The sequence below is a fragment of the Salmo salar genome, chromosome ssa27 (assembly GCF_905237065.1).
Source record: "Salmo salar chromosome ssa27, Ssal_v3.1, whole genome shotgun sequence".
Classification (NCBI taxonomy): domain Eukaryota; kingdom Metazoa; phylum Chordata; class Actinopteri; order Salmoniformes; family Salmonidae; genus Salmo; species Salmo salar.
In genome coordinates this window covers 25809126-25926099 of record NC_059468.1, presented here as the reverse complement: position 1 = coordinate 25926099, position 116974 = coordinate 25809126, and the positions used below count along the sequence as shown (strand labels likewise).

At 44.5% G+C, this 116974-nt stretch overlaps 3 protein-coding genes across 9 annotated transcripts; 1 reads left to right on the top strand and 2 right to left on the bottom strand.

Moving 5' to 3' along the window:
- Positions 1-1642: 1642 nt before the first annotated feature.
- Positions 1643-9395, top strand: LOC106588823 (geminin DNA replication inhibitor). 2 transcript variants are annotated; one of them, XM_014178282.2, is made up of 7 exons: positions 1643-1769; positions 2291-2355; positions 5947-6048; positions 7935-8091; positions 8303-8385; positions 8659-8769; positions 8877-9395. In XM_014178282.2, the coding sequence occupies exons 2-7, from the start codon at positions 2305-2307 to the stop codon at positions 9048-9050; spliced, it is 678 nt and encodes a 225-aa protein (XP_014033757.1). In that variant the 5' UTR covers positions 1643-1769; positions 2291-2304; the 3' UTR covers positions 9051-9395. The 2 variants fall into 2 exon arrangements, with proteins under 2 accessions (XP_014033757.1, XP_014033756.1); XM_014178281.2 differs by lacking the exon at positions 1643-1769 and adding an exon at positions 1801-2178.
- Positions 9396-9492: 97 nt separating this feature from the next.
- On the bottom strand, positions 9493-13507 carry armh2 (armadillo like helical domain containing 2). Its single transcript, XM_014178284.2, has 3 exons — positions 13295-13507; positions 10101-10282; positions 9493-9774 (listed from the first exon to the last, which is right to left on the bottom strand). The coding sequence occupies exons 1-3, from the start codon at positions 13491-13493 to the stop codon at positions 9493-9495; spliced, it is 663 nt and encodes a 220-aa protein (XP_014033759.2). The 5' UTR covers positions 13494-13507.
- Positions 13508-19327: 5820 nt separating this feature from the next.
- On the bottom strand, positions 19328-102642 carry ripor2 (RHO family interacting cell polarization regulator 2). 6 transcript variants are annotated; one of them, XM_014178276.2, is made up of 24 exons: positions 102246-102642; positions 64219-64339; positions 62780-62935; positions 62369-62459; positions 61702-61725; positions 61374-61427; positions 37949-38098; positions 37737-37800; positions 37461-37504; positions 36994-37119; positions 36289-36437; positions 35587-35716; positions 35011-35160; positions 34082-34536; positions 33702-33966; positions 33065-33234; positions 25013-25181; positions 24518-24650; positions 24208-24372; positions 23050-23214; positions 22500-22702; positions 22255-22338; positions 21932-22022; positions 19328-21814 (listed from the first exon to the last, which is right to left on the bottom strand). In XM_014178276.2, exons 1-24 carry the CDS (start codon positions 102328-102330, stop codon positions 21714-21716), a joined length of 3345 nt encoding a protein of 1114 aa, XP_014033751.1. In that variant the 5' UTR covers positions 102331-102642; the 3' UTR covers positions 19328-21713. The 6 variants fall into 6 exon arrangements, with proteins under 6 accessions (XP_014033751.1, XP_045565780.1, XP_014033753.1 ...); XM_045709824.1 differs by having other exon boundaries at positions 62381-62459; XM_014178278.2 differs by lacking the exon at positions 102246-102642 and adding an exon at positions 84678-84963.
- Between the last annotated feature and the right edge of the window lie 14332 nt (positions 102643-116974).

Here is a 116974-nt window from a genome sequence, read left to right as displayed (position 1 = left end):
CCGCCACCTACTAGACTGGAGTACAACTACCTTATACTTTACTTGAAAAGAAAAATGTACTAAATAAATACCCTACCATCTAACACTATACTCACTAATTTCAAAATTATATGAAATAAAATTGACACCCTCCTACTGCTAATTAAATGTATTTACTCCTACATCATGCCATCACCCTGAAAGGATGGGACATCGCCACTTAACACATCCTGTAAGTCAAATACCTCTGTATCTGCCACCACAACCTCAATTTTCGGAGACTTCCGCTCCGTCCCTGCAGTACAATTGATAACCATTGCTTTAAATGCTAAAAATCCAATCTTACTGAAATGTATTTCACTTTTTGGCCTATCCCTCTGTACTGGTACATCTCTACTACTCACCACTCCTCCCCCTTAACCCATCTTCCTCTACTTTCTTCACTGCCTCAGCATGACAACTTCTGCTCTATTCTAACCCTGGATACCTCAACCTGCCTCTCTAGCACGGGACATTTCTGATCCTCCATGGGCACCCCTACAATTAACACATTCCACTACTTTCCCCAATTGTACACATTCCTTTGTCTCATGCCCTTCTGCACATTTCTCACACAATGGACCCTCCCTCCTAAACACTAATGCCACATGCCCATAAGCTTGACACCTGTAACATCTTAATGTATTCGGCACATACACTCATACAGGATAACTTGTATCTTAACTTCACAAAGACTCAACTTCAAAACTCAATAGAACAGACAATGAATCCCCACTCTCGCCACCCTGTCTGCGTCGCATCAAACGACGAACATCGCATACACCGGGAATCTTTGCCCCCAGCTGGTCAACATTTATATCTACTGCTACCCAAGTTATCACTGCTTTCATTGGTGCCCTTTTCTTGAGAACGAAACAATTCACTTTTCTTGCCCCCATTCGTTTTACTTCGAGCGCATTCTTCCTTGGCCCAACAGAAACACAAACAATTATCACTAGACCACTTCTAGTTACCCTCACCGATTCCACATGACCCAACTATTTTTTTTTTCACCCACCATGAAACCACAAATGAATCAGCCAAAAGGCAAGAGTTCAGGAAATTCACTCCTACTGTCAGACTCTTCTTCATCCTGATCCTTGGTGCATACCCCGGTCTCCGATAACTTTACCCTCATTCACTTCCATTTATCCTCCTGTCTTCTGCTTACACTTTCTACCATTCTTCTTTGACAAACCATCACCCTTTTCCCACCATTTTTTTATCCAACTCAAGCTCACTCTCTTAGACCTCTTCTCCCTCTCTTTTTCCTTCCATCTCCATTCCTCCTCTGATTTCCAAGTACATCTCTCCTTATAATACTACCACTCCATCCCTGACACCCATCTTGTACTTGCTTTCTCTAGGGACTCAATGTTCCCCTTCCGGAGTCCCTGATCTATGTCATATCGCTCTCTACCTTTAAAATGTACAAAATAAAATCTAAACAAATATCACTTAATTATTTTCACTTTTGGAAACGCATGTTTGATAATTAACTAAGATATATTGATTGTTGATAACTGCATACTTTCTAGCATTTTTACTTTCATAATTAATTTAGTTTACTGGACAGAACGAGAACGGATGACAACTCTTATTTTGAAAGAGTGACAAAATTCAGAAGTAGCATCACGTCACGTGATTAAGAGGATATTTAAGCTCCTGGCGCGAGTTGGCGAGAAAGAACAGTGACTTCCGAGAAATAAAGTAAAACAATCTGATTCCACTCTCGGGAAGCTGGCAAAACTGTGAGTTACATTATTATATGGTAGTATAACATTTTGAATTTCTCTCCGGTCAAATACGCTCAAGTCAATAAGTGTATTACACGAATGATAGCGCCTTTTTTGTGACAAAAAAAGGAATGTTGGCCAGTACTGTGTTAGCTAACGCCAGCTAGTTACTTGTTTTAGCCGGTTTGGTTTATGATTTTGATCCTTTCTATTTTACTAACTAGCTCATTTGGTCCGCGTTAGTATATTTGGAGCAAGACATTGATAATGTTAACTATGTAGACAGTTATTACTTAACCTGGCCGCATACCAAAGATCCTGGTAACTTTCTGCTTTTGTCTGTGGCCGTACATTGCCAGCCATTTTTGGCGGGTTTTTTCCTCCGGCGAGATGGGAAGTCCGACAGTTATAGAACGCTATTCCGGTATCAACATTCTTGGCTACATTTTAACGATTTAACTTACCATTCTTAAGTCACTTTTTCCGAGTTGTAAATTGCCTTTAGGATTTACAGTGTAACTTACCTTTCTCACCAGGTCTTGTCAATAAAATGTCCATTACGAAAATGAAACCTGGGAATAAAGCCTCTGACAACATAAAGGTAAGCAAATAATATATATGCCAATCCCCAGTCTAGTGCTAAGTATTATGTGCAAGGAGGCGAACCATTAAAATTCAGCAAGTTGACTGAAGTGGTTTTAACCCACAGATCCTTCATGCACCTCCAGAATTGGAACTCAACGTTTTGAAATTCATGACTCTACCTCGTGCCTGTTACTATTGTTAGGGTTAATGTTTGCATACTCACTAACTTGTAGTTTCCCATAATTAGCTTTTTAAGACTAGTTCCCACAGTAATTAATTGGTTGTCGGCGGGTAAGATGATGACCTGGAGCGAATTGGAAGGCAATTGGCCCATGTATGCAGTTGTGCTAGGCGCAGGGTAAGCCTACCCTTTTCCCACACCTGCCTGTGCAATCCAGTCAGTTACCAGCAGAGGTGGGACCAAGTCATTGTTTTGTAAGTCTCAGCTCTCAAGTCCTAAACTTTGAATTTCGAGTCCTAAACTAGTCATGTGCTCTTAACCAAATGTAATACCATTTTCAATTTTTTAAAGAGTAATAGTTAGTATATTACATTTACGCAAATCATGAATGCTTTTACAAATATGTATTACTTTCCAAATAAACTTTATATTTCCATGGAAATACATGGGTAGCCATGAGAAAGACACCCCCACATAGCAATCGAGGATCTATGGGGCTCAATCGGGCGACACCCTCTGTGTGTGGTTACAGTAGGCTAACGTATGTCAGTGGTTTTAGGAACAGCAGTAACATCAGGCAGGATTTAGGCTACCAACTGCCTAGCCAGTTGTAGCTCAATCTTGGGTGCAATGTTCACGTTCCCGCGTTGACTATGTGGAGGCTCATTGATTTAACGTTACGTTAACCTACATGATACACTAGCAAAGATATAAATTATATAGCTGTTGGCTATATTAGCCACGACTTTACATTTGACATTTACATTACACTTAGCGTTCTTTGTGCATCTTCAAATGTCGAACAAAGCTGGAAGTTGTTGCGCCTCCGTCTGTAATTTTCTTCCCGCAAGTTTTGCAAGTTGCAATACATTTTTTGTTTATACAGCGTCGTCTTTATTTTCGGGTATAATAATTTTGGTTCTTTCCAAGGGCTCTATCTAGAGGTTGACCGATTTAATTAGGGCCGATTTCAAGTTTACATACCAATCGGACATGGGTATTTTTGGACACCTATTATTATTATTATTATTATTATTTTTACACCTTTATTTAACTAGGCAAGTCAGTTAAGAACACATTATTATTTTCAATGACGGCCTAGGAACGGTGGGTTAACTGCCTTGTTCAGGGGCAGAATGACAGATTTTTACCTTGTCAGCACGGGGATTGAATTTTGCAACCTTACGGTTAACTAGTCCAACTCTAACCACCTGCCTTACATTGCACTCCACGAGGAGCCTGCCTCTTACGCGAATGCAGTAAGAAGCCAAGGTAAGTTGCTAGCTAGCATTAAACTTATCTTATAAAAAAACCAATCAGTCATGATCACTATTTAACTACACATGGTTGATATTACTAGTTTATCTAGTGTGTCCTGCGTTGCATATAATCGGTGCGCATTCGCGAAAAAGGACTGTCGTTGCTCCAACGTGTACCTAACCATAAACGTCAATGCCTTTCTTAAAATCAATACACAAGTATATATTTTTAAACCTGCATATTTAGTTAATATTGCCTGCGAACATGAATTTCTTTTAACTAGGAAAATTGTGTCATTTCTCTTGCAACAGAGTCAGGGTATATGCAGCAGTTTGGGCCGCCTGGCTCGTTGCGAACTCATTTGCCAGAATTTTACGTAATTATGACATAACGTTGACAGTTGTGCAATGTAACAGGAATATTTAGACTTATGGATGCCACCCGTTAGATAAAATACGGAACGGTTCCATATTTCACTGAAAGAATAAACGTTTTGTTTTCGAGATTATAGTTTCCGGATTCGACCATATTAATGACCTAAGGCTCGTATTTCTGTGTGTTATGTTATAGTTAAGTCTATGATTTGATAGAGCAGTCTGACTGAGCGATGGTATGCACCAGCAGGCTCGTAAGCATTCATTCAAACAGCACTTTTTTGCGTTTTGCCAGCAGCTCAATGCTTCAAGCATTGCGCTTTTTATAACTTCAAGCCTATAAACTCCTGAGATTAGGCTGGTGTAACCGATGTGAAATGGCTAGCTAGTTAGCGGGGTGTGCGCTAATAGCGTTTCAAACGTCACTAGCTCTGAGACTTGGAATAGTTGTTCCCCTTGCTCTGCATGGGTAACGCTGCTTCGAGGGTGGCTGTTGTCGACGTGTTCCTGGTTCGAGCCCAGGTAGGAGCGAGGAGAGGGACGGAAGCTATACTGTTACACTGGCAATACTATAGTGCCTATAAGATCATCCAATAGTCAAAGGTATATGAAATGCAAATGGTATAGAGAGAAATGGTCCTATAATAACTACAACCTAAAACTTCTTACCTGGGAATATTGAAGACTCGTGTTGAAAGGAACCACCAGCTTTCATATGTTCTGCGCAAGCAACTTAAAACGTTAGCTTTCTTACATGGCACATATTGCACTTTTACTTTCTTCTCCAACACTTTGTTTTTGCATTATTTAAACCAAATTGAACATGTTTCATTATTTGAGGCAACATTTTTGTTGATGTATTATATTAACTTAAAATAAGTGTTCATTCAGTATTGTTGTAATTGCCATTATTACAAATACATTGTTACAAAATCGGCCGATTTAATCGGATTTGTTTGGTCCTCCAATAATCGGTACCGGCGTTGAAAAATCGTAATCGGTAGACCTCTAGCACCATCTGAATTCACCTGCCGACATTCCTCTGCACTGCCACGTGCAACTTTTTCCTCAGCTGGCACAATTTGATTGGCTGCTGTCCGATTCAAACTAATCTGTTAAATGAAGAGTTGATGCACTGCACACTTTTTTCCCCTTTTTTTTAATAGCATTTTTAATATCTGTGCTTGGGGAGGGTGTCGAGTCAAAAGGCTCAAGTCCAAGTTAAGTCACAAGTCATTGGTGTCAAAGTCAAGTTGCAAGTCATCATATTTGTGACTCAAGTCCACACCTCTGGTTACCTGACCTGGGTTCAAATACTATTGGAAATTTGCTTTAGCCTGCCTGGAGTGCCAGGTAGACTGGGTGGGGGGGATTGGATTGTTTAGGCTCTTCTATTGATTCCATTGCAACAAAGTTCAAACACAGCATGTGATTTTTTTGATTTTTTTTTTTTAATTCTATTTTGGACCCATGTCTGCCTTCACGTGAGCCGAAGGGCCGTTCAGACACTTCACTTATTTGCTATCCCAGAAGTGACAGTGTAACCAGAGTAGGGTTTGTTGAATGGCACTATACCCAGGTAAATGCTGAGTGTGCTCACTGAGGTCACGGAGAGGGTTGCTTATTTTCCCACCAATGTTGCACCTTAGTGGTTTTTCATGTAGAGGGGTGTGACACTCCTGACTGGTTTTGTATGGAATCACATGAGCACAGGCTTTTTGTTGAATTGTTACACAATTAACCAACTACTTGATTAAACTTTAAATGTGTTTGTCTTCATGTTCTATTTCAGAGCTTTTTTGGTGGGTCCATTCAAGACATGGGACCTACAAGGAAAACTCTGCAAGTCCTCCAGCAAGCTGCAGTCAATAAGAACCTTGGCAGAGTAATGCTGGTATGTCCTGGGGACTGTTGCACAAATCGGTGTATTTATCTAACCATGTTGTGTTTTTTTGGGGGGGGGGTCAGTGTTAATATTGTCTCCTATCAATGTCTTTGTGTAATTTCCAATCCCCTTTGATTTATCCATTTCCCTCTAACCCTACCACCCTGCCAACTTATCTTACCACTTCTACCGCTCGATTGAGCCAGTTATGATTTATAACAGTTTCATTTCATTTGTCTTCATAGCTCAATCATTGTCATGTAGTTAATCAAAATGTTATCTAAATGATAACTTCTATTGCCATTGTCAACTACGTAAAAAATAGCCCACATTGCAGGTAGAAAATATCCTGATTAAAAATATCCTATAAATCACATTGGCTACACATGGCCTGTCAGCAACAAACTTGAAACCGCATATTAATTTGGGGTCCTGCCTGCAATGTGCTAGTGAACTTGCAACATTGTGTAAAATATTCTAGGCCCTCAGTTTTCAGCACCATTGAGCTCGGGACACACAGCTGTAGGCTATTCACACAAGGGATAAGAAGCAGCGATTGACTTGGGTGGGAGCTCAATGGAGCTGAGTATTTCAGTCCAAGTTAAGCACTGATAAGACGCCTATTTTATGACCTTTTGGAGTTATGGAGAGGCAGCAAGCTGGAAATATTTTTGAAGTTCATTGAGGAACTATTGTGATTCTCAGTGGATGTAAATCAGACTTTGTTTTCTTGCTGTTTGAGGTGAAAGCATTATTTTTGAGACGCTCCAAAGGTCATTAGTGGTGGTGCGTTAAGCCAATTAGAAGTACTATCAGATCCCCCAAATTTATATGCTTACATTTGCATGCAGGTAGCGTGTAGGCCTACTTCTATGCGTGCACGTCCTTAATTAACATTGACAGGAGTGCGCCAAACAAAAGACGATAACTAAATTGACAGGACTTGTAAATGGAATTATAGTAACCGAAACTTGTTTTTCACAAGGGTAGTGTAGGATTTGGACTGCAAACATTGTGGCCACTCTGACATTGAAAACAGGAAGACTCTAAATAATATTGAAGATTAAAAATGATATGAATTCATGGTAAGTGTACTGCTGGTCATATATGTTAATATATAATCAAACAATTCACACAAAGTTATGAAATGATGACTGCATAAATTGGTGGGGCAATTCTGGAGAGAAGTGCATCTGGGCGCATGGTCAATCCGACATCGGCGTTGGCCATGCAGCATTTACGGTGATATGGCCGGAGCAGAAGTTGGGACATTCATACTACTTCACAGCGCTGTTGTCAAGGAAATTAGTTTGTTTATATAGGATGTACTGCCCCCAACTACTGTCAACCAGTCATGTCAATGCGGAGCAGTACAGAGCCTTCCGCATTATTACATTTTGGGCAATGTGGTACAGAGCTTCTTTTTGGGGGGGGGGGCTTCTGGGGGCTCTGCACTTGTCACACCCTCTATATGGAGTCTCTGACCACATTTTGAAATCAAGCATAAATTGGCTTTTAGTCTATGCCTCAAATGGATTAGTTCACTGAGGTATGCACACCTATGTGTTACTGCTCAACTAAAACAATCTCAGTCGACCAGTCGCCTAATTGGGCTCAGCACTAATAACAACTGTCTCCAGCAGAATCTGCAGCGCTGGGATTACTGTCCCCATATACATTACATTCTATTGGTTGCTAGAATTTTGTATAATTTTAAATTGAGACTTAATTTTGGAGCAGGTGTTGTGTGTATCAGTTCGTTAATCATGTGCCACGGAATCGACATTGTACGATTCTTCCCAACTGTTTTGCAACCTGTATGGCGCAGCTGTCATTTTATTGGTAAATGATCTAACAACAACTGTGCTGATCAAGTAATTCTTAGTTTTTGTTAGACAGGAAAGGTGGTTCCCAAAAGAAAACAGTGGAATGCAGAACAAGGGAAGGGCTCAAAGAGGGTGAAGGCTGAAGTTGCCGTCAAATCTATAAACACAGAAAATGAAAATCTACCTGATGGCGTTACCAAGGAGGCCTATGAACTAATGGTCAAAGGTATGTTTGTATTCAAGGAATTGTAAGCATTAACTGTTTTATGGCTGGCCATGATCCTAATCCCATTTATCACATCCATGTTTCACAAATGGACTGGGTTTATTTTGTCTATATGTACAATGTTGTACTATTAATCCCATAGAATATATCTATATTCTCTCATTAATCTCTAATGGTTCTTCAATTGAAATGGCCTACCCTCCTCTTTCAGAAACCCCTCCCTCCTCTTACTGGAAGGAGGTAGCTGAGGAGAGACGAAAAGCGCTCTACAGCGTTCTCCAGGAGAATGAGAAAGTGAGTACATCACTGATGAAAGCTGACTGTTTAGCCATCAACTTGTCCCTTTCCCATGGTGCAATTTGTCAAAATCACTCTCTCTGGCACAATGGGTGTTGGTCTGTTTCAGAGATGTCTGTTTTTCATATTCTTGTAGAATTTTGATCCCAGGTCGTTTGAATATAGTGCCATTGACATAAGCCGATAGTGGGGTCTGAAATGACCTTTTTAGCTGATGGTGAAGCCTGACACTGTCAATTTCTCAAACTGACTGTCACCTTGTTTGATTAGTTGCACAAAGACATTGATGCCAAGGATGAGCAGATAGCCCAGCTGAAGACTGAGAATGATGAGCTTCAGGAGCTGGCCCAGCATGTACGTCACATGGCTGACATGATAGAGGTAAGTAGTGTGAAATTGATGCAACATATAAGGGTATTTGTCTGTATGCTGGATGCTTTTAAACTTAAGGTCGCTTGTGATGTTCAAAGCTCATGCTATCTCCTCAGAGGTTGACTGGAAAGAGTCCGGATAGTCTGGATGACTTGAAAGAGATCACCCTTGGTACCGAAGATGAGTTGGAAGCGCTAGATGAATCTGATGACCAATGTACTACACCCGATGCTGATGTCTTGGATGATGTCACAGAACAACAGGAAGATGAACCCTCAGAGGATGATTGAGTGACAGAACTTCAGTGCACTGGTGTAACTAAATTTTGGGAGATGTCTGGACTGTGTTATGGACTTGTCATTCTGGCACTGATGCCTGTAGTTGCTGCTTATATTTTCTCTGCTTACATCTGAAGAGATACTTGTGCCTTATTTGCATAAGATTTTTATTTTCATAAACCACAACAGCTTACCATGTGATTATGAAAAGGGAAGTTTCCCTTGTTGTTTTTATCTTTGCTGTTTAAATCTATTTGTGATAACCTATGTTTGAGAAATGTTCATTATAGTGCTGTTTTAATGCACTCTGTGTACATATGCTTCAGGACTTCTGTGAAATAAACATTTTTTTATTAACTTGCCTTTTTAATTTCTCAAACTTCCAAAAGAATAGTGACATCCGTTGTCCTATGTTTAAACCTGCCCTCAAACAAAGGCTCAGAAATGAGTTTGCTTAAGAGCCATTGTTTTGCTCTGTAACCTGTCCTGCGCCTAGTGCTGTAACAACCTGTGGTGCCCAGAACCCTAGCATGCAGAGCAGTTCCCTGGCGCAGTTCTTCGGCCAGCCGTACCAGTCCTGTCCCTCCAGAGCCTCTAGGGTCAGCCTCAGGCTCTGTGACCCCACCAAGGTGCGTATAACTGGGATGTTGTTACAACACAGGATGTTGAGCAAGTAGCAGCTCCACATTTTAGCCTTGGTGGATAGAGACAGTGGGCAGGTGGGGTCCATCAGCTCCTGTAGGAGAATATTGTGTAGTAAATTGTCAGACAAATTTTGGCTTATAATTAAATGCTAAAATTGAATGTTATGGGTTCAGTGCCTTGCTCAAGGCCACAATGGCAGGTGACCATCTACAGCCAGAGTTACCTGCTGCTCTAACCTCCAGGCCCTTTAAACTCCAACTCTACCACAATGCCAGTTTCACTGCATTTAATTGTTCCCGGCTAATCAGGGACTGCTTTAGACCTGGGACACCAGCTGGGTGCAATGAATTATCAGAAAAGAACCAGAAGGCTCTGGACCTCATAGGGTAAGTGTTGAATAACCCTTCTCTAGGCTACCTGTAGTGTGGCGTAGAGGCCCATTGAGTGGGCCTGCTTCTGGTTGGTCAAGTGGACATAACAGACCCCAGACAGCCCCTCCAGCACAGAGATCCTCTGGTCATCTGACAGGCTGGGCTGCTTGAGGAAGTCTGCCATGGCTGGCATGTACTCTGCAGCACAGGTTGCTGCTGCATAGCCACCTGGGAAAATGGTTTAATACTTTTCAGAGGCAAAGTACCTCTCTTGGGGTGTATCTACTTTTAGTAGCTACATATCAAACATTGACACACGATGGCTTTGCAATGTGCTCTGATTTCACAAGACACTGAATATAATCTTGCCTTTTATTTGAGCAGTGCAGTGGTGCCAAACATGCATTTTGTTGTCTTCATGTAATTTATTCATTTCATTAGCATACACGGAGACCAAAACAATCCATTGTGTAAGTATGCCCCAACAAGTAAAGTTAGCCCACAGGAGTTATACCTCACCACGACAATTTGGTGCAATTGGATGTGGAAACATTTATCAGACGCTGTTATCCAGAGTGACTTACACCCTTTAACCCTAATTGCTCATGTAACTAAACCCCAAATTCAGCCTCTGCCCAACCCATTCAAATTAATAAAATGCATTCTGGTGTGAAGTTGTGGGTGGGTGAAATTTCTTATGAATAATCTTGGGGTGGGTAAACGTAGTTGTACCTGATCCCAACACTTTCTCACTAAAGCATACTTGAAGTCCACTGGCATGCTCTGATGATCAAATGTCCATCACGAGCAAATCTGTCTCTGGCCAGTTGGCTCACTGTGGTAATGCGCTGAGTCCCTGACATTTCCACTTGCAGTGTAAATTCAAATCCCCAATGGGGTGCAAAAACGATGTTAAACGTAGACTTGCATATTGCAGTGTTGGGAAGGAAAGTGCAATCGCCTTAAATGAAGATTAGGGGCTCAGTTCAATATTTACACAGTAGCTCTTTATCAAAAGGTCAAATGAACTCTGGTTTTGGGTGCTCTTAGCTCATGTGGGTTTAGAATTCTCAACCATTGAACTATGAGCCACCTGTGGTGACGTACTACTCTAAAAATCAGTCATAGCACTTGGGTAAAAAATGACAACGGTGGTCATGTCAGCTACAATTATAAAATGTATAATCCCAATATCCTACATGGTTTTTATTCTTCGTGAAAGCATATATTAAACTGTAAGAAAAATATTTAAATTTGGTCATGCAGAAATGACCTTACTGCCGTTTGAATTTTGTCAGTCTAGTCAAGCAGCCTGAGTCAAGGAAGCATCTTGCACAATGATCTCAGCAAAAAAAGAAACGTCCTTTTTTCACGACCCTGTCTTTCAAAGATAATATGTAAAAATCCAAATAACTAAACAAATCTTCATTGTAAAGGGTTTAAACACTGTTTCCCATGCTTGTTCAATGAACCATAAACAATTAATGAACATGGACCTGTGGAATGGTCGTTAAGACACTAACAGCTTACAGACGGTAGGCAATTAAGGTCGCAGTTATGAAAACTTAGGACACTAAAGAGGCCTTTCTACTGACTCTGAAAAACACCGAAAGATGCCCAGTGTCCCTGCTCATCTGCGTGAACGTGCCTTAGGCATACTGCAAGGAGGCATGATGACTGCAGATGTGGCCAGGGCAATAAATGCAATGTCCGTTCTGTGAGATGCCTAAGACAGTGCTACAGGGAGACAGGGCGGACAGCTGATCATCCTCGCAGTGGTAGACCACGTATAACAACACCTGCACAGGATCGTTACATCGGAACATCACACCTGCGGGACAGGTACAGGATGGCAACAACAACTGCCCGAGTTACACCAGGAACGCACAATCCCTCCATCAGTGCTCAGACTGTCCGCTATAGGCTGAGAGAGGCTGGACTGAGGGCTTGTAGGCAGGTCCTCACCGGAAACGACGTCGCCTATGGGCACAAACCCACAGTCGCTGGACCAGACAGGACTGGCAAAAAGTGCTCTTCTCTGACGAGTCGTGGTTTTGTCTCACCAGGGGTGATGGTCAGATTTGCGTTTATCGTTGAAGGAATGAGCGTTACACCGAGGCCTGTACTCTGGAGCGGGATCGATTTGGAGGTGGAGGGTCTGTCATGGTCTGGGGCGGTGTGTCATAGCATCATCGGACTGAGCTTGTCATTGCAAGCAATCTCAACGCTGTGCATTACAGGGAAGACATTCTCCTTCCTGCAGGCTCATCCTGACGTGACCCTCCAGCATGACAATGCCACCAGCCATACTGCTCGTTCTGTGCGTGATTCCTGCAAGACAGAAATCTCAGTGTTCTGCCATGGCCAGCGAATAGAGCCCGGATCTCAATCCCATTGAGCACGTCTGGGACCTGTTGGATCGGAGGGTGAGGGCTAGGGCCATTTCCCCCCCAGAAATGTCGGGGAACTTGCAGGTGCCTTGGTGGAAGAGTGGGGTAACATCTCACAGCAAGAACTGGCAAATCTGGGGCAGTCCACGAGGAGGAGATGCACTGCAGTACTTAATGCAGCTGGTGGCCACACCAGATACTGACTATTGATTTTGACCCCCCCTTTTTATTCACAGTAAAGTCTACACTTGTATTCAGCGCATGTGACAAAGTTTGATTTGACCTTGAGAATAATATAATGGATAATCTCTGGTTAATTGCATCAACAGATTTTTCACCTAGGCGGCTCTGGGATTCGAACCAGCAACATTTCGGTTATTGGCCCAACACTCTTAACCTCTAGGCTACCTGCCGCCAGAAAACATTACATAATACTGTTTACACAGAGCGCCCATAGGACGGTTATCATTTGTGTTAAAACAATAGATTATGTTGTCAAGGTGACCTTTGTAGCGTCTGCTACAGACAAAAGTGTTGATTAGCTAAATACAGGGTTTCTCCAACTTGATTCCTGCAGAGCTACCATCCTGTAGGTTTTAGCTCCAACCCTAATGTAGCGCACTTGATTCTAATATAATTAGCTAATTGATATGCTGAATCAGGTTAGTTACGACTGGGGTTGCTGTGAACCTACAGGAGGGTAGCTCTCCAGAAACAGTGTTGGAGAGCCCTGAGATACACCTATTCAGTGATTGCAGGTTTCTTCTCTTTATTTTAATCAGTATAGTTTACTACTTTACAAAGTGTTGAATAAGCATTAAGCACACCCGTTTCTTATACTACACTATACCTGTGTATCCCAGTAGGCCAATGTTGTGGACTGCCAGTACTCTCTTCTCCAGTGGCAGTTCTGTGTCCTGAATGTCCTGGCCTGCTAGTCTAATCTTCCTATAGTGCAGGTTCTTATCGCCTTCATCAGACCCCTCATCATTGGGAAACAGGTAGTTTTTGATATGGTTGCTGTAAAATAATGCAATTCGCTGAATCATGGTGTCAGTTTTCCTTTGTGTTCAGCTGAATGTGTGTGGATCGGAATGCTTGAGATGGAATACAAAATTCTCTAACCATTGTGATGCAACTACATTCTTTATGCGAGTAGAATTACTTCAGAGATATCCATAGACACGGATAGTTCTTTCTCTATGGAAATACCATACACACAAGCACAGGAATTTATCTGCTAGTTTAGGTAGGCTGATAATCCCTGTCTGAACACAACTTTTTTTTCTTGTTAGATAACTTTGTAAAGTCAGCTAGAGTTAAGTTTCCCAACTCCAGTCCTTGAGTACCCCGAACTGTACACATTTTCATTGTAGCCCTGGACAAGCATGCCTGATTCAACTCATCAAGGGCTTGATGATAAGTTGAATCAGGTGTGCTTGTCTGGGGCTACAACAAAAATGTGTGCTGATGGGAGGACTGGAGTTGGGAAACACTGAGCTGGAGGATGAGTGTGTACTTTCCCACAGCCGCTTAACCTTCCAGCAGTGACATACTGCTCATCACACTGTCACCTCTCCTCTTTGTGTTTGTCCTTTTAGCCCAGTTTACACCTGGTGATAACATGTCCTGAGCTTGTCCACATTTCTCACATTTTAGACAGTTGATCTGTAGATAAGTTATTTTAGATCATTGTGTTCGGTGGAGTGCTTGTTATTCACTGAAATAAATCCCAAAACTTTGGCAGCCAGAAAAGGATGTTAATATGATAGGGAAGATATACTAAACCTTGCAGAGAGCATATCCAACTGACAATCTCTTAGAAAACTATTGGAACAAAGACTTAACAATAACAAGGTGGACGGATAGTTGGACCATAACTAATGAAATTACAGTTAAGAAATGTATGCTTAATCCAGTATAAACTAATGAATAGAATGTATATATTTTTTATTTAACTAGGCAAGTCCGGTGTAAACTGGGCTAAAAGGACAAACACAAAGAGGAGAGGTGACAGTGTGATGAGCAGTACGTCACTGCTGGAAGGTTAAGCGGCTGTGGGAAAGTACATACTCATCCTCCAGCTCAGTGTTTCCCAACTCCAGTCCTCCAGTACCCACCGGTGGGGAGAGGGGCATTCTTCTTACCAAATCACATGACCTTTGTTTTGGAGTTGTTCAAAACAGGGTTAAGGGCAGAGAAAGTTTTGTTGCAGAGCGTTTAACACAAAATCCAGGAAGGGGCCAGCTGAGTATAAGACTGTATAATCTGCATATAAATGGATGAGAGCACTTTGTTGATGTAAATTTAGATCGTGGGGCTTAGGATTAAGCCTTGGGGTACTCGCTTGGTGACAGGCAGTGACAGAGACAGCAGATGTTCTGACTTTATACACTGCACTCTTTGAGAGAGGTAGTTAGCAAACCAGGCCAAAGACCCCTCAGCGACACCAATACTCCTTAGCCGGCCCACAAGAATGTAATGGTCTACCGTATCAAAAGCTTTGGCCAAGTCAAAAATAGCAGCACAACATTGCTTAGAATCAATGGCAATTGTGACATCATTGAGGACCTTTAAGGTTGCAGTGACACATCCATAACCTGAGTGGAAACCAGACTGCATACCAGAGAGAATACTATAGACATCAAGAAAGCCAGTTAGTTGATTATTGACAAGTTTTTCCAACACTTTTGATAAACAGGGCAAAATAGAAATAGGCCTATAACAGTTAGGATCAATTTGATCTCCCCCGTTAAATAAAGGATGCACCGTTGCTGCCTTCCAACCAATGGGAACCTCCCCAGAGAGGAGAGGCAGGTTAAAAATGTCAGAGATAGGCTTGGCGATGATAGGGGCAGTAACCTTTTTAAAGAAGGGTCTAAACCGTCTGTTTAAGGAGCTCCTTTAGCACCTCGGACTCAGTGACCACCTGCAGGGAGAAACTTTAACGATGCAGGGGCAAAAGAGGGAGGAGCAGCGGGGGCTAGTCGCATTAGCAGGGGTGGGAGATGAGGAAATGTTGGACGGGCAAGGAGGCATGGCTAAATATGAAGCCTGACTTAATGAAGTGGTGATTAAAGAGCTCAGCCACGTGCTTCTTGTCAGTAACAACCACCTCAACATTAAGGGACACGGGCAGCTGTGAGGAGGGTTTATTCTCCAGGTCTTTAACCGTTTTCCTGAACTTCTTGGGGTTAGACCTTGAGAGAGAACTGCTCCTTAAAGTAACTAACTTTGGCCTTCCGGATAGCCTGAGTGCACTTATTTCTCATTTGCCCGAACGAGAGCCAGTCAGCCTGAGTATGCGTGTGCCGAGCCTTTCACCAAATTCAATTCTTGAAGTGGAGTAACTCTGCAAGGTCACGGTCAAACCAGGAGCTGAACCTGTTTTTAATTATCATTTTCTTTATGGGGGTGTGTTTGTTTACAATACCACTGAAAATATCAAAAAAGAAGGTCCAAGTGTCTTCAACAGAGGGGATCATGCTAATTTTATACCAATTTACAGAGGCCAGGCCATGAAGGAAGGCTTGCTCATTGAAGTTTTTTTTAGCAAGTGTCTAAGACAAATCAGGACAGGTTGTTTCACTGAGAAGCCATTACAAACACAGGCTGTAAAACAGTCATCACTAAGGTCATTATAGAAAACAGACTGATACCTATCAGGATTATTTGTGAGGATAACATCGAGAAGAGTAGCCTTTTCTGGGTGTTTGGAGTCATACCTTGGGATTGTTAACAATCCGAGCAAGATTTAGGGAGTCCCATTGCTTTAGGACTTGGTCAGGTGGTTTAAGCATGTCCTAGTTTAGGTCACCTAGCAGTACAAATTAAGACTTAGTGTAAGAGGCCAGGAGAGAGCTTAGGGAAGGTAGGGTACAGGCCGGTGCTGATGGAGGACGATAGCACCCAGCAAAAGTCAACAAAGAGCTATTTGAAAGTTTCATGCTTAAAACCAGCAAATCAAATTGTTTGGGGACAGACTTGGTGGAGACAACCGAGCACGGAAGGTGATCCTTGGTAAAGATTGCCACTCCCCCAACTTTGGAAGATCTGTCTTGACGAAAAAGGTTATAACCAGAAAGGTTAACATCAGTATTCAAAACACTTTCTTAACCAAGTCTCAGTAATGACCAACACATCTGGATTGGAGCTGTGAACCCACACTTTCAATTGATCAATTTTAGGTAATAAGCTTCTAGTGTTAATGTGCAGAAAACCCAGGCTTTTACGAGAGCAGAAATCAGTGAAGCAAATATCAGAGCACAAGTCAAAATTGGGGCTAGCAGCAGTTGATGGGCCAGGGTGAACGTGCACATTTCCAGATATCATCAGCATTAATACAATCAATCAATCCTTGGTAGTAGTAATCCTTCCAGGTAATTTTGTCCAAAATTAGGTTGTAGGTTTGGCGTTTTGAATCTGGAGTGAAGGTTATGCTGTGGAGGGTAGCATCGTGTATATGTCCCTGCCAAAAATCCAAGTTTATCTAATTCCAAATCTATCTTTTTGTAAAAAACATGTTGAAAAATGTGAGAGCTCACAAGCAGCTGTCTCTCGCTCTCTCTCAGTTCCCTGGAACCATTATACAAGAGACAAAATTCCCAAATTCTACAGCACAATGGCACATGTCACAAGTGCAAAACTAATAATGACTCAATCCATGCTTTCTGGGAATGCTATAGACTGGAAGTTGTGGGCGCAGGTAGAAAGTTGGCTGTCAGATTTACAGTTGAAGTCAGAAGTTTACATACACTTAAGTTTGGAGTCATTAAAACTCATTTTTCAACCACTCCACAAATTTCTTGTTAACAAACTATAGCTTTGGCATCTACTTTGTGCATGACACAAGTCATTTTTCCAACAATTGTTTACAGACAGATTATTTCACTTATAATTCACTGTATCACAATTCCAGTGGGTCAGAAGTTTACATACACTAAGTTGACTGTGCCTTTAAACAGTTTGGAAAATTCCAGAAAATGATGTCATGGCTTTAGAAGCTTCTGATAGGCTAATTGACATCATTTGAGTCAATTGGAGGTGTACCTGTGGTTGTATTTCAAGGCCTACCTTCAAACTCAGTGCCTCTTTGCTTGACATCATGGGAAAATCAAAAGAAATCAGCCAAGACCTCAGAAAAAAAGGGTAGACCTCCACAAGTCTGGTTCATCCTTGGGAGCAATTTCCAAACACCTGAAGGTACCACGTTCATCTGTACAAACAATAGTACGCAAGTATAAACACTATGGGACCATGCAGCCGTCATACCGCTCAGGAAGGAGACGCCTTCTGTCTCCTAGAGATGAATGCACTACTGGTGCGAAAAGTGCAAACCAATCCCAAAACAACAGCAAAGGACCTTGTGAAGATGCCAGAGGAAACAGGTACAAAAGTATCTATATCCACAGTAAAACGAGTCCTATATCGACATAACCTGAAAGGCTGCTCAGCAAGGAAGAAGCCACTGCTCCAAAACACCATAAAAAAAAAAAGCCAGACTATGGTTTGCAACTGCACATGGGGATAAAGATCGTACTTTTTGGAGAAATGTCCTCTGGTCTGATTAAACAAAAATGGAACTGTTTGGCCATAATGACCATTGTTATGTTTGGAGGAAAAAGGGGGATGCTTGCAAGCCGAAGAACACCATCCCAACCTTGAAGCACGGGGGTGGCAGCATCATGTTGTGGGGGTGCTTTGCTGCAGGAGGGACTGGTGCACTTCACAAAATAGATGGCATCATGAGGCAGGAAGATTATGTGGATATATTGAAGCAACATCTCAAGACATCAGTCAGGAAGTTAAAGCTTGGTTGCAAATGGGTCTTCCAAATGGACAATGACCCCAAGCATACTTCCAAAGTTGTGGGAAATTGGCTTAAGTACAACAAAGTCAAGGTATTGGAGTGGCCATCACAAAGCCCTGACCTCAATCCTATAGAACATTTGTGGGCAGAACTGAAAAACTGTGTGCGAGCAAGGAGGTCTACAAACCTGACTCAGTTACACCAGCTCTATCAGGAGGAATGGGCCAAAATTCACCCAACTTATTGTGGGAAGCTTGTGGAAGGCTACCCGAAACGTTTGACCCAAGTTAAACAATTTAAAGGCAATGCTACCAAACACTAATTGAGTGTATATAAACTTCTGACCCACTGGGAATGTGATGAAAGAAATAAAAGCTGAAATAAATCATTCTCTCTACTATTATTCTGACATTTCACATTCTTAAAATGAAGTGGTGATCCTAACTGACCTAAGACGGGGAATTTTTACTCGGATTAAATGTCAGGAGTTGTGAAACTGAGTTGAAATGTATTTGGCTAAGGTGTATGTAAACTTCCGACTTCAACGTAAACGTAGTTTTATTCTGTCTGTCTGCATATTTCAAGACATGGCATATGGGGGTGTAGTGAGATACCCGTTGGGCTGGACAATTCTCTTCTCATAATTAATCTTGAAAAAATGTATACAGAACTTGGAAGTCAATTAATCCCCCATCATTGACACAATTTTAATATTTTAATAGCATGGTCGACCGAGAAAAACAAATTGGTACAATTTAAGGCCAAGTGGTAAACAATGTTGGCAGTAGGGATGGGAGAGTGAGCTTGCTGGTCTGGGCAGATGCTCGGGAGGCAGCGGTCTAAGGCACTGCATCTCAGTGCAAGAGGCATCACTACAGACCCTGGTTCAATTCCAGGCTGTATCACAACCGGCCATGATTGGGAGTCCCATTGGGATTGGCTCCTCTTGATCAGATCACGAAAACCACATGCAAGGTGGCCCTATTTTAAGAAAAGGCATCGGCAAGATTACAACCTGTGAACTTCTGATCCATATCCAATGTATCTCCAATAAATGAAACAAATCGGCCAACATTTTCATAATTATGCAAAAATAAACTTTATTGCCACTTTCATTGAGCAGGAGAAATACTGTAAACCAAAAGGAGAAAATAATGTAATGCAGTCTACTGAAGCTATGTGACATGACCTTTCCGTGTGCTTTCTGTTCAAGTCCAAGGTCCACCATAATGCAAATCATGTGTGGTTACATAAAATATGAATATCAAACAACGTTGAATTATTTTACCTACGTGTTTAATCTGATGACTTGGATTGGAATAGAAGCAAAATGTCCATTCACAACACTGGTCACTTTTAGTAGAAAGAAAGCAGAGGTCTTGTGAACAAAAAAAAACAAGGATGTTGTTAGATTAGTTCTTGAAGTAACGAGTATCATCTTACCAAAATACTGTAATGTTATTCACATCATGGGAGAAACAGGCATTGTTACTCAAAATATAGACCATGTTCAGCGAACACAAGGCCACACTTTGACATAGAAAAACAAAAAGCCATCTTCAATTTTAACAACTCACACTTACAGCTTTAATATACAAAAGAAAAAAATATTATCACACATATTACTGCCTTAAATACACCTTTTTCATCGCTATGGCTTTTGGAGAGTGTGCAGTTAGAACCAGATGTAATGTCACAGGACTGAGATGATCATTTAGATAACATTGATTAATATTGTTGTGCTTTTCAGGTGAGTCTGGGTGTAGAGACCAGGTTGCAGATAGGTTCATAATTCATTCTTACTAAAGATTATTTTCTTAAATTCAGGCTTTACTTTGGTTATAAGTCACTTGCGTAATAAAGTAACATTCTCTAATATCTACTGTCCCATTTGGAGCAAAGCTATATGATTTTTGCAAATCCTCTCCAGATAACATCAGCCATCCATTCTACTTAAAGTTAGAATCCACTCAAACAGCTTTATGGAATTTATTTTCATTAGTCTGTTGATACTGTCCCAAAATATAGTTTTTGAGTGGATTTTTCCTTTAAACGTATAAACAAATTCCAAAAGAGCTAAACAAATCCACATTTTATCTAAGCAAGATCATTACCAAAAATGAATTTGAGGCCAATATTTCAAATGTCAACCAGAAGCAGAAAATGAAACATAAATATACAGCTATTTTACTAGTATCTGCATTCTGCCCTCTTACTCAAAAAAGTAAATGCAAATTAAAGAATATTAGAATCCAAAATGTGATGTGTAAATAAAAAAAATAAATTAGGTCGAGAAACAAACATGTTTTGTTGTCATGGCAAAGAAGCCACGGACTCAGTAGTATAGTTACAATAGGCATAAGAAGCTATACGGAGCACTATAGCCTCGGCAACATCCCAACTTATACAAACCCCTTGGTTCTGATCTGTACCGTTATGGAGCAATTACGTTCTCATTTCTCACTAACATTACCTAACTAACACATACTCCTAGACTGCATTAGTACCAACAGGATAAAAAGAGCAGTACATGTATTAATGGGCACATGCATGGAGGCCATCCTACTTCCAAAACAATAGATTTTGATCAATCTCCTCCAGTGGCTTAAACAACTGATCTCAAATCAGTTCTCAGCAAGCAGACATTCAATCCAACTCTGAATGCAGATCCCAGGCATGTGTGGGTAGAAGAGTTTGTTAAGCAGTCCAAGAATATGATTCTCTCTTCACGTTGTGCATGTTGATGAAGTGAGGACATTGCTGGCTGGTAAGACACCGTCCTCCTCTTTTTGCATGTTGATGACGTGAGACTGCGAACATTGCTTAACTACCTCCTCCTGAGAAACCTGAATCTGTCTTCTGACTTGTCATCCGTGACACACTCTGACAGAAAGTGTTCAAACTGTCTGTAAAATCCCTGAAACTCAACGGTGCATACCAGAAGAACAAACACCAACTCAATCCATTTCGATGCGTCACTCATTATCACACAGAGTATAATGCTGTGCTATTATATTTACACGCCTGCCACAGTGCAATTCGAAAAGCGCAAATAGCCGTCGTCTAATGTGAACGTCACTTACTAATACAAATAATTAATAGCAGTTATATAAAGCAATCATAACTGTGATACTGATAATAACAATGTCAAACAACCACGATAATAAGATTCCTAATAATAGTTATGATAGTAAATAGGCTCTGTCTGTGCAGTGACAGATTGCTTAATAGTGGTGGACAGCTAGGATTTAGTCCAGTCTGTTGAAGGATGAGACATGTGGCCCTTTGATGATTAGTTGGGCTCCTCTGCTTTGATCAGGCCCTCCCCCCTAGCTGTGTCCATTCAAATGCATGTTCAGGCGCAGTGGAGGGAGGCCAGGACAGGTTGTTCTGTTGGCGGGGGGTTGTCCCCCTCCTGTGGTTATGATGCTCCTAGGTTAAGTTAATTAGACCTGTGCTTTCAGAAGGCGGTGGTGACAGCGTTCCCTCGCCGTGTCCCCAGTTGTACCAGCTCCCTGGGCACTGTGTCCAGCTGCTCATACGCCAGACGCCCCTCCTCTCCTGGGGACCGTCAGCAGCAGAAGAAGAAAGAGAAGGAGGAGTCACATGTTAGACCTCAACCATTTGAAAATGGATCTAGGTTCACTAAAACAGACATTTTTTTTGTCAATCACTCACCCAAGGTGAGCAGGGTTTCTATGGCAATGTGGTGAAGCTCCTCGTCTGCCGAGTCACACAGCAACACCACCGCTCGGATACTCTCCACCGCCTGACAGAGAGGAGAACAGGTTCACTTCCTAACGGGTACGTTGCTGAAAGGAGACTAAGCCACTGAAGAAGTTCATAAGGAATGTATGTGACGCTCTTGCTTCAGGGACACATAATGAATATGAATTACTTGATTAATAAATAAATCTTACTAAGACCAGGAACATACAGACTGGTTAAACTTCACTTTATCTTCCATAGAAATAGAATATTGCTGTCAGATATACACTGACCTGTAGACAGCTGAGAGCAGCGCAGGCAGACCTTTGGGTTACAACTCCCCCCTCCGACAAGGACTGTGTGTAGCAGTCCACCGCCTGTAAACACACACACAACACACACACACAAACTCAGTTCCCTGCCGTAACACACCTGTCCAGTAATCCTGGCTGGTTTAGTGAGTACCTTGACAGACAGTAGGGTTGATCCTTGACGCTCCCAGGCTAATAGAAACACCATTTCACACACACACACTGACCTTTGACCTAAAGGGTGTGTGAGAGGCAGCGGAGGTGATGTAGGCAGTTGCGGCCTTGCTGAGCTGGGGGTCTTTGTGTGAGAGGAGGGAGGCCAGGGCCCTGAGGGTCTGCAACTGGGGACACAGGCCGGTGTGTGACACCTCTTCTAATTCCTTTAGACAACGCTCCGAGTCGCCGCTGCACAGGCCTTCCGCAAACACAGCTGAGGGATGGACGGCCAATCCAGTTTATTACATAATTAACTCACACAGGTACTTATAGCTACAAGTAAGTTTTGTTCAGCGGACCATGTAGCAAGTCTTAATGTTTGGACCACCTCGGTCTTTATCAGATCAGACCTCTAACTTGGGTTACTGACTGGTTCTACATTCCACACTACATCATTGTCTTGCCAAACAGCAAAATGTTAGTTAAAGCAAAACAGACTGGCACCTAGAATATAAACAACTCAGCCTCCAAGGAATTTAGTACACTAGGACCCCCAACAGATGAGGAAGGGAGGCTTGTAACATGAATGCTGGTAGAAGTTGTGTTGGTCCTGAGCCTTACCCTCTCTGGCCACCCGCAGAAGGTGTTCCTCCATGTCCCCAACGCTGTGCTCTGAGATGTAGCTGTGGAATTGGAACACTGTGAGGACGTCCTGGGACAGGGCCGAGGGAGGAGGGGAGGCCAGTTCACTCCTGTCCACCATCTCACTCACCACCAGCCAGATCACTGTGGAGGACCGAGAGGGAAGAGAGAGACAGCCGTGTGAGATGTATACAGTGACAGTACAGACAGCCGTGTGAGATGTATACAGTGACAGGACAGACAGCCGTGTGAGATGTATACAGTGACAGTACAGACAGCCGTGTGAGATGTATACAGTGACAGTACAGACAGCTGTGTGAGATGTATACAGTGACAGGACAGACAGCCATGTGAGATGTATACAGTGACAGGACAGACAGCCATGTGAGATGTATACAGTGACAGGACAGACAGCCATGTGAGATGTATACAGTGACAGTACAGACAGCCGTGTGAGATGTATACAGAGAGAGTACAGACAGCCGTGTGAGATGTATACAGTGACAGTACAGACAGCCGTGTGAGATGTATACAGTGACAGTACAGACAGCCGTGTGAGATGTATACAGAGACAGCCGTGTGAGATGTATACAGTGACAGTACAGACAGCTGTGTGAGATGTATACAGAGACAGCCGTGTGAGATGTATACAGTGACAGTACAGCTGCACTACATACTATGGCAGGGTTCCCCAATTGGTGGTTTTATTTGGCCTACAAGTTTTATCAGCAAAAACTAAGAAAACATTATTGATTTTTTTAGCATTTTCATTGTTGGACATAAGACTGTAAAAACACCAGGAAATCAGCTCCAAGTGATTTTAATTTTGGAAATCTGTTCCCAAGTATTCCCACGTGGTCATATGTGTAAGAAAGGTTTTACATTTTTATGTCTGTTTGGGCTTCTTGCAGTCAATTTGCAGTCTACAAATTATTTGTAATTATGTTCCAGCCCCACGAAATCCACACAAGAAAATAATTAAAATCGGCCCACGGCTGAATATAGCTGATGATCCCTGAACTATGGTGTAATCAATCAGATGCACTCACATACACTTTGTATATGTTGGACACAAATAGCTACAAACACAAACGTTTTAAGACACAAACACACACACACAGAGAAAGAGAGCCCTACCTGTTTCAGCTGTGGTGTGTGGGTGCCTCTCCTGCAGTGGACTGGTGTAGCTGAGGTGCATGTGTTTAAGCACCCGGTCCAGCGTAGTGTGGAACTCTCCTCCAGAACCACTACACTCGGACCACAGAGCCATCAGCCCTGGCCGCTCTGCCAGCCCTGGGAGCACTGAGAGAGAGGAGGGAGGACATAGAGATTCATTATTTGACCTAGTTCCTTGCTCCAGAGAGGGAGTACAAAGTAGCCTCCATGATATTAATATTTACTGAACAATGGTCTGTAAAGTATCAAGAGAGAGAGCGAGAGAACCCACCGTCAGCAGCCGAAGTGATGCACCCCAGGCGTTCTGTGCTGAACTCTCCAAGTTCCTCTAACAGCTGAGTCTGAGCTGAGAGCTTCTGGAGCTGGGCTCTACGCTGCCAAGGGTTCCCTCCACTGGACAGGAGCTGTCATTACACACAGAGATTGAGTTGGTGCGCACACAGTAGCCAAACCATGTAGTATTGTGTTAGTCTCCACTCTTCCATGCAGTCGCAGCCAATAAATGACAAGAGAACTTCCCGGCCACACTCTTAGATCAATGCTAATTTCATTTTCTACATCTGCTCAAGACTGTAATTAGTTAGCATGACAGAGTCTAGTTTGTTATCAATTGGAAAAAAAGTATGTTTGACATTTAAATTACAGACAGACTAATAGGAGCGCAGTGGATTTGACACATGCTTGACTATAACAATATCATAAGAAAAACATTTCTCTATCATTTTCCAGAGTTCCTCTGTGAGGGCACTGGAGCATGTTCATTCACCTGGATGAGATGCTCGCAGTACTGCAGATGAATGACGATGGCCATGTCCAGATTCTCATTGCCGGTGGTGAGAGGCAGGGGGCTGCCGGCCACACTGTTGCCCACCCCGGTGTCCTCCGTCAGGGCTTCACTCAGGTGGCCCCTGGCCTCTGGGTGCTGGCCTCCAGGCCTGTTAGACAGACAGGAGATACACACAGTCACCACCAGAGGGCAGCAGCAGAGCATAGAAGTGGAATACAATCACTACTAAAACCATGAGAATATAACAGTATGTAAATCAGCCTGATATGTGATGCTAGAGTTAAATGCATTATGTTTCCATCATTTTAAGTAATTTGTTCCATCGTAATATAGAGGCTCTGGTACAGAATAGCATTTACTGGCTGACACTTGATACTGAACATGAGTAGCTGTTTAACACCTTACAATGTTTATTGAATTATACAAACTCTCTAGGATTGTGATCTGGACAGGAAGTGGGCATCTGAGACAGACAGAAAGAGACAGAATAAGAAGAGAGGAAAGAGAGATAGGATAGGGACACGGCCAGAGAGAGACACATAGGGCACAGAAAAACAAACCATGCCACGACACTGTTAGGCTGACAACAGCGATAACAATCACACCGCATAACGTGCATAACAGTCACAGCAACACATGAAAAATAAAAAAGGGGGAGCCACACACTCTAGGAGCTCAGATGCAATAACTGAATAACCTAATAACCAACGTTTCGACAGACAAGCTGTCTTCATCAGGGTATAACTCAGCAATAAGGCACGAGGTGGTGTGGTATATGGCCAATATACCACAGCTAAGGGCTGTTCTTAGGCATGATCACAAACCCGAAGGGCCTTATTGCTATTATAAACTGGTTACCAACGTAATTAGAGCAATACAAAAAAATGTTTTGTCATAGCCGTGGTATACCACGGCTGTCAGCTAATCAGCATTCAGGGCTGAACCAGTTTATTATGACAAACACTGAGGGTCACTAGTTTATAAAGTGTCAAAGGACACACACAGGTGTCTGTAACCAAGGCGGGCTGTGGCCTGATATCATTGGTTGATTTACAGATATAAATAGAACATATAAAAAACATATAGCATATGATCGAATACAATTTGGCTAAATAGGCCTACAAACATTTACAATGATTAGTAGAATCACAAGAATGGCTTCAGATCAAAGTCCACGTTGAGGCCGAAGGGAGCAAGAGTCTTTAAATTAAAGATCCAGGCAGCCTCTCGTTTTAACAATACATTATTGAGGTCACCCCCTCTCCTAGGACGGGCGACGTGATGCCGATATAACGTAGGGACGAAATTAAGTGGTTCGCTTCTAAAAAGTGGCCCGCAACTGTGTACGTCATGTTTTTACACGTGCTACGATGCCCCGAGATTCGTACTTTTGATTCGCGCTTCGTTTTACCCACATCATTTTTACCACAAGGACAAGTTATAAGATAAATAACTGCCTTAGTGGAGCACGTGATAACACCTTTGATTGGGTTCTGTTTCCCTGTTTGGGGGTGTTTGAAGGATCTACATTTATAGTGCCATTGCATTGAGCACAGCCATTACACTTGTAATTTCCATCCATTAGGGGCGCAAATAGACGTTGTGCAGGGGAATTTTGGGGTGGCAAATCAGAGTGTATCAATTGATCTCTGAGATTTATGCCCTGCAAGAATACGACCAAGGGAAGGCCCGAAAACACATTACCAATACTGTCATCGGCTCTTAGAATGTGCCAATGTTTGTGAACGATTCCATTAATTTGTTCAGAGCACTTTGAATAGCGGGTAGTAAGAACGAAGAATGCTTCTTTTTGTGAAACTGTCCTTGAAATAGATCATGTTTGGGATTTTCTCAATGGCAGTATTAATCTGACCAGTTTTGTACCCCACCTCCTTGAATTCTATTTGCGTCTCAGCCATATTTCTGTCAATCTGATTGTTTTTTGAAAATGATTTTTATTTGACAGAATTGGCTGTAGGGCAAACTGTTTTTCAAGGGAAGCGGGTGACAGCTATCAGCCATCAACAAACTGTTATCATCAGTAGGTTTCCTGTAAATATCGGTGTATGTTACATTATCCTCACACAAAATCAGAAGATCAAGGAAACTGATTTGACGTGTGTCAGATTGTATAGTAAATCATCCGAATTAACATAGTTAGGAGCCATAGGAGATCCCATAGTAGTACCCTTTGTCTGAATACAGAAATCATTTACAAACATGAAATAGTAGTCACAGCAACACAGACAGTCACAGACAGCAACAAGACAATAGTCTAACCCTAAAGAACCTACACCTGGCAGAGACTGCTAACCTGACTCCACTGGACAGAGGCACAGGGCTAGAGAGACAAACAGGAGGGGAGGAGAGACAGATGGGGGGGTGAGAGAAAGATAGGGGAGGGAGACAGATGGGGGGGTGAGAGAAAGATAGGGGAGGGAGACAGATGGGGGGACAGATAGGGGGTGAGAGAATGATAGGGGAGATAGACAGAAGGGGGGACAGATAGGGGGTGAGAGAATGATAGGGGAGATAGACAGAAGGGGGGAGAGGGAGAGGGGAGAGAAGGAGAGGGGAGAGAAGGAGAGACATGAGGGGGGAGAGACATAAGGGGTGAGAGAGGAGGAGAGGAGGAGACATGAGGGGGAGAGATGAGGGGAGAAAGAGATGGGGTATGAAGGAGAGAAAGAAAAAGTAGAGTAGGAGAGAGGGTAGGAGAGAGGGACAGAAAGAGAGATAGGGTAGGAGAGAGGGAGAGAGATAGGGGGGAGAGAGGGAGAGAGAGATAGGGGGAGAGAAGGAGAGGGGGGTGATGATGGGGAGAAAGAGATGGGGTAGGAGGGAGAGAAAGAGAAAGGGTAGTAGGTGAGGGAGAGAGGGAGAAAGAGAGGGGGAGAGACAGATAGGGGGGAGAGAAGGAGGGGGGAGAGCGAGAGATGGGGGAGAGAAGGAGCGAGGGGGAGAGAGACAGCCTGGGGTAGTCACACACACACACACACAGTGGTTTAAAGTACTTAAATGTAAAGTCCCCATATTTGGGGACCCTATTTGATTTGTTTTTCAATTCAGTCTGGTATGAGAACGGTAGCCCCTATCTGCATTCTGGTTAGCGTTGTGAAGCATATACGAAATAAACACGGAATATGTTGATACACAGCGAAAGCCGTGACTCCACAGATCAGGTCTTATTTATCTGCTTGTGACCTATCGTTATTGATCACCAGCCCCGAGAGTCAAAATGTTAATTTTAGACAACATTTTCACCAAACAGCAAACATCTTACAAGGTAAGCTTCCATTTGGTCTGTGTTTGAGCTATAGCTACATGGGGGGTATTCATCTTTAGGTTGGTAGGAACAAACCTAGCCTATTGCCATGTTATCTGATATATGGCTTAATGGCGACATTGAATGTCCACTGAGTGACTATATCTTTGCGCATCAAAAATATGTTGCCTGCTTACGCACTGTAGGCATTCATTACACAGAGGATTGGCTACTATGGCACCTTGATAGTCTTGTAGCCAATGAGATAAGCTTTCCAGGGATATGCAGTTGACCTGAGTGGGACAAAGCAAGGCCTATGCGTAATGTGAACTATTGCTACCTGGCTCAGAGACGAGACGCACTGAGCATGCTTCATTACATTGTAAACAGATTTCATCGCTTTCATTTCATGGCTTTAGCATAAAAGATGACTTCTCAAGAAAAAAAAGGGGGAAAAACTAAAATATCAAACAGGAACTTAAAAAGGCAGCAGCTATGAATAAGCATACCAACAGAGAAGCGTTGAATAAAATACTGGAGTCGGACTTGGATCGGGGGAGTGATTTCGCCTCGGCCGATAATAACCTTCTAGAACGATTGGATGCACTTTTAGATCTGTAAGTAAATTATTTTCATGACTTTATATAGCTAATTTACTATATACATTTCATTTTTTTATAAGTTGTCTGCTTTTTGTGCTTTGGATTTAGTTTACATAGGCCTATGTAATAAGTCATTTCAATGTTATATCAGACATAGTAGTTATTGTCTATGTTTCATATTAGTTCACTGTTTGATGTTCTATGTTTCATGCTTGTAACTTTGGAGAGGTCATTAAACTATTATGGCCATTGTTTATTTGTGGTTCTCATCTCTGCCTTTGTCTCCAAAGTGTTACTGTTTGCGTTGTGTGTGTCCTTCACACCTTCTATGCAAGTCACTGTACAGATAAAGTTTAGGCTTGGTGTTTTTACGTTACAGTAATGTCGTTTTGTAAATTTTGTCAACTGTAATTCTGTCTTAACAATATATCTCTTTATTTTATTCACCACAGAGTGGAGGATGCAGAGGATTTGGATGATGAGAGCCACGCCTCCCCAGCTAGCACCCCCGCCGGTCAAGGTCTTCACCCCCCACTGCTGTGTCAATCACCCCGTCTGATGGTTCTACATCCACCACTGCTGTGTCAATCACCCCGTCTGATGGTTCTACATCCACCACTGCTATGTCAATCACCCCGTCTGATGGTTCTACATCCACCACTGCTGTGTCAATCACCCCGTCTGATGGTTCTACATCCACCACTGCTGTGTCAATCACCCCGTCTGATGGTTCTACATCCACCACTGCTATGTCAATCACCCCGTCTGATGGTTCTACATCCACCACTTGACAAAGACCCCACTCCCCCCCCCCCCCCCCACCGCAGGCCTTGGCACCACTCCCCTCTCCACAAGTTCATCTGGAGGTGCAGGGGCAGGGAGGAAATCTAGGCCTCAACAGAGAAGAGGAAGAGGCAGTGGAAGCAGCACAACAGAGGGAGATGAAACTGAGGACAGGTGGCATACGGTCCTTGAAGATGATGTGGAGCCAGAACCATTTAGGTTTAAACCCAAATGACCTGAAGGCCCACAGTTGGTTAGTGATGAAACATACACCACATTACAGCTGTTTCAGCTCTACTTTACCACCTCTATACTAGAACACTAATTAGTAATATCAACAAGTATGGGGACAAGAAGCAGCAGGGGGGAAGGAAGGAAGATGTCCTGGAAACCTGTCACCATCAAGACTAGTTGACAACTGGAGCAAGTCCCCACTCTGTCGGTTCCAGTTCCCCACCTCCAACATGAGTGAAAACCGATTCTTGGCCATCAACCGTACTCTTCACATGTGTGACACACAAAAGGATCAGGAGAATGACCAGAAGAATGGGAACTGCAGGGCATGATCTTCTTGCAAGAGTCAAGCCCCTTTATCATGACATTGTGGAGTCATGCAAAACTTACTTCAAGCCTGCTCAAAATCTATCTATCTATAGATGAGCGCATGGTTGCCTCAAAGGCTCGAATTGACTTAAAGCAATATATTAAAAATAATCAGACAAATGGGGCTACAAGCTATTTCTGCTAGCCGATTCAGCCTCTGCCTACACGTGGAAGGCAAGGCGATCACACCCACTGGGAAGGGCCTTAGTTATGATTCTGTCATGCAGCTGATGGACTTCCCCTTACTTGACAGTGGGTACAAGCTCTTTGTGGACACTTTTTATACTAGTCCCATGCTTTTCATAGACCTCTTGAAAAATAAAATAGGGGCTTGTGGCACCATTCGTCCTAAAATAATAGTTTTCCCAAAGACCAAGGTAAACGACATGACAAAGAGAGTGGAGAGGCGGACCATATGTTGGATCAGGACTAACAAGCTGCTTTTTGTGAAATGGAAGGACACTTGGGAAGTAACCATGCTCACCACACAGTATAAGGCATTCAATAACGACCATGTCTCAAGGAGGGTGAAAAATGCCATTGGGGCATGGATGAGGAAGAATGTCCACATTCCTGATTCTGTGAAGGACTACAATGCCAGCATGGGGGTGTCGACCTATCTGATGCTCTGATAGGCTACTACCAGGTCCTCCACAGGACCAGGAAGTGGTATAAGATTTTGTTTTTACCACTGTGGACATTGCTACAGTAAATGCTTTTATTCTCCACATGCAGGTGGCCAAAGCAAAAGGTCAAACTACTCTCTCCCAGTTGGCCTTCGAGAGCAGCTGGTGTTGGAAATGGCTGAATTGGGGGCCCAAAGCAACTCAACCATCACAAGACCCCACTCAAGGTGAGTGCCATTATCCAACACACATGCCAAAAGACAAAAGGAAGAACTGCAAGCATTGCACAAAACACACGGGGGAAAAGGGTGAAATGCCAGATCTTCTGTTCAAAATGCCAGTTCTCTTTTTGTTTCCTGGCAGAGAGGGACTGCTTCAAAGACTGTCACGACATGCACAAGCTATGGTGAAAGTGAAATCTAATCATCTACACCTGGGATGTAAAAGGAACACGAATGCCATTTGTAAATATTTCCGCTTATTTCTATTTTTGTGCCTTTTTTAGTGAAGGACACGTGTGTAACCAAGTTTGTGTTTGATAAGACATGTTTATATATTTAATGTACAGTACCAGTCAAAAGTTTGGACACACCTACTCATTTTAGGGTTTTTCTTTATTTTTACTATTTTCTACATTGTAGAATAATAGTGAAGACATCAAAACTATGAAGTTGCACAGATGAAATCATGTAGCAACCAAAAAAAGTGTAAAACAAATCAAAATATATTTTATATTTGAGATTCTTTTGCCTTGATGACAGCTTTGCACACTTTTGGCATTCTCTCAACCAGCTTCACCTGGAATGCTCTTCCAACAGTCTTGAAGGAGTTCCCACATATGCTGAGCACTTGTTGGCTGCTTTTCCTTTACTCTGCGGTCCAACTCATCCCAAACCATCTCAATTGGGTTCGGACACTTTGGAGAGGTTGAAAGGACACTTGAATGTACCCTGCATACCCCATAACACCACCACAATGTTTGAGTGAGGTTGATATGGTAGAAAGTGTTTTTATACAAATAGCATTTAGGGATTGCAAATATGTAAAACACTGGAATGATCTAATTTACAGACATATGCCACTTTGGAGAGGTTTAGGGACATTTGGAAACGTCCTGTGACCACGCCTGACACCACTTACTAAAACATCTGCCCATTTCTAGTTGTTAGGTCTGTCAATCCCATTTTCTTCTGATATTGTTCACGTTGTGAAAGCCATCTGATGTGTTTCCAGCTCTAGTCATCAATAACTCATTTATAGCTTGTCAATGAAAGATGACTTTCAAAATAAAAATTGTTATTTTGAGTGTGCTTGATCTTGTGTATTCTGAACTATGTGACTCCTATCTATCGTCTTATCATTTTCCTCAATCTCCCAGATGTCTTCTTTCCAAATATACCAAGTTTTTTTAATGTCAGAATCATGTAATTACACATGTTACTTTTGGACATGTCTATTTAGGAGGAAATATCTGTACTTTACCATTTATATTTTTGACAACATTCACTTCACTACATTCCTAAAGAAAAGTATGTACTTTTTACTTCATACATTTTCCCTGACACCTAAAAGTAGTCGTTATATTTTGAATGCTTAGCAGGACAGAAAATGGTCCAATTCGTACAGTTATCAAGAGAACATCCCTGGTCATCCCTACTGCCTCTGATCTGGCGGACTCACTAAACACAAATGCTTTGTTTGTAAATGAGGTCTGAGCGTTGGAATGTGACCATGGCTATCCGTAAATGTAAAAAAAATGTAAACAAATAATTGTGCCGTCTGGTTTGCTTAATATAAGGAATTTTTAATTATTCGTACCTTTACTTTTACTTTTCATACTTAAGTATATATAAAACCAAATAATTTTTTACTTTTACTCAAGTAGTATTTTACTGGGTGACTTTCATTATGAGAATTTAGTACTTTTTCCACCACTGCACACACGGATACACACACACGGATACACAAAGGCCCAGTGGAATCTCATTGTCTGTGGAGAGATGTGGTGTGACTGTGGGGTTAGAGGGCAGAGGTCAGAGAAGGAGACAGACAGGGTCACCACCAACATCTCCCATGTAGGGCCAGAGGGTGTAGTAGACTAGAGAGAGTACAGGGGAGGGGACTTTCCCTCCTCCCCTCCCTTTTGACTCACCCAATCCTCTCCACCTCCATGTCAAAGAACACAGAGTGGTGGAGGGCGTGGTCATCACCCGTGTCATCGTCGTCGAAGTCGGAGGTGTTGAGGAAGTCAAAGCTCTCCAGAGCGCTCTCAACCGTCAGGCTGGGGCTAGACGACCTGCTCCTGTGGCCCGGGAGACGACACTGAGGGAGAGACGTCACGAGATGCTGAAACCCTGCTTGGAGGGCTAGCACTAAGAGAGACTAGGTGCTATAATAACACGGATGACTTGCTACAGTAGCCCGGGAGACAGCACTGAGGGAAAGATGAGACCCTGAAATACTCTGCCCTAAAAAGCCCTGCCAGGGGTTGGCTAGGCTAATACTAATGGAGAGACCACCTGCAGCCATGGGGGGCTCTAATGAATGTCAATACCACAATAAAGCTCCAATCACCTTAACAGCATACATGAACTACCACCCTTAAAAACCTTGCCAGATCATTTATCTTTATGAAAAATAAACAAATCTCATCCCAGGGCAAATCCCAAAAGGCACCTTGTACCCTATACATTGTGCAACTTTTGGCCAAGGCCACATGGGGTAGTGCACCACATAGGGAACAGGGTGCTATTTGGAATGACACAGGGGACATGGCAGCCAGGCCTCACCTTGAGCAGGTCCTCCAGGCGCATCACTTCCTGTTCCAGGTCCTGCAGCTCTCTACAGCGTTGTCCCGGTGATTCCAGCCTCAGCAGCAGGCTGTGCAGGGCCTCTTCCAGGCTGCTCTCCAGGAAGGCCCTGCTTCCCTCCCCGGCCCAGCTCAGACCCACCACCTCGGGCAGAATGTCGGACGACGTCAGCCTCCTCACCAGTTGCCTGGTCAAGCTGCCTGGTTCTTCAGTGTCCAGTTCCACGGGCTTCAGCAGCTCCGAGCTGACAATAGAATAGAATAGAATTTAATCGATTATAATACAAGTTCATTGAGGGGAGATTCATTTGGCCTCTGCGCAATAAACATCATAAAGACAAAACATCAATCACATATTACCTGTCGTCCTCATCTCCATCCCTGTCAGGCCCAGCGTGGTCCAGGAACACATCCTCAGGAGACACAGCGGACAACTGGCCCTCCGAGCAGAGAGAGGAGGAACCTACGTTAAGCTGGAACTCTGCCCTCTCCCACTCTGACTCCACATCCTCGCTGACCAGGCTAGCACTCACGCTACCGCCGCTGTCACCACTCTCCTCTTCCTCCTCACCCTCCTCTTCCACTACGTCTGCATGCACCCGAACCATCTCTTCTACCCCTTTGTCTTCCCTGGGGGGTATTTGAGGCCAATGGTTGGTGTCAGGCGGCGTGACAGTGATTTCGGGGTTGGACTGGCCGGGGGCGAGGCTTGGGCTGAGGGAGGAGACTGACGTATCGGAAAAGGTGAAGGAGAGGCGCTTGCACTCAGAGTTGCCACACCCACCGTTCTCAAAGACGTCGTCAGGGAGGGTGGACTGGAGAGGGAGAGAAAGAGGGGGGAGAGAGAGGAGAAAGAGAGAGAGGGGAGAGAGAGAGGGGAGAGAGAGAGAGCAAGAGATATAGAGAGAGAGAGGGGAGAGAGAGATATAGAGAGAGAGAGGGGAGAGAGAGCGAGAGATATAGAGAGAGAGAGTCAGAGTCAGATGAGAGGAGAGAGAGAGAGGGGAGAGAGAGAGAGAGAGCGAGAGATATATATAGAGAGGAGAGAGAGAGAGCGAGAGATATAGAGAGAGAGAGTCAGAGTCAGATGAGAGGAGAGAGAGCCTGTAGGTGCTCCGATAGTCTAGTGACATCACAGCATCACAGCCTCCTCCTCTTTCCCTCCTCCTACTGTTGTGTCAGTCCGGGACGTGAACACAGGCTGACACAAGCCACTCCATGCAAACAAATAAGCAGGCACACAGGCAGGGGTAAACGGGGCTAGTACTAGCGTAGCAGACCTCACTCACATAGACCTCCAGCCTGGACTTGGACCTGGGGCGGAGGGAGGCCAGGTCGCCAAAGGAGCGACTGCGTCTCAGCTTCTCTAACAGGGAGTTCCTCAGGGCGTGGAAGAAGGAGAAGCGATGCTGGGTTGGGGAGGGGCGGGGGTGCCACTCCTTTACCACTCACAGGTAGCAGGGGGGTGGAGGGAGGAGGAATGGGTGCAGGGTTGAGGGGTGGTACGAGGGAGGGAGCAGGGGTGGGTGGGTGGAGGGAGGGAGGGAGGCAGGGAGTGAGAGAGGGAGGGGGGTTAAAGGGAGGATGGGGAGCAAGGAGGGTGTGGCGGGTGGGTTAGGGTTAGTCAGACTTAAGCATTGCTTTGTTAGCATACACAGACATATATAAGTTGCATACATAGACAGACAATCACAGTTTCACAGTTTAAAGCAATTCTGGGTAAGTGGGTTCCAGGGTTAGTGCAACGAGGGATCCTGTGTTGTAAGCAGGCAGGTGCTAGTATGCAGGATGCTGTGCTATAAGCCATACACCCACTCCTCTCCCCTATCCCACACCAAGGAGAGGATGCTCTGACTGGGACTCACAAAGAAGGACTGGTCCTGGAAGGTGGGTGTCTCTGGCGTGCCCTGGCTGTAGACAGACACCCGTCTCTGCAGGGCGGTGGCCTTGCTCACGTTGCCTGAAGACAGGGTCAGGTCCTCCACATCGAAAGGACTGCATGGGGGAGGACAGAGAGACAGTTAGGAGGGGAAGTCCATTAGAGAACTATGAACTACAGTACTATGGTAATGCTGAAACACTGGAGCAGACACCAGGGTTCTCCAGAAGAGGGCAGCGTTACAGTTTAACTTAATGTAGTCAACATACACTGATATAACTAACCACTGTAGTATGTATTGTGTAGTTTATAATACTATGTCCTACAATATATTTGGTTTCCGTTTCATTTGCAGTTTCCATGTTGTTCATGTTTATCTGCTCCTTGCACCACACCAATAACTTTCTGTGGCCTTCCTCTGTGGCCTTCCTCTGTGGCCTTCCTCTGTGGCCTTCCTCTGTGGCCTTCCTCTGTGGCCTTCCTCTGTGGCCTTCCTCTGTGGCCTTCCTCTGTGGCCTTCCTCTGTGGCCTTCCTCTGTGGCCTTCCTCTGTGGCCTTCCTCTGTGGCCTTCCTCTGTGACCTTCCTCTGTGACCTTCCTCTGTGACCTTCCTCTGATTCAACTGTCACTAACCAAAATGTAAAAATACGTCCATCACTCAAAGAGACAATTAATTAAGTCCACTTACAACCATGTGACCTCCAGATTGAGTTTGATTGTTCCCAGGTCGTTGACATCGACAGCCACCACCTGAGGCATGGCCGTGAACAGGTCCTTGGTCTCACAGATCACACTGCCCACTAGGATGTGAGTGGCTAAACCCTTCAGCTCGGTAACCTGATTGGACAAGAGACAGGAAGTTAGAGCTGATTGGACCAGAGAAAGGAAGTAAGGTCACACTGCCCACCAAGATGTGAGTGGCTAAACCCTTTAGCTCGGTAACCTGATTGGACAAGAGACAGGAAGTTAGAGCTGAAGTAAGGTCACACTGCCCACCAAGATGTGAGTGGCTAGACCTGTTCAGCTCCATCAAGACTGAAAGTTAGAGGGTCATTCAGGTGGGTTAGTGCTGGGGGCTGGAACAAAAGCCTGCACACTGTGGTTCCCCAAGACCAGGACTGAACTCCACTGCTCTAGGCTGGGTCACTGTGCTCTAGGCTAGGTTACTGTACTGTACTCTAGGCTGGGTCACTGTGCTCTAGGCTAGGTTACTGTACTGTACTCTAGGCTGGGTCACTGTACTCTAGGCTGGGTCACTGTACTCTAGGCTGGGTCACTGTACTCTAGGCTGGATTCTATAAAGCACTTTGAAGAATGTTGACTTAAAAATGTCTTCATTAATATAATGAATTGGTTGATAGGTTGGTTGATTGATTGACTGATTGTGCTGTACTTTGATGTTGATGAGGTCTGTGATGAGGGGCGTGAAGACCATCTCCTCTCCGTCCCAGCTCTGTCTGGAGTTCACCTCTATCTTCCCTTTCAGCTTCCAGCGCTGACGCCCATACCGCATGAAGATCTGACAGAGGGAGGGAGGGAGAGAAATAAAAGAGAGAGGAACCGGAGAGGAGTGAGAGGGAGGGAGGGAAACAAAGAGATTTAGGGAGGGCAGAGAGGGATAAAGATGGGTAGAGATAGAGGAGGAAGATTGGGGGTTGAGAGAAAGATAGAGGTCTAAGATAGATGCTGGGCCAAGGAGAAGGATATAAGCTAAGAAATGGTTGTTTTTATAAGTGCCGTTTTCGAGGCAGTCTGCAGATTGGGAAAGATATAGTTGTCTATTTGTGATACAGGGAGGGCCTGTTATGAATGGTAAAGACAGAGAAAGAGAGAGTCAAGTCTTATATTAATTCATCTCACCTCATACTGATCTCCTGAACACAGACGAGCAAAGCCAGCAAGACCTGAGAGAGAGGAGGGGGGCAGAGAGGGAGGGGGTGGGTGGGAGAGTGAGTGAGGTAGTGAGCGAGAGGGGGGTGGGGGAGTAGAAAGAGAGGGGGCGGGGGGGGGTGAGAGAGAGAGAAGGGGTTTGGGAGAAAGAAAGAACGAGTGAGACAGAGATAATTGAGCAGTGAAATCATTGCTTGTTTGTTTTTCGGTCTACCCTAACAGCAGTTCCACTGGCCTCAGTCTTACCTTTCATTTTGATATGGAATTCCCCCAACAGGTTCTCCAGCTCCACCTCAAACGTGCTCATATTCTGGGGAGGAAAGGAGACTGATCAGCTCAAACACAAACAACTGGAGACGAACTTTGACAGCAGGTTGTGTTCGATCTCAGTGAGTGATTGTATAGTGCCGGTGAACAGGCTGATTTATGTGTGGGTCCATCCATCCATCCATCCATACCTCTGTGTACTCCTTGTATCTGCGGTTGACCTCTAATATGCTCTCTCTGGTGGCCTTGGTGGAGGGAGAAGCAGAGAAGGCCTGCTTCATCTTACTGGCTCCCTCTCTCAGCTTCCGCTGGATACAGAACACCTCATACAACTCATCCACCTGCAGGGGACACAGCACACAGATGGTTACACACTATAATCTACACAGCCCAGACGGGGTTAAGACTTAACATACAGCAAGGAGATGGTTACACACTATAATCTACACAGTCCAGACGGGGTTAAGACTTAACATACAGCAAGGAGATGGTTACACACTATAACCATCTCCTTACAGTGAGGGAAAAAAGTATTTGATCCCCTGCTGATTTTGTACATTTGCCCACTGACAAAGAAATGATCAGTCTATAATTTTAATGGTAGGTTTATTTGAACAGTGAGACAGAATAACAACAAAAAAATCCAGAAAAACGCATGTCAAAAATTTTATAAATTGATTTGCATTTTAATGAGGGAAATAAGTATTTGACCCCCTCTCAATCAGAAAGATTTCTGGCTCCCAGGTGTCTTTTATACAGGTAACCAGCTGAGATTAGGAGCACACTCTTAAAGGGAGTGCTCCTAATCTCAGCTTGTTACCTGTATAAAAGACACCTGCCCACAGAAGCAATCAATCAATCAGATTCCAAACTCTCCACCATGGCCAAGACCAAAGAGCTCTCCAAGGATGTCAGAGACAAGATTGTAGACAGGAGGATCTTGTCAATGATCTCAAGGCAGCTGGGACCATAGTCACCAAGAAAACAATTGGTAACACACTACTTCCGTGAAGGAACACACAGCGCCCGCAAGGTCCCCCTGCTCAATAAAGCACATATACATGCCTGTCTGAAGTTTGCCAATGAACATCTGAATGATTCAGAGGACAACTGGGTGAAAGTGTTGTGGTCAGATGAGACCAAAATGGAGCTCTTTGGCATCAACTCAACTCGCCGTGTTTGGAGGAGGAGGAATGCTGCCTATGACCCCAAGAACACCACCCCCACCGTCAAACATGGAGGTGGAAACATTATGCTTTGGGGGTGTTTTTCTGCTAAGGGGACAGGACAACTTCACCGCATCAAAGGGACGATGGACGGGGCCATGTACCGTCAAATCTTGGGTGAGAACCTCCTTCCCTCAGCCAGGGCATTGAAAATGGGTCGTGGATGGGTATTCCAGCATGACAATGACCCAAAACACACGGCCAAGGCAACAAAGGAGTGGCTCAAGAAGAAGCACATTAAGGTCCTGGAGTGGCCTAGCCAGTCTCCAGACCTTAATCCCATAGAAAATCTGTGGAGGGAGCTGAAGATTCGAGCTGCCAAACATCAGCCTGGAAACCTTAATGGCTTGGAGAAGATCTGCAAAGAGGAGTGGGACAAAATCCCTCCTGAGATGTGCGCAAACCTGGGGGCCAACTACAAGAAACGTCTGACCTCTGTGATTGCCAACAAGTACTAAGTCATGTTTTGCAGAGGGATCAAATACTTATTTCCCTCATTAAAATGCAAATCATTTTATAACATTTTTGACATGCGTTTTTCTGGATTTCTTTGTTGTTATTCTGTCTCTCACTGTTCAAATAAACCTACCATTAAAATTATAGACTAATCATTTCTTTGTCAGTGGGCAAATGTACAAAATCAGCAGGGGATCAAATACTTTTTTCCCCTCACTGTAACATACAGCAAGGAGATGGTTACACACAAAACATATCCAATAGACATGGCATACAGACTTAAAATCACTATTAAAGCAAAAATAGTGTTAATGACTTAAAATGCATTAAGTATACACATCAAAGACAATTACAGATGTATAACCTATATAAAAGTATACATACAAACCACACACTATGCAGTGATCAGCCGATAAAAGCCTGTGAAGGTTGTAAAGTTCGATACAGCATAAACAAAAGCCCTGGGCTTGAAACAAGCGTATAAATCCTACCCATCCTCCCTCATACACAAAGGCACTAAATATTCAGTAGGCAGATGAGTGATCATTTCTAGAGAGCGGCAGTGGATATGTGAAGGACTCACTCCAGCCCTCCTCTGGGGGAGACTGATTACCATGTCTGACAGACTGATGAGCAAGCCCTGCCCTGCCCAGCCTCAGACCCACACCCTTTGTCATAGACCTGCACAATTAGATCATTCATAACCCTGCAGCACAGCACACTGCCCGACTTCCCCCTTCATATTAACTATGCTAAGCCCATTGACTGTGGAGAGAAAAGGGGGAGGGAGGGATAGAGAACGGGGAAACAGAGGAAGACAGAGGTGAAGAAAGTGAGAGAGGCTTTTGGGAGTGGAGCTGTGTAAACGGTGCCTGCAGTGTAGTGTTTCACCCTGTGGAATAGTCCCAGGGAGGCAGACAGTGTTTAGCGATCGCTTGGGAGCACTGTCTAATACTCACACACCCAGCAGAAACATGGAGAGAAAGACTGTGATGGGTCAGCATTAATCCACATGGGAGGGAGACCGAGAGAGACAGAATAGAAAGAGAGAGGGGGGGATCCATTTGCTTACTTACGCTACCCAACTCTGTCTTCATCCCTCACTCTGCCTGTAATGAGCCTGAGTGATATTATAATGTGCTGACTTCCCTACTGTACTGAGACTGTACTGAGACTGTACTGAGACTGTACTGAGACTGTACTGTCTGGCAGGCATAAACAAAGACCTGGAACAGGCCAAATCAAAAGGAAATATTCAGATGTCGCCGTGGAGCTCTGAAATATTGATGCATCGCAGTCTTTAAGGTTCTCATTAGGGGAAAACAGAGGGTGAAATGGGCCAATCGTATTCCCCAGCGTTTTGACAATCGTAGCAGACACAGAAGTGGTGAAGGGGGAGGAGGATGATGAAGTAGATGAATTTAGTAGGAAAATAGCAAGGGCTGTCAGTTGTCAGGGAGGGAACTGGGATGCACCAATTCAAGGGTGGAACACTCCGTCTAGAAGGGGAGTTGAGAGGGTTGATGATGATGTCAGGTTCTGGCAGTGCAGTGGATCTTTGCTATGTTTGATATTAGGAAAGAGAAACCCTGCCCTGCCCCAGCTTCCCTCATAGCATCACCCACCCCCACCACAACAGCCCTGTACCCCTGGCTCCCCCTTCCACAACACCTCACCCCCACAACACCCTCACTCCCATCCTGCCCCGCCCTGTCTGTGGTACGTGGTAGGCTGTTTGGGTGCTGCCTCTCTGATCGGAAAGAGCCACAACCAATGAGAGAATTGAAAAAGGCTACTTTCTCCCAAAATTTTAGATTAATTCTAACAAGGATTAGAATGAATTCTTCCAATGAATAATCCATGTCACCATACTCTCGATGACTATTTAACAAATGTATATAGCTCAAATATCTTAGAAGGATTGTACAGTGGGAGAGTGCAGTAAACAGACCCTTTGAGGTCTTGGCTGATTTCTTTTGATTTTCCCATGATGTCAAGCAAAGAGGCACTGAGTTTGAAGGTAGACCTTGAAATAGATCCACAGGTACACCTCCAATTGACTCAAATTATGTCAATTAGCCTATCAGAGGCTTCTAAAGCCATGGACATCCTTTTCTGGAATTTTCCAAACTGTTTAAATGCACAGTCAACTTCGTGTATGTAAACTTCTGACCCACTGGAATTGTGATACAGTGAATTATAAGTGAAATAATCTGTTTGTAATGTGTTATGCACAAAGTAGATGTCCTAACTAACTTGCCAAAACTATAGTTTGTTAACAAGAAATTTGTGGAGTGGTTGAAAAACGAGTTTTAATGACTCCAACCTAAGTGAATGTAAACTTCCGACTTCAACTGTATGTAAACATTATTAAAGTGGCATTATTTAAAGTGACTAGTGATCCATTTATGGCCAATGATTTGAGTCTGTATGTAGGCAGCAGCCTTTCTGAGTTAGTGATTGCTGTTTAACAGTCTGATAGCCTTGAGATAGAAGCTGTTTTTCAGTCTCTCAGTCCCAGCTTTGATGCACCTGTACTGACCTCGCCTTCAAATCAAATCAAGTTTTATTTGTCACATACACATGGTTAGCAGATGTTAATGTGAGTGTAGCGAAATGCTTGTGCTTCTAGTTCCGACCATGCAGTAATATATAACAAGTAGTCTAACCTAACAATTTCACAACTACCTTATACACACAAGTGTATAAGGTAGCTGGGTGAACAGGCAGGGGCTCGGGTGGCTGTTGTCCTTGATGATCTTTTTGGCCTTCCTGTGACATCGGGTGCTATAGGTGTCCTAGAGGGCAGGTAGTTTGCCCCCGGTGATGCGTTGTGCAGACCGCACCACGCTTTGGAGAGCCTTGCAGTTGAGGGCGGTGCAGTTGCCGTACCAGGCGGTGATACAGCCCAACAGGATGCTCTCAATTGGGTTTTAGGTGACAAGCCAAATTTCTTCAGCCTCCTGAGGTTGAAGAGGAGTTGTTGCGCCTTCTTCACCACACTGTCTGTGTGGGTGGGCCATTTCAGTTTGTCTGTAATGTGTAGGCCGAGGAACTTAAAACTTTCCACCTTCTCCACTACCGTCCCATCGATGTGGATAGGGGGGTGCTCCCTCTGCTGTTTCCTGAAGTCCACGATCATCTCCTTTGTTTTGTTGATGTTGAGTGAGAGATTGTTTTCCTGACACCACACTCCGAGTGCCCTCACCTCCTCCCTGTAGGCTGTCTCGTCGTTGTTAGTAATCAAGCCCACTACTGTTGTGTCGTCTGCAAACTAAGTGAACAGGGAGTACAGGAGGGGGCTGAGAACGCACCCTTGTGCGGCCCCAGTGTTGAGGATCAGCGAAGTGGAGATGTTGTTTCCTACATTCACCACCTGGGGGCGGCCCGTCAAAGTCCAGGACCCAATTGCACAGGGTGGGGTCGAGACCCAGTGCCTCAAGCTTAATGATGAGCTTGGAGAGTACTATGGTGTTGAATGCTGAGCTGTAGTCAATGAACAGCATTCTTACATAGGTATTCATCTTGTCCAGATGGGATAGGGCAGTGTGCAGTGTGATGGCGATTGCATCGTCTGTGGACCTGTTGGGGCGGTATGCAAACTGAAGTGGGTCTAGGGTGGCAGGTAAGGTGGAGGTGATATGATCCTTGACTAGTCTCTCAAAGTACTTCATGATGACAGAAGTGAGTGCTCCGGGGTGATAGTCATCTTGTTCAGTTATCTTTGCCTTCTTGGGTACAGGAACAATGGTGGCCATCTTGAAGCATGTGGGGACAGCAGACTGGGATAGGGAGCGATTGAATATGTCCATAAACACACCAGCCAGCTGGTCTGCGCAAGCTTTGAGGACGCGGCTAGGGATGACGTCTGGGCCAGCAGCCTTGCGAAGGTTAACATGTTTAATTGTCTTACTCACGTCAGGCATGGAGAAGGGGGGGACCGCAGTCCATGGTAGTGAGCCGCGTCGGTGGCACTGTATCATCCTCAAAGCAGGCAAATAAGTTGTTTTGTTTGTCTGGAAGAAAGACGTCGGTGTCCGTGACATGGCTGGTTTTCTTTTTCTAGTCCGTAATTGCCTGTAGACCCTGCCACATACGTCTCGTGTCTGAGCCGTTGAATTGTGACTCCAATTTGTCCCTATACCGACATTTTACTTGTTTGATTGCCTTGTGGAGGGAATATATTCAGCCATATTCCCAGTCATCTTTCCATAGTTAAAATGTGGTGGTTCGCGCTTTCAGTTTTGCGCGAATGCCACCATCTATCCACGGTTTCTGGTTAGGGTAGGTTTTAATAGTCACAGTTGGTACAACATCTCCAATGCACTTCCTTATAAACTCACACAGAGTCAGTGTATAAATCATTGTTATTCTCTGAGGCTGCCCGGGAACATTTCCCAGTCCACGTGATCAAAACAATCTTGAAGGGTGGATTCCGATTGGTCGGACCAACGTTGAATGGTTCTAGTCACGGGTACATCCTATTTGAGTTTCTGCCTATAGGACGGTATGAGCAAAATGGAGACGTGGTCAGATTTGCTGAAGCGAGGGAAGGGGAGGGTCTTATATGCATCGCAGAAGTTAGAGTAGCAGTGGTCCAGTGTATTGCCTGCGCAAGTGCTGCAATCAATATGCTGATAGAATTTAGGTAGCCTTGTTCTCAAATTTGCATTGTTAAATCCCCAGCTCCAATAAATGCAGCCTCAGGATATATGGTTTCCAGTTTACATAGAGTCCAGTGAAGTTTATTGAGGGCCATCTGGGGTATCTGCTTGAGGGGGTATATACACAGCTGTGACAATAACTCTTGGAAGATAATATGGTCGGCATTTGATTGTAAAGAATTCTAGATCAGGTGAACAGATGGACTTGAGTTCCTGTAGGTTGTTATGATTACACCATGAGTCATTAATCATGGAGCATACAGCCCCGCCCTTCTTCCCAGAAATATGTTTATTTCTGTCGGCGCGATGCATGAAGAAACCCGGTGGCTGTACCGACTCCAACAATATATCCTGAGAGAGCCAAGTTTCCGTAAAAACAGAGTATGTTATAATCCCTGATGTCTCTCTGGAAGGCAACCCTTGCCCTAATTTCTTCCACCTTGTTGTCTAGAGACTGGACATTGGCGAGTAATATACTCGGAAATGGTGGGTGGTGTGCACGCCTTCGAAGTTTGACCAGGAGGCCGCTCCGTCTACCTCTTCTTCGACATTGTTTTGGGTCGGCCTCTTGGATTAGATGGTGGTCCGAAGAAAGGATTCGCTTCGGGAAAGTCGTATTCCTGGTCGTAATGTTGGTAAGTTGATGTCGCTGTTATAGCCAATAGTTCTTCATGGCTGTATGTAATAACACTTATGATTTTCTGGGCTAACAATGTAAGAAATAATACATAAAAAAACTAAATAGTGCAGAGATGCGGCCTAAGGCCTAAGGACTCGAAGCGACCATCTCTGTCGGCGCCATCATGCTACACACTACCATTTAACACTACCATTCAATACCCCCATTCGACACTACCATGATACTGCATGGTGGTCCTCTGTAGCTCAGTTGGTGGAGCATGGCACTTTGCAACACCAGGATAGTGGGTTCAATACCCAAGACAACCCATACGTAAAACGTATGCAAGCAGAACTGTAAGTTACTTTGGATAAAAGTGTCAGCTAAATGGCATATATACTGAACTATTCATTCTCCAGACCACACATACAAGTACTATACACCATTTTAAAGATAATCTTCTCGTTAATCCAACCACACTGTCCGATTTCAAAATGGCTTTATGGCGAAAGCAAAGCATTAGATTATGTTAGGACAGCACCTAGACAAGAAAAACCACACAGCCATTTTCTCAGCAAGGAGACGCGTCACAAAAACCAGAAATACAGCTAAAATTAATCACTAACCTTTGATGATCTTCATCAGATGGCACTCATAGGACTTCATGTTACACAATACATGTATGTTTTGCTCGATAAAGTTCATATTTATATCCAAAAACCCCATTTTACATTGACGTGTAATGTTCAGAAATGTTTTGCCTCCCAAAACTTCCGGTGAATGAGCACATCAATTTACAGAAATACTCATCATAAACGTTGCTAAAATATACAACTGTTATTCAAAGAATTATTGATACACTTCTCCTTAATGCAACGGCTGTGTCAGATTTCAAAAAAGCTTTACAGCGAAAGCACAATTTCAAATAATCTGAGTACAGCGCTTAGTCACAAAACCAAACCCGCCATTTTGTGGAGTCAACAAAACTCAGAAATAGCATTATAAATATTCACTTACCTTTGAATATCTTCATCGGGGTGCACTCCCAGGAATCCCAGTTTCACAATAAATGTTCATTTGTTTCGATAAAGTCCGCGTTCAGTCGAATAACCAAAATGCACTGTGCTCGCGCAGAGAGTTCAGACGAAAAGTCAAAACAGTTATATTACAGTTCGTAGAAACATGTCAAACGATGTATAGAATCAATCTTTAATATTACAACCGGACGATTCCTTTGTCTTCAAAAAGGAAAAGGAACACAGCTAACTCTCACCAGAGTGCGCGCCACTGAGCTCATGTCATTTTCTCAGTCATCTGATTCCAAGACCTCTTATTCTCTCCCCATTCACAGTTGAAGCATGAAACAACATTCTGAAGACTGTTGACATCTAGTGGAACCCTTAGGAAGTGCAAAATGACCCCACAGACACTGTATATTGGATAGGGAATCACTTGAAAAACTACAAACCTCAGATTTCCACACTTCCTGGTTGGATTTTTTCTAAGGTTTTTGCCTGCCATATGAGTTCTGTTATACTCACAGACATCATTCAAACAGTTTTAGAAAGTTCAGAGTGTTTTCTATCCAAATCTACTACTAATATGCATATCTTAGATTCTGGGCCTGAGTAGCAGGCTGTTTACTACAGGCACGCTTTTCATTCGGACGTCAAAATACTGCCCCCTACCCCAAAGAAGTTTTAAAATACCCATCTAAAGATTAAGATAAGTTATCACCATATTGCTGGCCCAAAACAAGTGTGTCACCCACCCACCCACCCCAGGAAATGAAAGACAGGATGACTGTGAAAACACACTGTGTTGGGCTGTAGGACTGTTGGGCTGTAGGGCTGGGCACAAAATGAGGAAACAACACATTCTGTGGGCTCGACTGCACACACCCTAAGAGGGACACATACTGTGCAATAGCAGCTGAGGCAAGCATGAGCGCACACACACACACACACCCACAACTGGCAAGCGAGGGGTGACCTTTATCCACGAGAGTGTCTTTAATCTTCGGTGGGTTTTGTCCTCTGAGATTTAAAGAGGAACTCACTAAGTGGATTTAACCCACAAACAAACAAACACCCAACAAGGGCTACCCAGACTATTTGCACTCCCCCCCCTATTTTAAGCTGCTGCTACTCTCTGTTTATTATGTACATATTACCTTAATTACCTCGACTAACCAGTGCCCCCGCACATTGACTCTGTACCGCTAGCCCCTGTATATAGCCTCGCTATTGATATTTTACTGCTGCTGTTTAATTATTTGTTACTTTTATTTTTTTACCTATCTACTTATTTTTCATAAAACTGCATTTTTGTTTAAGGGCTTGTAAGTAAGCATTTCACTGTATGGTCTACACCTGTTGTATTATGCGCATGTGACAAATACAATTTGATTTGATCATCAGGAAAGAAGGGACCCAGAGGATATCTTTAGCCTCAAAACATCCAAACATCATCAGGAAAGAGGGGACCCAGAGGATGTCTTTAGCCCCAAAACATCCAAACCAAAATATTATTATAATGTCCATGCACACATATCTACTGCATCTAAATGATGACTGGCATTCATGGCCTGCTAAGAAAGGAGAGTCTCTAAGACTAAATGAAATCCTCTTACGATATGGCTCATCTGGGCTGTAGTGGATTTACCCTTCCGCTCTACATTACACCAGGGACTAGCAGAGGAGAGATTATACTACACAGACCTAAAGCTCGGCCACATCAAACACATATAGTACTCTCTGAGGGGAGGGCCGATCAAAGAACAGGAGGATAGGCCCGGATCCCAAACAAACAGACAACAGGACAATCAGTACTAGGTCTCTACTGCTGTTCAGTATCGAAGGGAACAGAATTTCACCTAGATAATGTATAAAATACACTGAGTGTAAAAAACATTAAAAAAACTAAACATCCATGACATAGACTGACCAGGTGAATCCAGGTGAAAGCTATGATCCCTTAATGTTGTCACTTAAATCCACTTCAAAGCAGTGTAAATGAAGGGGAGGACACATTTTAAAGAAAGATTTTTAAGCCTTGAGACAATTGAGAAATGGATTGTGTATGTGTGCCATTCAAAGGGTGAATGGGTAAGACAAAAGATGTAAGTGCCTTTGAACGGGGAATGGTAGTAGGTGCCAGGCGCACCGGTTTGAGTGTGTCAAGAACTGCAATGGTGCTGGGTGTTTCACACTCAACAGTTTCTCGTGCGTATCAAGAATGGTCCACCACCCAAAGGACATCCAGACAACTTGACACAACTGCGGGAAGTACTGGAGTCAACATGGGCCAGCATCCCTGTGGAACATTTCGACACCTTGTAGAGTCCATACCCGACGAATTGAGTCTGTTCTGAGGGCAAAAGGGGGTGCAACTAAATTTTAGGATGGTGTTCCTAATGTTTTGTACACTCAGCGTACATATACACTACCATTCAAAAGTTTGGGATCACTTAGAAATGTCCTTGTTTTTAAAATAAAAACTATTTTTTTGTCCATTAAAATAACATCAAATTGATCAGAAATACGGTGCAGACATTGTTGATGTTGTAAATTACTATTGTAGCTGGAAACAGCTGACTTTTAATGGAATATCTACATAGGTGTACAGAAGCCCATTATCAGCAACCATCACTCCTGTGTTAAAATGGCACGTTGTGTTAGCTAATCCAAGTTTATCATTTTAAAAGGCTAATTGATCATTAGAAAACCCTTTTGCAATTATGTTAGCACAGCTGAAAACCGTTGTTCTCATTAAAGAAGCAATAAAACTGGCCTTCTTTGGAATAGTTGAGTATCTGGAGCATCAGCATTTGTGGGTTCGATTACAGGCTGAAAATGGCCAGAAACAAAGTACTTTCTTCTGAAACTCGTCAGTCTATTCTTGTTCTGAGAAATGAAGGCTATTTCATGCGAGAAATTGCCAAGAAACTGAAGATCTCGTACAACGCTGTGTACTACTCCATTCACAGAACAATGCAAACTGGCTCTAACCAGAATAGAAAGAGGAGTGGGAGGCCCCAGTGCACAACTGAGCAAGAGGACAAGTACATTAGAGTGTCTAGTTTGAGAAACAGACGCCTCACAAGTCCTCAACTGGCATCTTCATTAAATAGTACCCGCAAAACACCAGTCTCAACATCAACAGTGAAGAGGTGACTCCCAGATGCTGGCCTTCTAGGCAGAGTTGCAAAGAAAAAGCCATATCTCAGACTGGCCAATAAAAATAAAAGATTAAGATGGGCTAAAGAACAGACACTGGACAGAGGAACTCTTCCTAGAAGGCCAGCAAAAATAGAAAAGTGAGGTGTAACTTTGCATTGGGACTTTTGGTGTGTATACTAATGCAAATCCATATGTTACATCTGGGTACGTTTATGCTACCTACCCTTTAATTAATAAGCCATGGGAGTAACGCCCCTTCACACACATGTCCCCAAGAGGGAATAGGAGGCACCTGGCAGTTCCAGCTTTCTGGCCTTCAATCTCTTGCCCTCATCTCACTAATGAGGGCTGGGCAGCACCGGTAGGCACAGGCACACAACACAGACACTAATCTAAGCAGGGCAACATCACAGGGCTGATTCATGCCACCTGCTTCCCAATTACACTTCTCATCTGCAGACAAGGCAGGCATCACTTTGGACTGCCTGACGTGTTGAAGAAAGGAAACAGGGATGGGTGTGCGTCATTTACAGCTTCTCATCTGTGATAGGCAATGGGTTAGTAGCGCCTTGCAGATGGCACCCTGAGGGGTGGCCATTCTGTCTCCAGCTGGGTTGGTCTTAATCCGAGCACAATTACACACAACACACAGTGACACAGACATACACAGTGACAAACACGCGCAATTACACACACAAACACATTCACACAGGGAAACAAACACACATACACGGTGACACACACTTCAAAAGAACCATGTTTATCTATTTATAGTCCTCTTTTCAGGCTCTATTCATTTCCTTTCTTCAAAAGGACAAGATAAAGAGGTGACTGTCCCCACCCTTTCCCTCATGTTCCTCTCATCAACACCTGTCACAATCACCACTTCCTGTTTGGCCCTGCCCTACTTCCTTCCTGTCAACAGCCACTGCGGGTGATGTGTTTACGCTGTTGTGTGTGTGTGTGTATGTACCCCTGGCACTGCGGTGTGTGTCGCAAACCTCTCTGTTGCACAGTTACTGGTGAACCCAGGGTTGGGTTCAATTCTAAAAAGGAAGTAAATTACAATTACAATTCAATAATCAAAAAGAGTGCATTAATTTTCAAAGACTTCTCATACTGATAAGTAGAAGATTATATATATATATATATATATATATATATATATATATATATATATATATATATATATATATATATATATATAATCTCCTATATATATAAACTCATCAAAAAAGAAAAACTCTCACTGTTACCTGCGTTTATTTTCAGCAAACTTAACAAGTTCCACAGACATGTGACTAACAGAAATGGAATAACGTGTCACTGAAAAAAGGGGGGGGTCAAAATCAAAACTAACAGTCAGTACTGCAGTGCATCTCCTCCTCATGGACTGCACCAGATTTGCCAGTTCTTGCTGTGAGATGTTACCCCACTCGTCCACCAAGCACCTGCAAGTTCCCAGACATTTCTGGGGGGAATGGCCCTAGCCCTCACCCTCCAATCTAACAGGTACCAGACGTGCTCAATGGGATTGAGATCCGGGCTCTTCGCTGGCCATGGCAGAACACTGACATTCCTGTCTTGTAGGAAATCACGCACAGAACGAGTAGTATGGCTGGTGGCATTGTCATGCTGGAGGGTCATGTTACATGAGGGAGGAGGATGTCTTCCCTGTAACGCACAGCGTTGAGATTGGCTGCAATGACAACAAGCACAGTCCGATGATGCTGTGACACACCGCCCCAGACCATGATGGACCCTCCACCTCCAAATCGATCCCGCTCCAGAGTACAGGCCTCGGTGTAACGCTCATTCCTTCGACAATAAATGTGAATCCGACCATCACCTCTGGTGAGACAAAACCACGACTCGTCAGTGAAGAGCACTTTTTGCCAGTCCTGTCTGGTCCAGCGAAGGTGGGTTTGTGCCCATAGGCGACGTTGTTGCCGGTGATGTCTGGTGAGGACCTGCCTTATAACTGGCCTACAAGCCCTCAGTCCAGCCTCTCTCAGCCTATTGCATTGTACCTGTCCCGCAGTTGTGATGTTCGGATGTACCGATCCTGTGCAGGTGTTGTTACACGTGGTCTGCCACTGCGAGGACGATCAGCTGTCCGTCCTGTCTCCCTGTAGCGCTGTCTTAGGTGTCTCACAGAAGACATTGCAATTTATTGCCCTGGCCACATCTGCAGTCCTCATGCCTCCTTGCAGCATGCTTAAGGCATGTTCACGCAGACGAGCAGGGACCCTAGGCATCTGTCTTTTGGTGTTTTCAGAGTCAATAGAAAGGCCTCTTTCGTGTCCTAAGTTTTCATAACTGCGACCTTAATTGCCTACCGTCTGTAAGCTGTTAGTGTCTTAACGACAGTTCTACAGGTGCATGTTCATTAATTGTTTATGGTTCATTGAACAAGCATGGGAAACAGTGTTCAAACCTTTACAATGAAGATCTGTGAAGTTATTTGGATTTTTACGAATTATCTTTGAAAGACAGGGTCCTGAAAAAGGGACGTTTCTTTTTTTGCTGAGTTTATATATATACTGCTCAAAAAAATAAATGGAACACTAAAATAACACATCCTAGATCTGAATGAATGAAATAATCTTATTAAATACTTTTTTCTTTACATAGTTGAATGTGCTGACAACAAAATCACACAAAAATAAATCAATGGAAATCCAATTTATCAACCCATGGAGGTCTGGATTTGGCGTCACACTCAAAATTAAAGTGGAAAACCACACTACAGGCTGATCCAACTTTGATGTAATGTCCTTAAAACAAGTCAAAATGAGGCTCAGTAGTGTGTGTGGCCTCCACGTGCCTGTATGACCTCCCTACAACGCCTGGGCATGCTCCTGATGAGGTGGCGGATGGTCTCCTGAGGGATCTCCTCCCAGACCTGGACTAAAGCATCCGCCAACTCCTGGACAGTCTGTGGTGCAACGTGGCGTTGGTGGATGGAGCGAGACATGATGTCCCAGATGTGCTCAATTGGATTCAGGTCTGGGGAACGGGCGGGCCAGTCCATAGCATCAATGCCTTCCTCTTGCAGGAACTGCTGACACACTCCAGCCACATGAGGTCTAGCATTGTCTTGCATTAGGAGGAACCCAGGGCCAACCGCACCAGCATATGGTCTCACAAGGAGTCTGAGGATCTCATCTCGGTACCTAATGGCAGTCAGGCTACCTCTGGCGAGCACATGGAGGGCTGTGCGGCCCCCCAAAGAAATGGCACCCCACACCATGACTAACCCACCGCCAAACCGGTCATGCTGGAGGATGTTGCAGGCAGCAGAACGTTCTCCACGGCATCTCCAGACTCTGTCACGTCTGTCACATGTGCTCAGTGTGAACCTGCTTCATCTGTGAAAAGCACAGGGCGCCAGTGGCGAATTTGCCAATCTTGGTGTTCTCTGGCAAATGCCAAACGTCCTGCACAGTGTTGGGCTGTAAGCACAACCCCCACCTGTGGACGTCGGGCCCTCATACCACCCTCATGGAGTCTGTTTCTGACCGTTTGAGCAGACACATGCACATTTGTGGCCTGCTGGAGGTCATTTTGCAGGGCTCTGGCAGTGCTCCTCCTTGCACAAAGGCGGAGGTAGCGGCCCTGCTGCTGGGATGTTGCCCTCCTACGGCCTCCTCCACGTCTCCTGATGTACTGGCCTGTCTCCTGGTAGCGCCTCCATGCTCTGGACACTACGCTGACAGACACAGCAAACCTTCTTGCCACAGCTCGCATTGATGTGCCATCCTGGATGAGCTGCACTACCTGAGCCACTTGTGTGGGTTGTAGACTCCGTCTCATGCTACCACTAGAGTGAAAGCACCGCCAGCATTCAAAAGTGACCAAAACATCAGCCAGGAAGCATAGGAACTGAGAAGTGGTCTGTGGTCACCACCTGCAGAACCACTCCTTTATTGGGGGTGTCTTGCTAATTGCCTATCATTTCCACCTGTTGTCTATTCAACTTTGCACAACAGCAAGTGACATTTATTGTCAATCAGTGTTGCTTCCTAAGTGGACAGTTTGATTTCACAGAAGTGTGATTGACTTGAGTTACATTGTGTTGTTTAAGTGTTCCCCTTATTTTTTTGAGCAGTGTATATAAACTCAGCAAAAAAAAAGAAACAGCCCTTTTTCAGGCATGCAACAAAAAAAACTCCCATGATTGAAATTGAAATCAGTCAACATCAGATCTATTGTCTAGGGCCAAGTTAACCTCCCCTTTCATGTAAGAAAGCCATGACCATCATGCTTTTAGGGAAAGAGGATCATTTTGTACATGTATTAAACTGCAAGTTTGACCAATTCCATTCCTCTTGCTTTAGGGGTCCGGGGTCCTCCCCAGGATACTTTTCATGAAAAGGACTGAGAAGGAATTCTACTCCAAAATGTATGAAAATAAAATGATGCTGACACCATCTAAAACATAATTTCAACCTCCAGAAATGGGCCCAATAACATATTGGTAAAAATGATGGACAAATGATTTTAACATATTAGACCATGCATATAGCCTACGCATGGCCTATATTATCAGATGTGCTATTAGCAATAAGCATTATCACCTGTAGCCCAACTGATGCAGCATAGTGGCTATAAAACAGAAATGCTTCTGTCTGTATTAGGCTATGTCATCTCCAAACCAGCCCCCTACATTGATCTCAAAAAACGACCTCTCCAGAATCCATATGTCGGATATCCGTCGCAGTAACGGAGAACTTTAAGCCCTGGTGTTGACACACTGATAATGATTCTGCTGTTTGAATGTTAAAATTCCTGTTAAAATGTATAGTACAATAGAGTTTGAGGAACATTAACGCTTGCAACGCCATGACACCACAAAGCAGGGTTTGATTTGAACTACTCTTCTCCCTGTGGTGATGAGGCAGGCTATGGATGTAGATTTAATTCCCTGACATCATCAGCGTTTCCGAGGATAGTCAGTCAGTCTGGTGAATCTCCTGGCTGAGTTCTTTATTCAGATTGATCTCATTAGATAGATATCTGCTGATGTCTGGGCTGGCTCTGTGTTGGTGTGTGTGTCAGCAGTCCACCACCCAGAGATAGGCATCAGCTGGCTTCCCACTTTAGAACACTCATGCTCCCAGCATGATTTGTCCCTTGTCCAATTTACAATACCATGCTGCCGACTTACAACAAATACAACAAAGTCGTCTTACAGCATTGGCCAAAACTGTATGAGAAATGTTTGTGTTGTTCTTATTCAGAAAACCCCCGTATTTCTCAAGAACTCCAAATGGACGTCATTCATCACTAGCAATGAGAATGTGCGTAGGCCTACATGTGCTGTTCACAGAGTACCAAATGAGTATTGAATGGAGGAGAAAGACTGTTTTGAGTGTGAAGAGAGATGAGGAGATACATTGTCAACAACAAACACCGCACACGCACACGCACACACACACACACACACACACACACACACACACACACACACACACACACACACACACACACACACGGAAGCACCATTATCATCCCCAACCCTCGATTGATCTCTGTCCTGTCCCCCGAGGCCCCTAGACTCTCCACAGGGTGCCAACACAGAACACACACGCTCTAACTCGTTTTAGACACCTCCCCGCCCTCACCCAAATAGCCCTCATTAGGGTCTCACAGCACCATAGCTCTCTCCCTCAATCCCTCCTATACTCTCCTGCTATCCCTCCTCTCCTCTCTCTCCCACTCAGCCACAAGGGGCTTGTCAAATGCTCCAGAGCAGGTCTTCCCAAACTGGGGTACGCGCAATGCCGTCGGGGGAACGACAAATAAAAAATTAGATTCCATTTTTCTTTTTATAAAATAATGTTTTTAATTTTTTTCTTCACATTTCCAAACAGTCCATTTATATTTTCTAACGGGGTTATACATTTGGGTGAGTTTTTCTCCCCCTCACCTGAGTAGCCAAGTTTCACTGCCAAAAATAAAATTAAACCATCTAGTGTTCAGCGAAATAACAACACAATGTCAAATACAGGCAGCCTAATCAAATAATTAACATCCAATCTGTTAAGCTCTCGCAGGAATTCCACTAACGGTCCGTATGTAGCCAAACGTAGCTGCTGCTCATGTTGATATCTGATGGCGCAAAAGCCATGACAGGGAGATATAGAGGAGTGGTAACGCGCGTGCAAGCAGTTGCTCCCGATGTCACTTGGGTACACTGCAGCATCCACCAAGAGGCTCTTGCTGCCAAGGGAATGCCTAACAGACTGAAAGACGTTTTGGACACTACAGTGAAAATGGTTAACTTTGTTAAAGCAAGGCCCCTGAACTCTCGTGTATTTTCTGCACTATGCAATGACATGGGCAGCGACCATGTAACACTTTTACAACATACAGAAGTGTGCTGGTTATCAAGGGGCAAAGTATTGACACTTTTTTTTTAAATTAAGAGACAAGCTTAACATTTCCTTTACTGACCATAATTACCACTTGTCTGACCGCTTGCATGATGACGAGTTTCTCACACGACTGGCCTATCTGGGTGATGTTTTTTCTCGCCTGAATGATCTGAATCTAGGATTACAGCAACTCCACAACTATATTCAATGTGCGGGACAAAATTGAGACTATGATTAAGAAGTTGGAGCTCTTCTCTGTCTGCATTAACAAGGACAACACACAGGTATTTCCATCATTGTATGATTTTTTGTGTGCAAATGAACTCAAGCTTACGGACAATGTCAAATGTGATACAGCAAAGCACCTGAGTGAGTTGGGTGAGCAATTACGCAAGTACTTTCCCGAAACGGATGACACAAACAAAAGGATTCGTTATCCCTTTCATGCCCTGCCTCCAGTCCACATACCAATATCTGAACAAGAGAGCCTCATCGAAATTACAACAAGCAGTTTTGTGAAAATTGAATTTAAATCAGAAGCCACTGCCAGATTGGGCTGCGCTCAGAGTATCCTGCCTTGGCAAATCGCGCTGTTAAGACACTGATGCCCTTTGCAACCATGTACCTATGTGAGAGTGGATTCTCGGCCCTCACTAGCATGAAAACTAAATACAGGCACAGATCTGTGCGGAAAAAGACTGAGACTCTCTCCAATACAACCCAACATTGCAGAGTTATGTGCATCCTTTCAAGCATACCCTTCTCATTAACCAACATATTTCAAGCACACCACCATAGTCCCTGTGCCCAAGAACACAAAGGCAACCTGCCTAAATGACTACAGACCTGTAGCACTCACGTCCGTAGCCATGAAGTGCTTTGAAACGTTGGTAATGGCTCACATCAACACCATTATCCCAGAAACCCTAGACCCACTCCAATTTGCATACCGCACAAACAGATCCACAGATGATGCAATCTCTATTGCACTCCACACTGCCCCTTCCCACCTGGACAAAAGGAACACTTATGTGAGAATGCTATTCATTGACAACAGCTTAGTGTTCAACACCATAGTACCCTCAAAGCTCATCACTAAGCTAAGGATCCTGGGACTAAACACCTCCCTCTGCAACTGGATCCTGGACTTCCTGATGGGCCGCCCCCAGGTGGTGAGGGTAGGTAGCAACACATCTGCCATGCTGATCCTCAACACTGGAGCTCCCCAGGGGTGCGTGCTCAGTCCCTTCCTGTACTCCCTGTTCACCCACGACTGCATGGCCAGGCATGACTCCAACACCATCATTAAGTTTGCAGACGACACAACAGTAGTTGGCCTGATCACCAACATCGACGAGACAGCCTATAGGGAAGAAGTCAGAGACCTGGCCGGGTGGTGCCAGAATAACAACCTTTCCCTCAACGTAACCAAGACTAAGGAGATTATTGTGGACTACAGGAAAAGGAGGACCGAACATGCCCCCATTCTCATCGATGGGGCTGTAGTGGAGCAGGTTGAGAGCTTCAAGTTCCTTGGTGTCCACATCAACAACAAACTAGAATGGTTCAAATACACCAAGACAGTTGTGAAGAGGGCACGACAAAGCCTATTCCTCCTCAGGAAACTAAAATGATTTGGCATGGGTCCTGAGACCCTCAAAAGGTTCTACAGCTGCAACATCGAGAGCATCCTGACTGATTGCATCACTGCCTGGTATGGCAATTCCTCGGCCTCTGACCGCAAGGCACTACAGAGGGTAGTAAGTGCGGCCCAGTACATCACGGGGGCTAAGCTGCCTGCCATCCAGGACCTCTACACCAGGCGGTGTCAGAGGAAGGCCCTAAAAATTGTCAAAGACTCCAACCACCCCAGTCATAGACTGTTCTCTCTACTACCGCATGGCAAGCGGTACCGGAGTGCAAAGTCTAGGACAAAAAGGCTTCTCAACAGTTTTTACCCCCAAGCCATAAGACTCCTGAACAGGTAATCAAATGGCTACCCGGACTATTTGCATTGTGTGCCCCCCCTCCCCCAAACTCTCTTTTTACGCTGCTGCTACTCTCTGTTTATCATATATGCATAGTCACTTTAACTATACATTCATGTACATACTACCTCAATTGGGCCGACCAACCAGTGTTCCCGCACATTGTCTAACCGGGCTATCTGCATTGTGTCCCACCCACCACCCGCCAACCCCTCTTTTACGCTACTGCTACTCTCTGTTCATCATATATGCATAGTCACTTTAACCATATCTACATGTACATACTACCTCAATCAGCCTGACTAACCGGTGTCTGTATGTAGCCTCGCCACTTTTATAGCCTCGCTTCTGTATATAGCCTGTCTTTTTACTGTTGTTTTATTTCTTTACCTACCTATTGATCACCTAATACCTTTTTTGCACTATTGGTTAGAGCCTGGAAGTAAGCATTTCACTGTAAGGTCTACTACACCTGTTGTATTCAGCGCACGTGACAAATAAACTTTGATTTGAGTTATTCACAATTTTTGATGAACTAATATGGTTTTATATGTAAAATGGCTAAGTAATGAGCAAAAATATTGATTATTATTATTTGTGCCCTGGTCCTATAAGAGCTCTTTGTCACTTCTGTCATGACGTTGGCCTCTTTTGGTACAGGGAGGACAGTTGACCCCCTCCCTGTTGCACCACCACCCAACCTACCTCCCCCCCAATCCACCCTGTGTGTAAAGGGTTGTAAAAACTCTAAAATTCCAGGAGAGTCTCTGGCCACATGGCCCATAGAGAGACACAGGAAATTCTTCCAACTCATAGAATTGGAGAGCCAAGCGACATTTTGTGTTCTGGAGAAGGTATGGAAGATTGGTGAAGAATCCAGCTACGAACTGATCCGCTTGGTACAATTTTGTGATACTCAGAAGAGACAATATAGCCACATTACCATAAAACTGTTTATATAATAGCATCATAATGGTTGTATAGAATGTATTAATAAGGATAAAGCTTTTGTAAGACATTGAGATGCTATGTACTGATGTAATGTGATAGATTTGGTTACAGAAATACAATTCTAACTCAGCCATAGGCACGCCCCCAGGGACCCATACAGGACCAGGCGTCATTTGACAAGCTGTTCTATGGGCACTATAAAACACCCCCTGATTTACATGTCTTCAGACCAGGCCTCCACTCATGGCTAATAGGTTTTACCTTCCAATTCCTCTACTGAAAGTGAACCATACCACGTGGTTAACTTTTAGACTATTGATACCGACAGAATAAGAACAAGTCTTTGATATTAATTATTAGTCTGCAGCTAAGTAAATTATATCATCGAACGCGAAGACCAACGTAACAACCATTCTATGACGACATTAATGAATGTCGCTTTGAAAGATCCATTCTAACCGAGAGAGAGAGAGACTCTCCAACAGAACCGAACTCTCCAACAAAGAACGACGACACACTGAGCGTAAATATATATTGATTGCAATTGTTCCCGAATGAGTGAGCCTTCAATTGTCAATTGTTAATATTAATGAACTCTGTGTAACTTCTCAGCTGACCGTTTATGACCCATTGTTCAACAGGCCGACCTGCCTGTTTAGCCCACAAGGGCACATTCCTCTACCAATCCTTTGTGACGATAATTACTGTTTGTATGTTTTTCTGTTAATTACTTAGTGTAGTAAATAAATGATTTTAAGACAATTGATGTATGGATGATTTTAGTAAAGACTGGGTTCGTGCAGATACAACAATTTACGACGTTTGGAATGAGACTGGACTAGAGGTAAAATACACCATTTAAACCAGAAGATAATCGGCCTATACTATAATAGAATAGAATATTATAGTACAGGAAAGTTATATTAGGAAAATTATAGCTTTGTAATCTGAATATTCTCCTTGGTGCCCCGATCTCCTAGTTAATTACAATTAAACGATTAATGAGTTTAATCGCGTGATAATAATTACAGGGAGCTAATTGATAAACATATCTTCAGTGTAATGGTACCCCAAAGACACGACACTTCCCACGAGCCGGGTTGTGACAAAAACTCACACTCATTCTTATGTTTAATAAGTGCATCATATGTGTGGCAGGCTTACAATGATGGCAACAACAAAAAAAACATTTGAGAGCGCGCTGACCCTGGTGCTAGAGGGATAGTGTGTGTGTGTGTGTGTGTGTGTGTGTGTGTGTGTGTGTGTGTGTGTGTGTGTGTGTGTGTGTGTGTGTGTGTGTGTGTGTGTTTTCTCACAGTGCAGCTGGAGATTGAATGATTGAAGGGGTACGGGACTATAAAACGTTTGGGAACCACTGCTCCAGAGGATTGCTTCGACCTAGATTCAACACCCACCGCCTCGGATCCTAACAACGCTAGCTGTGAGGAATAACAAATCAAATGGGAAACGGTAGCGCTCAGTGCTAACAATGTTAGGTGGAACAACGCTAGCTGTGAGGGATAACAAAACAGAGCAGGTAATGATAGAGCACAACACTAATGCTTCACACAGGCAGCACACATCTGTTGAAAGGCCAAAGGAACATTTCATCATCTTAAGTAATGAAAGAAGAGATACTGTATTTTTTTTTCAAAGGTTGGAAATACATACAGTTCAAAAACTTGTTGGCGCATGTGTAGTGGGGTCTGTGTGTGTATGTTCAAATGTTTTACGTCACAATGATTGGCGCTTCAGAAGCCTCAAATCCAACATCTCCATGTTTCCATGGTTACCTTCGGCACAGGTGCTGGTTTTGGTTTGTGTGTTGTTATTGACTAGTATTCATTCTGCTATGTTCCACTGCAGCTTTGACACATACACAGCAGGGCTACCGGAGAGGAACCTTAGAGGAGACATGGCAGGGATGCCACCCAATCTGTCAACAACAGGGACATGGCAGGATAGAATGCCACCCAATCTGGCAACCGCAGAAGGGAGTATAGCCAGGGGGACTTTGAGGTGTCAGGTCGATTAATATTAACAGGACGTGTGTGTGTGTGTGTGTGTGTGTGTGTGTGTGTGTGTGTGTGTGTGTGTGTGTGTGTGTGTGTGTGTGTGTGTGTGTTCAAGGCCTTGGCTCTCAGCAAATACATTTGAGACGTCTGAGAGGTCAAGGGGTCAAGCCAGAGTCACACAACACAGAGAATCTGACTCAGAGTGTATTGAGAGATAAAAAGAGGCACAAGATGGAGGGAACGTTGGAACATAACTAACAAAATTACAATTAACGAAAATGTAAGCATAATCCAGTATAAACTAATGTATTGAATTTATTACACAAGCACAACGGCAAAGTCATGTCTTAAGTGTAAAACTAACAATGACTCAATAATCCATGCTTTCTGGGAATGCTATAAAGTCCAAAAGCTACGGGCAGAGTTAGTAAGTTGGTGTCAGAAGTTTTACAGTGTCAATTTACTTTTATTCTGTCGGTCTGCATATTTCAAGACATGGCATACAAGGGTGCAGTGAGATACCCGATGGGTTGGATGATACTTTTATCGTCAATCATCTTGAAAAAAACGTATACTTAAAAACGGTCAAATCAACCAATCCTCCATTGTCAACACAATGGAAAGGTCAAAGCTTTATTATGTAAATGTCTAAGCAACGGACAGAATCAAAATGGTGCCGTTTTAGGTCATGTGGCGGAGAGTGATGCGGGCGCTGGAGATGGGGAAGTGAGCAGGTGGGTCTGGACAGGGGTGATGTTGTGGATGCTTGTATGCTTCTGTATGTGTAGAGAAAAGTGTATGGCTCAGCTATGATTGAAGGACCCATAGCAACACTCAAAAACTGCTGTTGCTAGTGCGTGGGAAGGCTGGTTGAGGTGTTACATTGTTAACGATACCAGTGTGTGTTGGCGTGTGGGGGTGGCCCACGGGGCAAAGAGAGACGAGGAGAAGGAGTGGAGGGGAGAGGGAGAGAGCAGAGTTTAAACCCTCTCTAAAGCACTTCATGTTCTCTTAATTTCTGCTCCAGGTTTTCAGAAGCACAGACCCAGTTTGAAGCCCCACAGATTGGGCTACAGCAGAATCTATCCAAAGCAGTACAGTAACACAATATGCTCTGCTATTATGTAAATACCTACCTTGCTCATATGAAACTCCAACCGCCTCATATACCTCTCGATGGTTTTGATTTGCTGCAGACAGAAATAGAACAAGCTAGAGTTACATTGTGCTGTTGACAAGAGAAGATACTGTCAGACGCCTTTAAGCTGTGACAGCAGTTAAAACAGAGGGTAACATGTTAGATGATCAAACATGTCACACTTTCAACCGAGAGCAGACTCATTTATGGTAATCTAATCCCCCTCTCTCTTTTCCTGGCAGAAAAATGATTCACACACACATCAAAGATCCATCCTCACTCAAGCAGACTGGTTAGGCCTGGTGCCTTCCACACAACTCACTCACCTTGTCAAGATCGTACAGGACTCCCTGGGGGAAAACACACACAGTAGATAGTGTTACTACTGCACAGCATATGGAGGAGCAGCTCACAACTATGCCATTAATGCAAAGCAGACTGCAGTTGTCTGACAACAAAAGGAATATGAATTATTTTAAAACCACTTCCTCCCATTGAGAGAAGCTGTCTTTGGTTAGAGGAGCAGCAATGTGTTTGCTGTCTGACTAGCGTAGTAGCTACTAGCTACAGAACTAGATGAGAGGGAGCTTAATCGCTCATTAGCACATGTGAGATGTCATGGGGAAGAAATAACATCATTAACAAATTGATTATCAGGCCAATTAGAATGAGGAGACGTGTAGCTAGCTACATTACCAGTGTTACTCAACCCAGTCCACTGGGACCATCAGCCGTTCCACATATTTGATCTAACCCCAACACTGGAGCACACTTGATTCAAATAATCAAGGGCTTGATGATTAGTAGACTAGTTAAATCAGGTGTACTAGTGTTGGGATAGAGCCGATAAGTGAAATGACAGGTTGGTCCCTAAGAACTGGGTTGAGAAGCACTACACTACAACAAGGGTATAGGGCGTAGGGTCTCGGTGTTGATTTAGGACTGAGCCTACACTACAGTCAGTGGTAGTGGTGATGATGATGATGAGCTCACATCCTGTCTCACCAGTCTGGAGTTCCTCTTCATGTCCTTCATCAGAGAGGTGAGTTTATCAAGCTCAGTCTGGTATACCTCCAGATACTCACTGAGGGAGAGAGAGAGAGGACGGGGAGAGATAGAGAAGGAGGGGGAGAGAGAGGGAGGAGGAGAGGGTGGAGGGAAGAGGAGAGGGTGGAGGAGAGGGAAGGTGGAAGGAGGGATGGAGAGAGAGAGGGGGAAAAGGGAGAACAGAGGGAAGGAGAGGGGTGGAGGGAGAGGGAGAAGAAAATTGAAGGGAGGGATGGAGGGGGGAGAGAGAGGCCACAGCTTACAATAAAGCTCTCGCATATCACCAGGTTATTATATGGGCCGTGTGTGTGTGTGCGTGCCGTTTCTGTATGTGCACGTGTGCATGTCTGTTCTCACTCCAGGCCTTGTTTGAGGGCCCCATACACCTCCTCCACCCTCTTGGGCTGGGGCACTCTGGAGCCGCTGCTGGCCTTGTGCCCTGACAGATGGGGCTTCTTGGGCTTGGACGTGGGCTTCTTCTGCACCGCAGAGTTCCCCATGAACGAGTTACACCTGGACACACACAGAATTTGAAGGTTTTCTTTGGGTCCTCAACAGAAATGGTCACAAAGGTGGTCTTTCTGAGGTCAATACAGCAATTTTGACTCCTCAGTCCACAATACATAAGAGTTACGTACTGTAGTTTCTTCTTCATAAAACAGCTCAGAACACACACACCTCACACACCAGAGACAATTTCATCGCCTAGTGACAGTCCCCAAGGCAACCCCACCCCAGTATAGTAGGCGGAGGGATATGAACTGTACTGGGGTCAAGGGCTAGTTCAAGGCCACCCCACCCCAGTATAGTAGGCGGAGGGATATGAACTGTACTGGAGTCAGGGGCTAGTTCAAGGCAACCCCGCCCCAGTATAGTAGGCGGAGGGATATGAACTGTACTGGGGTCAGGGGCTAGCCGAAACATTCTTATGCTGGAGTGCCCTAACTGCTCTGGTGGTGATGTGTGACATGCACATTAGAAATGCTCTTTACAATATTTCCAACCCTAAAGTGATAGACAGCGGTCTTCTGGTTTTAATTAACTAGTGTATGTAGTGTTGATATTATAGACCCGTATCCCTACACTGACAAGTATCCACTTCCTTGTATAGAGCAGAATTATGGGGACACAGCGACAGCAGATTTCACTTCTTGCTCGACAAGTCAGAACATGCCACATACTGCTGCCTGCCTGGAACTCAGAGCTACCACAAATCTAGGCCAGCGTGCAGAATGAGTTGCCATGGGGTCACGCTAGCTAGCTTTATGCTACATTCAGCCTAGCAGCAGTGCTTTAATAGGCAGACATATAGGCACATACACACGCTCATTATCAGAAGGAGATAACCACATGTGACAGTCATCTGTCAGTTGCTTAACGCTCATTCAACTGATTCATGTATAGCAATTACTACATTCCCAGTCTGAGGAGCCAGTCAGAGGAGGGTATCTTTCACTGCTTCACTGAAGAAGACTGAGGTCTCAGAGTTTGGCCTATCCACAGGGGGTACTTGAGAAGAATCTTGAGACCATAGGCTTACTGGTAAAATGCACATGAGAGGGTACTTCAGGGGTACTCCGGGCAAAGCAAAATTCTGTTGGTGGTACAGTAAGCAAAAAAAAGGTAAGGAACCACTGCTTTATAGAGTAGGATGAAGTTGCGCTTAGGCACTGATCTATGGTCAACTTTTCTTAATTCCCCTCTAACAGCTAGGGTTGGAATTGGGTACGGCATATTAATCCTAGATCTGTGCCTAGAAAGCCTTCAGGCCAACTTCCACCTCTCTATTCCCTTACCGCGAGCGTCTTTCCTGTAGCGTGCTGAAGCCTGCAAAGGACTGGCTCCGGATGATCCCATTGGGTCCCCCGGGGGAGTGGGTTCCAGCCGCCATGATCTCTGGGACGCGGGACGACACTCCTGGAGAGAGAGAGGGAGGAAAAGAGAGCGAGATTGAGTTATATGAGCTACAGTAGTGAGCTACAGTAGTGAGCTACAGTAGTGAGCTACAGTAGTGAGCTACAGGAAACTATAACAGAGATTGATATACATGAGCAGTACAGGGAAACTGGGATGAGAGAGAGAGAGCTATTAGGAAATAGTATGTTATTAAACTCTACAGTGACAGAATAAGAGAGGGAGACCTGTATGGGCTACACAGTACGCAGGAAACTGTAATAAGCTTGGTATGTTGCAACTCTACAGTGACGGGATGAGAGACAGAATACTTGTCGATACCGGCTCTGAATGTTGTTAGTCCGCATCTAAGCCTGAAGTCATCATCTATTTACTACACTGCAGATAGTGAACCATTCAACCCTGTGTAGTGTGTTGAGAAAATAGGAAAGGGGGATACCTAGTCAGTTGTACAACTCAATGCATTCAACTGAAATGCGTCTTCCACATTTAACCCAGCCCCTCTGAATCAGAGAGGTGTGGGGGGCTGCCTTAATCAACATCAGTATTGTACTATAATATGTCCTTGATCAATAACAAGTCTACTTTCATTGTGCTCCCGACTCCTCCAAGAGTGGCTACTTACACCAAGTATACCAAACATTAAGAACAGCTTCCTAATATTGAGTAGCCTTCACCTGGATTCACCTGGTCAGTCTATGTTATGTTTTGGACACTCAGTGTATTTTCAGTGTTGTTCTTCCTTGCTCGCACATTTCTAATCATCATTGATGGAACATTGTAGGAACCAGGGACAGGCTAGGCTATTTCTAGGCTATTTCTATATTTAGCCAACCTGAGCTGTCTGAAACTTGTAACACAGTCGAGAAGACTGTTTGATAGAGACATTAAAATGAGCTTCCTAGAAACATGTCTAGAAACAGACACAGGAGAGAAGAGTGGACGCACATAGCACACAGATAATTAGTGATGGGGGAAAAAATAAATACGTTACATATCATGATATTATTGTCCTACATAGTATAGACTACCAGCTAAACTCATATTATGAGATATGAGAATAATGTGAAGTGATTTTTACAGTAAAAGTAATCCTAACCGTCGCTTGCGGCACCTCGCCCCTCGTGACTCCTTCCAGTCAATGGAAGCGTATAGGGGAGCCTTCAACCTGCAGACCCCAGCAACATGACACCATGCCTGGTTCCCAGCACAGAGAGACGTGACAGTGACAAAGCCCAGGGCCGAGGGATAGGGCCACACAAAGGCCCTGCACCATGCTGTGCACGGGCCCGGGGAAAGACTAGATGTTGTTTTGCTGTGGAGGGACAATAGGACAGGTCTGATATGGCCTCAGCTATTTATAGAGCCCACTTCAACACCACTCACTCACTGTGAAGCTGGGTCATATTAAAAAAGAATTCTGATCTAGGATCAGGTCTCCCTTGTCTATATAATCCTATTCATTATGATCGAAAAGGAAAAATGTATCCTAGATCAGCATTCCTACTGTGAGACGCTTTGTGAATATAGGCACTGATGTGCAGCAGACTAGAACACTGGTACACAGGTCAATTAGGTCTATCTGCAAAAGAGGCTGGGCATGACCACTCAAATATTCAAAGAAACTATTGTGATCTTATAGTTCTATCTGGTTGGTATCGATGGCACTTTTTTTTGATGATTTGATGTCTTACAAGAACCCAAACTGTTTGACCAGAGACTGACCCACTGTAGACAACACCAGGAGAAGATGTTGAGACAAGGAAAAACACAGTTTGTCTATTTGAAGGTACAAATGAGGGTCTAAAGTGAGAATCAATAGGAGCTGGAGCTAGAGATTATGGACTGAATCTTTGCAATTCCCTTTGGTCCTCCATTTCCACACAACAGTGGAAAATGGCTAAAAACGCATCATCACATCATTTGCTGGCTTGATGGTAAATAGTGTGCTCTTCACTGTGGCTCACTCTGCTTTCTGAAAGCCTTGCTCTTAGAGAGACAACGGCTGAGAGGAGGCTGGGAGATTTACAAAACCTTCTTCATCATGTTTAGAGTTCTGACTGAGCTTTTCTAAAAGTCTTGTAGAAGTCATGCTTTTGAACACACTTGAAAAGTCTAGAAGATCCTGCTGAGATTGGCGGAGACAGGCCGGAACAAAAATGAAAAGATTGATTTCAGCTTCAATTTGTTGGATCTTCTCAACATTGGAATCCCTTCCTTTGATACCACATCCATCCATCCAACTCCACATCTTGCCAAATGGCAAAGTCAAGAATGAGACAACAGAGCCTCCAGCCAACTCAAGAGGCGGAAATATACAGCGTGGTAAGCATGTTAGGGTACTCTAAGGACTGCCAACACTGAGAACTGGAGGGCAGAACTGTCAGAAGTATCTTATCAAGCCAAACACTTCTATAACTTGGTCATAACATTCTGAATACATTAACTCATCTATTCTACAGATGCTCCATTTTCCATCTACAGGTTTAAAACTAATATGAGAGAGAAACTGGAGAGAAATAAACCACCACCCACTGACTAAATCAACTAGCATGTTTTCAGTTCAGTTTTAACATCAACCTGGAGAGAGAATCTGGAATGAACGGTATGACAGTCATCCATCCACATTCATGTCAAGGCACGTCTTTCACATCCACTAAACATCACTACTCACTACTCGCCTCAAAAACAAACTACAGTCGTGGCCAAAAGTTTTGAGAATGACACAAATATAAATTTTCACAAAGGCTGCCTCAGTTTGTATGAAGGCAATTTGCATATACTCCAGAATGTTATGAAGAGTGATCAGATGAATTGCAATTAATTGCAAAGTCCCTCTTTGCCATTCAAATGAACTGAATCCCCAAAAAACATTTCCACTGCATTTCAGCCCTGCCACAAAGGACCAGATGACATCATATCAGTGGATTCTCTCGTTAACACAGGTGTGAGTGTTGACGAGGACAAGGCTGGAGATCACTCTGTCATGCTGATTGAGTTCGAATAACAGACTGGAAGCTTCAAAAGGATGGTGGTGCTTGGAATCATTGTTCTACCTCTGTCAACCATGGTTACCTGCAAGGAAACACGTGCTGTCATCATTGCTTTGCACAAAAAGGGCTTCACAGGCAAGGATATTGCTGCCAGTAAGATTGCACCTAAATCAACCATTTATCGGATCATCAAGAACTTCAAGGAGAGCGGGTCAATTGTTGTGAAGAAGGCTTCAGGGCGCCCAAGAAAGTCCAGCAAGTGCCAGGACTGTCTCCTGAAGTTGATTTAGCTGCGGGATCAGGGTACCAGCAGTACAGAGCTTGCTCAGGAATGGCAGCAGGCAGGTGTGAGTGCATCTGCACGCACAGTGAGGCGAAGACCTTTGGAGGATGGCCTAGTGTCAAGAAGGGCAGCAAAGAAGCCACTTTTCTCCAGGAAAAATATCAGGGACAGGCTGATATTCTGCAAAAGGTACAGGGATTGGACTGCTGAGGACTGGGGTAAAGTAATTTTCTCTGATGAATCCCCTTTCCGATTGTTTGGGGCATCCGGAAAAAATCTTGTCCGGAGAAGACAAGGTGAGCGCTACCGTCAGTCCTGTGTCATGCCAACAGTAAAGCATCCTGAGACCATTCATGTGTGGGGTTGCTTCTCAGCCAAGGGAGTGGGCTCACTCACAATTTTGCCTAAGAACACAGCCATGAATAAAGAATGGTACCAACACATCCTCCGAAAGCAACTTCTCCCAACCATTCAGTAACAGTTTGGTGACGAACAATGCCTTTTCCACAGCATGATGGAGCACCTTGCCATAAGGCAAAAGTGATAACTAAGTGGCTCGGGGAACAAAACATCGATATTTTGGGTCCATGGCCAGGAAACTCCCCAGACCTTAATCCCATTGAGAACTTGTGGTTAATCCTCAAGAGGCGGGTGGACAAACAAAAACCCACATATTCTGACAAACTCCAAGCATTGATTATGCAAAAATGGGCTGCCATCAGTCAGGATGTGGCCCAGAAGTTAATTGACAGCATGCAGAGGTCTTGAAAAAGAAGGGTCAACACTGCAAATATTGACTCTTTGCATCAACTTCATGTAATTGTCAATAAAAGCCTTTGACACTTATGAAATGCTTGTAATTATACTTCAGTATTCCATAGTAACATCTGACTATGAGTTTCAGGTCAGACAAAATGTAGAATAATAAAAAAAAACATCCCCTCACAGCAGGAAGATAAACATCCATTAGCTCAACCAGTGAGTCAACCCCCTCTCTCTCTCACAGCCCAATGTCACCCCTCTGTCCCATCTTCCCTCCAATAGAGAGCCTTTCATACAATACAACACAGCGCTTCCTGAATCCTGATGCATTCTGGGACAGAGGCAGGGTGTCCCAGTTCAATGAGGCTGCCAGTCAGTCAGTCAGGCTATTGAAGGCTTCTCAGTCACGCAACCCTGCATTCCCCATGAGGAGGGGGACGTCAATGGGGTACAGGGGGGACGTCAAGGGGGGACAGGGGCCTCTCAGGCCGCACAAGCCTGATCAGTATGCTAACCAGCAGCCTGACACAAATCCCAAGAGGACCATGCAATGGGAGGGGGTGCAGCAATGGGCTGATGCAATGAGTCAAGGAGGGCAGCACTGAGGGGCGTGAGCGTGGAGGGAATTCGGGGTTGCTCGGGAAATTGGTAATTATCTTCCAGCATGGTCTGTGTTTGATTCGTCAACCCTCCAGATCGAGGTGGATGGGTTTGGGAGTTGTGTGTGTGTGTGTGTGTGTTAGGAGACCTGAGCATAGAGGGGTGGGGGTGAGGGTGCTGGAACAGGGGGAGAGATCCTCCAACAGGACCCGGTGGGCCCAGGGCTGAGAACCACAGGCCAAGGTAATCGTCCAACAGCACCCGTGGGCCCAGGGCTGGCATCCATCCCACACACAAACAACCCTCTCCCCTCCCTCTCTCCAAACTCAGTCACCCATTCTGACTAAAACAAAATCAGAACATCGTTCTCACCCATACCCCCTCTGAAGCACTAACAGACAAAAACAGACTCACTCATTCACACAGTCCTCTTCCTTTTTAAGTCTAACCACAGCTCTCTCCTGAACAAATGGGTCCTCTTCACTCGGCCTCGCACAAAACGCACACACACAGTCATTAAAGCAGCCCCTCTTCCTCCCTTTGTCTCCCTTCCACAACCCATTAGGTAGGACTACAACCCTCCTGACTGCCAACGAGGCCGATCAGGGACACTGAAACTATGTTTTGCTCTCCCCAGCCAGTAAGCAAGCCACTATGACCTCAGCCATCTTCCATGGTCACCCAGCCAACCAGGGTGCATTAGCTCACGGTCGATGTGAACCACATACAGACGAGTGGTGACCAAAGTCTCTCCCATGGTACAGCCCTGTAGGAAATGGCTCGTCAGAACTTTCGGGGATTATTATATGGACGGAAAAAAGTGTTTTAATTCGCTGGCTTCCTGTGTCCTATTGACAGGTTGACCAATAAATGAGGCCCAAACTCCCATTCTATCCAATGTCATAAAATAGAATTTATTTGCCCCTAGTACGCAAATATTTGGAAGGACACAAACATGCACACAAACACCTCTTCAGCATACACCACTTGGCTGTCTCCAAATAAAACCTTTGAGAAATGGAACCTTGTACATCCAGCAGCTGAATGTTTCAGAAGTGTTCTATTCATAGATGGCTGCTATCTTTATCACCACAACATCAGAAAGTATCCGACACAGGGACAGACAAGAGGATGGGAGAGCATGGAAATCCAAGGCTCTCACAGTGAAAAGGCACAATGGCGGTTTACTTCACAGCAGCTCAGCGAGGCAAAGCATTTTAAGTGCATTTTAGGTTTAGAGTTACAATTAGGGTTAGGGTTAGAATTAGGGTAAGAGGTTAGTGGTTAGGTTTAGGGTCACAGATTAAGGCTATGGTAAGGGTAAGGTTTAGGGTCACAGATTAAGGCTATGGTAAGGGTTAGGTTTAGGGTCACAGATTAAGGCTATGGTAAGGGTTAGGTTTAGGGTCACAGATTAAGGCTATGGTAAGGGTTAGGTTTAGGGTCACAGATTAAGGCTATGGTAAGGGTTAGGTTTAGGGTCACAGATTAAGGCTATGGTAAGGGTAAGGTTTAGGGTCACAGATTAAGGCTATGGTAAGGGTTAGGTTTAGGGTCACAGATTAAGGCTATGGTAAGGGTTAGGTTTAGGGTCACAGATTAAGGCTATGGTAAGGGTTAGGTTTAGGGTCACAGATTAAGGCTATGGTAAGGGTAAGGTTTAGGGAAAATAGGATTTTAATTGGAAATTAGTTTTAGGTCCCCATGAGGATAGAAAACAATGTGTGTGTTTGTGTGTGTACTGCTAGGTGCTGAAGAGACAATTCTTTATTTCCATTAGAATGCATTAGAGTGCCTAATACAGTTTCTAAGTGGTGGAGGAAGGGAGGGAGGGAGGAAAGAAAGCCCTGCGAAATTTCAATAACATGCTGAGAGCTGTTAAAAATGCTACACTGCTTTTAAATGGGTCCATAAAAAAGGTTAGTGTCATTACTTTCAGCTTACTTCCCATTTTAGTGTATTGAGCATCTGAAACCCTCTAGCTAAAATTATGAGCATGAAATAAAGTTTACTATCTGTATGTGTCAGATTATGATAACTGCTTTTAGACCAACATTTTATTAGCCTTTACTTTTTCCCCAGAGGGCCAACACATTACCAATGTTTAAAGGCATAACACCCAAATATGTTAATGTTATTCCACCAAAAGTACATTTCCTCCAGCATATGTAGGTTTAAAGACCTTTATGGCAGGGCATACAGCATATGTAGGTTTAAAGACCTTTATGGCAGGGCATACAGCATATGTAGGTTTAAAGACCTTTATGGCATGGCATACAGCATATGTAGGTTTAAAGACCTTTATGGCATGGCATACAGCATATGTAGGTTTAAAGACCTTTATGGCATGGCATACAGCATATGTAGGTTTAAAGACCTTTATGGCATGGCATACAGCATATGTAGGTTTAAATACCTTTATGGCATGGCATACAGCATATGTAGGTTTAAAGACCTTTATGGCAGGGCATACAGCATATGTAGGTTTAAAGACCTTTATGGCAGGGCATACAGCATATGTAGGTTTAAAGACCTTTATGGCAGGGCATACAGCATATGTAGGTTTAAAGACCTTTATGGCAGGGCATACAGCATATGTAGGTTTAAAGACCTTTATGGCATGGCATACAGCATATGTAGGTTTAAAGACCTTTATGGCAGGGCATACAGCATATGTAGGTTCAAAGACCTTTATGGCAGGGCATACAGCATATGTAGGTTCAAAGACCTTTATGGCAGGGCATACAGCATATGTAGGTTTAAAGACCTTTATGGCAGGGCATCAGGCTGAAGTAGTAAATAATGTGACAGACTGACTATAACGCGACTGACTGGAATCTACCAGAGACAATAAAAACAGAGACAATATGGGTCAGCTGTCATAGTTCAATCCCTAAACTGCCCTGGCTAAACGACAAACTGGCATTTTCAACATGAGTAATTAGGAAAAAGCCAACCCTCTACCCCAATACTCACTTACGATCACACACAAAACAGGGAAACAGAGAGTGACTGTGGTGATTCAGCACACACCATGTCATGTGGCATACACCCCATGTCATGTGGCATACACACCATGTCATGTGACAGTGGTGATTCAGCATACACACCATGTTATGTGACAGTGGTGATTCACAATTAGACCCAACCAAATCATGAGAAAACAAAAATAAATAATTTACCAAAAAACAGAGCAAACGGAAATATTATTTGTCCCTGAACAGAGAGTACACAGTGGCAGAAAACCTGCCCACTGTGACTGACCCAAAACCCAAAATTAAGGAAAGCTTTTGACTATGTATAGACTCAGTGAATATAGCCTTGCTATTGAGAGAGGTCGCCGTAGGCAGACCTGGCTCTCAAGAGAAGACAGGCTACGTGCACAAAATTGTTGGAAACTGCGGAAACTGAGCTGCACTTCCTAACCTCCTGCCAAATGTATGACCATATTAGAGACATATTTTCCTCATATTACACAGACCCACAAAGAATTTGAAAACTAATCCAATTTTGATCAACTTCCACATGTATTAGGTGAAATAGCACTGTGTGCAATCACAGCAGCAAGATTTGTGACCTGTTGCCACATGAAAAGGGCAACCAGGGAAGAACAAACATCTTAAATAAACCCATGTTTATGTTTATTTAATTTCCCTTTTGTACTTTAACTTTGCACATCGTTATAACACTGTAGATAGCCATAATATGACATTTGAAATGTCTCTATTCCTTTGAAACTTTTGTGAGTGTAATGTTTACTGTTCCTTTTTTATTACACTTTGTTTATTACCTATTTCACTTGCTTTGGCAATGTAAACATAGGTTTCCCATGTCAATAAAGCCCTTTGATTTGATTCAGCACACACACCATGTCATGTGACAGTGGTAATTCAGCACACACACCATGTCATGTGACAGTAGTAATTCAGCACACACACCATGTCATGTGACAGTAGTAATTCAGCACACACACCATGTCATGTGACAGTGGTAATTCAGCACACACACCATGTCATGTGACAGTGGTAATTCAGCACACACACCATGTCATGTGACAGTAGTAATTCAGCACACACACCATGTCATGTGACAGTGGTAATTCAGCACACACACCATGTCATGTGACAGTGGTAATTCAGCACACACACCATGTCATGTGACAGTAGTAATTCAGCACACACATATAATTCACTGTATCACAATTCCAGTGGGTCAGAAGTTTACATACACTACGTTGACTGTGCCTTTAAACAGCTTGGAAAATTCCAGAAAATGATGTTGTGGCTTTAGAAGCTTCTGATTGGTTAATTGACATCATTTGAGTCAATTGGAGGTATACCTGTGGATATATTTCAAGGCCTACCTTCAAACTCAGTGCCTCTTTGCTTGACATCATGGGAAAATCAAAATAAATCAGCCAAGACCTCAGAAAAACAATTGTAGACCTCCACAAGTCTGGTTCATCCTTGGGAGCAATTTCCAAACGCCTGAAGGTACCACGTTCATCTGTACAAACAATAGTACGCAAGTATAAACACCATGGGACCATGCAGCCATCATTACCGCTCAGCAAGGAGACGCATTCTGTCTCCTAGAGATGAACATACTTTGGTGAGAAAGGTGCAAATCAATCCCAGAACAACAGCAAAGGACCTTGTGAAGATGCTGGAGGAAACAGGTACAAAAGTATCTATGTCCACAGCAAAACGAGTCCAATATCGACATAACCTGAGAGGCCGCTCAGCAAGGAAGAAGCCACTGCTCCAAAACCGCCATAAAAAAGCCAGACTATGGTTTGCAACGGCACATGGGGACAAAGATCGTACTTTTTGGAGAAATGTCCTCTGGTCTAAAGAAACAAAAGTAGAACTGTTTGGCAATAATGACCATTGTTATGTTTGGAGGAAAAAGGGGGAGGCTTGCAAGCCGAAGAACACCAACCCAACCGTGAAGCACGGGGGTGGCAGCATCATGTTGTGGGGGTGCTTTGCTGCAGGAGGGACTGGTGCACGTCACAAAATAGATGGCATCATGAGGAGAAAAATTATGTTGGTATATTGAAGCAACATCTCAAGACATCAGTCAGGAAGTTAAAGCTTGGTCGCAAATGGGTCTTCCAAATGGACAATGACCCCAAGCATACTTCCAAAGTTGTGGCAAAATAGCTTAAGGACAACAATGTCAAGGCATCAGTGGCCATCACAAAGCCCTGACCTCAATCCAATAGAACATTTGTGGGCAAAACTGAAAAAGTGTGTGCGGGCAAGGAGGCCTTCAAACCTGACTCAGTTACACCAGCTCTGTCAGGAGGAATGGGCCAAAATTCACCCAACTTATTGTGGGAAGCTTGTGGAAGGCTACCCAAAACATTTGACCCAAGATAAACAATGCTACCAAACACTAATTGAGTGCATGTAAACTTCTGACCCACTGGGAATGTGATGAAAGAAATAAAAGCTGAAATAAATCCTTCTCTCCTATTACTATTATTCTGACATTTCACAATATTAAAATAAAGTGGTGATCCTAACTGACCTAAGACAGGGAATTTTTACTAGGATTAAATGTCAAGAATTGTGAAAAACTGAGTTTAAATGTATTTGGCTAAGGTGTATGTAAACTTCCGACTTCAACTGTATGTGAACCTGTTGCAAAGTAGTACGCTATGGCCGTGGTATACTGCATACTTTTTACTAAACATTATGTCATAAATAGTATGCAACAATGAGTACATACTATGCAGGCTAAGTATGTAGTACGCGAGTATGGATATTATGACACGGACGTTGAGATAGCGTTAGGATATCTAACCATTATCAAACATGAAACCAGACTTTGAAAAATAAATGTAATTTAATTAATTTAACAGCCTACTTCAGGCAAGGAAGTGAAATGCCAACTGCTCAAATGTAAAAATTCAAATCAGATGCCCACAGACAGACAGTAATCTGATGATCTGAATGTATAAAAGTCATACCACTCCCAATCCCAAATTTCCCTCAGTCCAATAAGGACGATGCCTATAACCTATAATCAGATTGGGGGACTAATCGTTATTCAATGACTTGTGTGGACGTCAGCTTTCACAGCCACGGACATCAAGTTAGAGAGACTTATTCCCTAGGGCCCTGGTCAAAAGTAGTGCACTATATTGAGAAAATGGTGCCATTTTAAACATAGCCTTTTTAGTTTGAAATCAAATCAAACACTGTGAAAATGTCACTGGGTCAGTGAGACGACAGCCACTGTGACAAGAGTATTCATTATTAATATCAAACTGCAATGAAACAATACCTGTGTCAGACTCTCTCCCTCTGGACTTCAGTTCATACAAAACTCCCTATCTCAACAGCTAGTTCAGATCACTGTAGCCACTACTACCAGGGAGAGAGAAATAATTCTTTTTTTAGCTTTAAAATAACCACTCACTGGGGCAGAAATAGTTGGCTTGATCCAGTTTGGATGGTCACTGCTTTGCTTTCCAGGCCTAGCCTGGAAAGGTAGCCATGTTGGACTTGAGTCGAAGACAAAAACCGCTCGCCCACACAAAGCCATACACGTGGTCTGCGGTTTTGAGGCCGGTTTGTTGTGCTGCCAAATTCTCTAATATGGCGTTGGAGGCGGCTTATAGTAGAGAAATGAACATTAAATTCTCTGGCAACAGCTCTGGTGGACATTCCTGCAGTCAGCACATGTCCATGCTCCCTGAGAACTTGAGACATCTGTGACATTGTGTTGTGTGACAAAACTGCACATTTTAGAGTGGCCTTTTATTGTGCCCAGCACCTGTGTAATGAGCATGCTGTTTAATCAGCTTCTTGATATGCCACACCTGTCAGGTGGATGGATTATCTTGGCAAAGGAGAGATGCTCACTAACAGGGATGTCCACAAAATTTGGGACGTTTTATTTCCAATTATGAAACATGGGACCAACACTTACTTTACATGTTGCGTTTATATTTTTGTTCAGTGTATATATATGCCTCTATCTTTTCTTCATACTTTATATCTGGTTTCAGTCATTTAAGTTTACACTGAAAACGTTTTTGTTATATTAAGTGTGGTGGCAACGATTTAGCAGCTGGCCACTGCTAAATGAATATAGGGGAAACACTGAAAGTACATGTGGTCATTGGTAGCCTGGTCATAATGTCAGTTCAACTGAATATTTATCTTGGTAATTGTTCTCTCTTATTGCTGTAGGTGATATGGAGATACAGCAGCTACTGAGGTCATGGTGAATCTGTCCTCCACTATTTTCACATCCACGACTAAACCCTTCTTAAGAACAGTTTGAACAGAATAAGAGAACAACAGTTTAGTAACACTGCAGGGAGAGAAAGAGACAGTGGGAGAGAGAAAGACAAAAAGAAAATAACTTGCAAAAAAGATTAACACTTAATCTAAATGTGCCCTTTCTGACCAAAAAAAAGAGCATAAAGGGTTTGTTTAAAAAAAAAAGAGATACTATTATGCAATATGTATTTCCCTATTTCTACTACTAAGATGGTGATGAAAATGACTCGTCGATCCACAGCGCCAAGCTCCATTACGTGACGTAAATGGAGCTTTACTGGATTGAACCGAATTACCAGCTGTTCACTTTAATACCACTAGTCATCACCACCCTGTAGTGAACCGCTCAGTATACCAGCTACTCTAAACTTCCACTCCAGGCCACACACACACACACACACACACACACACACACACACACAAGTTCACATGCAAACACACACAGACACATGCGAGCGCACATACCATGTACCATGCTTTGAAATGCTGGGAACTAACAGTGTTCATTATTCAAATTGGTAACCATGAAAGAAAGAACGAAAGAGAGGAAGGAGAGAAATAAAGGGAGAGCAAGTAAACAAGAGAACAGGTAGGTACAGTAGGTAATGAGACTAGGGGATATGATCAATCTGAGGAGGCTCTGGCCTCAGTTAGATCCTGCTGCTCAGATTAGGAATCATCCATGTGAACCCAATCACCTGCTGTTACAGCGGCTCAGGCTTCTACCCAGTCAGCTGTACAGGAAGAGCAGCAGCACATCTGGCTCCAGTCAGGAGAAATGACTTGCTGCTGGTATTAAATTATTAAGGTGCCGATGCCACACACACGCAACAGCTATGATAATCACCCTGCATGTGACTTAGTGGGGAGGTAATGTATTTAAAATGACAGAGAGAGAAAGATTACTTCCTTGCGTGAAGAAGACTTATGAGTGAGGTGTTTTTGAGAAGGCAGAGAGTGAAGGGTTCCAGAAGCTTAAAAAGTCAACATTAGCACTTTGGGAGAGTTTAGTATGTCAGAGGGACCAGTGAAGAGTGAAAAAACACAAAGAAGGCATTGAGTAGCCTTATAAACATGTAGTAGGGCTGTCCCCGACCCAAAACAAAATCTCAGTCTACCGAGAGTCGTCTGTTCTTTCGAACAATTGATTTTAAAACTTGTAGTTTTCCATATATAAAACACTGAACTTGTCTGATGCTTTAAGCACACTGTTTGATGAAATAATTAAGACACAAATTAATCTAGAGGGAGTCTGACCGAAATTGATTTGATTGTGCCAGGCCGGGCTCAGACTTGCTGCCCTGTGTTAAAATAAATGACAGCAAGTGCCTGTGTGACTAGCACCCATTGTCTCGCACTCCTTCCTGCTGCCGCGACCACCACAGAACATCAACAGTGTTTATCGTGCTGTCTGTGTTGCTGAAGCTGTAACATAATTACAGCCATTTCTGACTGAAAAGTTTGGTTACAGAAATCCTTGATTTGTTTAGGAAAAACATGACCTATTCCCTCAACTCTTGCTCTCTTTATGTGACACATTTATGCATCGAATGCAAGTGACCAATGGGGCCTGACCTATAGCCCATCATATTAACATCAATAAATTGATTATAACAAACTCTGAACACCATAACACGTGGCAGCAAAATGGATGAGGACATGAAAAAGAAACTCGAAATGGATGAATGTTTACTGGTTGCTCAGGCGGGACAGGGGAAGTCAGATGTTTGGAAAATGTTGACTTAGTTGTGGAAACTACTTGATATCAAGAAAAAGAAGGAAGGTAAGGAGCAAGCGCTGCGTGCATATTATGTTTGACAAACAGGTGCTGTTAGATTACAATGTAATGTTTCTGACAATTTGGGACAGTGAAAACAACACTAAATACATTTTCAGTGTAATGAACACGGGGGAAGACAGAGAGCTGGTTTCAAGCGCAGGGCGCAAAGGACCACAGGAGGCGGCAGGTAGCTGGGTCCAGGGACAGGCAGGTCATACACTGGGGGTCCAAAAGGGCAACAGTACAGGCAGGGAAAAGGCTAGTAATGTAGTCCGGGAGATCAAGCAATAGGTAGATAACAGGAAATCCGATAGGCTAAAGTGCAAGCAGGGAATAGGCAAAAGGCGTCGTTAGTGAGGCAGGCAAAACAATCTCATACATGGGAGGAGTAAATCACGGGAAATACAGAGCTCTGAAAGACGTGTGTCACAAAACAAACAATACCTCTCAGTGATGGGGTGCAAAGAACTGAACTAAATAGTGTGTGGTAATGACATACAGGTTTGTGAACAGGTGATTAGAATTCAGGTGATTGGGATCTGGAGAGTGAACTGTGTTCAGGGGATCTATGTGTTTGAGGGTGTGAGTTCGAAGCAGACGTTACAATCAGTAATACCAGAGAGGCTGTTCTATCAAAAAAAAGTGTTTTGCCTTTTTTACAGCATAGCAAAGATTAAAAATGTTTGTGAAACTGCTTTATCCGACATGTTGTGGTTGCGTGAGGCTTGGAGCTCATGGAATCAGTAGCTTTTATACAAACACTCAAACAGCCAACAGAAGCAGGACCTGTCTTATTTCTGTAGATATACAGTACCAGTCAAAAGTTTGGACAAACCTACTCATTCAAGGGTTTTTCTTTATTTGTACTATTTTCTACATTATGAAATAACACATATGGAATCATGTAGTAACCAAAAAGGAGTTAAACAAAAATGTAGAAAATAGTAAACAAAACCAAAAAACCCTGGAATGAGTAGGTGTGTCCAAACGTTTGACCTGTACTGTACAGCCAGGCACATTTAACCATTAGGCTCCTCCTCTCCTCACTTTTTAGACTTTTAAGGCAAGGGCTGTTTTCTCGTCTCCTCACTCCCTGCTGGCTCCGCTGCATAGTTCTCAACACCAATATGCTGGTTAACTTTGCTATTATGCACACAGCAACATGGTCTAGAAAAAGGTGCCAATTCAACAGCGCACTGAAGTTTCAGAACCGCATATCCAACGCGGGAGAAAGCGCATGTTATAAAAATATATATATACACACACACACACACACACACACACACACACACACACATATATATAGGTGATTTTATTTGTATTATTAGTGTTGCACCATTGTTCATAGATAATATAACCATATACAATTTCAGTAGCACGTCTTAGAACGATGGACTGTGACATCCCCACGGCCTCCACAATGGATTAGTCCACTCAGACAGGCGCCAATCAGACAGGTGTCTTGTGCTCCATGAAAAATGTTTTGCGACTGACTGCTCGACTAAAGAAATATTGGTCCACCAACAGCCTGTCGACCAAACAATCGACTAGTCGACTACATGGGGTCAGCCCTAGAGTGTGGAGTTCATTAGTTCATAATGTGGGCCATTAAGTTTGCTAGCTTTGCCTCAGGATAAACACACACACACACACACACACACACACACACACACATACACACACAGTACATCTGTCATAGAACAGCTGTGTGACAGCCTTCCGGATGGAAACTACTGGAGAAACAATCATTCTTGTTATCCGAAGTACAGTATACTCAGCCTTCATCTGAAATGGCACCCTATTTCCTATATAATGCACAACTTTTGGACCAAAATCCTATGGGTAGTGCAAGGGGAATAGGTCAACCCTCTTTGCCACCCAATCCCCCTCCTTATAGCAACACGCAATGGCCATGAAGACAGATGATGTTATCTTTTTTATCCAACCTCTCCTCCGGCTCCCAGCTGTTCACAACTGGGGTTGAAATTAGAAAACAGAAAAACAAAACATCCATCTTATCAGCTTATGTCTGTTTATTAGAACGCTTAATACCGAAAGAGGTCATGCTTTCTACTGAACCATCAAAATGGGCAGGGACAGGGGTACAACGGGTGGTCCCAGTGGTGTGAACATCTGGTTCAGAGGTAAGCGCCAGCGACAGTGTGTGTGTTCCACTGCTGGGCCTCAATGGACTCTAGGGATAAGGGGGAAGACCCCCCATAGGGCTGCACTGACAACACATATCTGCTCAGAGACAAGGGAGGAGAGGAGAGAAGGAAACCCCCTGTCCTCATCCCTCCATCTCTATCCTCATCTAGGGCGTAGGGAGAGGAGGGACGGAGGGGGAGGAGGGGATGGAGGGAGAGCCCTAGGGTGGACCAGTAGCCTTTCACTCCCAACACCTGCCAGCCCAGCCTGTGAGGGTCCAAAAGCAACACACGCACACTCGTGCCAACACACACACACACACACACACACACACACACACACACACACACACACACACACACACACACACACACACACACACACTTTACTAGTTAATAGAAGACTTCTATTGCTCAGGCTATCCGTTTAGTCACACATCATTGCTGCTTACTCATGTAGACTTTACACATCAATAAGCTTTATAAAGACCCAGATATACTGTAAATCAGGAGCTTATATTCACGCAAAGACCAGGGTGCATATTCATAAACCCTCTCAGAGTAGGCATTCTGATCCAGAATCAGATCTCCCCCGTCCATGTAATCTTACTTATTATGATGTAAAATGATAAACTGATCCTAGATCAGCACTCCTACTCTGAGACACTTTATGAACACTGATGACTTATAAACATATTCATAAAGAGTAGTGATACTGACAGAAACACATACAGTAGGTCTCTCTGACCCAGTTCTATTAGAGGTTGAACACTAGCATCACTGTACTGCCATCCATGACTTTACAAAAGTCGCTAACGCACTCTGGTCTATATGCCATGGTTGACGCCATCGCTTGATGCTAACAAGCTGGGGTGAACTATGGATGACCGTGATGATTTAATTCAGTCCTCCCTTCTCTGCAGGCTGGGAGGAAAAGTGGTGGGAAGGGGGAGAGAATATATCCACTCTCCCTCACACACGCCTCGTCCCGCTGGGCCTAGGAAGGAAAAGCAGAGGGTAAAAGAGAGGGAGTAAACCGTCTTTCATCCTGCCTTCCCCTCCCCACCTCCCTCTCCTCTTCTGAGGAATATCTGATATTATCTTTCTTATCCAACTCCCTAAACCCAATCCCAATGTCCCGTCTTCTCCTCTCCAACCCAAAATTCCAACCCTCCTCTCCCCTTCCCTCCCTCTTACTCTATCGTCTCATCTGCTCCCGAGTGGCTCCCGAGTGGCGCATCTCAGTGCAAGAGGCGTCACTACAGTCCCTGGTTCAAATCCAGGCTGTATCACATCCGGCCATGATAGAGAGTCCAATAGGGCGGCGCACAATTGGCCCAGCGTCATCCGGGTTTGGCCGGGGTAGGACGGCATTGTAAATAAGAATGTGTTCTTAACTGACTTGCCTAGTTAAATAAAAGTTCAGTAAAAAAAAGAATGTATCACAGCTGCTCCTCCGGTGGAATATTAAAACATTCCCTTTCTCATTTAACTCCCACCTCTATCCCATCCCTCCCAATGTACAACCTCCCCTCTCCCTCTCCCTAATTTAGATTAACATCCCTCCCCATTCCTTACCTCCCCTACTGTTTAAGCAGCCCCTCCAGAGGAATGTCAAAAAATCCCTTTCTCAAACTCACTCCCCCCAGAAATACCTCTACCCCTCAGGGATGCCTCTGTCATGGAGGGACGTGTCAGGACACGAGAGACAGGCCAGAGGAGCGATAACAAGACAGGGGTAACATCTCTGGATCAGATAACCCTGATAAATAAAGCCAGGTCAGGTCACTGTAGATCCTGGAGAAAACTTCACTGATTGATTGGGAGAAGCCTGGATGAAACCTGGTTTATGAACTATAGACTTAACACAACAACAGAGATGTGGTCTGAATCAAGAACAATAACTTTCATTCCTGAGATGAATATTACAATTGAGGCTGTGGTTTGAAATCTTATTTCTAATTTAAGGAATTTGGAAAGTAACAATTGAGCTTGGGTAGGTCCAGTTTGGCACCTCCTTTCAGGAACTAGAGATTTGGAGGACATTCTGGGAATCAGTGTTCTCTCCCAGCTGAATGTTCTCTCCCAGCTGGGCATCCTTACAACACTGCTGGGCACCATGTCTGCTACAATCCTTATGAAATGACTATCAGCTGTGAAAACTAAAAGACACTCCTTTTTTAAAGAATGCAAGGCCAACAATTTCCTAAAAAGTAAGAACCACACACATATGGAAGCACACACCAGAGCACATGCACACACACAAACTGCTCCATGCAGAGAACTGAAAGTAGGGTGTTCTTGAAGAGCTCAGTACAAAAAGTAAAATGTCATCGTACTGAGTTTTTTATGCCACCTCTTGTATAATCTTCTGAGTGTTAAAACACTGAGTGTTTCCAGTTTCCTGCTAATCTTTCACCTTGACCTTCATCTTTGTATTGATTCTCTGTGCTTAGTGGGCTACTGATCACACACACACACACACCAACACAGTCACACACAGTCACACACAGTGCTTGGTGTAAGCTACTGATTACACCATTAGAGACCATACAAAAGAGCTGAGGACTGAAGTTCCTTGCAGAAATCTATGGCGTCACACTCCATTGTGTTCAGGAGCCCTGTTGTGTTGCATTGAGCAGAAGAACACAGTGAAAAACATGCAATGGTTTGTCTGAATTCACTCCAGACCACAATGCTATAATAATTTAATTAATCAGGAGGACTTAGGGAGAAAGAAAGAAAGAGAATGAAAGAAAAAAGGAAAAAGAAAGAAGTGAGAGAGAGAAGCAGGAAAGAGAGAGTGAGAGAAAGTGAAAGAGAGAAAGCGCTGGAAAGGCTGTGAGAAGGGGACTGGGAACTGGGACTGTGTCTGGCAGCAGCCATGCTGGCTGGTTTAGGCCTTGGCATCCTGCTTCTACCCTCCCATCATCCTGAGTCTTACCATCAAACAGCTTAATAAAATGAATATGGCCTGGCAATGGAGCAAAGCACTTCAGTTTAACTACATCAGAGCAAGCCGTTCTCCACAGAGAAAACACTTTAACCTTAAAGCAACTTTCTCAAAACAGTACATGCAGCTGGAGTGAAGGGCATAGCAGTGGGCTATAGGATGGTTTTTACAATGCATTCTAGAGAACATGACATTTACATACACTCCTGACTGAATCATACCAGGACAAGCAATATGAGGAAGGACAGACCTGTAGTAACCTGTGTTATCGCATGGTACTACTTTTGATTGTCTATTCTATTCTATTACCGCATGGTTGTGTTGTGAGAGAATGCAAAGAGTAAATGGATAAGATACCGAATCCTTCCACCAACCCCATAAAATGATGAATGGGCAGTGATCTCTAGCCTTACAACTGGTTTATAATGTATACTGTATCCGTCACTATCTATTCTTTACTATCTATTGTATCTTAGCCGCTCTGTCACTGCTCACCCATATATTTTATATATTCTCATCCCATTCCTTTACTGGATTGTGTGTATTAGGTTTTGTTGTGGAGTTGTTAGATATTACCTGTTAGATACTGCTGCACTGTCAGATCTAGAAGCAGAAGCATTTCACTACACTCGCAAAAACATCTGCTAACCATGTGTATGTGACCAAAACAATTTGATTTGATCTAGTAAACAAAGCCCAGTTACTGAATTTGACAATGGCCTAATGCCCCCTGACCTCTCCAAAACCTGCAGGAGGAGTTCTGAAATCCCTGCTTGCTGACCCACTTCACTCAGTCCATGAGAGTTGAGTTGTGTGTGTATGTGTGTGGGTCCTTCTCGCCTGTCTACAACACGTTGTGAATCACAATCCCACACACACACACACACACACACACACACACACACACACACCTCTGGAGCAACTCTCCACTTCTATTCTCGAATCGCAAAGAGGACATTTAAACCTATTGTCCTAAATCCCAACCACTGCGCTCCACACCGCGGCTCTGTGATGAGGACATTCACATCACCACGGATCACGATGACGCGACCCCTGTTGTCGAAAGCAAATCGAGAGAAAGTGGTCGACAAACCCAGGAGGAAACATGTTTACCGAGACGTCAAGAGAGACTCAATTATGATCCGTTTAGCCTCACGATATCGCGGACAGTATCAAGATCGTGGAGTCTATCAATTAAATCAAATTCCAAGGCATTTGATGTTGATATGAACAAAATGGTTTTATAGATGCATAAAATTATTTGTTTTATTAAGGCAAAATAAAACACCTACATAATGTAGTGTTTAGTTGACTATTTCTTTAAGTGTGTATCACTGTAGTTTACTAAGCCACTGCCCTACTAGAAGCCGTTCTCACTCAATCTGTACTCCGTTATTATTGAATAAAGGTGCAAAGTGATCTTGCCTACTCATCGAGCTCGCACACTGCTCTAGCTAAAAAGATAAGGAACTCTCAGACAGATGTCTTAACTAGTCTAAATACACGAGAGCGTAAATCTACTCACCTCTGGAAAAACTTACTTGAACTGAATCCTATGTATTGTCTGTTAACTGCGCCGCTCCATCCGTGCATAAAGAAGAAGCTCCGCTTTCCAACGTGAACTTTTGGTCCACTGGATCACTAAAACAATTAATTCGACAGTGCTTTACGGAAATTGTCTTTCCTGTCTACCTTATGAACTATATATTTTTCACTTGGGCATTATTCCTAATGTAGCAAACACAGGCTACACAGCCCCACGCTCGTACCGAAAATCATGTGTATTGCAGTTTAGGTTTGTAGCGCTCGCCCTGACTAACGTTGGACCAATGAAAAGGCAGAGTTGTAACAGTAGGCGGGGCCGTTTCGTGCCCTCACAACACCACAGGCGAGGAGTTGGCATCCCTGCAGTGCCATCCGCATTCGGCACTAGTAGTCGGCCACTGCTGTTCGTACATGCCAACCGGGGCGACAGACTGGGGTAAATCCCGTGTCTACCCACTGTATTTGCACAGCGGTCACGGTATGAACTGGCTCTTCCATTTTCACTGCCCCTAACGACAGGCTATGAAAACTGATTCAGATTAGCAAAGGGGTAGCAGCCTATTTGAAGGCTAGGCTACATGGGCCCTATTTAGATATGGAGAGTGGTGGATTTGAATGGCAAAAGGTTATTTATTCTGTATGGATGAAAAATAATATGAATATAATCGCTGAAGCCATTACATTGCCACAGATATTAACTTTACTTTGAACATCAATCCTCCTCAAGGACAACACATATTATTTTCAGAACAGAACTGAAGATCAGGGGCATGTCCAATTGGCCCCACTCAGATGAATTTGCCTCAAGACTGGTTACAGAAATTGCATTAGGCAGACAGCAAACAACAAATAAATGAAATGAAACCAGGGACAGGACAAACAAGTTAATCCCTATACCTTAACTGCAGTTAGGCCTAATGGACTGGAGACACACTACAGCATGGCACAGGCGTGTCACGGCCTTCAACTAACTGGCCCTTACTATGATGACAGGCCAGATATGGTTGTCGTAATCCAGCGCTGCCAACTTGATTGGCATCCACCCTTGATTGGTTCCAGTACCAAGGGCGAGTGATGGGCAGAAAACTGACTGTCTGATCGGATCAATCAGTCTCATTTTAATACAGAGGAAGGAAGGAACTTTGTAGTGAAGGAGGAGTCGTTGGATATCCTTCCCTTGTATCCATTTCACTGCATTGTGTATTTTATGTCCTTTATGTACCATGATCATGATACCAATTAAAGTTCAAACTTGATTTAGAGGGTAAGCAACTTTTATATGAGCATAAATGAATTGTACCAACTGCCATTGTCCTGGCACAGCACAGCAGTATTCAACATGTTTTTATTTTCCCGAGTGATGGAGCGGTCTAAGACACTGCATCTCAGTGCTAGAGGTGTCACTACAGACCCTGGTTTGATCCCGGGCTGAATCACAACCGGTCATGATCGGGAGCCCCATAGGGCGCCGCAAAATTGGCCCAGAGTGGTTAGGGGATGGTTTGGCCGGGGTAGGCCGTCATTGTAAATAAGAATTTGTTCTTATCTGGCTTGCCTAGTTAAATAAAGGTAAAAAAAAGCTCTGTTCTGTGTGATAAGGGGGTAGAATGAGGGGATAGAAGGCTAACCCACACACACAACCCTCTCTCTCTCTCCTCTCAGTACTCAGATAGACAAACTCAGTAACACTTCCTGACTTACCAACAAAATCACAAGCACACACACACACACACACACACAGTTGGTATCTTCCCTTTGACATCATTCAAGAACATCTGCTGTTTAGGTTCCTGAAATTAAAATCAAATCCAGCAAAATCCTGAAAAACATACCTACTGTATAAGTATTGTCACTGCTGGGAGGTGAATACTGTTCAGAGGATATGAAAAACATACATATAGACGGGTTAGCTGAGAACGTCGCGAAAACTGGGCACTCGCTTCAAAGGGACAGAAGGCCATGTATTGGTATGGTCCTGGATGGCTAGATTGCTAGCAACAATGACAATAAACTGCCATGGGAAATCATAAGAGGCTCGTTTCATCTTGTTCTTGATACCATGTCTTGTTTTGAGGTGTTTTGACTGGTGTCACGTCTATGCTAATATGGCAAACCATTTTAGCTAGCTAGCTAACCAACAACTGTAACGATGTATTTGAGAGACAAGTGCTCATTGTGCAACTTGATTTATGTTCTCAATCAAAATTGGAGACTAAATATAGTTAACGTGTTATCAATCTAAGCCAACACAGTCTGTTTTTCCCTGTAGTCGCGCACTGCGCACGTGTCGGTTTTGTTGCTGAACAACCAACCCATCTATTAGTATTGTCACTGCTAGGCGGTGAATACTGTTCAGAGGTTGAGGTGATGTAAATCTGTCATCCCACCGTTGTGTCTATATGAACACTGTATTCTGTAAACCTCTGTGGTTTCTCACTCAGGCAGGCAGTGTGTTTCAACCTGCGGCTACAGAGCACAGACCCCCTCCATAGTAGCATTCTCTCCTCTCCTCTCTCCTCCTCTCCTCTCAGCTGGCTTCCAGTTCATCCTGTAATTGCGGCTAGCTGTCATCAACAGCCCCCGACCAGCAGCTATATTTACTGGAGAACCAACAAACAGACCCAGCAGCCTGGTAGAATCACTTAAAGGAGCCGCTCAGATTAGGAACCAGAGCCATGGGTAGAAGGATTAGAGCCAGGACTGGTCACAGATCAGTCTGTGTAGTAGGCCAACAGGAGTGTTGAGAGGTAGCATAATTTCTCTGGTATGCTATTAGGCTAGTGTCAGGTTATTGGGCTATGCAAGTCGGTCAAAAGAGACTGTTAGGTGAAGTGAGCTGCTGTCTGGCAGTAGGGGAATGGGCTCTGGCCGCCCACCTCCCAATAGTTTTTACTAACCTCCTCCCGGTTTCCCCTCCCCTCCAAGCCGCGCTTTCCCTCTGGTCGTGACGAGGCAGAGGATCCTCCTTTTCTTGACGTAACGTGGCATTTAACTAACAGCCTCCTCTTCCTCGCTGGTTAGGCTAATTCACACAGCAGAAGGTAATGTTACGTGGGACCACCTCTTTAAGACGTTTCAGCCGACACCCTTCATACACACACACCCCTCTCTCACTCCCTTGCAACCGTTGCACTTGTGAACACTTACATGGGGAGACTCACTCGGACATACCACGTGACGGGGGGCAGGGTTAGAGAAGGGTGACACATGAGGGTGAGAGTGGAAGTGGGACAGCGAGGAAGGGATCAGTGGGACAGGGAGGGTTAGGGAGGGATGGATCAGTGAGAGAGGGAGGGTTAGGGAGGGAGGGATCAGTGAGAGAGGGAGGGTTAGGGAGGGAGGGATCAGTGAGAGAGGGAGGGTTAGGGAGGGAGGGATCAGTGAGACTGGGAGGGTTAGGGAGGGATGGATGGATCAGTGGGACAGGGAGGGTTAGGGAGGGAGGGATCAGTGAGAGAGGGAGGGTTAGGGAGGGAGGGATCAGTGAGACTGGGAGGGTTAGGGAGGGATGGATGGATCAGTGAGACAGGGAGGGTTAGGGAGGGAGGGATCAGTGAGAGAGGGAGGGTTAGGGAGGGAGGGATCAGTGAGACTGGGAGGGTTAGGGAGGGATGGATGGATCAGTGAGACAGGGAGGGTTAGGGAGGGAGGGATCAGTGGGATGGGGAGGGTTAGGGAGGGAGGGATAAGTGAGACAGGGAGGTTTAGGGAGGGAGGGATCAGTGGGACAGGGAGGGAGGGATAAGTGAGACGGGGAGGTTTAGGGAGGGAGGGATCAGTGGGACAGGGAGGGAGGGATCAGTAAGACAGGGAGGGTTAGGGAGGGAAGGATAAGTGGAACAGGGAGGATTAGGGAGGGAGCGATCAGTGATACATGGAGGTGGACAGGGAGGGAGGGATCAGTGATACATGGAGGTGGACAGGGAGGTTTAGGGAGGGAGGGATCAGTGGGACAGGGAGGGAGGGATCAGTAAGACAGGGAGGGTTAGGGAGGGAAGGATAAGTGGAACAGGGAGGATTAGGGAGGGAGCGATCAGTGATACATGGAGGTGGACAGGGAGGGAGGGATAAGTGATACATGGAGGTGGACAGGGAGGGTTAGGGAGGGAGGAATCAGTGATACATGGAGGTGGACAGGGAGGGTTAGGGAGGGAGGGATCAGTGATACATGGAGGTGGACAGGGAGGGTTAGGGAGGGAGGGATCAGTGATACATGGAGGTGGACAGGGAGGGAGGGATCAGTGATACATGGAGGTGGACAGGGAGGGTTAGGGAGGGAGGGAGGGATCAGTGATACATGGAGGTGGACAGGGAGGGTTAGGAAGGGAGAGATCAGTGGGACAGGGAGGGAGGGATCAGTGAGACAGGGAGGGTTATGGAGGGAGGGATCTGTGGGATGGGGAGGGTTAGGGAGGGAGGGATCAGTGGGACGGGGAGGGTTAGGGAGGGAGGGATCAGTGAGACGGGGAGGGTTAGGGAGGGAGGGATCAGTGGGACGGGGAGGGTTAGGGAGGGATCATTGAGACAGGGATCAATGGGACAGGGAGGGAGGGATCAGTGAGACAGGGATCAATGGGACAGGGAGGGAGGGATCAGTGAGACAGGGAGGGTTAGGGAGGGAAGGATAAGTGGAACAGGGAGGATTAGGGAGGGAGCGATCAGTGATACATGGAGGTGGACAGGGAGGGAGGGATCAGTGATACATGGAGGTGGACAGGGAGGTTTAGGGAGGGAGGGATCAGTGGGACCGGGAGGGAGGGATCAGTAAGACAGGGAGGGTTAGGGAGGGAAGGATAAGTGGAACAGGGAGGATTAGGGAGGGAGCGATCAGTGATACATGGAGGTGGACAGGGAGGGAGGGATAAGTGATACATGGAGGTGGACAGGGAGGGTTAGGGAGGGAGGGATCAGTGATACATGGAGGTGGACAGGGAGGGTTAGGGAGGGAGGGATCAGTGATACATGGAGGTGGACAGGGAGGGAGGGATCAGTGATACATGGAGGTGGACAGGGAGGGTTAGGGAGGGAGGGAGGGATCAGTGATACATGGAGGTGGACAGGGAGGGTTAGGAAGGGAGAGATCAGTGGGACAGGGAGGGAGGGATCAGTGAGACAGGGAGGGTTATGGAGGGAGGGATCAGTGGGACGGGGAGGGTTAGGGAGGGAGGGATCAGTGGGACGGGGAGGGTTAGGGAGGGAGGGATCTGTGGGATGGGGAGGGTTAGGGAGGGAGGGATCTGTGGGATGGGGAGGGTTAGGGAGGGAGGGATCAGTGGGACGGGGAGGGTTAGGGAGGGAGGGATCAGTGGGACGGGGAGGGTTAGGGAGGGAGGGATCAGTGGGACGGGGAGGGTTAGGGAGGGATCATTGAGACAGGGATCAATGGGACAGGGAGGGAGGGATCAGTGAGACAGGGATCAATGGGACAGGGAGGGAGGGATCAGTGAGACAGGGAGTGTTAGGGGGGAGGGCTCTGTGAAATATGCAGATTGCTGTTGAGTCTATGGTTACATTTACACCCTACTAGACACCATAGTAATGGAGGCCATGTACAGCAATGTCTCAGGGCTATTTTACCACCCTGGAAATTGCCTGGTTCATTGTAAGTATGAGGGAATACCTCCTTGAGTCCTTTAACACTGAACCACTTCTACTGTGCAGAGTGAAGTGTGTGTGTAGGGCAATGTGGATAGTGGGGGGTCTAGCACCTGCGGCCTTTAAAATTACTTTCAGACTTCACGCAACCATATGGCTGTGTTTGTGGAAGAAAGCATTGTGGAAGCTTGTTCTGTGTATGTTTTCTTTTTGGGTGGGTAGCAGTGAGACAGACACTGCTGTTCAGCCTCAGTCAGACATGGGCAGATTATAGGGCTGTCATGCCCTGTAGCACAGTTCCTTTGGTGATAATGACAGGGCTTTGACTGCTGCAGCTAGGCCTACGTCCAGCCCCCAAGCACCAGCTTTACTGTGGGCTGGTAGGAAAGGAACCTGTTGGCTCCAGGTGTTCCTCTATGACACACAACCCACCAGCCCTAAGCTACCTACAAGGCCAGAAGCAAATAAATGGGATCCACCTATCACAGAATGTTCTACCCATCACAAATGATATTTCTATGATCATTTTCTCTCCCTCCCCCCAGACTGTGCAGAGAGAGAAAAAAGAGACGGTGGGGCATCTCACTGGCTCCAAGCTTGTGACATACTGTAGTTCCATAGAAAATCCATTCAATGTTTTATTTGAACTGCACTGACTATGTCATAACAACGTGACTTGTTGTGTCAGTGAAACATCTCTCACAAGCGTGTGACTTACAGCTCCATAGAAAAGAAAACATTCTACTCCCCGTTTTTTCCCCATTCCATTTTTGTTGTTCTGCTTCTGTAGAAAGACAAACAAAAAGACATGTGTTTGTGGAAGAAAGCCTTGTGGAAGCTTGTTCAGGCTAAACTAGGTCAATGGATGCAACTTTCATCAACAGAGAGCAGAAAACGCATTGTAGTATGCTAGCTAGGGCTAGGCTGCCCCTGTAGAGTGACCAGAAGGCAATGTTTCCCATTCCTCTGCCCCCATACACTGTACAGACAGTCACATTTTTTGGGGGTAGGTTAGAGTCTGTAGGTGAGAGCATAGAAGTTCAAATTGGCTTCGACCCCAGCCCTTCGGCAGAGAGAGGGAGAAAGGGAGAAAGAGAGAGAGAGAGAGAGACAGAGTGTGTGTGTTCCCTGGGCCTGGAATGGTGTGTCATGAGCTGGCTTGACCTAGGACTGACTCAATATAAACCTCTTCCCCTCTCCAACTCCTCCCACCCTCCTCCCTCTCTTCCCTACCCTCCTCCTCCCCTCTCATCCTCCTCCTCTTCTCCTCCTCCTCCTGCTCTTCCCCTCTCCTCCTCTTCTCAATCCCTCCTCCCTCTCCTCCTTCCCCCCTCCTTCTCACCTTCCTATCCTCCTCCTCCCTCCTCCTCTCCTCCTCCCACCCCCCTCCCCTCCTCCCACCCCCCTCCTTCTCTCCTCCTCCCACCCCCCTCCTTCTCTCTCCCCTCCCCCTCATCCCCTTCTCTTCCTCCACTCGTCTTCCCCTTCTCCAACCCACACAGGGCTTACAAGGCCTGACCTCTGTCTATTTGTAAACACACACCTTCAAACACACACTCACTCTCCAAAAATGTAAGGACAAACACACCATGCAACAAAGCACACATTCCTCACAATGTTCTAAATCATGTCCATGGGACTGAGAGTACAAGAGGCAGCGTGGTATGGAATCTTCTTCTTTTTACCACAAAGTACAAGCCACTCAGTAAACATTAGTGTCTTGTGCCATTGTTCCTCAGTATTGGGATACTGGTACTAGTTGTGCCAGACAGTGCCACACACAGAACCCTAATTGTTCCTCTCAGTTGTCAGATGCCCAAAATATCAGCGCTCTCTGATTCATGTCCAGGGCAAACCAAACCATGCCACTCGGAGGCACAATGTGATGATTGAACGCATTGTGTTGAGACACTGGCAGACTTCATAATGTTGAGACCCTGCTTCAGATCTAGAGACTTCATAATGTTGAGACCCTGCTTCAGATCTAGAGACTTCATAATGTTGAGACCCTGCTTCAGATCCAGAGACTTCATAATGTTGAGACCCTGCTTCAGATCCAGAGACTTCATAATGTTGAGACCCTGCTTCAGATCCAGAGACTTCATAATGTTGAGACCCTGCTTCAGATCCAGAGACTTCATAATGTTGATACCCTGCTTCAGATCCAGAGACTTCATAATGTTGAGACCCTGCTTCAGATCTAGAGACTTCATAATGTTGAGACACTGCTTCAGATCCAGAGACTTCATAATGTTGAGACCCTGCTTCAGATCCAGAGACTTCATAATGTTGAGACCCTGCTTCAGATCCAGAGACTTCATAATGTTGAGACCGCAATTAGAGACTTCATAATGTTGAGACACTGCTTCAGATCCAGAGACTTCATAATGTTGAGACCCTGCTTCAGATCCAGAGACTTCATAATGTTGAGACCCTGCTTCAGATCCAGAGACTTCATAATGTTGAGACCCTGCTTCAGATCCAGAGACTTCATAATGTTGAGACCCTGCTTCAGATCCAGAGACTTCATAATGTTGAGACCCTGCTTCAGATCCAGAGACTTCATAATGTTGAGACCCTGCTTCAGATCCAGAGACTTCATAATGTTGAGACCCTGCTTCAGATCCAGACTTCATAATGTTGAGACCATGAGTCCGTGGAGAGGAATCATGTATCTTTTACTCCCTCCTCCTTCACCTCGTCAATCATTACAGAGAGAGAGAGGTAGGAAGGGAGGGAGGGTGTGTATGTGCATACATGTGCGTTTGTGTATGTGGGGTGTGTGTGTGTGTTTCCTGTGTAATACAGTACTACCTCAGTGGGCTCAGCAAGGCCCCTGTCAGGATACAGTTTCCTGGGTAGCAGTAACACAAGGCAACAAGACATGTCTAGACAAGGAGAGGCACAGAGAATAAATGGATTTGTGAAACTCAAACCTGCTTCTTGCGTCGCTGACCCTGCCTGAGTCGCTGCATATCACAAGTTCTAGCACGCACAAGCACAACTTACTGGCTCTTGTTGGCTAAAGTAGTACACACACTGAGATACCTTGTGGTTCACAGTGATATATTTGTCCTCTGTTTAACCCTGCAGGCTGTTGCAAGAAAGCTGCTGTGTGTACTGTAGTGGGCCATTTTCTATAGGTGACAACATGGTGGTTCCCCCGGGCAGCTGTGTCACGTCGAGTAGTGTTTCACAGATGCACCGCAGCAAGGGTTGAGCTCATTGATCTTCATTCTAGCAATGCCCTCTGGCAAATGTAGAGGCTGGTCTTAGGCACAGGTGAACAAGGCAAATCAAAGCTTGCCTTAACTGCACACTGGACTACACCTGTTTTGTATGGAAGGTGTGATATAAATAAAAATTGATTTGAACTATGTGGAGCTGTGCAGCTCAAGTATCATTGTGGCAGCAATAGCCTGCAACAGAGGATCTACACACTGCATGCACCACTCTGCCTGATCAAGGAAGCGATGACCGTGGAAACGAGGACTGTGGAAGCAAGGACCGCAAAAACGAGGACCGTGAAAGCGAGGACCGTGAAAGTGCGGACCGTGGAAGCACAACGAGGCATCTGATTCGAGGAGAGACGACTAGACCAGGTAGTGAAACAGTACTACAGGACCCAGATACACTACTACTGTATAGGCCGACAAGGGGCTTTCATAAACTTCCCTCCTCTCGCTGAAGTGGTACCTTTCTCTGGGTTTTCTGCCCCTCTTGACCCAGTTTCCAAACACTGATTTATTTCAACTCTCCTCCCCTGCTAACACTAGCTCTTCATCTCGGTCCACCTCGGACCCCTTCTCGGTTACATCATTTCCGGTCAGAACTCACAACCATGGCTCTTTGGAACGTACAGGCTCAACACTTTCCTCAGTCTCCTCACAGGCAGCTAGTCCTTTGAATAACTTATGAAGCTCACCCAAAGAAGAAAAGAGTCAAAGGCGTCCATTGTGTGTTATTTTAGTCACAATTGCGCTGTTGTGCTGATGCCCTTTTTTCTGTTTTCTTTTACAATGCCTTCAGAAAGTATTCATACTCCTTGATTCGTCCACATTTTGTGTTACAGCCTGAATTCAATTACATTTTTACTCATTTAGCAGACGCTCTTATCCAGAGCGACTTACAGTAGTGAATGCATACATTTCATACATTTTTTTTCCGTACTGGTCCCCCGTGGGAATCGAACCCTCAACCCTGGTGTTGCAAACACCATGCTCTACCAACTGAGCCACAATTGTTTTTGCTAGATTTTCTTCTCACCCATCTACACACAATACCCCATAATGACAAAGTGAAAACAAGTTTTTAGAAATGTTTGCCCATTTATTGAAAATAAAATATATAAATATCTAACTTACATACTGTAAGTAATCACACCCCTGAGTCAATACTTTGTAGAAGCATATTTAGCAGCGATTACAGATTTAATATGCCTTGGTTAAGTCTGTATCAGCTTTGCACATCTAGATTTTGGGATTTTCTCCCATTCCTCCTAGCAGATTTTCTCAAAAACTGTTAAGTTAGATTGGTAGGGGCCACCATCAGCAATCTTCAAGTCCTTCCACAGATTTTCAATGGGATTCAAGTCTGGACTTTGTCAGGGCCACTCAAGGACTTTCATATTCTTGTTCTGAAGTCATTCCAGTGTTGCTTTGGCTGTATGCTTGGGGACATTGTCTTATTGGAATGTAAATCTTCGCCCCAGTCTAAGGTCATTTGCACTCTGTATTTGGCACCATTCCTTGTTCCCTCTATCCTTCCTAATCTCCCAGTCCCTGCCACAGAAAAGCATCCAAATAGCATTATGCTGCCACCACCATGTTTCACAGTAGAGATGATGTTAGACAGGTGATGAGCTGTGCCTGGTTTTCTCCAGACATATCACTTTACATTCAGGCCAAAGAGTTCAGTTTCTGTCTCATCAGACCACAGAATATTTTGCCTTATGCTCTCAGAGTCTTTCACATGCCTTTTTGCAAACTCCTGGCGTGCTGTCATGTGCATTTTTCTCAGGAGTGGCTTCCATCTGGACCACTCTCCCATAAAGCCCAGATTGGTGTAGTGCTGTAGAGACTGTTGCCCTTCTAGCAGGTTTTCCCATCTCAGTTCTGTCAGTGTAGTCATTGGGTTCTTGGTCACCTCCCTGACCAAGGACCTTCTTGCCCGGTTTCTCAGTTTGGTCGGATGGCCAGCTCTAGGCAGAGTTTAGGTAGTTCCATTTTTTTCAATTTGCCAATGATGGAGACCACTGTGCTCTTGAAAACTTTTAACACTAGAAATAGTTTTATACTCTTCCCCAGATATATGCCTCATCACAATTCTATCTCGGAGATCTACAAACACTTTCTTGGACTTCATGGTATAGTTTCTGCTCTGACATGCACTGTCAACTGTGGGACTTTACAATTTAATTTCTATTTGTATTTATTATGGATCCCCATTAGCTGCTGCCAAGACCCTCAGACCTCTACTCTACTACCACATATTCACAACACAAAATCCATGTGGAAGTGTGTATAGTGCCTATGTTATCGTGTTTGTATGCATGTGCCTGTGCCTATGTTTGTGTTACTTCACAGTCCCCGCTGTTACATAAGGTGTATTTGTATTTGTTTTTTTAAATCAAATTTTACTGCTTGCATGAGTTACTTGATGAGGAATAGAGTTCCATGTAGTCATGGCTCTATGTAGTACTGTGTGCCTCCCATAGTCTGTTCTGAACTTGGGGACTGTGAAGAGACCTCTGGTGGTATGTCTTGTGGGGTATAGGCAGAGTTACAAAGAAAAAGCCATATCTCAGACTGGCCAATAAAAATAAAAGATTAAGATGGGCAAAAGAACACAGACACTGGACAGAGGAACTCTCCCTAGAAGGCCAGCATCCCGGAGTCGCCTCTTCACTGTTGACGTTGAGACTGGTGTTTTGCGGGTACTATTTAATGAAGCTACCAGTTGAGGACTTGTGAGGCATCTGTTTATCAAACTAGACACTCTAATGTACTTGTCCTCTTGCTCAGTTGTGCATCGGGCCCTGCCACTCCTCTTTCTATTCTGGTTAGAGCCAGTTTGCGCTGTTCTGTGAAGGGAGTCGTACACAGCATTGTACGAGATCTTCAGTTTCTTGGCAATTTCTCGCATGGACTAGTCTTCATTTCTCAGAACAAGAATAGACTGAAGAGTTTCAGCAGAAAATTATTTGTTTCTGGCCATTTTGATCCTGTAATTGAACCCACAAATGCTGATGCTCCAGATACTCAACTAGTCTAAAAAAATAAAAAATAAAACGGGCCTTCTTTAATCAGGACAACAGTTTTTAGCTGTGCTAACATAATTGCAAAAGGGTTTTCTAATTATCAATTAGCCATTTAAAATGATAAACTTGGATTAGCTAACACAACGTGCTATTGGAACACAGGAGTGATGGTTGCTGATAATGGGCCTCTGTACGCCTATGTAGATATTCCATTAAAAATCAGCCGTTTCCAGCTACAGTAGTCATTTACAACATTAACAATGTCTACACTGTATTTCTGATCAATTTGAAGTTATTTTAATGGGCCAAAAATGTGCTTTTCTTTCAAAAACAAGGACATTTCTAAGTGACCCCAAACTATTGAACGGTAGTGTACGTTTTTCCAGCAACAGACTCTGATAGATAATGTCAAAAGCCGTACTGAAGTCTAACAAAATAGCCACAGGTGGACTCCAATCATGATGTAGTGACATCTCAAAGATGATCAAAGGAAATTGAATGCACCTGAGCTCAATTTGGAGTGTCATAGCAAAGGGGTGTGAATCAAGTCGGAAGTTTACATACACCTAAGCCAAATACATTTAAACTCCGTTTTCACAACTTCTGACATTTAATCCTAGTAAACATTCCCTGTCTTTGCTCAGTTAGGATCACCACTTTATTTTAAGAATGTGAAATGTCAGAATAAAGGTAGAGAGAATGATTTATTTCCGCTTTTATTTCTTTCATCACATTCCCAGTGGGACAGAAGTTTACATACACTCAATTGGTATTTGGTAGCATTGCATTTAAATTGTTTAATATAGGTCAAATGTTTTGGGTAGCCTTCCACAAGCTTCCCACAATTGTGGCCCATTCCTCCTGACAAAGTTGGTGTAACTGAGTCAGGTTTGTTGGCCTCCTTGCTTGCACACACTTTTTCAGTTCTGCCCACACATTTTCTATAGGATTGAGGTCAGAGCTTTGTGATGGCCACTCCAATACCTTGACTTTGTTGTCCTTAAGCCATTTTGCCACAACTTTGGAAGTATGCTTGGGGTCATTGTCCATTTGGAAGACCCATTTGCAACCAAGCTTTAACTTCCTGACTGATGTCTTGAGATGTTGCTTCAATATACCCACAAAATTTTCCTACCTCATGATGTCATCTATTTTGTTAAGTGCACCAGTACCTCCTGGAGCAAAGCACCCCCACAACATGACGCTGCCACCCCCGTGCTTTACGGTTGGGATGGTGTTCTTCGGCTTGCAAGCATCCCCCTTTTTCCTCCAAACATAACGATGGTCATTATGGCCAAACAGTTATATTTTTGTTTAATCAGACCAGAGGACATTTCTCCAAAAAGTACGATCTTTGTCCCCATGCGCAGTTGCAAACTGTAGTCTGGCTTTTTTATGGCGGTTTTGGAGTAGTGGCTTCTTCCTTGCTGAGCGGCCTTTCAGGTTATGTCGATATAGGACTCGTTTTACTGTGGATATAGATACTTTTGTACCTGTTTCATCTGGCATCTTCACAAGGTCCTTTGCTGTTGTTCTGGGATTGATTTGCACCTTTCGCACCAAAGTACGTTCATCTCTAGGAGACAGAACGCACCTCCTTCCTGAGCGGTATGACGGCTGCGTGGTCCCATGGTGTTTATACTTGCGTACTATTGTTTGTACAGATGAACGTGGTACCTCCAGGTGTTTGGAAATTGCTCACAAGGATGAACCAGACTTGTGGAGGTCTACAAATTTCTTTCTTAGGTCTTGGCTGATTTCTTTAGATTTTCCCATGATGTCAAGCAAAGAGGCACTGAGTTTGAAGGTAGGCCTTGAAATACATCCACAGGTACACCTCCAATTGACTCCAATGATGTCAATTAGCCTATCAGAAGCTTCTAAAGCCATGACATCATTTTCTGGAATTTTCCAAGCCGTTTAAAGGCACAATCAACTTAGTGTATGTAAACTTCTGACCCATTGTAATTGTCATACAGTGAATTATAAGTGAAATAATCTGTCTGTAAACAATTGTTGGAAAAATGACTTGTGTCATGCACAAAGTAGACGTTCTAACCGACTTGCCAAAACTATAGTTTGTTAACAAGAAATTTGTGGAGTGGTCGAAAAATGAGTTTCAATGACTCCAAACTTAAGTGTATGTAAACTTCTGACTTCAACTGTCAAGGAGATATTTCTGTATATTATTTTCAATACATTTGCAAACATTTCTAAAACAGGTTTTAACTTTGTCATTATGGGGTATTGTGTGTAGATGGGTGAGCAAATTATTTTGAATTCAGACTGTAACAACAAAATGTGGAATAAGTCAAGGGGTATGAATACTTTCTGAAGGCACTTTACATAAGCCTTCCTCATGCTGACAGCTACCACTGATTAATTGGCCCATAACCACACAGCTTTAAATCACACAGTTACACCCTAGGTGCGGACATGCACATACACACACACAACATAGGCGCAGACCCACGGTCATGGACACACACACACACATACATAGGAACAGTAAACACACACACACACACACAGACACACAAACAAACTGGACCCTATCCACACATTTCTTTTGCTTGATTGAATTAGGTTCAAATGAAAAGATAATAATAATAATAACAATAATAACAAAAAATAACAATAACAACAATTATGAGCCTTATAAAGAACAAAGTTAAGTTGAGCTGTATGGTAAGCTGTATTGTAAAGTTAAGCTGTATTGTAAAGTTGAGCTGTGTTGTAAGCTGTATTGTAAAGTTAAGCTGTATTGTATCTCTGATGAAATAGAATATTGATTTAGGAGCACGTTTTTCAGGTTTGTTCAGGGGGTTTTAATTCAAGAGAAACTGTGAGAGAGAGAGAAAGAGAAAAGTGAAAGAGAGAGGGAGCTCTGAGGCACTGTTCATGTATTTATCCCTCTATAGTAGTACAGAACTCTGACAGTTCTGCTGCCACACTCACCACTGCAGGGAAAAGTACCACCTTAGTCATCATTTACTCTATGGCAGCCTAGGCATGATGAGTAAAATAAATCCATTACTCGTTTACACAGAGGTGTAAGAGCACTCCTGTATTGTAAGGCTCCCCTGTCCTCTCCCTCTCACCATCCTTCTCCCTCTCCAATAAGACAGAACAGGACAACACCTCTGGTAGTAAGTATACTGTTGCATTATGGTGGGAACAAGATGGTCATTACACCTGGAAGTAACTGTATCATTACAGAATGGGAAAGGGGGATACCTAGTCAGATGTACAACTGAATGTATTCAACTGAAATGGGTCTTCCACATTTAACCCAACCCCTCTGAATCAGAGAGGTGCGGGGGGCTGCCATAATCGACATCCACTTCTTCGGTGCCCGGGAAACAGTGCTTTGCTCAGCAGCAGAATGACAGATGTTTACCTTGTCAGCTCAGGGATTTGATATAGCAAGCTTTCGGTTACTGGCCCCACGCTCTAACCACTAGGCTACCTGCCGCCCCACTAGGCTACCTGGAGACAAGATGGTCATTTATGTAGTGAATATAGTCTCTCACATACTATTTTTATTTAGAGCAAAGTGAATAAAATCTTTGAATATTATTCGCATTGAAAACACTACCATATATATAGCTCTGAACCTAAATCCAAAGAGCCAATTAATTTGAAATGGTAAGCAATCTATACTGAAACCTTCAATAGAGGAGAGCCAAGAATAAATGCATCTCTTTGATTGGACGCTCTGTTGCAGAGTGAAATGTGGAAGAGTCTACTCTGAGTCTACCTCCTGAATGCGTGTGTGTGTATATGCGTGTTTGTGCGTGTATGTGTGCGTGCGTGTGTGTTTATACCTCCTGGCTGTGTTTTTCCACAAGGAAAGAAGGTAAATTACCATTGACTCGTTTCATTTAGTGTAAAGTGGTTCAACCAACCTAGACATTATCATACATGAAATAACTGACATAATGCACAAATATGAATCTACGAGTACCCTGCATATTGTTTACTATGGATTGTATGCATGTTTCTAAAAATACTATTGCAACTGAACTGACTATTATAATGTCCTTTTTATATATTACCATAATAAGCATTGTAATGGTAAACTAGTTTGCATATGAGTTTTCGATAGTTGAAGTGGAATGGTTCCTATAAAATGGATGGAAGACTTAAGGAAGAGAAAATGATTTCACCAGCTGTCAGTTCAGTTGTGTTACTTTCCCTGGACGACTGTCCAAAAAACCCATTCACTTTATAATTCAATTCTCCTACCATCATAGTGGAAAGTCAAATTCAATGCATGTTATGATTATATTGGTGTTTTATAAAAACAAGACAGTAAAATAAATTACCAGTTAAAATACTCTCTTGTGGTACATAATGTTTGGTTTAAACATATGCGAGTTATACAAGAACACCCACACAAGACTCTGAGGCTCTCTCTGCTGCCTACTAAAAAACAAGCAGACTGAGGCTCTCTCTGCTGCCTACTGAAAAACAAGCAGACTGAGGCTCTCTCTGCTGCCTACTGAAAAAACAAGCAGACTCTGAGGCTCTCTGCTGCCTACTAAAAAAACAAGCAGACTGAGGCTCTCTCTGCTGCCTACTGAAAAACAAGCAGACTGAGGCTCTCTCTGCTGCCTACTGAAAAAACAAGTAGACTGAGGCTCTCTCTGCTGCCTACTGAAAAAACAAGCAGACTGAGGCTCTCTGCTGCCTACTGAAAAAACAAGCAGACTCTGAGGCTCTCTGCTGCCTACTAAAAAAACAAGCAGACTGAGGCTCTCTGCTGCCTACTGAAAAACAAGCAGACTCTGAGGCTCTCTCTGCTGCCTACTGAAAAAACAAGCAGACTGAGGCTCTCTCTGCTGCCTACTGAAAAAACAAGCAGACTGAGGCTCTCTCTGCTGCCTACTGAAAAAACAAGCAGACTCTGAGGCTCTCTCTGCTGCCTACTAAAAAACAAGCAGACTGAGGCTCTCTCTGCTGCCTACTGAAAAAACAAGCAGACTCTGAGGCTCTCTGCTGCCTACTGAAAAAACAAGCAGACTCTGAGGCTCTCTCTGCTGCCTACTGAAAAAACAAGCAGACTCTGAGGCTCTCTCTGCTGCCTACTAAAAAACAAGCAGCATAGAGACGCTGCAGAAAGGGAATTATGCAAAACCAATACATTTTAACCTCTATGTAACCTTAAAAAATGTAATTCTCATTTACTAGTTATTCACTGGTCAATATGATCATGCAGGCATGAAACCATCCAAGAAAACGTTGTCACAGTCACCTCAGCCCAAAGACACGCTGAACTGAACCTCTTTTTTCCACACTACACAGATCTTTAGTGTCAGTCACCACGTCTACGGCAGTGTGTGCCCTGCCCACCCAGCCATGACCCCAGTGCCCCTCCGTCTGTCCCCTTCATGGTGCCAGTCTCAACCCCTTACAGTCCAGTGTGCCTCCCCCACCCACCCCCATGTAGCACCAGGAGCACCACCCACCCATTCATCTAACCATCCATCCATCCACCCACCCAACCAACCATCCACCCACCCACCCAACCATCCATCCATCCACCAACCCAACCATCCACCCAACCATCCACCCACCCACCCACCCACCCACCCATCCATCCATCAACCCAACCCAACCAACCATCCATCCACCCACCCATCAACCCAACCCAACCATCCATCCACCCACCCAACCATCCATCCCTCCTACCATCATAGATGAAGACGTCCTCCATCTCCTCACGCATCACTTCATTTAGGTCATCCTGGTCCTCTCCAATGTCGGCAAAAGCCATCACTTCTTTTCCCCTCGTCTTTTTTCCCTTCTATTTTTCTTCTCTGGGTGATTAAGGATCGGTTGGTTTGTTTCTGGGCGACTCCAGTGTAAAATTGAATCAGCGTTGTGTGGCCTCTTCTTCCTGCTCCGGGCGATGGCTGGTCGCTCCCTGTCAGGAATCAGATCCAGGCTGAGCAGAGAAGCCAGGCAGGCAGACAATGACTGAGGGCTTCTCTTCTTCTGACTGATCACTCACACACTGCACCAGGGTGAGTGTGTGTGTGGGGATGGATGGACAGGAGTGTGTGTGGAGACTGACGGACAGAGGGGAGTGTGTGTGGGAAGCCCTCACGACTACCACAACCAAGTTTCATCAACACAAATGATTTCATCATTTCCTTTGTGAAACCGAGAGAGAGAGTGTTGGAGTTCAAGTACACTTGTGTGTGTGTGTGTGTGTGTATGGGCGGACATGCAGGAGCACTGTTCAGTGAGTCAGCCCAAGTGGCTGCTGATTAGCTGGCATAATTAGCTGCTTTATTTTGGGACAGCGGGGACATGAGGTGCTAGGTCCCTCTGCCTCTAGTGTGTGCGTTTGCGTGCGTGTGCGTGTGCGTGTGTGTGCGTACATTACAGACTCTGAGGTGTGTGTGTGCGTGTGTGTCTGTCTCACCGGAGGTGATCATGGGATTGCTAACTCTACTTCTTCACTTGGCCCTCATCATCTAAAGGTGCCACAGAGATGTGGGCGGACGGCAGTGGCTGCTGGCAATGTTATTATACTTCCAACATGCATATTCAAATCAACAGATACTGTGCTGTGATTACCTACGGTCGTACAGTATGCACTGCAGCAGCGACACAGATCTAGGCCTAAACAGAGACCTACGTAAAAAGTTTACTTTAACTTTCTCAAACTCAGGGTCAAGAAGTAAAATTATTAGACCCACACAGTGTCCATAAACTAGTATTGTTGGTAGATTATTGTGCGTGCTGGGTTTTACTGTAGTAGTCCCTCATCAGCATTCCTGTCCACTATTCCAGTTTGATTGTCTTGGAATGACGGCTTCCTGTCCACTATTCCAGTTTGATTGCCTTGGAATGACTGCTTCCTGTCCACTATTCCAGTTTGATTGCCTTGGAATGACTGCTTCCTGTCCACTATTCCAGTTTGATTGCCTTGGAATGACTGCTTCCTGTCCACTATTCCAGTTTGATTGCCTTGGAATGACTGCTTCCTGTCCACTATTCCAGTTTGATTGCCTTGGAATGACTGCTTCCTGTCCACTATTCCAGTTTGATTTCCTTGGAATGGCTGCTTCCTGCTTGGGAGGCATATACTTGTGTCCTTCCTCTCCATAAGGGAATGGGTTAACTGGAGCACACAGTCTCTTCCTCATACTCCTCTTCCTGTTCTTCTTCAGACTCCTTGACTTTTTCCACATTTTGGAACGTTATAGCCTTATTCCAAAATCTATTAACTCATTCCCCCCCCTTCAATCTACACACAATACCCCATAATAACAAAGCAAAAACAGGTTTTTAGATTTTCTTTGTAGAAAAAAAAATTATATCATATTTACATAAGTACTCAGACCCTTTACTCAGTACTTTGTTGAAGCACCTTTGGCAGTGATTACAGCCCCAAGTTTTCTTGGGTATGACGCTACAAGCTTGACACACCTGTATTTGGGAGTTTCTCCCATTCTTCTCTGCAGATACTCTCAAGCTCTGTCAGGTTGGATGGGGAGCGTCGCTGCACAGCTATTTTCAGGTCTCTCCAGAGATGTTAGATCAGGTTGAAGTCCGGGCTCTGGCTGGGCCACTCAAGGACATTCAGAGACTTGTCCCGATGCCACTCCTGCATTGTCTTGGCTGTGTGCTTATGGTCGTTGTCCTGTTGGAAGGTGAAACTTCGCCCCAGTCTGAGGTCCTGAGCACTCTGGAGCAGGTTTTCATCAAGGATCTCTCTGCACTTTGCTCCATTCATCTTTCCCCCGATCCTGACTGGTTTCCCTGTCCCTGCCACTGAAAAACGTCCCCACAGCATGATGCTGCCACCAGCATGTTTTACCGTAGGGATGGTGCCAGGTTTCCTCCAGACTTGACGCTTGGCATCCAGGCCAAAGAGTTCAATCTTGGTTTCATCAGACCAGAGAATATTGTCCTTTAGGTGGCTTTTGGCAAACTACAAGCGGGCTGTCATGTGCCTTTTACTGAGGTGAGAGGCTTCCGTCTGGCCACTCTACCATAAAGGCCTGATTGGTGTAGTGCTGCAGAGATGGTTGTCCTTCTGGAAGGTTCTCCCATCTCCACAGAGGAACTCTGGAGCTCCGTCAGAGTGACCATCAGGTTCTTGGTCACCTCCCTGACCAAGGCCCCTCTTCCCCGATTGGTCAGTTCGGCCGTGCGGCCAGCTCTAGGAAGAGTCTTGGTTGTTCCAAACTTCTTCCATTTAAGAATGATGGAGGCCACTGTGTTCTTGGGAACCTTCAATGCTGCAGACATTTTTTGGTACCCTTCCCCAGATCTGTGCCTCGACACAATCCTGTCTTGGAGCTCTACAATTCCTTCAACCTCATGGCTTGGTTTTTTCTCTGACATGCACTGTCAACTGTGGGACCTTATATAGACAGGTGTGTGCCTTTCCAAATCATGTCCAGTCAATTGAATATACCACAGGTGGACTCCAATCAACTTGTAGAAACATCTCAAGGATGATCAATGGAAACAGGATGCACCTGAGCTCAATTTCAAGTCTCATAGCAAAGGGTCTGAATACTTATGTAAATAAGTTATTTCCGTTTTCTAGTTTGAATACATTTGCTACATTTTTTACAAAATGTGGAAAAAGTCAAGGGGTCTGAATACTTTCCGAATGCACTGTATGTACACGTTGGTAGGGGTAAAGTGACTTTGCATAGATAATAAACAGCGAGTAGCAGTAGTGTAAAAAAAACAAAAGGGGGGTATGCTCTCCAACTCCAACTCGAATCTAGGAGGCGTTTTTCTGCAACTTTACGCTCTCCAGGGTCTCCCAAGTGGTGCAGCAGTCTAAGGCACTGCATCACATTACTTGAGGCATCACTAGAGACGTGGATTCGATCCCAGGCTGTGTAACAGCCGGCTGTGACTGGGAAACCCATGAGGCGGTGCACAATAGGCCAAGCGTCATACGGGTTAGGGGAGGGTTTGTCCGGCCTGGATTTCCTTGTCCCATTGCGCTCTAGCGACTCCTTGTGGCGGGCTGGGCGCCTGCAAGCTGACTTCGGTCGCCAGCTGGACGGTGTTTTCTCCGACACATTGGTGTGACTGGCTTCCGGGTTAAGCGAGCAGTGTGTCAAGAAGCAGTGCGGCTTGGCAGGGTCATGTTTCGGAGGATGCATGGCTCTCGACCTTCGCCTCTCCCGAGTCTTTAGGGTAGTTGCAGTGATGGGACAAGACTGTAACTACCAATTGGGGAGAAAAAGGGGTAAAAGTACCAAAAAATATATTATTCATTTTAAAAAACTTTAGGCTCTCCAACTCTAATGTAGGAGAAATTTTGCTGTAACTTTTCGCTCTCCAACTCTAATCGAGGAGGAGTTGTGCTGTAACTTTATGCTCTCCATCTTTAATCTAGGAGGAGTTTTGCTTTAACTTTAAGCTCACAAACTCTAATCTAGGCGGAGTTGTGCGCACCTCCCTTTGAATCCCCCTGGAATGTACTTGACGACAAACTCATTATCAGAGCGGGAACAGACCTGACGACAAACTCATTATCAGAGAGGGAACAGACCTGACGACAAAGTCATTATCAGAGAGGGAACAGACCTGACGATAAACTCATTATCAGAGAGGGAACAGACCTGACGATAAACTCATTATCAGAGAGGGAACAGACCTGACGATAAACTCATTATCAGAGAGGGAACAGACCTGACGATAAACTCATTATCAGAGAGGGAACAGACCTGACGATAAACTCATTATCAGAGAGGGAACAGACCTGACGATAAACTCATTATCAGAGAGGGAACAGACCTGACGACGAAGTCATTCTCAGAGAGGCCAGTCCAGACAAGCGAAGCACATAGAAAAGCTATTATAACAGCTATTGTATTAGGAAGTAAAACATGTTCCAAATAAGAGACCAGAAATAGATGCACCAAATAATTGCACTAATTTGGCAAGAGTCATAGGATTCACTTGTCAAACCACGAATGATGAGAGGGGGGAAAGAGAGAGGTGGAATGAGAGTGGGAGAGAGGGGGAATGAGAAAGGGAGAGAGAGGGAGAGAAAGAGAAAGAGAGGGAGAGAAAGAGAAAGAGAGGGAGAGAAAGAGAAAGAGAGGGAGAGAAAGAGAAAGAGAGGGAGAGAAAGAGATAGAAAGAGAGTGTGTGGGTGTGTGGGTGTGTACGTATGTTGAAGTCTGTGTGCAGTTTGGTATCAGTACGGGACTGGCTCCTTGGCCTGGCCTGAGCCACAGGACATGAACAGGACATAGGAGGTACAGGTAATCTCTGACTGCCCTGCAGCCATGACTTATAAAGAAGCAGGAGGAAACAGGAGCTGTGATGCAGCAGCCTGAAGAACCAGTCTATTAGATTAAACCTGTTTACCACACTGTTTACTGCAGGGCCAGGCAGCACAGAACAGCTCCAAGGGGACCGACCAGAGAGCGAGAGAGATCGAGAGAGAACGAGAGAGATCGAGAGAGAACGTGAGAGATCGAGAGAGATCGAGAGAGAGAGAGCGAGAGAGAGAGCGAGAGAGATCGAGAGAGCGCGAGAGAGAACGAGAACGAGAGAGAGAAAAGGAAATAGGCCTGCACTCTGATGGCTAAAAGCCGCAGAGACAGTTGCCTCAGGTTCATATCTCAGATTTATCCAAAACAACTAACAGAAATAAGTGGTCTTGGTGTGATTTTGAAGAAGAATTTACACAACTGTATTTGTAAACGTTTCGCAACTCTGCCAAGAGTGCCTAGGAGTGACTGAGAGGGAGGGTGATGAAATGGAGTGATTCAGACACCATGGAGACAACATGGAGACAACATGGATACAACGTTACAGCTCTCCCCTTATCCCTGAGCCTCAGACGTGATGATTATGAGAACCATTAGTCACGCAGACAACACACACAAGCACGCACACACACACTCTCTCTCTCATAAATAAGCCTGCTCTTCCCTAACCATCCCACCCCCATCTGTTCACTGTAATATCACACACACTGTATTTCGTTCCTGTATAAAGAATCATGATTTCTGTGCAAATGATGACATACATTACAGACTCAGGGGTAGAAGTGTATCATCATGAGCAGACAGAGATAACTGTATACTGTACCATAGTCTAGATCGAGGCCTTTGAAAATAAGCTGTTGTCATGTTTTACAGTAACAATTAGCTTGTTTCAGATAGAGGCTGTAGTTAGCTGTAGGCTTCAGTAAAAACAAACTGGAGTCATGTTGGTTTGTCCTGTATCTGCTCTGCCTGTGAATGTCAATGACTGGATACATTGTTTTCAACAGCCCAGAGAAAACCCCCGCCTCCAGAAACACAAACACGCACACGCAAACATGCACACGCATTCACACTCTCTCTCTCACACACACACACACACACACACACACACACACACACACACACACACACACACACACACACACACACACACACACACACACAGTAGTATAAAGCGGCAAACACAGAGGCACAATTGCAGTGAACAATCACCCCCGGACCGGGACCCGCTCTGCTGTACAATGGATCTTTTTTGAATGGGTTAAACAATGGCTCTCAGTGCCATATTAAAAAAGACACAATTGATTAGTAATCCAGACTGCTGAATAGGACTTTTCAGCATCCTGCATTCTGCAATATGTCCTTAACAATGTGACTGTCAGGGATTTCTTCGTCGGAGGACGATATGGCGAAATCATCATCGGAAAATGAGGACCAATATGCAGCAGAGTTGAGATGGTTCATTTTGAACTTTTAATAAATTCCAAAACGAACATACAAAATAACAAAAACGAACGCACGATACACTGACAGTCCTGTTATGTTTACACACACTAAACACAGAACAATCTCCCACCATTAAACAGACAAACACACCCAACTAATATAGGACTTCCAATCAAAGGCAACACCACACAGCTGCCTTCAATTGGAAGTCCACCCCAATTAACTCAACATAGAAACAGATCAACCAGACTACACATAGAAATACATCAACATAGACCATAACTCAAAACCCGGAAATAATAAATCAAACGCCCTCCTAACTAATACACCACCCTGAACCACATAAAACAAATACCCTCTGCCACATCCTGACCAAACTAAAATGACAATTAACCCTTATATTGGCCAGGACGTGACAGTGACAATAAGGTTCAGTGTGTCGCCTGTCACTGTGTGTTGAAATGCAGCTTATTAGCAAGGGCAGGCACTAGCACCGGGAAAGATAATTCAGATCACTGATGGTTAGCTCTCTCTCTCTTTATGAGATCTAGGCCCTAGAACAACATTGCGCAAGAATGTGCAACACTGTATTCACCGCAGGCACAAGCCACATTGAGATATCAAGTAGAAGGAAGGTGAAATGAGAAAGCTTGAGCGGAGTGCAAATCTAACAACTTTATTGCACAGATCCTTCATCCATCTCAACTGCTTTCCTTTCCACCCTGGAGAAACAGGCTAACCATGAAAGGTGAACTTGAAGAGAGAGGGCACTGGCAGTCAGAGACTGGCAACATTGCCTTCTAGGTTAAACATTCAGATGTAGGATCTTAATTTAAGCCAGTTCGCTACAGCAGGAAAGCAATTCTGCAGCAACAGCAAATGTGAAATAGTATGTGGATTATAATTAATGAAACATTTTGTAAGGGCTGATAAAAAAATGTCATAAGGGAAAATCAAGTCTGAAATGTCAAAGTGGAAATTGCAAACTTCAGAAGCCTTTTTAAACCTCAAATACAATACACATTTTACATTTCCTGTATTGCAGGAAAGTTCTGCAACAGTATAATCAAATCAAGATCCTACATCTGTAGTTGAACCTATCCCACCTACCCGTCTCCTCTCATCCCTCACCCTGCCCGCTCTATCAACACACCAAGCCTCTCTCTCTCTGTGTGTTCTCTCTCTTTTTCTATCTCTCACTCTCTTTCTGTATATTTCTCTTAGGGGCAGCAGGACAATGACAGATAATAGAGAAGTGGGTGCCAGGTTGCCACGGCAACGATAATAAGGGCATTGCGTGGTAAAGTGGTAAAGCCGATCCGGTGTTGGATTGGTGGGTAGTGGCGAGTTGGGGAGGGGGTTGAATCTGATTCATCCAGGCTTTATGGGGTCTGGTAAAGTATGTGCCATGCCGCTGTAGGCCTACCCCCACCCCACCCCCTTCTCTGTCTGCAGCTGCAATGCGAGAGGTGTGTTTTACTGTATACAGTATTCTCCTATACTAATCTGGTCCTGTCTGATGCATTTTTACTGCATACAGTATTCTCCTACATTACCCTACAGCATCTCTCTGTCTCTAATATGGTCCTGTCTGGTGTGTTTTACTGTATACAGTATTCTCCTATACTAATCTGGTCCTGTCTGATGCATTTTTACTGCATACAGTATTCTCCTACACTACCCTACAGCATCTCTCTGTCTCTAATCTGGTCCTGTCTGGTGTTTTCTACTGTATACAGGTGTCTCCTACACTACAGCATCTCTCTCCGTCTTTAATCTGGTCCTGTCTGGTGTGTTTTAGTGTACACAGTAGCCTCCTACCCTACAGCATCTCTCTGTCTCTAATCTGGTCCTGTCTGATGTGTTTTACTGTATACAGCATTCTCCTACACTAATCTGGTCCTGTCTGCTGTGTTTTACTGTATATAGTATTCTCCTACACTAGGCTACAGTATCTCTCACTGTCTCTAATCTGGTCCTGTCTGATGTGTTTTACTGTGTACAGTATTTTCCTACACTAGGCTACAGCATCTCTCACTGTGCTCTAATGTCTAACACAGAGAGCAAAGGATCCGACAATGGCAGGAGTGCAGCTGCTATAGATGCCATCTGTAAGGGCAGGGCAGCGCAGGGCAGGTGCCCGTGTCACCAATGTGTGTCTGTTGATACCTCCTCCTGCAGGGGAGAGATAACAAACGAACAGAGAGAATCAGGGAACCAGTTAACCACAGTGAGCCACACCCAGCAGCTCTCAGTTTGACTTCTGCTACCGTTTACAACTGTTTTCATGACCCCTAATTAAAGTGGAACACCCACAAACAAAAAGGTGTCGAGAAGTTAAACAGAGATGACAATATAAGATGTTTTATAAACTGGGTTGTTCGAGCCCTGAATGCTGATTGGCTGACAGCCGTGGTATATCAGACCGTATACCACGGGTATGACAAAACATTTATTTTTACTGCTCTAATTACGTTGGTAACCAGTTTATAATAGCAATAAGGCACCTCAGGGGTTTGTGGTATGTGGCCAATATACCACGTCTAAGGACTGTATCCAGACACTCCACATTGTGTCGTGCTTAAGAACAGCCCATAGCCATATACCACACCCCCTCTGGCCTTATTGATTAATTATAGCTATAATGTGTTATTCTACTGTTGTAAGGGGTTGGAAACGTAGTAGAAGCATTGAATGCATTTTATTTAATACAGAAACGACCATATGAGTTTATGAAACCAAAATGATAACTCACAGATCTTATCTAGAAACAACTACTTCAACCAAAAGGTACATCATGTCGAGATGGTAGCGATTTCCCACCCAGATTTCACCCTCTCACTCTGTACTCCGTCCAATGTAGATGATCCTCAGTAGGCCCGGTCTAGCAGGGTGGAGTGAGGCTGTGGTTAAAGCCATGCTCCCCACAGTTTCCTCTCCCATGCTCTATAGGGCTACAGGGCCACAGGTGGCCAGAGAAAGGGGATGTGAACCCTGCGAGAGGGGGGGGGGAGGTAGGGGATGTGGAGGGTGGAGGAGGAACGAGGGGAGGCGGTGGAGAGAAGTAGATTGAGGAGGAGGGTGGAGGAGGAGATAGGGGAGGAAGTGGAGAGATGTAGATTGAGGAGGAGGGTGGAGGGGGAGAGGTGGTGGAGAGAGGTAGATTGAGGAGGAGGGTGCAGGACCTCCCAATAATATCTCTCTACATATTAATTTTAGTTCAGAGAATCACACAACACCACAACCCCCCCCACCACACACACACACACACACACACACACACACACACACACACACACACACACACACGTAGAGAGGTCAAGTAGAAACACAGCCCACTTCCCGGAATCAGGGCAGTGGGGCAGAACTATAGGTTTGGTAATAGGCCTGAACACACAGAGGAGGTTGCAATAGTGCAATGCTATATCTATTCCTGGTTTATGAAAGAAAATAGACATCCACAATCGCAATAATGGCTACACAACTAAGTGCTTGGTAGAGACCACATTGGGCAATGGAGGGTTGCAGAGTTACCCCGTTACACCCCTCCTCTGCCTCAGCGGTCATTGAAATGACTGGAGAGTTACTGGGGCAGAGTCTGTTGTGTGTGTGGGTGTGTGTGTGTACTTTAGTGCGTGTGTGTGTCTGCCCAAGGAGTTGAGCCACTCAGGAGCAATCACATCCGCAGTGACTACTCATCTGTCACAGGAATGGGGACGTGATACAACTGTGCTCACATAAATGTCTCTACCAATGACAACTTTGCAGTGTCTCTTTTCACTGTCTGAAAAAAGACCCATATTGTTTTCTACAGAACCTACCATAAATGTGCTTTAGATAGACAGACATAGTCAGCTGAGCTGGAATTTTTCCGATTGCAGAGCGAGCACAGTGAATGGAAACCATCCGCTTGTCCCTTTTAGAGTTTCTCTCTCAGTGTGTCTCTGAAAGGAGAGAGGTTCCGTTTCAGTCAATCATTCTGTATAACATACTGTGGGGAGTCAACGACCAATCCTACTCATCTGAAGCACTCTCGGAAGCCCCGCCTTCTTGGCTATAATACCAGGGTTTGCATCCATTTCCTCATCTCTTTGCTCTTCAGCTCACCTGAAGGATGAACGTGTTTCACAATTTATCAACTTTTCAAGCACATGAAGGCTACGGGATTCGGCTCCGACATAGGTGTCTGTTAGTGGGTAGAGAGTACTCGTCCCCGTAGATGTTGCGAGTTTTGGGTGTTGGTATTGGTTTTTGTGTTTGATAAAAGCTAACTACTTTCTGCTTTGCTTGTGTAGCTAATGCTTCCTTTCTTGAGTAAGATGGCCAGTGGTAAGAGGAAGTAAGAAAAATGCTTACCAGCTGAATTCGAACCTCTAACCGTGCCCTAGGGCATGTGGTTTCACAATGAAAATGAAAGATAGTCACGAGTGGTGCTGTCCTGTTGCCCGGGGTGGAAACACGCTCAGGAGGCCTTGGCTCGAACCAGTTCGTGTGACCATTGTCTCCGGCTGGGTTCAACTTCCATTGTAGTTGGACTGACTTTGTGAGGAAGATTGGTGGTCTGAGTTGATAGGGGTGTCATCACAGCTGAGTGAGGCTCATTCCAGTTCCTCTGGCAGTGTTCAGAGTATGGATTCTAGTGATGATAAACTATCCATGTAGCCCCAGCTTTGTATTCGTCAGGGGGAGAATGAACCATTGGTGGGGAATGTGCCTTTGATGGCGTTTTCTCCCCTGCAGCAGAGTTCCTCCAGGTTTGGAGAAAGGTAATTACCTCCTGTCCCTTCAGCGATGAAGCGTCGCTTATCCCTGTTTAAAGATTTGGCCAATGAGTGGCGAGTTAGTTAGCTCCAGAGGCTAACGAGGGGGCTAATCCTAGGATGGTGCTTCCGAATAAACAGCGCCGGTTTTCGCGGTTTCTGAGAGGGACAGGTGGATGTATTTGGATGAGCCAATTTCGCCAACAAGGATGTTTGGCTTGAGGCCCTCCTCCCCAAGCATTTACTCTGACAACAGTGCTCCCAAGCGGCTCGGTCAATAGTGGCAAATTACTGGTTGCCGAGGTCCCCGAACCCAGTGTGGGCCGGGTATCAGAATGCACAGTTCCTTCCCCACGTTCAGACACACAGTTGTAAAGACTGGTGGATCTGAAAACAAGCATGACAAAGAAAAATGTTTTATCCAAGTCCTCAGGGTGGTGCTCTGCTCCTTCAGGACATAATGTAGGGTGACGGCCAGTGTGCTCTGTCCAGTTTCACCATGGGTGATGTAGACGGTGGGCAGCGATGGAACGTTGCATCCCATCCTGTACTTTAAACAAGCACTTCAAGGTTGCAAGTTCAAAATGCTCACACTTTGCCGGCTATTGCAGTCGGTGCGTCCCAGCGATTGGGTCACGTCCATAGATCTGAAGGATGCATATTTTCATGGGCTATACATCCTCCCTAGAGGCAGCTTTGGCACTAGTGTGGTGCCATGGGATTAGAGTATTGACCTATCTGGACAATTGGCTGGTCATAGCGGAGTCAAGGGAGCAGGTGGAGCTCCACACTGCCACGCTGGTTTCCCATATTCAGTCTCTGGGGTTCATAGTGAATCATAAGAAAAGTTGTTTGACTCCAGCTCAGCGCATTCAGTTTCTGGTTCTCGTTCTGGACTCGGTTCTGAATCATGCGTTTTTGTCCCAACAGAGGGTCACATTCCGGCTCTGTCTGGCACGGTTTTAGCTGAGGCACTCTGTGCCTTTTTCGCTTGTGCCTGCGGTTATAGGGTCTGATGGTCTCTATGATAGCTGTAGTGCTTCTGAGACTTCTGTTAATGCGTCTCTTTCAGCGCTGGGTGATTGCTACACGTCTGGACACATCTCACTACTATCATCAAGGTATCCCATATCCCGTCGAGCATAAGGGGGTTGGAGTCAACAGAAGCATCCTTACTGGGACGGGCAGCAGTGTGTGTGGGCTACTCGGAAAGAGGAAATTGGTCAACAGCCCAAAGAGCACTGCATATCAATTACCTAGAGATACTGTTTGCTAGCGCTGAGGCGTTTCCTTCTAATGTTGGAGAGCCAGCATGTGTTGGAAAGGTCCGACAACAGGACGGTGGTGGCGTACCTCAACAGGCAGGGATGCTGGTCTCTCTTTCTCCTAAACCTGGCCCATTATCTGCTCATATCGGGTAGTGTGCATTTTCTGTATCTCAGAGCGATGTATCTTCTGTTATAGAAAAGGTATGTATTTACCTGATTTATTTGATGGGTAACAATTAATATTTATCTAATAGTAAGACATTTTTGTCCTACTAATGCTGTGTTTTTATGGTCTCCACTCTAGTTCCCTCCAGCTAATCTGGGCGTATGGTCACTAGAGATGGCTTGAGCTGACAAATGAGTTAAAGACTGCATTACATAGACAAGATGGGGTGGGTGTAACCGAGATAGAGATAGCCTGGAAGAGTTTAGAACAATCCCTTATTGTCTCATAATCATCCTGGCATCTAGGAAACTAAGCTGGGTTGGGGGTAAAACAACATCCCGTGTAGATAACCAGGAGATAAACCAAGGTGGCTTATGGGAGGGGTGGAATGACTAAGCATTCTTAGTGTCAGCTACATAAAGAACTCTGCATTGTCTGTAAATGTTAGGCTACTCTGCCCAACAGTCAAGAGTGTTGGGTTGACTAGTCTCATTATTGCAATAATTAATCTATATTAAATAAAGATGATTGTTTGAAGAAATGAAGTCTCTCTCAGTATGAATTTCCACAACACTTCCCAGATCTCTGAACACGGGTGCAGATCTACTTTCCAGGGGGGTTCTATCTCTATGGAGTGGAGACTGCCTTCCTATGTGGTGGCCCAGATATGGGACCGGTTTGGCAAGACCGACGTAGATCCTATTCATCGCAAGAAAACGTGCATTGTTTTCTGTTCTTCTCAATAAGTTAAATAAAGGTTAAATAAAACAATTCAAATAAGGGATTTGTTTGCCCAGTTGGGATGCAGGCCACTGTGGAGAAAGTCTGTCAGGAGGGTCTGTTGTTGATTCTGGTGGCGCCCCATTGGCCCAGACAACTGTGGTTGGTGCTTACCCTCGAATGTAATTACGACTGTATAGTCGATGTGTGCGCCCTCTATGACAGGGCTGTATATATAATAAGTGGTGCAGGTTTCAGGGTTGGTGTCAGGTTAAAGGAATTTCTCCTTTTCAAAGCTCTTTGGTGGACATTTTGATGTTCTTGCAGGAGCTTTTCAGCAGGGCCTTTGTTTTTCCACATTGAACGTTTATATGGCAGCCATCTCGGCGTGTCATCTAGGGATTGACGACTCTACCCCGGGGTCCCATCCTCTGGTGGTGCGATCCTGAAAGGCGTGCGTCGGCTCAGACCAGTGTCTAAGCCTATGACACTGACATGGGACCTGGCTTTGGTCCTGGACGCTCTGTGTGAGCCTCCGTTTGAACCATTGGAGTCTGTGGACCTGAAGGTCCTTTCCTACAAGACTGCCTGCTTATGGCCTTGGCGTCGGACAAGCGTGTTGGAGATCTTCAGACACTGTCAGTACACCCTTCCTGTTTTGAGTTTGCGCCTGGCGACTCCAAAGTGATGTTACGTCCTAATGCAGCTTTTGCTCCCAAGGTTATGCCTATGTCTTACAGGTCCCTGGCTTTCAAGCTGTTCCCTTTCTCACCTCCTGTGTTTGCTTCCAGTGAAAAACAGAGGTTGCCTGGCCTGTGTCCGGTGCGCACTTTATGCACGTATATGGATAGGACCAAGGATATCCGCATTTGTGACCAGCTTTTTGTCTGTTTTCGCTAATTCAGCAGCTTCTTTCTGATAGCCTAGCCAGCCTCCACAATCCTATCTCCCTGGCATATGACAGCAAAGGACAAGTGTTGCCTAGCGGTGTGCATGCTCACTCCACTAGGGGTGTCGCGGCTTTTTGGGCAGTGTTCAAGGGCATGTCGATTGGTGATATCTGTGCTGCAGCAAGTTGGGGTTCCACACATATCTCTGTGAGGTTTTATTGCTGGGATGTAACTGCTCTCAGTATGGCTCATAGTGTTCTTATGCCTGGGTCCGGAAGTGGGTGTTAAGCACTACGCAGGTTGCGCATTTATCCGGGTTACCACAGTTTCCCTGTGTGTTTGAGGCGTGGTTCGTCAATGAGGCGGTGTGCGAATGCGCATTATCAAGTCACAGCAGGTGCCCTGTTGTTTTGGACTTGCGGTTCTTTGTGTGAGTTCTGGCATATCAGACTCGTCTCGTGAGCCTTTTTGGAACCAGTAAGGTCTATGGACTTGGGCCGCTGTGGTTGATGTTAGGCAGCATTTTGTCTGGGTTACCACAGTTTCACGGTGGGTTTGAGCCTCGCACTGACATGGTCCAAAAACTCTGGTCGATGCTATGCAGCGCACGTGCTCTTTACCAAGTCACGGCAGGTGTTCTGTTGTTTTGGAGTTGCAGTTCTGACATTTCAGGTTCACAAGGGAAGTATTGTTTTTGGAACCGTATGGTCTACAGACTTTGGCTGTAGTGCCAGAGTGTCAGTGAGCATAGCCATGTTGCAGCAGATTCTGGTTCCCTATATGGGGTTATGACGGTTCAAGCCTCATGAGGCTCTGACAGTTCAAGCTTCTCGGGTAAGTATTAGGGAAAAAGATGGCTTCTGTAACCCCTTTTTGGAGCCGGTGGAACTTGGGCTGCCGTGGGC

Coding starts and splice junctions, on each gene's coding strand:
- LOC106588823 (XM_014178281.2), top strand. CDS start 2,145: ATGGGAAGTCCGACAGTTATAGAACGCTATTCCG. Junction 6,049..7,934: donor ACCTTGGCAGAGTAATGCTG/GTATGTCCTGGG, acceptor AGTTTTTGTTAG/ACAGGAAAGGTGGTTCCCAA. Junction 8,770..8,876: donor ACATGGCTGACATGATAGAG/GTAAGTAGTGTG, acceptor CTATCTCCTCAG/AGGTTGACTGGAAAGAGTCC.
- armh2 (XM_014178284.2), bottom strand. CDS start 13,493: ATGATTCAGCGAATTGCATTATTTTACAGCAACCATATCAAAAACTAC. Junction 10,283..13,294: donor TGGCCTACTGGGATACACAG/GTATAGTGTAGT, acceptor CCATTTTCCCAG/GTGGCTATGCAGCAGCAACC. Junction 9,775..10,100: donor GCCTCTACGCCACACTACAG/GTAGCCTAGAGA, acceptor ATTCTCCTACAG/GAGCTGATGGACCCCACCTG.
- ripor2 (XM_014178276.2), bottom strand. CDS start 102,330: ATGGCTTTTGCCGACATTGGAGAGGACCAGGATGACCTAAATGAAGTG. Junction 61,428..61,701: donor TCCTGTACGATCTTGACAAG/GTGAGTGAGTTG, acceptor TTCTGTCTGCAG/CAAATCAAAACCATCGAGAG. Junction 25,182..33,064: donor ATGGAGGTGGAGAGGATTGG/GTGAGTCAAAAG, acceptor TCTGTCTAACAG/GCCTGGAGGCCAGCACCCAG.